Genomic DNA, 105,088 nt, shown 5'->3' on the forward strand with positions numbered 1-105,088 from the left:
CACCCCGCCCGCCCGCGGGGCCGGGGGCTGCAGCCTCCCCCTTCCCCGGCGCCTCTCCTCCAATGCCGAGCCGGCAGCCGGGCCCCCACCGCGACGCGGGGGGGCCGCGTTCGCCCCCTCCCCCAAATATCCGGGCCGCGCTCGCCCCCCGGGCCCCCCTCCCACCGGGGAGAGGAGGGGCCGGGGGTGGGGGCGGTGGGGGTGCCGCGGGCGGCCTCCCCCTCCCCGGACCGATGCGAACCCGCCCGTAGCCGCAGAGCCGCGCGGCGGCTCCCCCCTCCCCCGCTCGCCCCACAGCCGCTCCGTGAGGGGCCGGGGGCTGCGGGGCGGCCCGACCTCCCCCCGCGCCCTCGTTGCCCTCGCGTTCCCTGTACCGGGACCCGCTCCCGGCACGACCCGGGGCAGGGAAGGGGCCGGAGGAGATCCCCGCGCTGCAGAAATGCCCCTCTCGGAGGGACCCGCGCTGGGGGCCGAGCCCCGCTCTGCCGGGGACCGCGGGGCGCGATCCCGGAGGCACCGCTGCGAGCGGGCTGTCCGGTGCTGAACCTTCCCGGGAGCGGCGCGAAGGGCTGCCGTGCCAGCATCAGCACCGTGTTCGCGTCCTGTCGAAATGCTCTTTCTATCTCCGAAGAATTTTTGCTTGCTTTTGAGGAAATACTCCCCCACCCCATCTCTGCACACACACTTAGAGAGTTCTTTGCTTTGTTACAGACGGCGCATTTCTAAAGCTTTCACGGGCACCTTTTAGCCTTTATAACATCGAGGCTAATTAAGAATCCTCGGATGACCTATTCACGATCCTGTACTGTCGCTTAAACTACTCACTGGAAAACACTGAACTTAGCACACACACAGGAGCATCTCGAGCTGTAGTGCGTTCCAAGGGCTCCGACCTCGCACTGCAATCAAATGGTGGTGGGACTGAAAAAGTCTCCTGGTACTGATGTGCAAATGAGCACAATGAGCTTCCAAAGGGCAGCTTTTTTTCACATTAACACTTAAGGCCACGCAATGCCCTCAGTTTCTGCCCTGGATTTCTCTTGCTTTTGATGGAAGCCAGCTACACTGCAGGCACCTCCAGTAGCTCTTTATTGCTGCACTATGGATGCACACTCTGAGATACAAACGTGTTTTTGGAAATTGGAGGTTGTCTCAGTGCTAGCGATGCAGGGGAGCAGAGCTCACATACACTGCCTTACACAGATAATGCAGTGCCCTCATCCTGCAAGCCTGCCCGTGTGTCAGGGGAACAGAGTTGTACTTGCCATAGTGAAGAAAATGATTACATTTCAGCTTGCTGGCCAGGCTGCATGTACACACGGTCAGAGCAGCTAAAGGAGCTGGAATTTGCTGATCTCTCCTAGTGGCTCTCCGATCAGTTGTGTGCCTTCCCCTGATGGCTCATACCAGCTTATTAATTTGCTTTCTTTTAGTCCCCAGCCCCCTGCCACGGTTCCTGCTTCCTATTTCAGCTCCCCCCTTGCCTGCTCTTTGTCTCCGCGCTAGGCAGGGGGAGGGGGGCCCTGCCGCCCTCACTGCACTCACAACTTTCTCCAGTTGCCAGAGAATGTTCTGGTTTCAGCTTCCAGCCCTCCCGTTTAAAAAGCCCCATCCAACACACTCTGCCTGCTTCCTCAGGTTAATGCTGTTTAATGCTGTTTACCCCAAAGCACGCGATTTTCCCCAAGGGACCCGCCCACACTCCCGTCGGAGTGCTGGAGCAGCGTGCCAGGAGCTCACACTGCGTCCATGCAGGGTGCAGTGAGGGATGACCCCGACGTTCCCTGATTTCCTCCCCAGCAAACACAGGAGAGCAGCACAGCCACCAACCCCAGCACTTCACTGCTCTCGGACAGTAAGGGCTGCGTCTTTAGGTTCTTTCACCTTTACCATGCTGCTCTCCCCCGCCCTTATGGCTTCACCCACTTGTCTGAACTTTTCCCAAGCTACTCCTGCCCCAGGACATGAGCCTATCAAAGCAATCATTCAGTTGGTACTTGCTACAGTGTAGCCAGATTTCTTCTATTTACAAGTAACCGTACAATTTCTGCTTTACTAAGACAAAATGTGTACGAAAAGACTGGGAGGATGAAGTTCCCTAAGTGCGATGTCATGACTAAACGCCATTTCCCCACACTTAGCTATGCAAGCAGACAGGTGTGAGTGCCCATGGCCTCATCTGTCACCAAAACTAACCAGTTAATATCTTGAAGAGCAAGTTCTGGACAGTGAAAAGGAGTCTTACATGTGAAGAAAAAAATTACATTTTCACTATAAAGAATTCCTTCCCCTTTCCAGATGATTCCTAACCTACTTTCTCTCACATCTGCTGCACCTGGACCTGTTGAACTTCTTCTGAATTCCTCTTCTTAAAGAAAGGCATCTCCTTCGGCTACTTTATTCAGCTTCTCGCTGCTTCCTGTCTCACTTCAGCTCGTGGGGATTCCTGAGCGGTCCCTAAATGTCTTGCAGCTGTTTGGTCCCTGCTGAAGCGCTCTGACTGGTATCTCAGCAGCACTAGAAATCCTTTCTCTCTGAACACGTGTGTACCACTTGGGTACACCATGCACTGCTCGCTTTGCTGCAGATCAGTTGCTGCTGCCCTTACTTGGAAGCACTGACCTAAAAGTATGAAGGCTGCTCTGAAAGTAACGCCTCCTATTTCATTTTGTTGGCCCACAATGCTAGGTGTGGGTGTTGGTGGTACAGCAGTAGAGACAGAACCTTCCCACCAATATTCCATTGCATACTGTTGCTGTGTGACAGATGGCAGCAGAGGGGCAGTCTGACAGAATGCCATCTGACATGGAGGTGCGCATGAAGCAAAGGTGTGTAACTGAATTCCTCCATGCAGAAACAAATGCACCCACTGACACCCACCAATGCTTGCTGAGACTTTCTGGAGACCAGAAGGCAGCTGTGAGCACAGTGAGGGGTGGGTGGTGCATTTCAGCACTGGTGACAGTGGCACTGGGTGTAGGTTTTTACAAGCGTGGCATGCAGGCTCATGTGAAAACACGCAGCTAATAGCAGTGACTGTGTTAACAAATAACATTTTTGTAGCTGAAAACTTGCTCTATAAAACAGTGCGATTGTGCATTCTGTATCTGTTGTTGTTTCCATGGAAATAAATAGGAGGCATTACTTTCAGAGCAACCTATGTAATTTGATCTACAAATATGGAGAAGCAAAGAAAGATTTTGGGACTGCTGCTATCTTTCAGAATAGTCTAAGGATATTCTTTAAGAAAGCTAATCTCTATTCGACACTGCTTGTGATACTAAGATAGAAAATACTATGTAACAGCACTTGTGCCAGCTAATTCAGCCATACCACTCATTTCCTTTTTGTGTATGCCACAGAAATATATCACATTGGGCATTTCATGGCACACCTGCAAATTTCAGCCAGTAGCTGTCATTTTTTCCTGAGCTTTTACTTGAATTTTAATTAACTGAGACCGACCTAACAAGCAATTAATTCATTCAGTACTTGCTGATTATTCTTCTATTTAGTTTTTAAAATTCACTCCTTTTTTTTTTTTTTAACTAGGAATCGTCCCATGAGAACGCTCACTCCAGCAGCACGGACTCAGCCTTGGAGGCAGCACAGTTTCCTCTGCAATCCAGATATGGGCTGCGATTTGCCAGCCTTCTCCTTCAAAAGCAAACAACCCTTGTTTAAAAATACCTGACATTTCACAAAAACTACAGCAACTGCTAGCAGAGAGGGATATGATGCTATGAAAAGTATGCAGTGAGAGTTATTCTGAAAAGGGGAAATTGCACTCTTTGCTTTTCCTCTTTTTGCTCACTCTCCTCACGGCACTGGGTGTTGTTTAATCCATCTGTTGCATGGCATTCCATGACAAAGTCTTAGGAGCTGATGCTAAACTGCAGAACGTTTTGTTGTTAATCTCATTTAAAGCAGCCTTTGAAGCCAACCTTTGCTACTTAATCTCTCTTTTGTTCCCCTCATTTCTTCACTCTGCCCATCTTAGCCTACTCTAGACTGTCTGGAACCAACCTGAGCCATTCAAAGACTGCTTCTCTGAGGATCTGGTCAAAATGGAAATACAACCTGGGCTTCCTGTTGGTCTAACAACTCCCCATGCATCAGGCATCCATGTGCAGCGACTTTCTCATGTAAAACATACTTTACAATGCAAACCCAAGCATGCAATGCAAGTAGTGAATGTTTGGTATTTACAGACTACTAGCTAAGTTACTGTGCTGCTCTGAGGACAACTTCTACATAAAAACCAAGTAAACCGGCATAAAAAAGTTAGTTTAGGGAGACAACTGAGAACCAATACCCCATGTTTCTTACAGGATTCAAAATATAACTCTCAGTCTATTGCCTCGAGATTCAAAGTGTAAATTGCATCATTTTCTAAAGACCCTTCCCCTCAGGCAGTGAACATAAAGGTTCCACTCAGGACTCCCCACTGCGTACCCAGGTCTCAAAATCATACCTTCTGACAGGAGCTGCTCAAAATCTCATTCCTCCACCTCCAGTTCATCGCCACCAGCCCGAAATGGTTTATCTCCTCTTCAGCACCATCAGTTCTTCTGTGAAGCATAATAACAGTGTTGGTTAGTCACCAGTTCTCAAACCAGAGTACAATTCACACACACACACAAAACTTCAGTTTTGCAAAACTGCAGAAATTGCAGGAGGAAAGAAGGAAGAAAAAACAACAACAAAAACAAAATCTTAAAATTAACAGGTATCCCTCACCTATCAGCCACTCTTTTTTTTCATAGGGAACACCAGCAGGTTGGCTACAGTCTCAAACTCATAATTTATAAAATCCTAAGTACTGAGGTCAAAGTTACCATTTGATACAGATTTTTTTTTTTTTCTTTCCAGAAGGCTGCTGAAAATTGCTGATTAGATGTGAAATTTCAAGAGCCTGTTTCACCTGCACTCACGATTGAATTTCCTCCCCGCCACCTCCCTGCCACTTCTTAAATCCTGCAGAAAATGCACATTATCCCCACCACTCAGCTGGAAATGGAGTCCCCCAAAGCCCACAAACACATGCAGCCTTAGCACAGCTGTTTCCAAGCACATGAAACCTATGGTTTCTGCCCTAAGGTGAATTACCAAAACCAGGGTGGCAGTTCAGCTAAAAGGAGTTTCTCACTGTGCTGTGAGTAGACATCCTATCTATAAGTCACCAGAACAGGAGTTGGAAAAAATACAAATACCTAAAATATCTAAGTAATCTTTATCAAAGTAAAATCTGTGCTATTTTAATGGCATATTCATGACACAGGAGGTAACACAATTAATTTTAAACTCAGTTTTTACTGTGTACTTTACAATAAGACCTACAAGCCACATCTGACAATGCCTGTTTTGTATCCTACCTAAATAGAGCTCTCACCCAAGCTAAGATGATAGCTGTTCCAGAAATAGTGTCAGAATTTGGCTGAAGAAACTTATTTAAGGTTTCACAGAAAACACACTGAATAGATTTACTACTCAGCTCTCCTGCTGCACTGATCTACAGTTACACTTGCAGGGCAGAGCTCTGGAAACATTAACGTTTCAATCATTTTATGGCAATTGCACATTCCTGTTGTCCTGTTGTTCCTGCAAAAAAAATAAAACTGAGGTACAAATAAAGGAAGTGTCTTTTCAAAATTAATGAGTCAGCAGGACCGAGCGTGTAGAATATGGATTTCCGAAACCCATTTTTACTACATCCTCCATCTTTCAGATCTTGCTAATGAGGTATGTGCCATTTCAGTCACATCCCTGCCACTGTAGCTCAGTGAAACACTCATTCCTAGTTCTTCTCTATTCCTGATTCCACACAGGGTCATGTTTCTTAATTGTTTGAGACAGCTTTTATTTCACATGTAGCTCTCCTGAATTTTCTGAACACCCTGGGGAATACTGCTTCACCTTACTAAAAATATTATTAGAGAAGCACTTAAGTTATATACTTTAAGTTTATCAGTTAGAAATTCATGTGACTCCTTGATCATTCGTTTTTTTCCACCACAAATCTGAACCTTTTTGCTGCATTGCCTCACAGCAGGCAGGCAAACACCCAGAGCTGGACTGCACAGCTGCGATGCAGTGTGCAGCCTTGGGAGATGGACATCCTCTTTCACTTCGACTAGATTTTCTAAATACAATTATCTCAAAAAAAAAAAAAAGCCAGATTACGTACTCCATCTTGCATCAGTGCCCACTACTAAGCTCAATTGACCTTTCAAGTAGATCTCAGTCTCTCGTAGCTCTTTTCATTTTCTCTCAGGCTCTGTTGGGGATGTTTTTCCTCTTCTGGCATTAAATCCTATTTCATATTACTATTTTCCTTGATTTTCACTTTCCTGATTGAATTTTATAACAAACTTTTATAATTTGCAGCCCATTTTCCAGTTTTGACTGGTACCCTCAGAGGATGCCATTCATCCACTCCCAGTAGCCTCATTTCCAGTTGTCACATCCAACTTCCCATGTTCTCCAGAGAATGAAATAACATAAAATACCTTATATTCAAAAAATCACGAGTCATCACAGTAAATCTGTTCACAACTTGGAACCAAGCTCTCCAGATGTCCCTTCCAGCCCCTAAAACTGCATAAGCCTTTCTGAAGCTTAATAGAGGGTGCTCTTATAAACCAATATACTTCAAGTACTGAACTACTTCAAACATTCAGACCAGTTAGAAACTGTTTTTTTGGCTGGAAAAATAATTGGGCAAATGATCTCAATTAAACTTTTATTCCTTTCAACACTGAAAGAAGTTTGTGAGTGTCTCAGGTCTTTAGAGGACCTTTGCTTGAGTAGCTCTCTGGAAAAAAAAAGGATTTAAGGCTATATACCAAGCAGTTTTGTCTTAAGAACATTATTTATTGACATCTTGGCTCATTCATCCCACACTTGTAAAATTAATTTAGTTAGATACAATATATGAGATCTGGAGTTAGACTGTGAAAACAACTAATACAATTGCCAATATCTTCTGCAAATGCAGAGCTTGATTAAGCATCCCACACTCACACTTTTCTCCATGTTTTTCCTTTTACCAAACAGGACTACAAATGTGAGGGACTTAAAGCTGAACACGGCTGTGGATCAAACAAATCAAATTCCACCTGAAGTGAGAAGGAAAAAAATTAACACCAGTACTGAACCTGCTGCGTCCTGTGTTAAAAACCAACATTGTTCACAAGGAATAATTAGAATCCCATGAACAAACACATGGCCGTAGGTGCACTCCTATTTACCCTAGCTTACCTGAGCCAACATTACCAGGAGCTGTAATCCCATTTTATTTGAGATTCTATTTCAGTAAGCTCTACATAAGCTCATATTAATGACGGTTCCTACTGTAATGGAGATCATGACATGAAAGACGGCTTTTTTGATTCAGACGAGACGAGAAGGAAAAGTGGAGAGGAAGAATGATAACAAAGAGCTGTGCAAAGAGCTCTCTCGGCTTTTCTTCTTACCGTAGGTCAAGCGATGCGTAACAATCCCACAAGCAAAGTTGTGGCAAGGTTAAATTCTGGATCCTGCAATGCTCAGAATCCTGGCTGGTGGAGCAGGAGGTTCTGCAAGCATCCTTTTAAATATTAAATTATTATTATTAAATAGTGCTTGGCAGAAGTTATTTTCTCATTAAAAGCCACGTTCAATTCTACATGTAGATTTTTACAAGCGAGTGCAAACATCGACTCCCTCTCCTCTTTCTCCCCCACCCTCACACACGTTCCCGCCTTTTCCCTCACAGCGCTGCACGAGGCGCCACAGGGCACGCTGCAGCGCCTCCGGCTCGGCTCGGCTCGCCTCAGCGAGCTTGCAGGCACACTGCCCGGATAGCACGCGCCGCCGTCCGTTTCCCGCCCGCCGCTTCTCGCGAGATCCGCTCTCCCTCCCACGAGAAGCTGTTGTGCGCCTGCGCGCTGCCGGCCGGGCCCAAGGAGCGGCGTTGCGGTGGGGCGGCAGGCGGGTGTGCATTGCCACGATGAGCGGGACTTTGGCGAAGATCGCGGAGATTGAGGCTGAGGTAACGCGCCGGCCTTCTGCCCGGCCGGGCGGCGCGGGGTCCGGCACCGAGCCGCTCCGTCAGGCGGCGGGGAGGGCCTTCGGGGCCCGCCCGGCGGCTGAGCGCTCGGTCCCGCGCTGTTGCAGATGGCCCGCACGCAGAAGAACAAGGCCACGGCGCATCACCTGGGGCTGCTGAAGGCGCGACTGGCCAAGCTGCGCCGGGAGCTCATCACACCCAAGGGAGGCGGCGGCGGCGGCCCGGGGGAAGGTGCGTGGGCCGGGCCGCGTTGTGCCTTTAGCTGGGGGTTGTGGCCCTGCGCGGGGCATTGAGGTGAATCTGGAGAGTAAATAAAAATTCTGCTTTTCGGTGGGTATAACGGTGCGTTTGCAGATCTCGAGGGGTTTGCGCGAAGCGGACGCCTGTCTCTGTATGTAAAGGCGTGTCTGGGGGAAGCTGTGCTCAGGGCAGCCGGCTGAGGTGCGGTGGTGAAGGTGGATTGTGAGGGCTGGGTCCTGCTTTTCGTCTGGCAGGAAAACTTTGCCGTCTTTCACTCCTCACTCCGGCAGTATTAAAACTAACGGTGGGTTGCACTGCAGAGCCGTAGGAGATGAGGAGATGGCCAGCTTTAGGTGCTTTTTCAATTTTTGTTACTTACTTGCAGGTTTTGATGTTGCAAAGACGGGTGATGCCCGCATTGGGTTTGTGGGTTTTCCGTCAGTGGGAAAATCTACTTTGCTCAGTAATCTTGCTGGTGTCTACTCTGAAGTGGCAGCATATGAGTTCACTACACTAACTACTGTGCCTGGAGTCATTAGATACAAAGGAGCGAAGATACAGGTGAGATCTTCTGATGTCTGTGAAGATAAGACTGTATACAGAGATGTGATGGTATCAGGGCAGAATAGCCTCGTTTGGTGTTAGCAGGTTGGAATTTATCTGTAAAAGTGCTTGAGAATACATTGGAAATGTTTCCATGAGGTCCTAATTTTATTCTGCTTTTTTTCCTGGAGAAAAGTTCCAGTGGTGGTTCTCATACTCTGAAATGATCTGTTCCAGCCTACAAATAGTGATAACGCTGTATGTAAGAATTAAAGTGGAAAGAATTTTGCTGTTTGTCCTGTTAAAGTTTGCAGTGAAGTCAGCAGCATAAGAAGAAAAGTAAAAGTAGAATCTATGTTAAAAATAAACATTTTCTTCTCATAAGTTCCTTTCCTTTCCTGATCAATAGCTACTTGATCTGCCAGGAATTATTGAAGGTGCCAAGGATGGTAAAGGCAGAGGACGGCAAGTCATTGCAGGTGAGTTTATTGGAGCTTGGAGACAGCATCCAATACTGGTTCAGTTAATGTGCCTTATGAGAATGAAGTTGCTGTTTCTGACAGATTTATGAAGCTGGATTGTATGCTGGAATTTGGTTGCTCAGTGTGAAGCAGTAGCCACTGTCTTTTTGCTTTGTTTCAGTTAAACTCAGCAAACATGAAGTCACATGTTGACACTGCCTTGAAAGTCTGCTACCAATTTTAAAGGCAGATGAGAATCCTTATTAAACACAGATGCTGCTTTGTCATCTTTATGTAGCTTATTGTCATCCTTGTGTGTCTGAATGTAGATAAAAAGGAAGGTTTTTCCAGCATTTTTTATTGCACTGTGCAAGAAATCTTACACCAAATTTAAATGGCCACAATGACCTGGGTTTTATATTCTCAGTCCACTGAGCTGTCTTATGTGCTGCTTCATGTCAGTGTGTGAGCATACTTTTTTGAGGGTTAACTTTTTTGATTCTCAGTTGCTCGAACCTGTAATCTCATTCTGATTGTTCTGGATGTGCTGAAACCCCTCGGTCACAAGAAAATCATTGAGAATGAACTGGAGGGATTTGGAATACGTCTGAATAGCAAGCCCCCCAATATCGGCTTTAAGAAAAAGGATAAAGGAGGCATTAATCTTACAGCCACAGTAAGTTGGAATGTTTCTTTAAGCAAAAAGTGCTTGAAAACGCTCTTCTGGAGAAGAGATGAAGAAAGCTCAGCGTTCCAGGCCTTGAAGCCTTGACAGCTCTTGATTTTCCAGTTAATTGAATATTTAAAAGCATAGAAGCAGCCATAGGTGTAAGAAGCCAGAACTCTGCTGTGGGAATCACGTACTCTTAGTTGACTGAGTTTGGAATTAGTATTCAGGCAAGTTTCTGTTGAAATGTCCGTCTGCAGCCATCAGTGGCATTGATGCTAATAAGGCTGCTATGGTTTAAATCTCTTTTTCCAGTCCTAAGACTAACTATGGCAAAATAGTTTGGAGGCATCCCTGCAGGCATTCAAGGCCAGGCTGGATGTGGCTCTGGGCAGCCTGGTCTGCTGGTTGGTGACCTGCACACAGCAGGGGGTTGGAACTGGATGAGCATCGTGGGCCTTTTGAACCCAGGCCATTCTGTGATTCTATGATTCTGTGATTGAAAATCAGTCAAGTCCAATAACTTACAATGCAGCTGTTAATTCTAGTAACCTATATGCTAAGTGCTAGTATTATTAATTGTAAGACTCAATTTGATGGTAAGTTCTCCATTTGTTCACACTGTCTGTATGTTCAGTGTCCTCAGAGCGAGCTGGATGCTGAAACAGTGAAGAGCATCTTAGCAGAGTACAAAATTCACAATGCTGATGTCACACTGCGCAGCGATGCCACTGCTGATGACCTCATTGATGTTGTTGAAGGAAACAGGTACTGTTGAGACCCTGCATTTGGTATAGTAGCAGTTAATATTCCAAAGAAAATTGCTTATGGATTTTCTTTCTGCAGAAGCTAAGCTAGCAACAACTGATGTTTAGCACCTTACTGTCCTTTTCAAAAATAATGCTTTTTGTTTCCAGTGATGGCAGTAGTGTATTGCTGCTAGGCTGCTGTAGCACTGTATCCTTCTCTTTGCAGGGTTTACATCCCATGCATTTACGTCCTAAATAAAATTGACCAGATTTCCATTGAGGAGCTAGATATTATTTACAAAGTACCCCATTGTGTACCAATATCTGCCCATCATCGCTGGAACTTCGATGATCTGCTGGAGAAAATTTGGGACTACTTGAAGCTAGTACGAATGTGAGTCCTAATTGCTGCACTCTGTGTAAGGCTGGGGTTGAATAACATCTTAAGAAAGGGTGAAAGATGATCATTCTGATATGCTTTTCCACTATCTTAGAGCTCTAGCTTTCAAATGATTCTTTTGTCACTGAAAAGCGTTTAATCTGTAAGTCAGAGATCATGCTGCCCTTTGCTGTTGTGTGATTGAGTTTCCTATCAGTCACAAGTGCTTTGAACTTCTTGTATAGGGATTAAATGAAGATCTCTGAAACTCCCAGATATGTTCTAAAAATCCTGAAAAAATGGACTTTGTGTCAAATTTGATGCAAAGTTGTTAATATTAGAAGTATTCCTCTTTTCCTGAGTGACCATGAGCTGTCTCTGAACAGACCTGAATTGAGTTAATCTAGCATTCTGGATATTTTTACTATAAAATATTACAGGTTTACCTCACTGTTAATGCATCTCTTCAGGTGAATTTGTGAATGAATCGATTACTGCTCATAGTACAGCAATTGTAATCTTCTGAATATATCCATCTTCTTGTGACAAGATGAAAAAAAAGATACTGTAAAAAGGAATTTAATATGCCAGGTGTCTGGGCTATAGACAGTAAGCTTTCATTCTAATATACACTGAGCTGTTTGCCAAAAATAAACCCCAGAGCCACAAATTACAACCATCAAACTGTAGGTAACCTCTTCAGCTACCCAGGTTTTGTCACCTTCTAAGCAACGATGGAAAATTCACCAGTGATAAACCTTTTGCAGTTAGAAGGGAGAACCTGCTTACAGGCATTGGCTACTCAGATGCATTTTCAGCTTACAAACACCAGCAGACAGCATGTCTGTTGTCACCATGAGCTTGGCGAACTCTGCACAAGCACCTGGTACAGCAGTGCCCATAACCTATGAAATTTCATGGAGATTTGCAAGAGGAGGTTTTGGCATTGACCGACTGCTCTGTGTTACAGCTACACCAAACCTAAAGGGCAGCTCCCAGACTACACCTCTCCTGTAGTGCTGCCTTACTGCAAGACAACAGTGGAGGACTTCTGTATGAAGATCCACAAAAATCTTATTAAAGACTTTAAATAGTAAGTATTTTGTGAAGGAATGATTGCTGGCAAGTAGAAAGCAATTAGCCTGATGCTGCGTTCTTCCATTTGTTTAAAAGTCAGAAATAAAAATGGAATTTAATTTGGAATGTAGAAAGCAATAGATCTCCCTGCAACTAAATCTAATACATAAGTTGTTATATTTGATATTTCTCTGCCCTTTCCTGGACAAATTTCCTCTCTGGTGAAAATGCTTTTATTTAGACTAGAAAGTAGCAGTAGATGCAGTGTTATGGGCTGCTGTCCTATATACCCGAGTGTTTTGGATGACTTCATACTTTGTTTTGATCTGCTTGTCTCTGGTTCACATAGACCACTCATCCAGGTACTTATAGGAGAACAAAAATAGCTCTTAGCATTGCTTTCTGTATTAGCGATGGGACAGAAATAACTGCTGTTAGGCTCTGCAGATTATACTTCTAAGTCTCCTTAATTTGATTTTTCTTCCCCCTCTTTCAGTGCACTGGTCTGGGGTTCTTCTGTTAAACACAACCCCCAGAAAGTGGGCAAGGACCACACTCTTGAAGATGAGGATGTCATTCAGATTGTGAAGAAATAAAACTGCTCTCCCACGCTTTGTCACTGTGCCTGACTTTTCATTTTCCAAATGGCAAGGAACAGGCTACTTCTATTAAACAGAGAAAAGGATATTGCTCTTTGTGGTAGTAAATTAGTGCATGGGAAAAAAACTGTTTCTGATGAGCCTGTAGTGCAGTGTTCCATTCCAGCAGAGCTGAGAGATTAAAAACTTTTAAGTACTTTTTATAATGGCAAAAGAAGCTTTGATGCCTGTGATGACTTCAGATTGGAAGAGTTCACACAGCTGAAATTACTCTGCTCTAATTTAGAACAAACCAAAAAGCAGAGGCTGGAGAACCATATCTTACAAGGCAGAACTCAAGGACAGAAAATATGAGCTTTGGCTGCCTTTATCTCAGATGTTCTTGATGGAATTCTTCAAGGTTAGTAGTCCTGCAGTTGTGGAGAAGATGCTAGGTTTTGATCTTGAGTAGCACTTTTTCAATTGTTTCTATCAGTGGAAACAAGCTCGATGCCTGTACTTTGTTAGTGACTGGAAGCTTTTGAGTTTTCTTAAAAGAATTTCCTGCTTACTTGACTTCTCCAAACTTAATTGTGCAAGGAAAGTTGGCAGCTCTTAAAGCAGTACTTTTGTTTCACAATAGAAGTGAATAAAGCTAAGCTTTTTGTTTCACTTAGAGCTCTATCACAGTTGCAGCAGTCACTCCTACAAAAATGGAAGTAGGGATGTTGAAGTGTAGAAAAAAAAACTGTTCTCACACCAGAGGTTGCTACTAAGCTTTGATTGTGGTTTAGTTCAAGCACTTAAATTTTCTTTAACAACTACATGACTGGAAGGCAGTACAGCAGAGGGTGGAAGCTATTATGAACAGAGGCTCATCCACCCTTCCTCTAGGTGCTGCTTAGTGGCAGAGCAGGGTTCAGCAGCTGCTGCGTGTGCATCTGGTACATCAGTATTTCATTCCTTACTCTTAAAACCCTGGCGCTGTCAAGATCAGCCTTTAAACTACATACTGCTGGTACAGTCAAACTGCTGCACTTAGATAACAGGACCTGCCCTAGAGCTGGTAACACATCCTAAAACAAAACCAGATCCATCATTCACATGGAAGAACGTGGAAGCTGAAACCTCCTGGGGATTCAGCTCAAATCATGATTCTAATGCTAAGCCACCCATGCACTGAAATGAGTTCCAGAGCAGTTGATACAGACAGCTGGTAGAATCAACTTTATTTACAGAATGTTACTGGGAAAGTGTCAAGTTAAAAAAGTATGAAAACAATCTTACAAGGACAAGCTGGTGATTGCATGTTTTACAGAGATTGTTTTATGAACAACCACTAGAAACATGGGTGACCCCCAACAGATTCCATATCTAATATCAGCTTGCTATTTCCATACAACATTGTCTCTGCTAGACTGAAACAAACCCACCACAGCATGCTGACAATTGTTCTATTAGTCAAGTGATTTTTTTTTTTTTTCCTTTCTGCTGCTGGTTTTGCATTCAGTGAGACTTTGAAAGAGCAAGGCTGTGACAATTCTGGTTCTGCTTTCACTTTTTTTTTTTTTAAAAGCACACTGGCCTAAGCTAGATAGAAGACATGACAGCAGTACTAGACTTAACACAAGTGAGAAAGTGAAGTGAAGAACCATGCAGTAAAGGATGGAAAAAACACTGAACTGTTCAGGAAAGTGAAACAGGCTTAAAAGGAACATAGTATTTTAAAAACCAAATATACACAGTAAGATCACAAAACTACCCCCTCCTCCCCCTTTCAAACCGCAGAACAAGACTCCAAAAGCAAGTTTCACAGTAATTGCATCAGTAGATGCACACCAGACTTAGGACAGTTCTTGGGACTCCCTTCTGTGCATAGAAGGGAAGGCAGTATAGAACATACCACACCTATGACTGAGGAGTTGAAGGGAGAGGATTTAAAGGCTCCATTTTGATGACCTTCAGTAACTTGTTTGGAAGATTAAAACAAGGAAAATACTGCAGCTAAACAAGGACCAGCACCAGCCCTCTTGGAAGAACTATGACCAGTAGGTACCAACAGTCTCTTTGCTTATGACAGATGAAGATTTGGCTTAATATCACTGTACCTCAATGCCATTTGAAGACTAGACAATTCTCTCACTTGATGGCAAGAGTCATACACACAAGGAATCGGACTTCTGTTACACAGACAGCAAGGTGTGGGCTTTTTCACTTTGATGCTAGCTACACTGAGTGCACAGTATTTGACAGATGTGTTTGAGGGAGACCTACAGGAGATGAGCAGCAAGAAAAGGCAAAGCAACTTTATCCTGTTCACTCACACTTAGGATATGCAACTTTAATCTTAAACTCCCACATGTACAATGGAGAAAGATCCAAACCATAGGCACAACTAAAGCTTAACTGTCATCAGCTACTCTTATGTACAGCTGTATAGATTCAAAAAAGCTATTCTATGTGTATATATACAAAAGATTGTTTATACACAAGTCTGTACACAAGGGTCTATACATTTAGTTCTCTGCAGGAGGAATTTATAGCTGCTACCCCTACACTAGAGAATATCAGCACTTCATTCACATATCTTACAAAACCAAAAAATAGACACTTCCAGGATTAAACTGGCTTTGTCTTGCATCTAAATTTCTTCAGGCTTCACTATTCAAGCCATAATGGATCCCTTAGTCTTGATGCAGACATGAGACCAGAACAGGTGCCATGTGCTTTAGTCTTTCAAAAGAAATCTTGCACAGAGTGCTAAAAATAAAAGCCCCAAAAAAACAAAGAGGTGAAGTCCTGACTATGGACATTTTTATCCAGTCTAAAGAATCACAAGTGTCCCACCCAGTGGTCACTGTTCACTGCCGATATTCCAGTTCATCTACACTGATGACTTTGGATGGCATGGAAGGGAGAGGCTGCTGCAAGACATCTGAACCAAACCACTTTGCAAGGCCAATGGGAGAGCCACTTCTCTGGCTGGGACGATGGTCAAGCTGCGTGTGCCCATGAGATAATCCAGTCCGAGACGACACATTCTGAGGGGTTGTTTGCACACCAGCAGGTGATCCCTGTGCTCCAGTGCCTGTGAAATGTAAAGCTATTTGAAGTGGAGTAGTGAATTCACCCAACAGTGCAATTTCCCCTAGAGCAACTGATACCTCATACGAGCATTTTGCACGTAAACCAAACGTGACTTTTACATTCTATTAGTCCTGGGAAATCAAGACCCCCTTGCTCATTTTGTCAGTACTCCCACAAACCACCTGACACTACCAGTTCTGGACAAAGTACCATGTAGGTTTTCACTGGAAAAAAAGCAGAGAACGTCTTACTGGAGGTAGATGGGTGGCCTTTCTCACCCAGAAAGGAAGGAAAGACTGCACACGTGCTGCAAGACACAGATCCATCAATAGCAACACATCTTGAAGCTGAATGCTTCACTTGGATTTTCTTCTGGTATGAGAACCCACTGCAGGCAAAACTACTCTGGCAATTTAGATATTCATAATCACTATTCTTGTGTAGATAAAGTAACTTCCTCTTATTCCTATATACTAAAGCTAGCCAACAAGTATACTAACTGGAACACCCTGCCAGCATTTGAAAACCTCACACTCCCCTTGCATGTTTTAGCTTACCTGATCTTTGTAGTTGCTGTTGCATCATTGCTAGCTGCAAAGGTGTCCCAGAGCGTGGATTTAAGATGTGATGGCTGGCTGTTGGTAATGGATAAAAAGGTTGGCCAAGGATGGGAGCAGATATTCCTTGCAAGTGAGACAGGTCCACTCCAGGAGGAAGCATACCTGTTGAACGGCAATGAGGAAATTTCACCTAATAGGTAGAAGGACCTTGAAGCAAAACTAACATTTATATTATAGATGGACTGGAAGTTGCTACCTGGATTTTAAGAGTTTTCACGTAATAAACATTGCTAGTACTAAGTACCAATTTGTTCCCAGTGCAAACGATGGCATATTCATGAAAGGGCTTAACTTAAGGGACAAAGTATGATTTACCTGCTTGCAGTAAAGGAAGATGTTGTGGATGAACCCCCTGCGACAGCATTCTCTGGACCAATCCTGGATGCAGTTGATGAGCAGGTCGCACAATTGGTACATGGGGAACAAGGGGTACTTGATGAACAGGACGGAGGAAAGGGCCTCCTGGTACTGGGGAGGCCATCGTGGGAGTCTTTCTACCAGCTGATTTAGGCCTGTAGTCTTGCTCTTTGGTACAACGATTTGCTTGGGTAAGAGGTGTGGAACATGCAGAGCGCTGCAGTGCAGGTAGTTTGGTACCTAAGGTGGGCAAAGTTTCTTGATCTGCATTCTCCACAGAACTAGACAGTAGATTATCTGTAGCTAGAATTGAATACAGCTATTATAATCCACAGCTAGAGATTGCATCTAATGAAAATTAAAGGTGATGACTGTTAGACTGTTAAATGCCAGGACTAACTGAACTTTATTTATATGCAATAGGAAACTTCTGGCCTTCCTGAATGGCATTAAGCTACCTCTCTGTTGTTGATAGTACTGAAGTACAATGTAATGGCAACTGGACACTAGTCTTACTGGGTCAGTCAGTATTAAGCATTTCTTCTTAACAGCCACTTATATCAGTCAATGTGACAAAACACTTCCTTAACCAGCTACATTTGGGAGAGGTTAATTGGTCTCAGCTTTAATTGTTCAGTTAAGATGTTGCAGGAGGGCTCTAAGTTGCTTATATTCAATTGCTGGTATTGTATGCAATTAATATTGTTAATATGCTAATTCATCCAAAAAGCTGTAAATAAGCAGTTTTTTTTCCAGGCTTCCTATGGTCAGTACCATTCACAAACAAGAATAACAGATGTAAACCTAACACTGCTGGAAGAATGCACTCAGGTGTACACCTCCTTCATAGCTCTCTAACTCTTCTTATAGATCCATTTTTATTCTTTACACCTGCCTGCACTCCATAAATCAGAGGTATCTTAAGCCAGTATGGACACATGTACTGTAGCTCTTCAATTCTATTACAAGTCTCATTCATGTGTGTTAGTTTAAAGCCATTACAATACCTTCATTTGGCCTCTGATTTTCATCTTTACCATCACTGACTTTCAGTTTCCCAGAAACTGGCTCCTCTTTGCTCTTTTCCTTACTCTCATACATCTTGCGAATCACTGAGGTAGGTGTAAAGGAAGGAGACAGCTGCAGAAAACAGCAGAAAACAGTCAGTGCTTATTGCCAAGGCTGCACTACCTTAGTTGTGAGTGGACATCAATTCTTGTATACCCTTTCCATTTGAAGCTCTGTTTAATCAGCTACTTAATTCACCAATTACTTTGGTTCGCTATATTTCACCCCTTTATTCTGTAATTCAAGTACTTCTCTATTTTTTGTCAAAGTTTTTGTTTCTCACAGAGAAAGTTGAAACCTTACTTGTATTAACTCATGGATGACAAATCCAGGGAAAACTACTGCCTTAGCTGTCCCCCTCCCCATCTGAAGTTATGTAACACTTGTTACACATATAAAAAGTTCTTGCAACTGTTTAGCAGCTAATGTCTTGTGCTGGCCCTAAACTGCAAGTACTTGACTGATTAATTGGAAAGCTTAGACCAAAGCAACATACTACTGAAGACGGGGAGGCAACAGTCAGGTTTGAGGCTTTAGTTTTTTGAAAGATACTATTTCAGCTTTCATTTAGGTGAGTCACTTCATACCCCTACTGCAGACCAGTGTTTTCTACAGTGCCCAGCAACTTTCAACCCTTATCTTTTGGAAGCCTGGACATCAAAATATGAAGGCTTAGTTTTTCTATATAGTTATCTTCCTTTTGTTTGAGAAGACTGGGTCAAGGAAACATTACTGGGGCTTCTTCAGTTCTGGGTAACCCACCAATCAGAAAAGGCTATTTTTCAAAGCATCACATGCAATTAATCCTTTCATTATCATTATAATATTGCCCTTGTGATTCAATCAACTCCTCTTTACATTCTTCTGCTGACTGTGGTTGCCATGATCTTGTTACTGCAGCTACCTTTACAGCTTTTCCTACAGTCATTACGTACTGGGGTACTGACCATGCTAGTGATGGATGCTGTGGGGGCTGGAGAAGATGTATTCCCTCTGTGTCCTGGTGCAGGTGATTTAGTCACTCGCTGTTGTCTGTTGAAGAACAGGAAGTTAGAGGCAGTTCTACTTATGGCTCAGAATGAAAGCCAAGATTGCCAATAAATAATACAAGCCCAAGTCACACTAACACCAGTCTCTTCTGAAAGAAAATATCCAAGTGAAAAACAATTGACAACGTGCCTCTTATGTTCTGCAGTCAGATACCTACCTGTTTCTATAGCCATCTCTGTTTTTGTCCATTTGTGGTTTTCCAAAGCCATGCTGATAGAAGTTTGCTGCCTGTATGGCTAAGTCATGTGGTAATGCTAGTCCCTCTAATGCAGCTTGTTGTATTTCCAGGGGACTCATCTGAAGTGGAGTTGGGTTGGAAAAGAAAACACCACAAATTAAAGGGTTTTTTTTTTTTTTTGAAAGAAATAATGCCAAAGGTTTACTGCTTTGCCTTCACAAAGCATCTCCCCACTAACAGCCCTCTATTTTACTGAGGGACAACAGATGCTTAAAAGCTCTTAATATAGCCTAAAATAGTTCTAATTACAATGAGGTTTTGAGATGGTACTAAATTAGACTCCACATTCTCATATTTGGAGTTAACTAGAACAAGCACATATTACGTGTTTACTCAATAAACTTGTTTCCACGAGTTTTTTCTGGACTTCAAAATATAAGGAGAAAGATTATTAAGCAAATTTAACATACAAGCAAAAAGCACTTCGGTCTAACCTGTGCAGCAACTGGGCTCATGGGCTTCCTCACACCTGGAAATGGATCACCGAGCAATTGCTGAGAACCTTGTCCAAAACCTAATGAAAAACATTCAACAGCTGCATCTAAAAGCACTATCAGACCTCCCCCCCCAGCATATGATATACACCCTTAAGTAAACCATTCGTACCCAAATTAAAGATCCCCTGTCAAGATTCTCAGCTTCCCATTTAGTCAGTTCCCAAGCAAAAGACAACCTCCTTCCTAAACCCACTCCTCTTTTTATTGCTGAGCATTACGTGGCATGGAGCAACTCTTTGGTTAATTCAGGTTATCTGCCTAGCTGTGCCCCTCAGTCTAATCACTGGGGCTGCAGAATGTGAAACAGTCAAGGCCTCAACACTGTGCAAGCACTGCTCAGCAGTAGCTACAGCAGTGCTCTATCAGCTTGTTACATACCTACAGCCTAGTGCTGTGCCAGCTGCTATAAAGAGAATAAACTCTTTCCCAGGTGAAAATTAGTTTATGTAGCAGACCACATTTCAATGCACCAGAATTTACTTTGAGTTCCAGCTGATGTTGACTTCTAGATTTTTGTGATTAAACAGAGACCAACAAGGATGACATCTTGTACACAGTCAAGAGGCAAACCTGTCTACCAATGTCACCAAGTTCACTGTTCTATGAAGAGTTCTTTAAAAGAAAGTGGAATCATTCCAAAAATCCATAAGAAACACTGTCTTGCAACAAGTCATACCAATAGGTGAAGATATTCTATGGCGCAGGTAATCTGCAGAAGCAGCTCGAGTTGGAAACACAGGTGGGATAGGAGGAGAGGGCGCCCTCTGTCCCAGTAAAGAGGCTCCAGGTTCCAAACCACTTATTAGGCCACTTAAGACATTTGATGAAGCAGGTCTGGTAATGGGTGGACCAAGAAGTTCCTATGAACACGTAACAGAAGAATGCTCAGAATAGCAGATCAATTTACACAGAAGGGTTCATTTTACTGGACTGCAGGCTATGCTATTTTTAGCAAGTTAGAAGAGAAGGCTGACTTGTGCAACTAGACACCAAATCTGGTAGAATTAGACACCTAGCCAGGTTTCACAGGAGTGGCTCTGGAACTAACACCTCCTATTTACTTCCATAGGAACTACAATAGATACAAGACGTACAGTCACACGGATAAAGCAAATTCTCAGCTGCAAAACACTCTTTTTCAACAGTCACCACCATTAGCTGTGCATTTCTGGCAGCCATTAACGAGAGCCTGCATGCCATGCTTGTACAAACCTGCACCAGTGAAGGTGACCACTGTCACACTGCTGAAATGCACCACTCAGCACCTCACTGTGCTGACATCCCCTGCTTAGTCTCCACAAACATTCAGCAAGCATCAATGAATGTAGGAGAGATCTGGCACTCATTGACATGTAGAGGAATTCCATTCCACACCTTTACTTTGCACAAATTTCCATGTCAGATGCCACTTCAACACGCTGCCCCTCTGCTGCCATCTATCCCACAGCAGCAAAACATAACAATACTGACAGGTTTAACCTTTACTGCCATCTCACCAACATCTGCCTTTGACATGCAGGCAAACATAAAATAGAAAGTCTTACTTTCATAGCAACCCTTGTATGCTTTCAAATTATAATCATGGGACACACATCATAAGACAAATTCACAGTTCAGTTGTAAATAGCTTCATTTACAGGGAGAATAGTCTGACCCCTTACAACTGCCTTAAAGCCTTACTTCCAAACATTATTTTGTTTTCTTTTTTTCCTAGTAGGGAAAAAGAAAAATCTACACAGCTTATAAGAAATACCTGCAGAATATTTTTTGATAGAGGCTGGCCTGGTATCTCTGGCGGTGACATTAAATGACTCTCAAGGCTCTGTTAAGAAAATGAAAACACTTTAATCTACACCTCAATATGACAAGCAATGTATTCATTAAGACACCATCCACATTCCTGTCTCAGTGATGTTAACAGTTTTGTCTGTTCTGAGGACTACAGTTTAGTCATCAGCCAAATAAAATCCCAGCCAAGTTAAAGGCTGAGCAGGCTCATGATATTCCTCAAGAAAACTAGTGTTAGACTGCATGCAAACAGTTCAATAAACTCAAAGTACAACATTGATCCCTGAATTTGATTGTGCAAACTACAAGAAATGCTAGGGCAAGTGGGCAACTGAAGCAATGCAGAAATAAGGAGCACTGGTACAGCAAGAAATACAGGCTTCAGCTAAGCATTAGTGACACCTAATTGACATATTTGACAGATGTCTTTGAACAGCAGTACTGAGGCACTCATCTCTAGCATGTCTTCTATAAGGAGCTGACTGAGGGTATCTGCTATGCATGGCCCATGCCCTTTTTTTTCTTTTTCTTTTTTTCTTTTTTTCTTTTTTTACAGAGAAGTTTGCTTCTAATCAAAACATTGACAAGTTAAGTTCAAGTATAGGAACTTATAGAGCAGTGCCCTCTATAATAAAAACCAACAGAAACCTAATTGCTTTGGCTGGAGAAAATGAACAGCACATCTGTTTTATTACTGCTTTCTTCCACCTTCAAGCAACAAAATGGTAAATGAAAGCCACTATTTAATATCATGCCAACGGATTCAACCATGCCCCACACGTTATCAGAAGTGTAATGTAAGGGGTTTTCAATTTGCATCCTGAATCTTCACACAGATCCATTAACAGCTCACTAGAGACAGCTGTGTGTTACTTACATTGACTTTGGGCTGTGAAGGTAGAGTCCCGCTTGCCTTCATGCTACTGACCAGTTTGTTAAATGCAGTCATATCCCCATCTTTCTTGATCTGTCTGGACCCAGCTAAGTTCAACGACTCCTCCATTTGCTCTGCCATAAATGGAGTAGCAACCTTCCCCTCCTGATCCACTTTTAGGCCCTTAAGCCCAGCTTCAACTTCTTCCACTGAAAGCACAACTCCTGAATGCGCTGAGAAATACAGAAGAAATAGTGGTGAACCACAGTGCCCTTTTTAAAAGCAAGCTCCATTCTTGTGCAAGAGTTGAATACAAACTGTTTGAAAACAGGGTAACAGCCAAAAAACTTGTCTTCTAATATCTGCACCAGCTGCTGAACAGCATCTTACCTGTACTTAGACATCTTCATATTCACACTGGAGGTATCATCATGCACAAATAAGAGCATGTAAGGCACTGCAAGAGCCTGTTAAGTTTTCATTACCTTTAATTTACCCTCGGTGACAAGCCATTACTTCATTTGATAGCATATTAAGATTTCATTTACTTTTAATAGAGAATATTCTCATGAAAAGACTGAGTTTAACTCAGAAAATTCTATTTCTTCTATTTCAGATTGTCTTACAGCCACAGTGTAAGGAGTGTCAAGCTGCCTGAAGCTATCACAGGTACAGAGGATACATACCTGGAGAAACGTTGATGCTTTGGACAATCAGTTGCACACTTAGTTGGTGTGCATTAAGTTTGAAGTAGGCTTTTTTGCCCCAAAATTAAGAGCCATTACAGAAAGATTTCACTGGCGTAATCAGAATAAGGTACAAATGTTAATAAGCAGTACTTGCATTTGTGTGCATGCATATATGTAAACTGATAACAAGGCTAGCTGATAACAAGCATTATGGACCAGTTTGTTTGTCCCAAGGTATGATACCTTAACAGAACAGAGAAAGGCACATGCTATGAATTGCTGAAGCAAGCACTGACCCAAAGAAATAAGATTTTTTTGGAAATCTGGGCAAGAAGGCGAGACGAAGCAATGATTCAGACATGCAGAATGAAACATGAAGGAAAAGCATGACGTTGGTGGAGAGGAATTGGACTGGAAACTCTGTAGTACTCGTAAGTTATGAGAACACACAACAAGCCAGAGTGTGAATGGAAGCTTCCCCCAGTTCTTTATTCCTTCATTGCTGTTTTGTGAGGATCAAAGTTTAGAAATGGTTTAGTAGGAAATTCAGACCAAGCAGAACATTGAAAAGACTTGCACTTCTATTTAAGTCAAATTAAGAAAATGTTTTCCACATGTTAGCCAGACAGTTCCTGCTCCTGAAATGGATGCTTCAGAATATTTGCAGTTCTTGGATGATTTCATACCCAGTTGCTTCACACAGATTGTGGAACAGCATTACATTTTGTTCAGTCCATTTCACAAGGCAATACATGCTGCTTGCCAAATGGAAAATAATTTGGAACAAGACTAAGATTTAAAAAAGAACACGTGTATTTTTGTACCACCATGCGTGCTATGGTGCCAAACGTGCAAATGCATAACTGAAAAGTCCCTTCAACATCAAGTTTAAGTCAGCCCTGAACTCATTTGAAAATAGAATTCACTTTTGCTGGCAACTGCTAACAGGAAGTTACCTGCAGTCCCATGATTCTAGTTAGGTTAGTGTAACTGAGGCAAATCTGTTCCTATGTTGTACCTCAAGGTTAATTGTTTAATTAGAAAACAGAACAGCAAACAGATCACTGTGACTCAAGTACTAGCAACAGTCTTGAGAGATTTGATTTTAGTATTAACAGTATGAAGAAACACTAATATCCTCCAGCAGTCGTTCATCTTTTTAGATCCCAGCATTTAATGGATCGATGTGATCCACTGAAGATCCTGGCAAGAATTAAAACAAGTTTTTGGTAAACCAGAGTTCAGATACTACAGTTTCTGAACTGACATTACCAGTCTCAAGCATGACAAGCTTAAATAAAGGCCAGAGAAAGCATGAATCTCAGCTCAAGATTTGCATCATCCTAAGTTATGATCATTACTGGCCAGTAAATGGTCTGAGAGTTGATCTCATCCTGTGATCAGGATGAAAAGAATTAGTGAAGACACTAACATAACTAAGATTTGCTGATTTTGTGGTCTATAGTGCCAGTAAACCTGTAGTGCTTCCTACTTCTGGACTTGGTAGTTGATGTATCCAGAACACCAAGCCTCTTGGTTTGAGGTACTGCACAATGAGAACTCCACGATATCTGAAGAGGCACTTACTGCTCTCTCTAAGCTTTTCCTTGTTGGCTGAAAGACTTGAGAGAAGAGGTTTTAAGTCCACTTTGGCTTTCTGTAGCATTTCTAGGATGTCCACTTTGTTTTCAGAGTGGTCTTCCAATGGAATGGGAGCAAAGTAGTTTCCAGAGTTCTGGCCAGGGGAGAGAATGGCTTGCTCTAGACCTGAAACAGCAAAACCAGGAGCACTGCCACATCAGTTTACCAACCCAATGTCTCAAGATGAACATACACTGGTAACCAAGTTCAACAGGTCACTGAAGTTACGCCTCATACCCTCTGCCCAAGGTCAGCTGAAAAGTCATTATGAGAACGACAAGAACGCTTATAAAAACAGAACTTATAGCTGCTTACATTAAGAACTTCCAAAAGAACATCAGGTGCTTGAACTGCGGGAGAGGCACTGTTCTAAAGTGTACCTGCCACATTCTCATTAAACAAGTAGGAGGGAATACAAAAGAAAGAGACCACGCATTGTTCTGCAGTCTTACCTGCTAGTCTCTCCAGTTCCTCATGGGGTGTAGATCTCAAGCTGCTTGACCGACTTCCAGAACGACTGGGATTAGAAAACCACCTGCTAAACCTGCTGGCAGACACTGAACCTTCCCCTAGCACATCTTCTATCATCTAGATTATGAGAACAAAAAAAAAACCAGAAGCTTATGATCAGAAGCATCTTTGAGAGGCTTCACTGTACAACCAAGATTATTCTGTTATAGATAATGAGATGGGGACCCTGGAGTTTAGAAATTTTGAAATACTTTTTCCTTCAAAATATAATAGATTTGTATAACCAGTGTTAGCAAAAATCCATTACATCTTTCATTTATACCAAAAATTTGTTCAGATTTAAATAAGAACTGAAACAGCATCACCTAAATGCTGCACCTATGACATTTCAAAGTGGATGTGTGAGAAAAGCAGCAGAAGCGTTCTCTAAAAGAGATAAAGCAAGTTATAATATAATAGTAATTCTGGCCAGATATGGGCCAGTCTTGGTCCCTATCACAGCACATAAGCAATACTTTGATTAGCCAAGTTTCCTGCAGCCATGACTCACTTCAGCTCCAAGGACAGAGCCTTGGATGATGTGCAAGGACAACTCCCCAGCCTTGGAGTATTCCACAACAGGTGGGGCAGAAGGCCAGCAGCCAATGGCTACCTGCTTGCACTTCACATCCTGAACTACTCTGTGCCTAAGAGGGCTGCATTCTTCAGATCAATTGAGTCTAGCAGCCAGCTCCTTCTCCCTTCAGCCTGACCCGGCTTCACTGAACGGGACTTTGCTGAATTGATCAATCAAAAGCCACTCCCATTCACAGTGACTGTTTACTCCTTTGCTACACGAATTTCAACAGCAGAGCATTGTAAAACTTAACTCAAACTAAAGCTTCTTGTATCTTGCAAGAGAGTCCAATTAAAAGTTTGCTCAATGGGTATAGGTGAAGTTTCATCATACATTTCAGACCAAAGGAATAACAGCTTTCTGCCACCAGAGAAGTTCACTGAAACAAGTGGTGCTCAATACTATTTACAACAGCAACAAACAAGATAGTGATTTTGAGTCTTTCTTCCTTCTTTGCATTATTACAAACTCAAACTTTCTTTAGAGATAGAGAACATTCAGAAGTAGTGTCCTAGCACACCGAAATTCAAGTTCTGAAAGGCTGTCTTAGACTTGCACATCACATTAAGCAACTTTAAAAGCAAGACACTGTAACTGGACATAGTAGCAATCTGAAGTTTCTCTTATGAGTACACTCAGCTTAAAGGAAAAGCTCACCGAAGCCAGGCCAGGAACACTTTTATCCAAGTTAAAAAACTCATTGAAGTCAAACTCCCCTGGAGCTGGTTCTTGTAGGACAGCTTCCCTGGGAACTTCTTGATCTGCTGGAGTTTCATTGGTAAGGACAGTTTGCACTTCATCTTCTTCTGCCACTCCACCATTGCATTCTATCCCTTAAGAAGAAAATCAAATAGCTGCTGAGTCACTACACTGAAGTATTTCCTATGCAAACAGCACCTAACAGGCAATACATTCACCCAGCCATTACAGCTTCTGATAGGAGCAGCACAAAGCTGTGCTGGGGAGCTTCAGACTGGACATAAAAAATCCTTTAAAGTAAGGCTGCTTAAACACAAACAGGATTCCCAGAGAAATGGCTGATGCCTGTCAGCATTCACGCAGCATTTAGATAACGCTGTCAGTAACGTGCTTTAACGTTAGGTTAGCCCTGACATGGTCAGGCAGTTGGACTGGATCTTTGAAGCTCCTTCCAACAGAAGTTACCTATACTACAATGGCTGCAGTCTGCCACAACAGAAACCAAGACTTGCTACATCTTCAGTAAAGGAATTCTAGTCTGTAATTATGGCTATCTGCTTCAAAACATGAAAATGAGACTTGCCATTGAAACAGTAATTAACCGTATCCTAATCAACCCAGGAAAGTACACAGAACACAGATGAGATGTACTGTTACACTAAGCAGACAGACAGATACAGCTATTCCAGTATGTTAACAGCAGCTGTTCTTCCATGAAGAATCCTTTGGAAGCTTCTGCTTTCCTCCTAGAAATTCCACAGACGAGGCTCCCTGAAAGCTGGTACTTGATATAAACATTCTTAATAATACTAGACTTAATAATAATAAGTATGTAAGTAATGTAAGTATTGCTCCTATTCCCCTCAGCAAGAGAAGTATACACATAAAGGGTTACTAAGCTTGCAAGAAAGCTGAAACTTAATACAAACCTAATGTAATTGGAACTATGTATTCACTTAATACAGTACAGCTTAATTCTGAAGAGTACAGGTTTATTTTGCCCAGCTGTAAAGTTGTTAGCATTAAGCAGCCATCTTCCTTGCCTCAGTCAAGTTTGTACTACAGTTTTTGCTAGGGCAGTGGTAGAGCTGTGATGTCCAACAACCACAGAGGGTTCAGATTTAGCCTCCAAATTCAATTTAAATTTACGTTGCTGTATGCAGCTGTACAGCTGTACATCCAACCCAGTATTTCTAATGCATGCACTACCATAGGAAACAGAATATTTGAAGTACCTCAAAGCACAGTTAGCTTAGTTTAAACTAATTCTTTATCATTAGGATACAGAAGCAGACAAAATCCTTTCAGCAGCCTACAAATTCCCAAAAGCTGTCCATATCCATAAAGTTTCTTCCAGACCCTCAGTTCTGCCTTTCAGACTGCAAAAACTTTGTAAGTGATACAACATTACTCCCCAGCTCATAAGCCTTCTGCTTTAGCACAACCTAAAGCTATGCAGGACAGAGGCTGGTAAACTGTGTTACCCCGACACTTGCCCGTATCTGTAATGGAATCATGTCTACATCCAGCAGCACGGAACAGACAGAAAAGCCTTTGTCAGATGTACCATTACCTTCTTTCAGCGAGGCTGTGCGCCTTCTTGTACGTTTTCTCCCTTTGTGATCTTCCTCTAGAATTTTGTCATCAAAGCCTGTGAGCTCAATCGTTTCAGACTGACTTGTAGGACCAGCAGAGAACCACTCAGGTTCCTCTTCTGTGTACGAGTCATTCCTTCTCCGCTCCCCAAAGACACGTTTGCTATCACCAAATTCCCTCTGAAGTGGGATGTTAAAAATACTAAGTTAACCACTGAATGTAGTTTCATAACATTCCTCCCTGACCTCCAAAGCAGATGACACTATTTCCCACCCATCATCTTGTTTTTCTTTTTTAAAGCACATTCAGCTTGCTTATTCAATTTTAAACTTTACAGCTGAATTTCTGCTTCAACAATGAGGCTATTGGTCTGCAAAGGCCTGTATAAACTCAGTTCTGTTTCCTGAGAGGAAGATATTTTGTATTGTTTAAAACAAATATCTTGAAGCATAAAAGCTTCCATCTGCTGACAACAGCTAGGTCAAGAACTACGAACTATCAGACTTCTTAGTATCTTGCATTTATCACAGGAGATGTTTGTAGGATACACAGAACTGGATGTATCCCAGTTCTTCTGGAAAAGGATTGACACCTGAAGCTCTGAGCGCTCATCCATTAGATCACAAAGATTCTCTTTAAGAAGCCCACTTGTGTGGAACACTGAACTGCAGTTAGTCTGTTCCTGTCACTTTTAATGCAGACTGTCCAAAACCACATTAATATCTAAGCAGGAAAAAAGAACAAACCCTGAAGCGTTTATCTTTGTAGTCCCTCTCACGATCTCTGTCTCTTGCATCTCTAGAATCACGTATATCTTTTTCACCACCCCTGTGGTCTTTATCAAAGTTACGTGAAGAGATAATTCTTCCACTGCCAATCCTACGTCCACCAATAACACGGACACCATCATTCTCTTTTTCTAATGGGCTGCCTGCTCGACGTGAGCTAACAGCTGCAGTTACATGACAGCCACCTCCAAAGCTTCGTCTCTGTGGACTTAAGACAACATCCAGGTCATCCTCTTTCACTCGCTCTCTCGGATCTACAAATCAAAGATCACACAAAGTATTTAGTTGAATGTAACAGCAAGCACAAGCTAGTTATCCACAAGATAGCCTTCTATTCCACAGCCTTGCTGCTATCCTAGAGCTTTTTGAAGGATAATATCCATAATTTATTTTTGTGAGGCTAACCTAGCCATGCGCCACAGAAAGATGAAAGTTGAAATTCACAGCTGGATATTTAGGAATCATTGTTCCATCACCCAGAAAGTCCCTGCTCTCACCTAGACCTCCTAAGTACTTACCCAATCCTGAAGCACAGAAAACTACCCTCTGTAACTGCATAATTACAGATGTACTTACTACTACCCTGAAAAAAATAGTAGGTGATAACAGACTGCTAAGTTCCATGGAGTTACCTGCATACCAGAAACAAGCTGTACATGGAATCACCAATGTCTCCTTGATACTTATTTCATGTCATCAATTTTCAGATATTTTTATCATTTGTCATCCCAAAGGAAAGGTTTTGCCAGCAGCTTGCATTTAACTTTGATTCCTCTACTGTAAGAGCACACTCACCTACTATCCTACGCATAAGAGAAGTCCGATCTGAATCCAAATCTTTTTTAAAGCTTTCCACTGGTGAAGTCCTCCCTGAACTCGGATATAAAGATGCATGCCACTTCTCTGGATCCCAGACACCATCACTATGAAAACAAAGAAACAAAGTTGCAGGATTGCTTACTACTAGTCTAGTAAAGAAACCATAACACTGCTGCTGAAAACTAGAACTCACTAACCATCTGCACAAATGAGATCCACCTCCCACCTAACTTCTCAATCTCTGACTTACTACACTTCATGACCTCATATGGTATTCCAGATCCACAAACGTAAGTATATCATATATGCTTAGACTGTAGAACATGGGTTATCCCACTAGGTATCAGGGAAGTTTGCCTGACATGGTGATAAAAATAACTCAAGTGGATCAATTGTCTCAGTAGCATTCTGGAAATTCTCTCAATCTCATACTTGTGCAAAAAAAAACAATCTGGTATTGGAGATCTTGCTGTTTAGCAATGTTCTCAGCACAAGCCAGGAATCCTCTCACCTTCATTTTAAGATGAGGTACGCTGTTAACGTGGGAGAGCAATCCATTAAGCAAGTCAGCCTGTTGCAACATGACCTCGTCAGTGCTGTACACCCACCTATATCCTTGGTACCACTTTAAGTAAATCAAACAGCACAAAAATCATGCTGAAGCATAGTTTTTGCATGTCTATGAGATCTGCACAGTGCAAAGTTACTTTCTGATGAATCTTACATTTCCAAGCATAAATTTCCCAACTAGAGCATCCAGCCTCCTCTACTGGATTATTACTTCTGAAAATACTTCAGTACACTTGCAGCAAAATAAGAGAAACTTTCTAGCTAAGAACTACTTGATATTTTAACTTCTGTTTTAGAAATAGATGCAAGCAGTTTTCTATATAATCAAGAAAATACCTGTCATATTTTTCAGAGAGACAAGAAGGTCTTTGCTTAGAGTAGGGACGCTCTTTAATATCCAGCAGTTCCTCCTAGAAAAAAAGCAAGCAGTTTGAATTCTCACCCAGACAAGATTTAAGTGACTCAAATATTTGTTCCAGACCACCTATTCAATGTAGCCATTTCATCTGACAAGCCATGTTTCCCAGTGTGTTAGTTCATTTCCTGTTAAATAAGACAGTGAAAAGTTGAAATTAGTTTATTTTTCAGTTCTTTCACCAGTAGCCTTTGAGCAAACTATCCATTAATCAGGACCATACAGCTCACCTCCCATTAGCTCTGTCTACTATGCTGGAGACAAGGTAATGCTGTTTGAGAATCAAGGAGTCTCACCTGTAACACTGATACACTGCAGAGTAAGTTACAGCATCATGATCAGCACAGAACAAATTTTAGAGTGTGATTCAGGTGCCAAGAGAGTATTTCACTGAGTAACTTAGAATTCAGACAACATTTATATGAGTCAGTGTAGGACTCATATAATCCAGAAACCAAAGGTTTCCAAACAAATTAACAGTTTGAATGATCCTGAAAGCTGGTTTCTGAAAATAATTTGGAACTAGTCATACAGACTTGTATGACAAATTAGAATGACTTCAAGCATATGACAAAGCAGTACCAGCAGTGCTTAGCAAGTAAATTCATATTTCTTCACATATCTACTCTACTGTAGATGACAAGAGCAAAAGAATAATTTTTACTCATGAACATTAACCTCAAGCCCACACTGACATGAAGTACTAAGCCTTACTAGGTCAGGTTGGACTTCATTAACACTTAAGGCTGTCTACACCAGCCTTGTTTACTCATCCATTTCCCTGCACAACTTAGCTTACAAGCACAACAGATATACTGACATTGGAGCCAGCAAGTTTTCGAGATGGAATGAAAATTGCTGCGTTCAATGCTATGCAAGATTCAGTTTGTAAAAATAAAAGCATTACACAACATCAATTACTAAAGCAGATCTGGAAATTCCAGACAAGCTTGCCATTTCTGACCATCACCCATTACAAAATATCACCTATAGTTTATTCTACCCAAGACAAATTGATGCTGATTGATATTTCAGTTTTACACTTCCTACCAGCTACCAAACACACTCTTGAGTTGATAGCTGTGCACCCTGACTAGCCAGCCATTTCAGGGAGACTGGCAATCTCCCTCTCACTGCAGCTTGCCACATTCAGAAAGCTCTTATGGTGTGATCAGTGCTTTGAATCACATAGAGTTACACATAGTAAAGATGCACATCTCTAACTGTTTACATATCTCCTGTAGATGGCCTTTCTTCAACCTGCCTCCCTTCTAACAGTAGACACCACATCAGCCATACTGAAGAAGGCTCTGTCATCTAAGAGTAAAGCATTTACACAACAGCTTTCACATCATCATCCCCATGCATCTAAAACTAGATCAGTGGCTGCACTAACAAGCTCTGCCAACTTTTACCCAGGTACCATAAAATGTACTTCCTGAGCATAACCCTGTACTAGTCCTCAGCAAAACGAGTTTTTCCTCAGCACCATCTGACAACCTGGACAGCAAATATTTAAACAGAAGGAGGCTGGACTCTCTGCCCACAGTCTCCCAAAATAAACATTGATCTACGAGGAACATCAATGCTGTAATACTATCATAGCCTGATGTAGGTATGAGGACTATTGACAACACTGTCCAATACCAGACTTGGAAATTCACTATTTTGTTGGCCACGAGAGGGAGTTCATAGACTTCAAACAGATTTCATTGCAACTTTTCTACTGAAGTCAAGAGCATTCCATTTATGAGCTGCACACCCTGGAGCAACAGCTTCTAAAGCACTAGAAGACACAGCCTGGAATAGACAACATCTTGTCTTAAGAGTAGACTGATGACAGCACTTCCACAGTGCAGCTTATTTTGTTCCTTTGTTCATTTTTTTTCTTAATTCACACAACAGTGCTTGTAAGGAAAGAGAAAAAGGTATTTTTAGCTGTCACTGAACACATGTTCAAGCAGTTCACAAGGACTCATCACATGAACCAGCTGTTGTCCCACTGTAAAATAATCTAAATTATTAGAGGAGCTCTCTCCCTACTCTAAATCAGCAGCACATGCCCTGAAGCAGTGTCCCTCCCACCCCTGAATAGAATTAAACTGATCATGTGAAAACCACTTATGCTGTCAGTGATATCAAACAAAACAGTTCACCAAAAGAAAAACAGCAGTATTAGGCAAGATATTTTAAAAGAGTCAAGAAGGGTGAGAAATCAGACTCTTTGGAAACCAACAGATAATAGACTGGTGCTTTCTGGCACTAATTCTGCCACTTTATTCTGATCAGAACTACAGGCAATAACAATACTGGATATACAGCTGCACTGCTTTATTCACATACTAAGCACCAGCACTGAGTACAGACCAAAAAAGCACTCAACTTGCAGTTGCATTCAGTTTCTCTTTCTATGAGGAGCTGAACAATACCAAGCAAGGACAGGCACAGATTTTCTAACGGGCAGTTTAAAGATAACTCCTCTCCTCCACTTCAGGAATAATTCAATATCAAGTTCCAAACACTACTACCCTCTGCATCTTCAGTTAAGATGTACATCTCGTCTAAGAAAAGGGAGGGAAAGAGAGAGCCATACTATTCCCACATCAGTTTTGCCACTGTGACACCAAGCTGCTTGGCTTCTTTCTAATGTCTAGTCAAAATAAGGCAGCCCTGCTATCTCAGCAGGGCAGTCTCACTGATAACTTTTCTCCTTTAAAAAAAAAACACAATCTCTAAGAATAAAACAGTTGTGCATTTCTCAAGTAAGATAACACAATCAGCAGCAGCAGCATGCTGTCTCACTCTGTTCCACACTTTGAGCCATTTGCTGTAAAACAAGTTAATAGATTTCTACACAAAGCAGTGACCACCTGTTCCCACAGCTTTCAGCAACAGGAAAAAAAAAAAAACAACTGCCATTAAAAGTTTTCTAAAAGCATGTTTCAGCAGTGATACCAAAAGCCCAAACAAAATTTGAACATTAAGCCCCACAGTATATTAACTCCATATTGAAAGGATCTGTATTTGCAAGTTAGTTAATACACTGAGTATAAGAACAATGGTTATCATAGCTAAATGTGAGCACCTGTGCTAAAGCTTTCACACTGAGCACTAGTTAGAATCACATGTGAACATGCTTCTAAAACCTCACTATGAGCAACTGCAAGTAAAATTACAAAAGGCATCTTAACAGGCACAGACTGAAGCTGCAATTACATCTGGTGGGCTGTATGTTGTAAAGAAATTGGCCAATTTAAACTAACACTGCTGAAAATAGAACTATGAAGCACAAATGCTGAGAAAAGCTAGAAGAGCAGCATGCTTCAGCCTCTCCAGCACACGCTCCAAAGTGCTCAGGTACTACAATAAAGCAGTGGTAACGAAACGTCTGTTGAGGACAGGGCTGTGCAGCTACATCACAAATAACGTGTGCCCTGTGTCCTCCAGCAAGTCCTGACCCACACAGAGGCTGCTTGCAACCATGCTCTCCCTCCTTCGTTACCCGCGGCCAACAGCTCCGCGCACAACTTCCACAGGCACTTACTTTCGTATAGCGATGGGGGTATTTCGTCGCAGTTCTGTTCAATTCCAGAAAAGCATCACCATTCTCAGCTTCTGTTATGCCTCCTCTTTTATCCATGGCTACGTCAAGGCCTTTAACCATGGACCTAGCGAAAAACAAACGAAACACTTCATTTGGGAACGCGCGTCGCCGCGTCAGGAGCAAACACTCCGGGCCGGAGCAAACCCCGCACCCAGCCGAGCAGACAGATAACCGCACAGCACAACAGCACAAGGGCTCTCCGCTCCCCCGGCTCCATCGGAGCGGCTCCCCGCCCGGCCCGGCCCGCCCCCCGCAGCGCAGCGCCCGGCTCCGGAGCGCCCTCGGCACGATTCGCCCCGCGGCCCGGCGCGGCGCAGAAGGAGGCGCGGATCTCCTCACGGCGCCGCGTTCCGCTCGAGGCCTCGCGGTCGCCCGCGGCGCTTCCCGCTCCGGCTGCGCTCCTCCCCGCTCTCACCCCTCGGGCGCTTCATGCGCACCGGGCCGGCTCCGCGCCCTGCCCGCCTCCGGCCCCTCCGCGGCTGCCTCGCGCGCCCGCTCCCTATTCGCCCGACTCTGTCTCTCCTCAGCCGCCGTAACCGGGGCCTTCCGCCGCCCGCCCCGCACCCATTTAATGGCCCGCGCGCAGGCGCGACGGAGGACGCTCGAGGCCGGGCTCCCCCGCGCGGCGCCTGACTGGAAAAGCCGGGCACGGCGCGGGGCCGAGCCACCTCTTCTCACCGCCAGCTGCCCGCCACCGCCCCTCGTCTCGTTCCGCCGTTGTCTTTCCGCGCCGAGCGCCGCGCCGGGTGAGCGAGAGCGGGCGGTGCCCCGAGGCCCGCAGGCGGCCGGGCGGGCAGCCCCGAAGGACGCGGCGCCGCCACGTGCGGGCGGGGCGGCGGAGCGGAGCGGGGCGGGAGCGGCGCCGCGGATGGGAACGCCGCTCTGGCGGCGCTGCGGTGCCGATCGCGGGCGGGGGGACGGCCCGGCACGCGTCACCGCAGTCGGCGGCGGAGACGCCGTCCTGTCAGCGCCTAACAGTGTAATGCGAATTAACGGATACCCGAGGCAGAAATTCCCTACAATAAAAGACGGCGTCGCTCCGCTCTGCCCCTGCCGCAGCGCTCCGGCGCTCCCCTCGTAGCGGCACTCCCCTCGTAGCGGCCCGTGGCCCGCGATCGGCCGCCGCTCCTCCGTGCCGCCAGGGGGCGCCGCGCTGCGCGGGCGGCACTCCGGCCTCTCTCAGTAGTGGTGGGCGGGGCGCGGCGGTGAGGCGCCGCCGTGCGAGGCTGGGCTGTGTCGGAGCTCCGTCCCGCGCTGTGAGGGGACGCGCCGGGCTGCGGCGCTCCGGTGAGGGTAGAGGGCGAGGGAACGGGCTGGAGGCGGTATGGCGACCTCGGCCCCGGGTGAGGGCTGGTAGCTTCGGAGCTGCGCGTCGGCTTTCTGCGGTTCTCGGCCGTTTGTCCGGAAGCGCAAAAAGCGCTCGGGTTCTGCATCCTCTCTGCTGTGGGGAATTTCGTGCGGGAGGAGCGGCCCCGCCTCTGAACGGCTCGAGGCTCTGAGAGGTCGCTGTGTGGCGCAGCCCGGCCAATGCGCGGCGTGGGCTGGGGGGCTGAGGGGCCCTTCTGACCCATTCTGGGAATTCAGCCTGGCTGCAGCAAGGTGTTCTGGCACAACTTCAATCTTACACGTTGAAATCTGTGGGTGCTGGGCTTTGTACAGAGCCTTACTTTCTGTGATGCCCAGAAGCTCACTGATTCGTTTTCTTGTGTTTGTGGATGCTGGAGGTTTTTAAAAAATGGAGTCAGATTGGTTAGGTACTGATTTTCTATCCCTCGATTGGCCCTGTGGTCATCTGTTCCACTTTACACCATCTTTCTAGCACAGCTTTACCCAGGCACAGCTTCTGTCATAGGGTTCACATGGTTATGGCTGTTTATTGCCTACGGATCCATCAGCAAGGCTGCGAGTGTGCAGGTGGATGCTTTCCATGTTCAACATCTAGTAATACACAATGCTCTTTGTATATTTAGATGGGGTGAGTGGAGTTCCTGTCATTCTGCAGATACAGAGTGCATGGGATGAAGAGCTCCCTGTGAGGACAGGCTGAGCTGAGACTGCAGCATGGGGAGGAGAAGGCTGTGGGGAGAGCTGAGAGCAGCACTGCAGTATCTAAAGGGGCTGTAAGAAGCAAGGGGGCAGACTCTTCAGCAGGATGTGTTGTGATGGGACAGGGGGAATTGGTTTCACTTCATGAGTAATCAGAACAAATTTCTTTATCCAAAGCTACACAACAGCTCGGTGCAGCGAGTGCATTTATTTCCTGCAGTCTTGGGACTGTAGCAAAATGGAGAAATCCAAAAGCAGGTAAGCAATAATAGCATGCTTTTTTGTTAAAGACCTTGGCTATTAATTTTATGATGACATAAATTCAGCAAGACAACAGACGTCTATTTTCATATGGATGTTTATTGGTCTCTATGGAATGTTATTAATCAGAAAATGTTCCTCTTCAAATGTAAATAAAAAGCTCACGAGTAACCAGATGACTTCATGGGTTTATGTTATCATAACACTATCAGTAAAAGCAGTGTTCCTTAAGCAGTGTGTCTGCTGCTTGGGTAAACATACAGAAATTTTGTGTGACGTGCCTTACACTTGAACACAAAATTTGTGTGTGTTTTACCCAAGCTTGATTTATTTTTTTTTAGCTGTTTGTAATGTTGCGTTGCTGAAAGTTCAACTAAGTTTGCCTTAGAACAGTTCAGAAGGTTTTAGAGGAAGTTGGGCCTTGTAGATGTGTACAAAAACTTGTGCTGAAAGCTCTTGCAGGTAATTTTACAAGCGCTTGAACTGAAACTCTTCAAAGTGGATACAGCTGCCCTAACTGCACATCTTCAGATGCACAGAATTCTTTTGTCAGCTGGATGGGCCCCACCTCCTATTGAAGACATTCAAATTATGTTTTATAGAAGAGGAATTTATTTCTTTTGCAAAAAGTACATTTTGTTATTGTTTCATGGGCTTTGTTTTAGCTCCTTGCAGCACACAGAACAGTCCAAAAATCCCCTGTTTCCTCCTACGAGGTTTTTACTATTAAACTACTGGATGTTGGTTGTTTGTCCATTTTCAGTGGTGTATTGTTCGTGCTGTGCAAACTTTATCAGCTGATCTCCTGCAACTTATTGGTGTGGATTGTTCCAATGACTTTGTGGAAGCAAGACTTTTTCAGGCTGCAGCCGTGTTTTTCCTAGCTCAGTTCAGCTGATTGCTAGGGTGAGACTTGAGCCCATTCGATTCTGTTGCCTGTTATGGAGCTCAGGAATGTTTGTTGTCCTAATGTGCAAATTTTTGTGGTGACAGCAGTATTTGTTTGGGGAAAGAGGCTTCAACACAACTGGTCCAGCAAGTTTCATCTGGTTGGATTTTTTTTATTATTCTTGTTTTCCAAACCATGTGAAACTAGATGGACAGTTATGCTTCATTCTGCTTTTTTAGAGGTTGAATTTGTGAAAACAGGCAGGGTGTTAGGGAAACATTGTAGTATCGTGTAGCTGTCAGCTTCTACATGCAATTGCATACTTTTGTAATATATTAAATTTACTGAAATCATTCCATTAGTGTAGCTTTGTGCAAAATATTTCTCTTTTTCTTTTTTTTTCTTTTTTTTTCAAGATTAAAGCCTGGCAAGGTCCATGTTATTCAACTGCTGCCTCAGCCTGAGGTACGTGCAGCTGGACCATCCATTGCTTGCCTGTCTGTCAGGCAGTTTCAGGACAGATGTGATGGCAGTCTGGATCAAGTTGGGTCTGCCCAGAGTCAGGGAAGAAGGTTAAAAGAATTCCAAATCAGGTGATAAAGACATTATATATCTTTTACTGAGCACAGCAGGGGGCTCACACATAGAGAAGTGTGGTTTTAATAGTATAAATGGGGCTAAAGCCGAGGTCTTACTCTTTGGTATTTCTTGTGGTAACCTGAGGATGTGTATTTGCTCAGATTTCCTACATTTCTGATTTTCTAATGCCAAGTTTAACAATGGCTGTTGAACAGCATGTGCTGCTAGAAGCCTGTCGAGGTGTAATAATTTAATCTTGCTCTTCTTTCTCTTTACTTCTTTTGTTTGTTGAAGTAATTTTGACTAAAATGGGGTGGTAATTATTTATAGATCAAAAGCGTGGTATTTTGTTCAAGTAGTGGAGCAGCTGCTCAGGCTTGCTGAAGGAGGGAGGCCCTCTGCGTGGCAGTGTGCTGTAATTGCTGTGTGTCAGCTCTGTTGCTTATTGGGCCATCTCTGAACCAGTTATTTCTTAACACCGTTTGAAAACAGGGCCGATGGTATCGCAGTCACAGATTGCCATGTTGAGCTGGTGCCTGTAGAGGCAGAACTGTGGGGGAGGTGGGATCAGGGGTAGATGTTGGAGTGGCCTAACTGTTCTGGAAAGTCTGATACAGCTGATTCACTGCAGAGAAACAGTAATGTTACCTCCTTAAATCACAGAACACACCCCAGTTAATCAGCAGCCTGATATTTCGTATCCCTGCAGGCAAGTGGGCTGCTTGAAAACACCTCGGCTTTGCAGTGGTGCACTGACCTCTCTTTATGCTGGATGAGTAGTTCTGTTTAAAGGTACTAATGTCAGGCTGTAAATATTTTGTATGTGCCCCTGATCTCTGTAAAATCAGACCCTTAGTGTTATTACTGACATTATAACTAGCCTTAGTTCCTGTTCTTACTGCTGCCTGGGTGTTAACAGGGGAAGAGTACAAAGATTCTAAGCTTTCCTTCTGTTTCAAGTTACCTAGAAAGGAAGTTCTTCTATCTCTGGGCAAAAAGGACATTTGGACAAGTTCTCCCTTCCAAAGCCAGGTAAGTGAAGTTCAATGGATGAAGTGCTATGGATTTTTGTGTTTTTGGTGGTGCTTGTTTGTTTGGGGGGTGTTTGTTGTTGTTTTTTAAATATGGTTTAGTACTGTAACTTTGGGCTAAGAGTCTACTGGCTGACAAGAAAATACTTGGATGTCTATTGAGGTAATTTGAAGATTTTCTTTGGATGTTCTTCTTGCTTCTGCTTTTTTTAATAGCTTTTTTTTTTTTTTTTAACATTTGTGGTTAAAGCTTACTTATTAAATTCAGAGGAACTGTGTTGTCTTGATGAAATTCAACTGTGCATGCATACAAATGATGGGGTGTGATTATAATACCTGCTTTAAATTTAATGATGTTTCAGATTTATACCTAATCTCGAACACAAACAGATCTTCAGTTCATTTTAGTGCTTGAAGTATTGTTTTTAGCATGTCTACATACGTGCATCTGACTTTGAAATCATTTGGCAAATGATTCGCTTCAGTTGTAGGTGTTCTATCAGCTACTAAAAACCAACACTTTGATTCTCTTTTCTTGTTTAATTTTAATTGGCATGTTCATTCTTGCTTCACCACACCCTTGGGAACCGGTGCAGCTCCCAGTGGGAAGAGCTGTGTTTGTTACGGTCGGAGCGAGGCCCAGCGGCTCCTTGTCCACTTCCATTGTGCAGCACTGAATGCCTTCTGCCCTGCCTCAGTTGCTGAACAGAAGCTGTTCTGTGAACCTTTCTGCCCTTCCATCCCATACGCTGAATTTGCATTGCTCGCTTCAGCTGCGTGTAAACTCGGGACAGTGATTCCTCCCTCCCTTCCTTTCTTTCCTTTCTTTCCTTTCTTTCCTTCTTTCCTTTCCTTCTTTCGTTCGTTCTTTCTTTCGTTCTTTCAAGGAAGATGAGTGGAAATACATTTTCTGATGTTCAACAAGGGATGTAAACAGTGATTAACTGCCTCCTTAGATGTAGGACTTCCTGGTTCTCATTGCTTTTATTTGTGATGTTCTGTTAGTGCACCTAATCAAACAAATAATGTATAGCTCATTTCTTTTTTTCTTTTTTCCCTGCTTGAGTGCTTGGAATGGCTTAGCAGCTTGGCACAGGGTAGGTAGCTGTGAATTGTGGGAGGATCCGTGCGTGTTTCAGTGAGGAGCATAGATGGCTTCTGAACCTGTTGATGTGGCCCATTCCTTAAAGGTCATCTGGGCTTGTTGTGTGCTTTGTATTTGCTCCCCTGTGTTTGCATGGGTCCTTCCATTTTCCTTCTCTTCATCCAAAATAAAAATAGTCAAGAAGATTTTGGGAAGTATTCATATTTGAGTTGCTGAGGCTTTCAGCTTCATAAACCAAGATCAGATGATCTTGACCACATGGAAGAATGTTTCAGCTCCACTCCTCTATCTGAATTTTCAGTTGTTCACAATTCACTAGAAATGTAGCATCACTTCTTACCTGGTCAGGTGTGATGATTAAAGTAGGGTATAAAAATAGAGGCTGCTCTACTGGAATTAAATGATTTGAAGGTCAAATGGAACTTGTGAATCTGTTCTGTGCTTTAGCACCCATGTGGAAGGAGAAGTGATGTACATTACCTGTGTCAAAACCGAGGTTGTTAGTTTTTGAGCCTGTTTAAATGGTCTCTGGGAAGATTTTAAATTTAGGATGACTTAAGATCAGCATGCTGCTTCTAAGAATACAGTGCAAATATCAATGCATTATAAAATCAAGTAGCATTTGTATTTATTTCAATATCTTAAACTAAGAACAGAATTGGGCAGGGACCACGTGTGCATCATTGTTTATCACTGGGGCCAGTGGTGTGATCTTTAAAGCAGAACTGAGCAAAAAGGATGTCAGTTGTTCATATGTGTCAAGTCAACTGGCACTCAGATATTTGGCAGATCAGTCAGTGTCTGCCTTTCCTTTCTTGACTATAAGAATCAATGAACCAATTGCTTCTTGTCATTTAAGTATCACACTAGTGTAGCATTTCTAAAATGCAATAGATGCTGTTAGGTTACTCAGATAAGATTAGAAAATCTGTATTAATATTATTCATATTTAACCTTGAAAACAAACCTGAAATTTGTCTTGTAAATCTTTAATCTGTGCAGATGCCTGTATGAGCAGCAGATCCTTCGAAAAACTTTCAGAGTGTGGAGGGAATGGTGGGTTGTGTGCAGAGAAAGGCAGCTCAGCCTCAGAGCAGACAACCATTACAGGTTTGTCAAGTTACTTTCTATCACTGTACATATGTGGTAATATGAGAAACTGGCATTAGGTGCTGAAGAAGTTACTATTACTAGTAGCTAAGTAATACCAGTAGTGCTTCTAGGTCAAGTGCAGTGTCTTCGTTGCTTGTTTTTAATTTATCTTTAAATTTATTTTCTTAGGGTGAACCCAAAATCTCATATCCATCATATCTTTAGAATGCAGCTGACCTTGAAAGAATCCCACTTCTAGGCACTGGTAGCTATTTTACCAAATAACTTCTTTCATTTTTCAGGCACTTACTCCACAGTTTGATATTCAGGGCTTGGAAAGCCTATGTATTCCAGCAACGGGGAAAGAGGAACAAATATTATGTTGCAGAGTCTCATGGTAAGTGTAAAAGGGGCAGTAACTACTTTTTTGGGGGGGCACACTGAGATGGGAGCTACCAAAGGGGAAATATTTGCACAGAATCTGTCCCTTGAATGTTTGCATTTACCTTCTCCACCCTATGAGGGTGTAATGCTTTCAGGTGCAGATGGTTGTCTGGCTAAAACTGCCAGAGGGGTTTCTTTTGGTGCACTGTGTAAGGATGTTGGTGAATAAGCTTAAGGGTCTCTCCATCTGGTCTGAAATGCATTTTTATGTTTGCTTGTGTTTAACTTTATCACTTTATCACATCACCTATTCAAACAGATATTTTTGACTAGAATGCTATTGGAATTCTCTACCAACCATGGCAATAGAAATAAGGCATTGATTCCCTGTGCTTTTTTTCTCCTGAATTCATTATTCCTTTCAGTTTCTGCTGTGCAGCAGAAAAGAAGCCCAAGCTTCTGAAGTTCCTTTTGTCTTATGAAGCTTCTTTGCTCTGCACTGGATGAACTACTGATGAAGTTGCTTATATTGGTTGCAACTTCCTTCAGTGTCAGGGAATGTGCTTCCTATGGAAGGGAAGATGACTTCCTTTAAAGATTTGTGATGATTTTTTTCTGGGCCAATTTGCAAGATGTTATTGTGTCTATTTGAATACAAATGTTGTCCCAGGATACAAGATAGACTGTCATCTTGAGAAACAAACAATACACTGTCTGAAGTTCCTTTTCTTTTTCTTTTTCCTGAGATCAGAGTAATTACAGAAGTAGCTGTTTGTTACTTAGTCAAAACAATGGAGAAGTGACCTGTTTAAGATACGTGAATGCTTGATTCATAAGATGACAGAGAAATCTTAAAATAAATAAATAAAAGAGTATTTTTTTTGAGGTGTAGATGTGAAGTAGGCATAAAATCAGTTCTATTTTTTGCATAATTTTTTTCTAATACATTTGCTTCAGCGGCATCAGCTCTGACAAGCCAGATTTTTGTAAGGAGGCAGAGCAGTGCACTGATAGTGGTAAGCTGGAATTTATGACACTTCTGATTGAGCTGCTCTACAGGCTGCTGAACAAACTGGGCTCATTTCTGGTTGAATTCTCTGTTTGTGTTACTTGAAAAGCTACTGATGGTGGCTTTTCTTTTTTAAGTAACCAAAGAGAATTCTGCAATTCTTATTCCATGAGGCTGTGTTGAGTATTTTTATACAATTTTACATCCTGTGAGACAAAGCAGTGCCAGTGGCCGATAATTCAGAGTTCTGAAGCAGTGGCACAGCACTGTCAGCACGTCAAAGGCCCTCGTGCACGTGACACAGTTAGGCACGTTGTGGCTGTGACTCTGGTGTTGTTGTAGGGTTTCCCACGAGGTGTCACTGTGGGGGAGGCTGGAGGTTATTGACCAGCAGTGGTGCAGAGTAGTTAAAAATGCCAGATTCTTGCATGAAATTCAAGTGCTGTAATTTTTTGTTTTGTACAGCAAAGAAGCAAAAACTGCTCAGGACGTGGCAGCACTGGCTGGTTTATGTTGATGTCCAAAGGACAAAACAAAGGATGCAGGCTGTGGCACTGGCATTCAGGGAAAGAACCCGTTTGCGGTAAGAATGCAGTGGAAATAGGAAGAGAGAGAATGATGATAAGGCCACCATTTTTGCTTGTATTCTGTCATCTTTCCTGCAGTGACTTTGTTCCAAGTTTGATTTTACTTGAATTCCTCTAGTATGCCCATAGACTGTGGCCTTAAAAGATCTCCATTTGTACCTTTTCCAGTGAGAGGAAAATGATTTATTGCACAAAACTGCAGAACTGTGTTTGAATATCTGTAACATTGCCTTGCAGGATATCCTGGGCAGCATGGAGGAGACGATGCTGTCAGGTCTGTGCTGGACGTAAAATGAACATTTTGGCTCTGCAGCACTGGGCTCAGAGCCTGCAATTTCGAGTAAGTTTTAGCAAGTCCAGCCTCTACCATTTCAATGTTTAAATTGCAGATGGGTGTAGCTAATATGTTGCTGATTAATAAGAATAATTAAAAAGTTTCTGTTATTTTCTTTGCAAATTATGGTAACTTTTGTTTGATTATTTTACAAGAAAAAGTATTTACAAGAAATGTAGGCAAGGCAAAGTGGAACCATGTCTTATATTTGTTGGGAAGCAGCCAGAAGAATTCTTACTGTGATAGTAGTGAAGGTGTCAGAATTCTCTCCACCTGATAACTAGCCATGAGGTAAAAGAAAATAACCAGCATGTGAGCATGCAGCTGTGGTGTTCTGAGCAGGCTCCTGCATCCAGCTCTTGTGAGTGCTGAACTCCTGTGAGGTCCAGTTGACCATTCTGTTAGGAGGCAAGCACCAGTCACCTGTTTGGCAGCAACTTGCCTCTTTGTAAGACAACATTCCTTCACTCCTAGTGCATTTCTGTCAGTGTGTTTAACTCTATTTTGAGTAAAGAAGTTCCATCTAGCATTTTATATTCTTGAGAGGTTGCCAGTTCCTTCATTTCAGCTAAAGTGGTTTTCTTTTATTCCATGGAACTGTTGCTTTTTGTCTGTTTCATTAAAAAAAAAAAGGTCAGATGATGGTATTTAATTCTGCCTTCACTCTAAGATAGCAGCACTACCTGTTTTAGGACAACATCATGCTGAAGAGATAAGCTTATGGTTTGGGAACTCATCTTTCTGAAAGTCTGTTATCCTTCCTTATTTTGGGCTTCCAATATTTCAGTATTATTCTTCTAATATTATTTTGGGCTTCTGAGGGGAAAAAAATGCGGGAATATGAAAAACAACAACAAGAATCCCATATATAGTACAAAGTGAACTTTCTCTGTGTTTCTACCTTTTCTGTGCTGCTTTTGCTTTGGGCATTTGAATGAACTAGAGTAAGAGAGAAGGCTGTAAATACAGGAGGAATGACAGGTTGTTAAATTGGCTGGGGCAAGGTTGGTTACCATGGTTTGCACTTTATTATCCACCCACAGCTACAGTGATTAAAATAATTGTAGATTTTTGTTGGTTTTGTTTACTTGGAGAAAAGCTCGTTGCTTGTGGCTTCCACTTCTATGGGGAATTTTCTATTAACTGTGTGTTCTGCCCACCCTTCTTTGTTCTGCTTCCCTAATTTTGTCTTTTTCTCATTTCTGTCCTCTCTCAATTGTCCTTTCAGGCTTGGCTGCAGTGGCGGCACCTATATTTAAACAGCCAGAGTGCCAAGCAGAAGGAGACTCAGGCAGTTACTCACCACGTGCACAGGGAATTGAGGAGGTGCATGGAAGCATGGCTGGAATATGTGAACATCCGCAGGGAAAAGAAACATCAGAATGGTGAGTGAAAATGGTGAGTAAGGGCAGGATGGGGCTCAGCCCCTTGCTTAGGGCACCATTACTTTTATTATAGCAGGCACTGCAGTGCTTCCTGCAGCTGCAGCCTCAACAGATGGTGAGGTGCTACCTGGACAGTGCACTGTTGCAGGCCTGGCTGCCTCAAATTCTGTACTGAACTGTCAGGATCATCAGCTGCTCTGCACATCATTTAAAAGAAAATGCTTTACTGGTACCTTGAGGAAACTTTGTGTGTTTCAGTTTGTATTCTGATTGAGAAATGTGAGAAGGATCGATTCAGGGCTCTTATGAACCGGGCTGTGTGTGGATTTTCTTGGTAATTGAGCAAATCATAGATCCTACAGGGCAGTAAAGAGAAGTGCAGTAGTTCTTTTGTTTCTCCCTTGAAGTCACCAGTACAAATTCAGATGTTTGGGTGAATGCCTGTTGATGGATGATAGTGGAAAGGTGTCCAGCTTGGCTATCTGGAAGCTGATAACAACTGTACTGAAATGTGAGCTTGTGTATATTGAATAAGTGACACAGTGGCACTTTCTAAATCAATTTGTTTTCCTTCTTAAATTAGTACTGTAAGTTACTGCTTTAAAACCATCTGATTGAAAGGGAGAATGTAGTCCACAGCTGAGTGTTAACTGGGTGTTTTTACCATATTTTACAGTGTTAGAGCTACTTTTGCTTCTGGACCTGAAGTAAATGAATCCAGAATGGGATATTTTACAAACAATTTGTCTGTTTATTTTCTAGAGCTGGCTCAAGAGCATCTCCAAGGCAGGGTGGTCCAGCAGTGTTTCTCAGATTGGCGTCACTCATGGGAGTGCAGGAGAAGAGTGCATGCTTACCAAAAGGACCTTGATAGACTGTCAGCAAGGATTACCTTAAGGACAGTCTTTGCACACTGGAGGCATTGTATCCATTTTCTGTGTGGTCACCAGCAGGGACAGGTTAAAAAGATCACTGCAGGGGAAGGATCTGGTTAGTAAGCAGGGGTATCATGTAGCAGCGTGGGTGGCAAAGGTATCATTAGAAGGATGTGTGTAAAGCCGTACTAAGTAAAGCTATTGTGATCACAGTATGTTAGCCAAGAGCCTGCAGGAGAAAAAAATACCTGCAAATGGGAAAAGAAAGATGTCAGCATCAAGCTGTATACAATGAGCTTGTTTTTTTGTAATGTTCTTGTGTCAGAGTTTATCTTGAGTTGTGCTATTGGTTGCTGTGCAGTGGCAAATTACAAATGTATTGCAGTAAACTTTCCAAATCTAAAAGCTTGACTGTGATCAAGATATCTCCCTGTAAATAACAGTACTGAAAATTCAAATGTTGAAGCAAATTTAGATGGGAGATCCCATTCCTGTCTGTGAGAGAAGGTTGTGTATTTATCCGGGTGAGTGTTTCTGTGTAAAAGATGCTTTAACTCAGTAACAGATGTTGTGCTGTGTGTGGAAGAGACTCTGCAATGTGAGCTGGCTGAAAAGCACCACAGACATCAGCTGCTGGTAAGAGCACAGTTGGGTTACATCATGGGCTGTGGACAGAATTCAAACACTTCTTCAGTGTGCCTTGAATACTAACAGTGGTACATGGGTACTAAGTGGGGACTGTGCCATTTTCTACCACAGTGAGTTTCCAAATCCCAGAGATAGAATGGCATTGAATCCAGATGGGGAAACTGCAACTCTCTGAAATAGTCATTATTCCAATTAGGGAGCTAGTGAAGTAGCATATTAATCTTGATTATATCAGGCTATCCTGTTCCCTGGCCTTTTCACCATGAAATAGAATTTTCCTCTAGATCTTCTGTGATTTCTTTTTCCTTGTTTCTTTATGTATCACTGCCCTAGATGTTTGTCTGCTTACTCTGATTTGCTGCAAGGAGAATTATTTGTACTTCCCTCTGTAGTAATCCATACATGCTTTCCACGTGAGATAGCACATGCAGCAAGTGGAGTGTTTTTATTCACCCCTCACCCCCCCCCAAAAAAAAAAAAAAGGAAAAGCCTATGAGGACTGCTTGAAAGGTGGACACAAACCTTCAGCTTTCTTAGAACTGAATTCTTTAAGTGTGGATCATCAAAAGAGTGGCAGAAAATCTGGTTGGATCATAGATTGAAAGTGTTAGTGACCATAAGAGCCCTTTAAAGCAAGATTCTCACATAGTGCTGTTTACTGTGTTCGTTTGTGAGCCAAAGTATTGTGGAATTGTGGGAAAAAGAAGTGCAGCTACTTCAGTGTGTTAATGCTTTTACTCTGCAGAGGAGGCTGAAAGGGAAGTGGATCTTTTCTATTATTAATAAGAGATGAGTTATGAATACTGAACTGAAGATGTAGACGAGGAAAGGACTTGAGTAATGGTGTTGGTAGTCACTGAAAAAGTTAGTTGTCTCATGTAAAACCCTGAGAAAGTGGAAGGGAATTTTAGTTTAAATGGAGAAGTGATGATCTGTGGGAGGAAATTGGGTGGCTTTGTTGATGTCAAGATCATAAATGTTAGGCATTGCAAGGAGGAACATCAAATATCTGCTGATGGGAGCAGCCAGTTCTAAACTGATGAGTGCTTGCTGACTTGGATTTTGTGCAAGTGATTTGCATTTCTTACTCCTACAGAAGTTTGGGTTTAAGGGTCTTCAGCAGAATGTCATGAACAGTCATCTTCATCAAGTGAGAAAAAATCTCTCATTCCACCAGCACCGAGTTACAGTGAGTGTGACTTTTTTAATTAAATCACTGACTATTTCTAAATACTAAGAGACAGAAAATCTCTTGCCTAAGTCCATTGTCCACCTTAGGTATGTTGTTTTAGTTTTGTGTTTTCTAGTGCTTATCATGACTTTTTATTTGGCCACAACAAATTAAAGCAGGTAATAAAAAAAGTTTGTGAAGCAGGGCAGCATGCTACAACAATGATTGCCTGCTGCATGCAAGTTTAGTGAGACACGTAATCTTTGTTTGGGTTCTTCTCCTTCCTTTAAAAGCCATGTTTTTTCATATCTTTATTGTTTTGTTTCAGGTGCTGCAGAAGTTCTGGAACTGCTGGAAGTCCCGTTTGGAAGAGAAGGAGGAACAACAACAGCAGGCCTTAACCTCTGTGGCTCATGCCCGTTACAGGTATGCAGAGAAATATTCATATGAATTTATACAAATTTGAGATTGGTGAGCCTTGGTTCTGATTTAGTATCTGTTAATTGGAGCATGACCCTCTTTGATTGGAGCATGACCCTCTTGATGCAAATTGCTGGTATCTTTTCTGTGTAAAACAATTTCTATCTCCTACTTCTGTGTAAAATGTGATGGGGAGATGGGTTAAGCCTAATTGGAGACCTGTCAACGTTGGATACAAAAACTGGAAGTTCTGCCAATGAGAGCAGTAGGCTGGAACATGGGCATGGGCAGAGCTCAGCACCTTTCTGCTGCTTTACTCTGTGGGAAGTGGGAAGCTGATGACTCATGTATGCTAGCCCTGATGTTGGAAGAATAGCAATAGAGAAAATAAGGCTTTTTGTAGAGGCTGAGTTTGTTTAGTCTTAGAAATAAGTCAACATAAACAAAGCAGCTAGAATGCTTTTAAATTTGGCCTGTGGAGCTTGGTGGGATGTATGTGTTATGAATTTGGATGGATTTTTATGCTTTTTCTGTCTATTGGTTCTTAATGCTGCCATCAGTCAGTTCAAAAATTGCAGGATGTTCAAGTACTCCAAATGCTGTTGCCTTAGAACCTTCTTCATTTCTGGGTGAGGATTAGCAGGGAAGAACGAGAGCTCTACTGGACAGCTCTGTGCTACTCAGCACAGCATGGCTTGTACAGCACACAGATTCCAGAGCTCGAGCTGAAACTGAAAACCATTGGCGGCTTCCAGTATCCTCCAGGAAGGCCCATTAACTCACATTGTTTACCAAGCTATAAATTTAAAATGAGCTGTAATAGCTACCTACCATCAATTGCCTGGTGAGAGTCCAAAATATATTTTAAACTTCAGACTAGGGAAGGGCTGAGACTTGCTAACAATCCAATTAGTGCACCCACATGACTGAGTTATAGAAATAACAACTGTAGTGCTGGGTGTGTGCTGTTCCCACTAGATTAGCTCAGACTTTTGACTGGGATGCTTCTACCCCAGGCTTGTTCTGTGTGAGAGTATATAGTGCTCAATTACAAATGCATATCATTGCATCTTTGGAACGTTGTTTAATTCTTGCCCATCTCTGGAAGGGAGGCAGACAAGCAAGGAAGGATTATCTTCATCTAGTGAGAAAGAAAATTTGATGATAGCAGCTAACCTTGCCTTGTGTAAAAAAGAAGGCTTTGGTAGAATTCAATCAGTATTGAAATCAGACCATGCTGCTTTCTGTTGTCATAACATTTTTCAAGTTCTGTTACAATGTTCCTTTTTGTTTGTTTGTTTTTAAATAAAAATAAAAGCAGAGTAAGATCTTCAAAGTATTTCCAAGGGAGAAGTTGGACTGTATGTATAATGGATGAGAAGTAAGAAGTTATTATATAATTTTCTGTGTTTGTAAATAAATAAATGAATCAGAAGTTGGAACAATCTTTTGAGTTATCTGAATGAAAGCAGGCAATTATAATAACTTCATTAAATTCATTGGTTTTGTCTCATGTACTCTCCTTAAGGTTTCAGAGGACAGACTAATTGTCTGGTAGTTTCTGTTGTTTGTTTTCTTGCTTTAACCCAGAAAATTGTGTAGCTACCAAATTTCCCAAGAGGTCCAGCTTGAGGTGGAAGATCAAGTAGCAGTTTAAGCTGTAGATAGGTTGCTCTTTTGAAGTTTATGAAATAAGTTGTGTGAAGGAATTTATCTTCTGTGCTGATAGTCTTCCTCTTTATTTGCAGGAGGGTGTTGATGAGACGTGTATTTGACACATGGTTGGTGAAGGCGTGCAAGCAGCAAGAATACAGGATGGGAGAGAACAGGGTAAAAGTAACTTTTTTCTTTAGCAGGCCTTGCTCAGGAAATAGAGGGGTGTTTTCTTAGTCGCTCTCAGTGAACCTTAGTTAGCATGAAATGGACTTTGGTGTTGTAAATTCCTTTTTTCCTGGTGGTGGAATCAAGTTACAGAAACAACCACTATTTACTAATCATCATTTTAGATTAAGCTGCTTATTGATAAATAGAATCAGGCGACTGATTATCAGAACTGTTCACACGAGTCATTCACTTATTCCCTCACAGTGTGCACATATATGTTGGCATTCTGTTTTATAGTTACCTGGTTGAAACAATAATAATGAGAGCCAACCTGGTGTATTTAAGAGGTATGGGGTTCTACTGACACTCTAGCAGCTTTAGATAGGTGTCCAGGAGGTTCCTGGGGGAATATTTCAGTTCCAGATGTATATATGATCTTGCAGTCTTAAATACATAGTAGCCACTGCCTTATTTTGTGCTCTGTAAGTTACACCATAGTGTACACAGTTACACAGTATAGTGTAGCTGTAGTCAGTGTTAGCATGTGCTGGTGCTTTTGTGGAGATGCATCTATCTCTTACTGTTCTGAGTTTATCTCTTCATGCAAATTCAACAGAACTTGTCAATAGTTGGGAGTCTTTCGTGTGCTACTTATTAGTTTCCATGTTTTCTTTTTGGTCTGCTGTTTTCTGATAGCAGTTTCTCCCTCCACAAACACAGGAGCAGGTAGAACAGTTGACAGGAACTCGCAGCAGTCGGGCTTTGTGTCCATTGCTGTTCAGTGTGAAAAGATGAAAATAAACATTGGGCAGTTCTGTCTGTTGACTTTGAACAAATGTCTCTTCCATTGCTTGCAGCTGACCTGTGTCATGTATTCATTACCATCTTCTCACTATTATAGGCTGTACTTCATTTTGAAAGGCAACTTTTGGTTTCTTTCTGGTGCTTTTGGCGTAGAAGAACAGCTGCACGTCTGGAAGAGCAGGAGGACTTGGCTCGTGCAAGAGATCACTACAGGAACATGCTTCTTCTGAATGCTTTCCATCTGTGGAAGAAAAATACTCAGGAGAGAAAAATGGAGTAAGGAATTTTTTAAAGGGGAGAATTATTTGGACTGGCCCTGTGGTGGCCCACTTTTGACAAAGCGACATTTAATTCAGTGACTCTGACTCCTTATTTGTGCTTTAGATTATACTGGTTTATCTTTCACTGAGTAAACTGACAGTAGCAAATATGAGCTTAGGCTAAAGATGTGCAGTAACGAGGATTGCACTGAGGGAGAAATAATTAAATTGTTTCTCCTATAGGAAGCTCAAGGAGATGCAAGCCTTAAGGTTTCACTGTTCAAAGTGTCTGCAGCAGTCTTGGAACAAATGGAGAAAGGTGAGACAGTTAACAGCTGGGGAAAAGCTTAAATCCTTTTTATATTATTCAAATTGCTTGTACCCACATGGCTATACTTTAAAGGAAATTATTTTAAACACAAATCATTCCTAAGTCCTTCTCTCTTCCCGGGTGGGTGGGACAGGGATAATGCAGGAGTGAAGGGAATTAGTCTTCATCTTGTTCACTTGTCTAGGGATAGTTAGAATAGGACTATAGCTTGGGGGATTTATCTAGGAATGTTGCTATGGTTAGTGTGATGAAATTGTTCCTAGTGAATACCAAATATGTTCTTCTGAAATCTTTGTTTAGGCTGGGAACGTGCAGCAAGGCTGTGGTGTGTGGTCTGGTTTTGCACAAACCATACTAGGTAATATTAGATGGCATTTAACTTTTATGCCATCTCATGATGTACTGAGTGTGTTTTGCAGCATATGTTAAGAGTTGGGGAAAATTAAAGTTGATGTTAGCCTGTTGCTTCAAAACTGATAACTTGAGTGAATTGAGCTGTTCTTCTGGAGGATTCCTGAAAAGAAGGGAGAAAGACCTAATTTAGCACTTTTGAAAGGAACAGCAGACTGCAGCACTAGTTTGTGGACCCTTTACAGCAAGATAAAGGATCAGTGTTTCCCCAGAGATTAGGAATGGTGCTTTTCCTTCTGCTGTCTGTCATTGCTAGTTTTCTCTTCATCAGTTATCTATTTTATTTTTGGCATTTTTTTTTCTCCCTTCCATGTAGTACATGCAGCATCAGTGTGAGAAATGGAGGAAGCTGGTGCAAGCAGACATGCATTATCAGCATGTGCTCCTGGGCAAGATGTTGGCAGCCTGGAAGGTAAGAGAGAATGCCTTTTTCTTTGTGGAAACTTGTCTGTGTGTACTTAAGTGTTTCAGTGAGAAACTCTCTTCTCAAAGGCCCTGGCAGCTTAGGAAATCTCACCTCTCTCTGCTTTTCTTACAGAATTATCAAAATAACATTCACTGCATTCTGTACCAAGTAGCTGAAAAGGAGGAGCAGCACACTAGACTGCTGCTGCGGTAAGGTTGTGTTTATGTTCACTTGTGCAGTGCAGCATGAGAGAGGAGTAACTGCACTGTAATCAGTTACTGTGTTTCTTTTGCTTGCCACCCTCGTAAATTTTTGAGCATTTGGTGATGAGCATTGACTGTGTCTGTACTGGTCTAACTAAAAGAATTCAGCCACTTACTGGGTCACTATCTATTTTGCTTTAACTTTTCTTTAAACTATTGTTACCATCTCACTGACTGTGCCTGTTGCACTTGCAAGAGTTTATCTGTGTTCAATTCCATAACAGACACCAGACAGCAAGCTGTGTCATTCCCTGCAGTGCATGGATTCTGACTGCTGTTACACTGAAGTTACCAGGTGAAGTGAGAATCATTCCTAATATTTTCTTTTTCCTTGTTTTCATTTTGCTTACAGGCAGCTTCTGTATTTGTGGAGGGAAAATGCTCTTGCTCTTATACATGAAAGAAAAGTGACTACTCAAGCAGATGAGCACTACCAGAGAGCAATCCTGTTAAAGGTAGAGCAGATACTAAGGTCTGTACAAATGCTAGGTCAAGTGGGGTCAAGTAATGCACTTCAAAGGAATCAAAACTTGATCTAAGAGCCACTATCAAGAAAGGCCTAAGAAGTTGTGAGAACCAAATTCCCAGTTCCAGGTTATTTCAACTGGCATCTCTGAAACTGTTTTCTGTGAGTGAGCTCTTGTTACTTTCCTCCTCCCCATTTCCTTAGGAGGAAGTAGTCTGATACGACTACTGATAGCAGTATTATCTGTGGGGAAGACAGAAGAATGCCTTGAAAAAAATGTGAGGGGGACCCTCTGAAATTTCATTTGTAGGAAATTTGCACCATTTTGCTAAGCCTGATGTGCAAAAATAAAATAGAAACGGTTGTGGTACCAGCAGTGTGGAGTGCACTGCTTCCACTTTTAAGAATATTACAGTGTCAGTCTGTATCCTGTCCCCTGTTTGCATCACATCTTTCAGGTGTTGCAGCACTGGAGGTGCACTGCCTCACTACGAGTGTATCACCGTCAGCAGAAGGTGGCAGCTGTGATGGAGGCCAGGAAACATTTGGATGCAGGTGAGCTGGTGGGGATATTAAACTCCCTAAAAACTTAGCTATCCATGTATGGTCCCTAGAAAGGTGTAGCTTAGTAGGGCTGTCTTTTATGTTGTCAGTATGGATGACTTCATGTTAAGCCTGTTTGGTTCCATAGAATGGGTAATGACCTGGGACTCCAGCATTCTATTGAAAGCTGCTTCTGCCTCTCTCTCAGTTCCCTCTCTGTATAATGGATGATAACACTTCCATCCTTAATGGAGTTTTCCATTAGTGATACTGAGATGCTCAGACATCTCTGTTCTGAAGGCTGTGCAAGTCATTTTATCAATTACTGCCTCTAGTTGTTAACATGAAAAGGCCCTCAAACTCTGCAAGCAATGTCATGATTTCTTGTAAACAGTGTGGCTGATGACTCTGAAGCACAAAGGGGTCAAATGATTTCCTAAAGATTGTAAAGAGTGTCAGTGGCATCAGGAAAGACTTGCAGAAGAGGGCAAAGCATCAGGACTGGCATCTGAAATTCTTCAGCATCCTTCTTCCTAGTGCTGAGTACTGTCAGTGAGAAGTATGGCCAAAACAGCCTCGAGGAGTAGCTGATCAATCAATAGTAGCTGAGATTGAGTTTCTTTCAGTATGGTAGTTAATTTGTCTTTTCTTGATAGTGCGTTTACAGACCCTGTTTCTTTGCTGGAAGGAATTTACTAAGGAGTCTCTGATGATGAAGGTTCAGCAGCGCAGAGCAGTGCAGCACCATCAGCGGCACCTACTGCAGAATTACCTGGAAAAATGGAAGAAATACCATCAGCAGTGCATTGAGAAGATGGTGAGATGGATCAGCAACCTCGCTAGCAAGTTGCTTAGGGTGGGAAGTTGCTGGTGTAGAGGAGCAAGTGATGTGTCTGGAGAAAGAAATGATAGTCTTGGCCCAGGAGGAGTGTAAGTGTATTGTGCACTGAGGAAGGAACATGCATGTGCTTTGCTTGAAGAAGTGTTGATTGGAACTAACAGATGTAACAGGAGACGACAAGCTGGGCTGCCATATGTGAAATAATTTACTGTCGATAAAGTCTTTTTTGGGAGCTTGAAAATTTGCAGATGGTGTTACACTGTAGAGTGTTTGGGATTTGAGGGTGGCTGGCCTCAACAAAGGGTAAATGATGAAGGCCCCTTGGTACTTGTTTTGCTCTAGTAGCATTTGGCTCAGATAAATTGGATTTGTGTGCAAGTGACTCATTTCTTTTTTTGCCTTGCAGCTACTGCAGAGAAAAGGAGGACAGCTAATGACTCATAGGCTTCGCTCTACTTTCTTTTTGTGCTGGAAGACAAGGGTATGGAATTGGCCCTTGGTTAAGTATATAACTCCTTGCTGATGCTTATTCCTTCTTCTTCTTCATGTTTATTTCACGTGAGACCAAACAAAATTATTTAAGCATTCTTGGTTCCATTAGCTCAGGAGACTCCTTATGTATACAGGGTGAACTGAGTAGGTATTCAGCAATGGTTCTACCAGCATTTCCTCTTTGGTTAATGCTGCATTTGGCTAGTATGTCTGGTATGGCACATGTAAACTCCCAACCTGATTGTACAATATATATTTTTTTCTTATAGCTGTTGCAGCAGCAATGGGAAAAGCGGCAGACAGTGCAAGCATTGTGGCACTGGTCACTTTCATTGCAGAGGAAGGTAAGGCTGTGTGAGGCTCAGGGCCAGACAGGTGTGTTTGAGACTGTGCACATCATACACAGGTCTGACTGCAGAGTGCACATTGTGCATCTCTTTTTTCCTTTTCCTCTTTGAAGTGCTGTATATCAATTTAGTATGCTGGAAAACTGTCCGCAGCCCCTCTTATCCAGTTTTAAAAAAATTCTGTGTGTTTTCCCTATCCTGTCTTAGCTGACTTAAATCCCCATTTCCTTGTCTTTTTGGTGGTGTCCTGCTGTAGCTCTACCTGTTACTGTCCAGTGGAACAGAGAATGTTCTTGTCTGCAGGGGGAGTCTGTCACCCAGAACTTGTCTTTGTAATGCTTTCAGCTGTCTGCTCTTTATGTTGAAGGTGTTCAGTGCTTGGCTGAGATTTGCCCAGGGGCAACAGCAGTACAAAGAACGCATTGAAAAAGCCAAAGGAGTTTATCATGCTGCCCTCCTGAGAGAAGGTGTAACCAGGATTTTGAGGTACACTGCTGGCATGAAACAGTTGCGGGGAGAACTCCAAGCCCGGAACCAGATGAAGGTAAGAGACAAGAGTGATCTCTTGGATACACCCAGGGCACTGATCTGCTCTGATCTATGGTCAGTCTGACTCTGTGTGTGTGTCTGCAGTGTGTATGTATCTTGGAACTCTGTATCTCAGCTCTTATTTGGATCAGACGTATGCTTTTGTATGTGGTGCAAAGCAGAACCACCTTGTCCTTCAGCCCTGCTGAGTCTAAAGCAGTTCAGGCTTGTGGTGCGATCTGAAAGTCCTAATGAAGCTGATTCAAAACTGGCCAAATCCTACCATAGACAATGTAGCTGGTTAAAACCTTTGCCTGTGGTTAAAGTCTCTGAACTCTAGGTTTTAGCTGCATCTAACCCTCCCCTAGATTTAGCACCACTTATGCTTGCAGATGTGGGCTACAGTGTCACTTCTGCCTTGGAGTGTCTGCCCAGCCCTATGTGTGGAGAGGATCATAGGAATGCCTGCACTGATTATTTTCTTCCTGTTCTTGGGCAGCTTCCCTAGCTCTTTTCCAGATTTTCAAGACATTGGTTGTTGTTTATTCATGTGCAGCTTGCCTCGTTACAGAAGCACCCAGTTAATTCTCTTTATCAAAATGTTAATGTGCTGGACCTGCTGATTTAGCATGGAGAAATAGTATGGCTCTCAGGTCGTCAGAATTGCAGTTCATTTCACCTGTGCTCTCCATGAGTGGGGTGGTGTTACTGTCTACTCTCAACAGTCAAATACTGTACTGTTCTTTGTGTTGGCAGGCAGCCTACAATCTTCACCAGTCAGTCTATCGCTGTGCAATGCTCTGGAAACAGAAGGCTCTCTACAAGAAATTAAATAAGCCTCGTTCTTTTCTGCCACCTCTGAAGAAGCAAGTGACATTTGAAATACCTGATGACAGCCTTGAAACAAGAGGACATTCAGCAGAGGAAAAGCTGTGGCCTTCAGAACGCAGTGATCTTCCATTCCTATTTGCTGGCAATAACTCAACTCTCAGTGAGCTGTGAGCATAAAATTCTAGTCTCTCCTGCATTCCTCTGATGCCTACATGTAGTTCTACCTACACTCTGTGTCTGTGTGTCTATGTATGTATGTGTGCATATCTGTGTCTTGGAGCACTACATCTCATCCCTTGTTTGAATCTCACATACAATTTTGCCTGTGGTTCAAAGTAAAGCACCCTGTCATTTTGTTCAGCTATAGATACTGACTATAAATAGATAAAAACAAATCTATCTATGTATGTTTCCAAGTTTTTACAGTGGTGATGGTTATTTCCATGCAGTTTTCCTTTCTCTGACACTTTGCCACATGGCTGGTGTTGCTGAGTTATGCAGGAGCTGCTGATAGCATATATATTGGCCTTTAAGTAATGAAAGAATTTTGTGACTTCTCTATTGGTGACGAGTGGAATAATCTCAGCCATATGCTTTCTAGCAGGACTTTCTCAACATGCAACTATGAATTTATGGAGTATTGATAGTTTGTCATAGGATCAGTTACATAATGAAACACTTGATTAGTGTGTGGTGGAGGGATTTATGCCATTGTGAGAGCTTATCTTGCCCAAGTGACTTAGAGCTGTTACTGAAGCTTTTTTTTTCCCCACCATGGGAATGAAATCTGACAAAATATACATTGAACCAGGTTGTGACATTGATACAGGTTGAAATCTAATCTTTAAAAACTATTGCATGCAAGGGCAATTTTGCAGGCAGGGGATAAGTGACAGAATAAAACTATTTCTTTAGCTTATGCCAATTTGAAATAATAACGATTCTATATGGTTCTACATGCTTTCTGTTCTTTTCAGAGAGGTTGTCCGACGAGCAAGGTTACCACCACGAAGACCTGACTTCCTCATAGAATCTCTAGAAAGAAAGGAACTGCTGGGAACTCCTTTTTCCAGGTAGAAAATCTCTTTTTAATAGTGAAGGAAAATGATGTTACGCTGTGCTTCTCCCCTCAAATTCCCATGCCTTTGTAATACAAAGCGTTCAGTAATTGTGGGACTGTGCATTGTCCTGTACTATCAAAATTGCCTTAAAATTTCAGATTTCTTGTGAAGTGGCCAAGAATAATGGAATGTTCAAGTCAATTAAATAGCAACCAAGGCCTTTGTTTCATTAGTACAGCGTTTGAATGGAAAGATGGGAGATCACCAATTTCCAAAACTCAGGCTGAATTGTCCCCTCTGAAGCTGTTTCAGCCAGGGTTCATGTGAACGATCTGGACAGGGTGGGTAGGCATCGTAGAAACCTTAACTGCTTTTTTGTGGTTTTCTGTTTGTTTTTATTTTGTTTTTCTTATTTTTCTTGTTAAATTGAGAGTTGTTTCTGCAGAACAGAACAGCCTACTGGAAAGTTTTAAAAATGTGATTGTTTTTTTGTCCCATTTGAAAGGATTTTTGAATTATTTTCTACAGCAAGGTCAGTGCAGGTCTGGATGGAGGTAGGTTGCTAGCAGCTCTGTGCCATTATGGTACTGCTGGTGGTTTAGAAGCCAGTTAGTGCCCTGCATGGCAGGAGCTTATTTCAGTATGTGAGGGAATAGCAAGATTCTGTTTATTTTTTTTTCCACTGACTGTGAAGTATAAAGCCAGTAGGTTGAAATGTACGGGTACTTTCTTTCTTCCTTTATAGATCAGAAATGCCTTTTCAGCCAACAGATGTGAACAAATGTTCTCAGAATGGGAATTTAATGTTAACAATGGAAATGGAAGAAAACACCTGTAAGAGGCTCTCTCAACTGGGCAGTACCACTCACTGCTTCTCTCCTCTGACACACAGTGCTCTCCCATCTGTGCCATCGAGGACAAGTGATGTGCACTGTGCTGTTCAGAAGCCAGAGTTATGGTCTCCTTCATCTTTCATGCCCCAAGTGAAAGCTGGAGCAGAAATGGTGAGTGTATTGCTGAAGGGAAAAACCAGTGTGCTCACTGGGTTACTGTCAGCACATGAGCAGCTTATTGCTGTTTCTTCCTAGGACTGCTCAGATTCCCTATCCAGGTGTTGAGCTATTTTTATTTTCTGCTAGCTGTCATCTTAGAAACTGACCAAGTGAACTGTCTGAATGTTTGAGAACCACCAATCTAAAGCAACATTGTGCTTGCTGGCCAGCCCATGTATTTTAAACTACAATGCAAGAATTTGTACTGGTCTTGTGTCCTTCCCAGTAGGATGCTCCTCCTAGCAATTGACTGGGGGGGGCAGCTCCTTCAACATTTCAGAGTAGTTTGCCAAGATTACAGGAATTTAAGAAACTTAGGTTAGGAGTATTGGCTATAGCCCAGACTTGCATCTGAAATTCATTTCACCTGCAAGGATGTGCTTGCATTTTAAACTCCTCAGTTGCACTCAGAATAAGAGGTGTTAATCTTGATGGAGTACTTCCCGGCTGTCAAGGAAAGAACTTATTTTTTTCAAATAGCACAGAACAAGTGGTGCTTGTGAGACAGGCTCAATGATTGTAGGCAGTGTTTTAATGTGAGGAGGGCTTAGTAGCTTGGGACAGGTGATTCCTCCTTGTAGGAAACTAAGGAAAATCATCCGAGGAACAAAATAATGTCTTTCTGACCTTGCAGAAAGGAGGTCAGCCTGTGCGTGGTCAGGCAGGAGCCTGTTCCCAAGCTTGTCAACAGAGAAAAGAGTTGGAGAAATTGCAACCAAGCTTAAGGTCACATTTGCTGTCACCTGAAGAATTACTGAGAAAAGAGAGTCACCAAAATGCAGGTAGGTCCTCAGCTCTAAGCTGTAATGGTTACATGTTCTTTCAGTCTATGAAAGATTGTAGTTCAACTCTCAAACATGGGAGACAAGGCATTCTTGTATGCCAACGTCAGGAGGTAAAGATTCAGCCATTTATTTTGGACTGGTAATAAAGCTGTGTGGATTCTGCTGAAGCATAGAACTAAAGCCCTTCTGGAGATGGAAGGATTGGAACTGATCTGGGTCAGGATTTTAGCAGTGTGCTAGCAGTGGGGTATGCATGTATACCCAGCATGAATATGAAGCTGAGCTGGAGAGGGTAAAATTTACCTAGTACTGCTGAAAAAAGGATAAATGATGCCTGAGCACCTCTTTATACTGCATTTATCTTGATGGGACCAGACTTACTTCTACAGTAGATATAAAACAAAAAATTATCAGCAGCATTTGTAGTACAGAACTATTCTCTACAGTATTTCTCATCTTTGTTATGTTTAAAGTGAGAGCCTGTAATGCTGTCAGGACTCCTGCTTTCTTAGCTATGATCTTTTGAGTCAACAGATGCCACATGGTTACAAATTGTGAAAAGGACTCAAGGGTTTCACGTTTCCTGTCTATTAACCTGACTTTCCCTGATAAGAAGAAACAATAAGTGTACTTTCCTTGCTTGTGCCCTTTATCTTCCATTCAGCTGAATTGGAAGAAAGAAAGCACAGTTCCAGAGAAGAAATTGTGCTACAGAGAAAGCTAGAAGCAGAGCTCCAAAGCATCCAACAGCAAATGCAGTACTACTTCAGCAGGAAGCAAGAACTCAAGTAGGTTGCAAAGCCTCTACAGCCAGCCTTTCTTCGTGCTGTCAGCTCAATATTGGCTTGTATGAGCATGTCTACTTATGGAAATAACCATTCTGCTTCACAGAACTGTGAATTAAACAAAGGTTTCTGTCCTTTTAGGAGTTCACTCCAGGTGAGAGAAAAGGGTACAAGCACAATTTCTTTTGCAGTCTGCAACTGGTTTAGTTTTATACCTTTGGCAGTACTGGAGAAACACTGACCAAAGTGTCACTGGCCATAATCTGAAGGCAATGCAAACGAAGAGTAGCTCAAATGAATCTTTCAGCTCTTTCATCACAAGGGGTGAATTTTCAGGTTGTCACACACACACAAAAACAAAAAAAACTTCCACTAAAACTGTGGACTTGATAGATAGCTTCTCCAATAGAATGTTAAAAATTTATTAGAAGTGCTTGAAAAAGAATGGGGGTTGGAGGAGTGGGGTCTGTCATGAAATGCAGAAGTCTGGGAATAGGAGTAGAGGTGGAGATGACAGCTTCCAGACACTTTTCTACTTCCCAGCACCCCTTAAATTCCCCTTTTTATACTTTCATCCCTCACTGGTTTGGGACAAAAACAAAACAAAACAAAAGGGCACCAGTTGCACATCTAAGTTGGATTAGACCGCTGAGCTCCTACTTTGGATAAGAATCCTTCTAATCTATTTTATCAGGTCTTGTCGGCAGCAGGCAGAGATTCTACACGAGTGGCTAGAAAGGAGAGCACAACCACAGGATCAAGATAGCATACAAAAAGTCCAGGAAGAATTGGACCAGGTGAGTAAACAGCAAACAAACAAAGCAAAGTCTAACTTGTCATCACTATGCTATGCACTTAGCCTGAAGGCTAATGGTAGTTGTGGGAATCATTAGTAAGCTGTTACTAAAATAAAAAAAGGGAAATTTGTAAGCAGAAGTGGGCTGCTGAGCTCAGCAGGCTGCTGTGTCAATGAATCTTTGTTCAGAAGTGTAGCTGCGGCTCCAGTAGACTTTTCAGAGTTTTGCTCCACTGACCGCTAATGTAAAGGTTGGTAGAGCTCATTCAGTCTTCCTCAGTCAAAAAGACTAAACACTTGTACAAACAACTCATGCCACCTTCTTTACTTTCAGTTGGAGGTGAGGATCAGTGCTCTCACCAAAGCACAACACCGAGAGAGACAGCATGTGCAGAACCTGGTTGCTCGCCTGCATGATATTCAGGTTGCTCTGGATACGTAAATTCATATGAACCCAACTTCCAGAAGGAGTGGCTGCAGTTTTCACCCCTTTCATAGCAGGAAAGCATAGAGGATGGAAAGAGATGTATGCACTCTCTTAGTCCAGGTGTGGTACTTCTATTTTATAAACTAACTTAAATATTCTTGCTTGTTTTATTTTGTTACCATAGTTGGTTTTAAACAAACTTCACACTGCACTCATAGGATGGAGCTTAGGTTAATCTGACATTTCACAGAAATAAGCAACACGGATAAGACTCTTTATTTCAAAATGTTTGCAATTAAATGAGTTCATGTCAGTAAGTCATACACTTTGACATACAAAAATACCGTGCTACTGATACAGTTGAAGAATTCAATGGATTCTCCATGCAGGAGAAATTCACAGCATTATCAGTACCCTCTAGGAACTTTGCTTCCCCTTCCAGGGTGATTGCTGACCCCTGCATAGCAAGTAACATTTATTAATTAGCTAGCTCTGTACAGCACTGAGACCTTCACAAAACCAGCCACTCACACACTGAATCATCTCCCTCCTCTTAAGACTTCTATTAAAGCAAACATCAGGTAATCTACCTCCTACTGCATGTCATTAACCTTCAGCTACTGCAGCTGATGATGCTGCTGAGTAGCAATAAATTAAAGCTTGACATTGCTTTGGCTATGGCTGGATGCCACCAACCCCAGTGGAAAAGGGGAAGAGATTCAGTCATTTTTCTCTCATCCATAGGAACGAAGGTGTTGTCTATTAATCTGTCTTTGAAGTTGAGGCTAATCACAGCTGTAGCTGCTGGGGCTGATGTTTGCTTTAGTATTTCGTAGTGGTTTAAAAAAGTACACATTTCTAGAACCTGTCTGTGGTAATATACTGCTGCAGGAGTAAACTTGCTAATGCCAAGAAGCTTAACGCCATAGGTGGCCGAGAGCCACTTCAAGCTTTCAAACTCCTCCCCGTGTAAAGTGAGGAAACACTGACTCTCAGAGCCAAATGAATTTTCTCCTGCTTGTCACCTGAACAGCCACCATCATCTTTGAGTCACAGCTGGACTACATCACTACACCCAGTTTACCATCCCTTCTTTCCTGATGACAAGCTAAGCATACAGGACTTGGCAAACTGGACGTGTACAATAAAATTATATTCTATTTTCTGCAGTGCATACAAAAAAGGTAAGTATTTCTTAAGGAAAACACAGCTGGTCAAAGCCTACTAAGCTCCTTGAAGTAGCAGAAAAAAACACCCAAGGCTCAAGCAAGAAAGTAATATGAGAAATTTTTGGAGATCAAAAAGGCAAGTTCTGTAAGCATGTCCACTCCAGCAAGTTCTGGGCAGCAAAGACAGTTCTAAATGTTGGAGTGTCTGGACTTAGAAGAACTCAAACTCTAAAACCAATCAATATATTGCTTTAAAATGGAATTTCTCCAGTTTGGCACAGTTTCTGTCAGGGCTTTTGGTGCCATACTCAACAGATCCAGGGCATTATTGACTCTTCTTGATGTGAAGTTACAACAAGGCTCTTAATTTTCACTGTAAGATGAAGCTTCAGCATAAAGCATTCAAGACCCAGCCCATTCTCATCATTCAGTACGAGGGCAGAAATCAGAGCAGGCGTGGCTTTTTCTGTTTCAGCTAAGACAAAATAGTTGCCAGTCCACTGTAGGACAGCCAGGTTGGCAGCTGGGAGGCCAAAGATTGCTTCAACAATCTGCCATATTTTAACACACTGTCAGCACATAGGGCATTTCATTCCATGCAATAAAATTTGGTCCTGAAGTATCTGAAGCTGCTCTGTAAATAGAGGAACTAATTCTTCAAGAATTTGATGACAAAGCAACAACGAAGATACACAGAATCACAGGAGAAACATCTGTCTTCCAACCCTTAATTCCAGAAGTGAACTTTCTCTTATACAAAGTCCTTAAGGCCTGGAATAGCAAAATAAAACCATAGAGTAGAAAATGGACATATGGATCTGTCTCTTAATATTTAAAAAAATAAAATCCCAAGATGACCAGTTTCATCATATGGAATGTAGACACAGTGTTTTTAGCTTTAAAATACAGTGCAAAGTCCATTTCTAAAGGGACATAGGTAAAAGAATTAAAAGTTGTCTAACGTTGGAAACAGATTGGGCATGTAACTTACTGTACAGATACTCTCTGTGCATTTTGCTTAGTTTGGAGTGTGAAGCCATACTTGTCCATTGAACTTTCTGGCTCTCCGTGCATTTTATGTAAGAACTTCAGAGGAGTGTTTTAGAATAAAGATGAGAACACATCTGTTATTCAAGGTCTGAAAAAGATACTCCATATCTAAGGTACAAGGTCTGACTCAACTTGTCAACGTCCCTTTAAATACAGCTAATCTCTGCTTCCACCCTTACCTGGACCTGCAGTCGAGGAAGGCTTAAAAGGGATTTATAAGCTTATGAGCATAGTTATCCTGTGGCACACTGAGGGGGAGAACACAAAAGACTACAGGCACAGGGTAGGACAGAAACCTCCATGGTCAGTATCTTTAAAGGCAACTGTACCTGATACATACATGTTCGTTCTGCGTTTCAGCAGCAATATGCAAATATAGGCCAAATATTCTAAAGGTGAACACAGCAAAGACATCTCTTTTCCTCACCCAGGTCCTGCTGAGTGATACATGCTTGTCAAGTGAAACACTCCGCGATGTATTAAGAGTTCCTCTGTATCTAAAGCCTTCTTGCTGTGTCAGTCTCTAGAGAGAGCCCAGTGCTTCTCCAAAACGGATTTTCTGTCCAGCTTTAAGGTGGAATTTGAAGTCCTTTGGTGCCTCAAAGATGAGTACAATAGTCGAGCCCAAGTTAAATTCCCCTAGATGTTCTCCCTTCCTCATGGGGATTCCCTCCTTGTTGTTGTTGGATATGAAGCTGAAGTCGTTGTAGGAACCTTTTGAGTAACGTGGGCTGTTGGTGTGCAAATCCTGTAAAGAGAAGGAAGAAACTGTTGAGAGTCTCAATACTCTATCTGTATAGCCACAGCTTTTGGGTATCAAGGCATTTTCAATGCAGGACCTTAGAATTCAAAAAAGCAACAGGAATATTAAAAAGTCTACAGTGCAGAATATCAACAGGGTGAAACATCTTAATTTCAGGCTAATAGGATTTTGATTTTTTATTGTTCTTCCATTATGCTTTACAAACCTCAACAATCAAAACCAGAAAGCTGCCTGTCAGTAATCTTACTCACCTGGTCAAAGTAGATGCGGATAGAGCCCACATTTGTTGCTCCTACAGCTGTTAAAGAGAAAAATCCATGTTTCCAGTCTCCTGTAAGGACAACCCGTTCATTGTGGCAGAACAATTCCTTGATCCAGCGAGCAACTCCAGGATTCACAGACATCAAAGAGCCTGCAATGGTGAGAAAATACTCAAGCTCAACTATCAGTCTCGTAACAGTACTGCAGAACTGTCTGGATGTAAGTGCATTACTTCACTACGCTGAATCTGATAGTTACATTTCATTAAACTCCTTTGTTTTGGAGTTTGACTTCATAACATAGATTAAATCTGGCATTTGACAGATTTCTCAAACTTTGTGGCAGGTCTTTATCTTCCCTAAGAGTGTTTGAAATCAAAACCAAGACGTTAGGGATTGAAGACCAAGAAACAAACTCTTTTTTTTGCTAAGCTACAGCACGATGGTCTGCAAAGAGGAGGACAAAGCCACCTGAAACCAACTCTGGTAGAATTACTGCTTGGCTGTATCTTTTTTTTGCCAAATACAGGAACAGAGATCATATTTTAAGCTGCTGTTTGCTCTGACTTGCAGAACTATACTTCATATGCAAACTGATCTTTTTTTTTTTTCTACTTTTTTTTTTCCCCCCCTGGGAGAATAAGATCAACCTGGGTCAACAATTATTTCCAAGAATTAGGAAAGCCTGAATGCAGTATTACTGCTTTTACAATTCACATGTGATTAATTCTGGTAAACTATACTACCTTAGAACTCATAACCATGTGTGACAAAGCACCATGCTCCCATCATCTAACATGTACAACTGCTCCACTGGCACATCTCATCCAGCAGGGGCCTGTAGCAGTGCTCCCATCCACAGCCCCTCTGCATTCATTTTCTAGAAGAAACCTACCTGGAAAATGACGGCGGTGTGACACTCTCCAGTCAGTGGGCGAGTGGAAGCAGTGATAATCCCCTGGTGCAAGGTAGATTACACAGTGGTAGAGCTCATTCCCTTCCTTTGTGACTAGTTGTTGCTGAAATGAGTTGCCAGGTGGGACTGCATAGAAAGAAAGGAGTTAAAGGTACTCTTCATGCCATCTTTACCATAGTTGAGCAATCTGTATTAGAAACAATGGACTGAATGCAATCTGCACGTGTTGATAGACTAGAAATAGGCCCAAGAATCAAATATGTCAATGTATTCTTTTCCCTTTACAAAATGAGATTAGATCCTGTACTGTTTTAAACAGTTTGGAAGTTTCTGCTTCTCTGCTTAGGGAATCTGAACTCCAAAACTGAAATCCTGTTTTCCTAAAGCTACCATTTGAAGTAACAGAATTTGTGAAGAGGTCTTAGGTTTATGAAATTCTCTGTTGGAGATCATGTTGAAAATAAGCCTGCTGTTAGCAGAACTTCTCTCTCCATTCCCCTCTCCAGTTCAGCAAAATATGTTCCTCTTATCAAAACTGAAGGCCGTGAAGATGGTGCTCAAGGTGCAGAAGTGGTGACAGCACATATCAGTAGAGGTACAGTGCTTGTGCACAAGATGCATTAGGGAGCAGCCAATCTTTGCTAACCCTGTGCTCAGGCACATGGTCTGTCAGCAGGAATGCTACAGCACTGTTATCATGGCAGGCCTTGGAGTCATTATAATTATTAATATAACCACAGGAAATGGAACCAACCAAAGAAACTGGGAGAATTAGAATGAGTTAGATAGTGCAAGCTACTGATGTGAAAGAACTACAACAGTGACATGTTTATCCCCAAAAATATAACTAGTATCACAGAACTGCTTTTTTTCCTGGAAATGTGATGTCTATGGACACTTAGAATGGGCAGAGCACAAGAGGTGTGAGGGTCAGAGCTTACCTTCATTGAAACGCAAGTCTTCTGTGCTGATGCGAGGTCCCAGGAAGGACTCCAGAGAATAAGTAACCCCTTTGACTTGCTCCACTTCACAGTTCTTTACTTGTCCAAAGTTAAGGATCTTTCCATCAGAAGGACTAATCTACAGCACAGATATAAAAAAAAAAAAAAAGGAAATGCAGTGGGAATTCATGCTTTTCTCACCCTTCCATCCACCACAGCAAGCAGACAAGTTGCTTGGCGGGGGGACATTTGCATTTCCCTTCACTCACCACACTGTGCACACAGCAAACTGGCCGTGCCTGTGGTTTCAGCTTCCTGCGAAAGAATTCACTGAGGTTTCTATAGTGATGCAGATCTTCAACAGCTGCCTCCTTCATGTTCACACCGAACGTCCAGATGTACAGGCTATAAACAGGCTTCCGGAGCCATGTGGGCAGCTCCACCTGGTTCAGACGACCCCAGGCTCGTGAGAGCAGTCGAGTTGGTACTGACTTGTACAGAGCAACCTGAAGGAAGAATTAATTACATCACGTCATTCGGTCCTTCCCATAAAGAAAAGAGAATCAAGCTGTTCGTGCCAGCAACTCCCTTGGCACAAATGGATTAGCCGTTAAGCAGAGAAAAATTAAACGCTGCACTCCTCACTTCTATTCTGATGACAGCAAACAGGGGATAGGATGAAACTTACTACATGCTTGCTATATAATATATTACATACTATATACTGAAGCCAGAAACTCTACTGCCTTTCAGGTTAAAGCTTCAGATTCATGTTACTGGAAACTGCCCCATGTGAGGCTTACAGGAAAAGGTATTTCACACATGGCAGTGGAATACTTCTCAGAGGGGCTCAACATTAACAATTTAGTACTCTTTGTGACAACCAAATGAAAACCAACAGAAAAATAATGCACCTCCTAATGACAGTATTTTCTATGTTCCAGTATCTCTGATAATGCATACAGATGAAAAAATATACCCACGTCAATGCACTTAAACTGGTATAAGCTGATGCCAGCCTTACTCCTTCTCCCACAACAAAGAAGTTGATAACTGCTAAAATGCCTGAATTTCTGTAGAAATATGTCTACCTTTGGGCTTACACCAAAGCATGCATTTTAATAGCAAGAAAAACCAAATGAAACAACATTGGTAAGAAGTATACTACTGATGTAGCAGGACAGATGACAGCGTACCCTGTTGGTAACTCCAGCTTCTGAGGTCTGTGTAACCCACAGTCAGCCAGAAAACGTGTGTGTGACCATGTAGGAGGTAGCACAGAAAATGAGTCCTCTGAGACCAGTTTTGTAAAAGTAGTTCTCTGCTGAATCTGGAGCAGTGTTTCAAACAGCGTAACTCAGCTGTATTTCACTCCCAAGATTTTTTTAGTTATTTTTAAAGTGTTTTTTGTTTGGTTTGTGTTATTCCTTAGCAAGACTCATCGTTTATTCTTAATCATATTCACTACCAGCTGAATACTTGCACAGTGTGGCAAGAAACACAAACGAGCGCGCGCTGGCTGAGAGCCTGTCCATCCTATCAAACACAGTGAAATAGGACTTGACTCAGAAATCACCATTCTGCACATGAAAATAGTGACATTTCAGCAATAAACAACCAAATTGCTCCAAATAAAATCCTCCAAATCAACAGTGCTCTAGCTGAAGTAACGAAGAAAAAAACGCTTTGCCATTCTGACATGCCTTATACAGTGTTCATTTCTAAAATCAATTTTGCTCAGTTTCCCACCAGCACTGAGAATATACAGGTGCAACTGTAAAGTCACAGAAATTGTCTATTTCCTATATTTCCTATAGCCTTCTTTTCCAAAACATCTGGTTTTCAGGTTGATGTGATGAAGCCAAGCAGCTATTCAAAGGAAATCTAAGCACTGCATTCTGTTACAGTTTTCAATCGAAACATTAATGTGGTTGCATTCTGCAACTGCATTACAGATGTAGAGAATACCTCCATGCAGGGCTGCCTGCAGACTACTCTCATCGGTGTCAGAGCAGAGATCTGCATTAGTGTATTATTTGGAAAGGCTGAACTAGAAATATTCCAAAAAAAAATAAATAAATTGAAAAACAAACCCTCTCTATACAAAAAAGCAGGAGGCCATTTCAGCATGGCCAGGAAAGGGAACTGGAAGAGCAATGTGCTCTGCCTTATCCTCACCCTCATACTTTGAGGCAACTGAAGTAATTCAGAAGTTTCTGTTGATTTTTGTGGACAAACCATTAGAGGACAGATAAATTCACTGCTACTGAATAATGACTTATCTGTGAAGCAATTAAGTCACGGCAGTTCTAAACAGTAAAACTAAAGGGATGGGTTTAATCTCTCTGCTTCCATGCTAGTGATGCTCAGCCTGTTCTAATATTAAGGGCCCTTCCACCCAGCTGCTGCCAGCTCCCTTCAGCACCACACAGCTAACAGAAATGAAGCACAAGAGACCTGCTCACACTTACCCTGCTCACAGGCCTCCATCCCACTCTGGTCAAGGGCTTAAGAGCACCGAAAGGCAGAAGGTAATAGAGAATAGTCAGAGGCCAAGAACGGAGTTTCAGAGCAGGCCTAGACATACAGCTTAGCTGGCCCAACCTTCGCCTCAGGGCCAGCTGGGGAAATTGCAACCTGAAAGATTACATACACAACATCAGAGGGTCAGCCATCTCAGCAGCAGAACCACCAGCTTCTGGTAGCTGGGGGTGATTTATTCCTACTCATCTTTACTTCAAGATCCATTCTGCAAGTCCTTACTCCTTTATTTTAGCAAGTTCTTCCCAAAATAGAGGACCAGTAAAATACTCTTCATCCAAGTAACAACATAACACGATAGTTTACAATGCAAACAACAGAGAGCAAAGATCCTTCTTCCAAATATCAGGAGATTACACCCCCAGAAAACGCTGCTCCTGACTTCCATCTCTAGGACAGCCACAGTAGAAAGCCAGAACCCTGTGATTCTGGGACATCAACCCCAGCACTGTACGGAGGAGCAGCAATGAGGAAACAATGAGCAGAAACTAATTAAAGAAATCCTTGCGATCTAAGAAACAGAGGCCTCCCATAGTGCTCATGTGTTGAAGGAGTCTTTAAGACTAGATGATGTCTTAAATGAGACCAGAGTCAAACTCATGCAGACCTGCTGGTTGTTAACTGCCTTGGGAGAACAAGTGTATGAGAAACAACAGGAGTGGCACTGCTGAGCGAGTTAATACAGTGCTCAAATAACTGACTCTGACTGACAGAAGACATCTTTCCAGGTCTTAAATATTAACTGGGTACCCTTGGTGCTGAACAGAGAACACGTGGAACAAAGCTGATATTGACTGATAACCCAGTCTCTACAGGTTAATCACTCCTTTGCCTCATAACCAACTGCACTAATGACTTTCCATACAGTGGATTTTCTGACTGAAAGCAACCTCAGCATACATGGCTGTAGGCAGAATTTGAATGTGCAACTCTCCAAGGGAAAAGCTGCTCCTCTAACTAGCAGAGGGCACTGTATACCTCAGTTCAGGCCCTTGTGGTAGGAGGATGAAAGACCCCTTGGGTATCCATTTATTCTTTGGCTTTGCTCATGAAGAATATTTTGACGAAGCCATTTCTGATACTGCCCAGGTCACGTTACCAAATGGAAGTCTGCCTACTTGGGGCAAAATATTCAAGTCTTCTGGGCATTGCCTTAAACCCCAGCCAGGGGTGTACTTCCCACTCTGCTGCAGTCAGAATGCCCGCAACCAGGATGCAGCTATGTGTGCATGGACTGGAAGGGTATGCTCCAGCTGCTCTGAACAGCTCTCCTTTACACCAGACTATACAATATGAAGTATGAACTACTTCTTTTCAGGGTGGAAAGAAGCTGGGAATCTTGAAAGGCAATTTTCCTGCCAACCTGTTATTTTCAAAATGTGGGTCAGGATTAAAATATCACATAGGCAGGTGACATCTGTCACCACTTTGGGATGCAAGATGGTGCTTTTGGCTCACTGATCCTCTCTGCAGTGAATACAACTTTCCTCCAACAAAATAAACACGTAAAAACTCAGAGAATTGTTTGTGCATCACAAAGCAAGGAAAACAAGATAGCAGCCAACACCTAAGGAGATGAAGTGCTGTCTCAGCAGGCGTAAAGCTGCTTTCTCAGTGGGAGGTGGGACTGACTCAACATGGGAATAGGAAGGGGCACTCCATGTCCTTCCTCCCACTCATCACCTGCCAGCTTGCAGTCTGCACGAGGCCAGTAGGATCGGCACCAGGCTCTCAGCATCATGCCAGGGTCCTGCTCCCCAGGGTCCCGCTCCCCTGCCACGCTCCCCCCACCACTGCAGTTGCTGGCGGACCAATCCCATCCCAGCTGCATCCTGGCAGCGCACTCCGGAGCCCTGGGGCTCCCCGCTGCTTGGCCTGGTTTCAGTGCAGTCCCTGGCTAATCTTCCTATTCTCCTCGTGATGGAGAATGGGAGAAAGGAAAGAAACCCTCTTCATTCCCCTTGTCATATAACAGCATGCCCTTCTCTGACAATTCACCGCATAAGGAGCTTTATAGTAATTAGGCCAAACAAAAGCTTTGCAGATGGCTGTCGCTCCTCCAGCCCAGAAACCCTCCCGCCCTCCCTCCCTCGTTTCTCCCTTCAGACACCATTCTTGCAAAGCAGAAAACACCACACAGTACCTGAAACGAGCTCTCCTATTTGGTGTCCCGCCAGCAGAGCCAGCCGGGCCCGGGCTGTCCAGTTGTGGGTGCGGGTCCCCGGCACAGCTGCTGCTGCCGCCGTTCCCTGAACGCAGCCTCCGGACATGAATTTTAACTTTGTGGAGGTTGTAGCAAGAGGGTGGAGGGTTAGATAAAGCTTTACAGCATCTCACCATTTCCCTGTGTGCAGATCTGGTCCCTGCAGGGCGTTTGACTGACACATTGTCAGGGTGACGGCTGGATGCAAGGCTCAGTCTTTTTTCCTCTACCTCTCCTTTCTTTGCTTGCTCCGGCACAGGAGGGAGGACGCGACGTCACGGTTTCTAATTCTCCCGCTGGTTTGCCTCTGGATTCCCCCTCTGTTTCCCACTTGAATTTCTGCTACGAGGGTTGCAGCTATTGCAAACAAACATGCACTGTATCACATTTCAACATCCCGCTACAAAGATGACTCTGCACAAGATAAAAATGAGCTCTCCATAGAAGCAGTCCTTGCTTCTCTCTCGTCCTGGCCGCCATGGAAGCTCAGTTCTCCAAGGAACACGCTGCAGTCCCAGGCTGCTGGGCGCCACCAGCCTTGTGCCGCTAACCTCAGCGGCGGCCTGAATATGAGGCCGGGAGGAGGAGTGGGGCGGAGAAGAGGAGGAGATAATTCCCAGCTTCAGTTCTGCAGTGCAGCAGCTGCAGCTAATGCAGTTCTGGACTACCTGGCACCAAAAATCCCTCCCTGCTCCTACAGACCATTTTGAGAAGGAGAGGAAAGGCAGACCTTTCCCTTTCACAAACTCTTGCCAGATGCCACCATCCAGCCCCTGGAATCTCCTTCCATCTCAGAAGACGCCCAGGCAGCAGGTAAAGGACTCTCTTCTACAAATGCCCAAATGCTTAGTGAAATAAGCCAGCTTTAGGGCCAGCTTGTGAATGAATTATAAAGGTGTTAATGTATCTTTTATGTGGCTCTCAACACTGCCACAAGTTTATATCTAGCAGAACTGAAATGCAAAACATGAGTAAAGGAAGTTGTTTTTTTCTTGGCTGACTGTTGGTAATGCTTTTTTGTTTATTTTAGTGACAAAAGGCTGCAGTATTTCTATCTCTGAATTATAAGCAAATATAGAGAGAAATTTCCCTCTCTGGCCCTGCAGACCACATCTCAAACCCAGATTTCCTGCCTCTCATGTTGTCTGAATTTGGGTTGTTAAGGCAGATTGAAACTGAAAGGGGAAGCACGCTAGGTACATCTCACCTCAGAATTAAACCAAGTACCCAGAATAGTTTAGGGACTAACACTACAGTGGTTATGCATTTCTCTTTTTCTGTGATAGTCTGGGTTAAATATACATCTCCATAAGCTGTGTGTCTTGCAGATTAGATAAAAAGAGCACTGGTGCTGAGGTAAGAGAAAGGGCCGCGTTTCATTAGAGATAAGCCAGGAGAAGTGGGAGGGTCAGCATGAAAATCTAGAACTAGCTAAAGACTTCCTGCTCAGGCCTCGAAAGGAAAATATTCCAAAAAGAATCAGGTATTATTATTGGCCCTCGACTCCAAATATTTCAGATATTCCCTAGAAACACCCCTGGAGTGCCTGCATGATGATAATTTTTTTCAAGAAGAAAATGGTGACATGATATCCTGTGTCACAGGAAGTTCCAAACCCTGTGCTTATTGTTGTGCGAGCTGAATGTTGACAACTGCACTAAAAAGAACAAAAAAGTACCCCAAATCCTACCAAAATTCAAAGAAAAGGAACAAGGAGCACAGGAGGGCTATTTCTGCTCACTTGCCAGGAATGCTGGAAGTTGCCAACATTAAAAAAAAAAGAAAAGGATTTTAAATAGAAAAACTGACAACACCGTTTCCAAAGGCACTTCAGAGTAAATGAAAACCACTCTGGCACCCAGCGTGCATCTCCATAACCCTGTCAAGCAGCTTATTTGCAGCAATCGCATTCATTGCTGCCCAAATCAGGCTGGCACCCTACACCCACTTCTCAGCAGCCTCTCTACCTCCACGAAGCTCCTCAGGGATCAGGGAGGTCCGGCCATGAGCTCTTTCAGCAGCAGCTCAGTTTCATACCCCACACGTTTTCAAGGAATTGTATTCCAGACTGTGCAAGCCTGACCCTGCAAAGGAGCAAGCTCATCTGCTCCCTGAAAATGAATGGATGCTAAAATGTTCTGCTGCCCAATGCAATGGGGAATGCCACCCTTCAGTTTAATTGTTTTTACAGCGTGGTCTGAGAGATTCCTCTCCAGGAATGGCCAATTATTGGCATTAGGAGGCTTTTTCCTCCACTAACTCAAAAAAATCAGCTCAGATGAGCGTAACAACCTATGTTTCTCTTAAGTTCTGTTCTACTGCCCTCACTACATTCACCAAGATGCAAATACCCGTGTCTGCTTAAGTGCTGTCAGACATGGCAAGCTGCCATTCCTCCAGCTGCCCCACAACCAATTCACAGCTGAAACCAAAAATCCACTCTGGGTTTCCCTCCGTTGTTTGAGCAACCTGCTCTAGTGGGAGGTGTCCTTAACCACAGCAAGGGAGTTGGAACAAGATTATCTGTAAGGTCCCTTTCAACCCAAACCATTGTATGATTCCACAGGGAAAGGAACAAGAGCTGGTGGAGGAAGCCACTGAGGAAATTTCCAAATGGCTGTTGTTGTTGGGATGCAGGCAGTGCCACCAGCCCCACGCTGTTAGCTCAGACAAGAACCTTACAACTGTTGATTTGCTGGAGTGTGGAGATCTGTACCAAACCCTGCCACTTGTCTGATCCCACCCAGAATCCTATTTAAGTAAATAAAAGAAGTAGTCATGATATAGTAAAAATCCCTAGAGAAGGGTCTAATCTAAATCTAACAGTGCTGAAGGCTAATTCTAAACAAACTGAGCTACCATTGTATTAGGTATCAGTAGAATAAATACTTAACCAGGGACTCCCCAGAGCCAGAAGGCCTTGGAGTGAACATTAATGAGGACAGCTGGTGACACAACTTGAGAAGAAAACCCCAGGTTTGTGCATCCTTGGCTGAACTACTTTCAATGTAACACTAAGATTCACACCCACAGGTCAAGAAGAGCCCTGCCTGGGTGAAGACCCCTCCCGTGATCAGGCATAGCAATGGAAGCAGCATCAGCACTGTTGTAATTGCATGAAAACTACAGACCAACCGGAGTGGAACACTGCTAACTGTAATTCTGTGTAAGTGCTGAGCAGAAGGCTGGCTCTGTGTGTGTGAGCCATCTGTGAGAAAGCACTGTGCACCAGGCTTGTGCAACCCTGCCATAAATAAGCAACACTTGCCCCAAGTGTGCGATGATGATCGACTCAACGCACACGGGGACGAATCCGCTTTTTGGACAACAGCAAACTGCCGGCCTCTATCAGCTCAAACGAGCCTCCCATCCAGTGGCCCCACAGAAACGTCCTTTCACTGCTGCCTGGAGCCTTACCAACGTGTAACCGTCCTTCAGACCCACGTTTGAACCCATGAATCACTGGCCTTGGAACGCGCTCCCCGGAAGGCTCGTGGCCTCCACTCTCACTTTCTACATTTGGTAGCAGAACTCCCGTTTAAAAAACGCACCGTCCGCATCCAAACGTTTCATCGCGGAGCTCCTCCCAGCGCTACGAACCGGCAGCACCGGCGGCACGTGGCTGCCAGGAAGGGCCGGGCGGCCCCGGGGTTGCGGGGCTGCTGTGCCCGGCTGCGGCTCCTCGAGCTCTTTCACACCGAGACCTTCTTCTCGGTTGTGTTTGTTGATTAGTTTTGTTCGCGGGGAGGAGCGGCGTTTTAAGCCAGCCGCAGGGGTTCGGGGGTTTCGTTTGATTTTTAAACGTAAGCTTGTGGAAACCCCTCCCTTCCCTCCCACCCCCAGATGTTCCACGGTCTCAAAACTCTCTCCTCCGAAACAGGACAAGTTGCGTTTACTTTCACAAAGCGACGCGTCAACTCGCGGCAACCAAAGCAGCCGGACGCACACAATAACGCCCATCCCCGCGCCGCCCCGCAGTTCCTTCCGAACCCACCCGAGGTAAGCCCCGAGCGAGCCGGGTCCTCGCACCGCCGCCGGTGAAGCTTCCAGAAGGACGGAGCCCAAAGCCGGACCGCCCTCTGCGCCCCGCAGCCCTACCTGGTACCCGCGGCACAGCACGGCGACACTCACGGCTGCCGCCCAGCTCCGTACGGGCACGGGACGCAGCACCGCGCCTTAAGGAAGCGGCCCGGGGCTGCCCTGCCCTGCGGGGAGGAGCCGGGAGGGGGGGGGAGGACCGGAACGCGGCCACGGCGCCGCCTCCGCGATGGGGGACGCGTAGGGACGGCGGGGTTCATCGCCGCCGCCGGGCTCCGGGAAGCGCCCCGCAGCGTGAAGCCGTCCGGCATCGCAGCCCGGGGAGCTGTGCGCTGGTCGGAACCCAGCAACGCGAATGAAGAATGAGAGATCCAGCAGCCATAGGCTGTGCTTCTTCCAAAGCAAAGCAGGTTGGATAAAAAAAATATATATATGTTTTTCCCCATTAGTTCTTTCCTGAACTTGTTACACACCTCTTACTGTAACACACCTCTCAGCTATGAGCCAAGGAAAGCACTTTCTGTATCAGACTGCCAAAATATCACTGTGCATCTCCTGTTACACAAACACCCCCTGGCACAGTTTCTAATATTAATAGGAAGGCTGTGTTCTTCCTCCCTTTAAGGATCAAGACTTTAAATCCGTACTCAAGCACTTCCCCACTGCATTAAGCCATTTAAAAAGATTGTTAGTGACATCTGAAGCGTCACCACAGCTCAGTTCCCCTGTGGGCTTGCTGTTTTTGCAGGTGCTGTCATTCCAACAGGAGATCCTTACACAAAACTTCATTACATCAAAAAAAAAAAAAAAAACTACAGAAGCACAGGACAGGTACAAGAAATTCCTCCTAGCAGAAAGAAGTTCCAGTCACCCTGATCACTCTTTAGCCCAGGTCTCACTGAGTAATTCAGCCATCCTACAGCACCTTGGTGAGAAGCTACACAATGCCTTATGCATGGCAAGCTATGCATGGAGATCCTGGCCAAGAAATACTTGGTGACAAGGACTTGAAGCTATAAGCTTCCATCTATCTGATGGATGTATCTAACTGTCTTCCTCCAAGCCCCCTGCTTTACCTCACCTAAATAAATAAGAGCTAATCTTCCCTGGTATTCACACTATGAGACACACTAAGGTGTTATCACATCAAGCTATTAGCGACGTGATGTCTCTAAGAAAATGACAGGTGTGCTAAAGAAACAACAGTGATACCCAATATGCACCTCTGCAACATGGAGATCCTCTGCTTCCATAACATGGTCATATTGCATTTCTGACTTGGCTCAGAAGAGAAGGAACCTGCCTTGCACACTGGGTGCCAGGTGGATGATGGTGTGTGTGCACATGAGCACGATGCTGGTACATCAGAGCCGGGTGTTGCAGCAGCAGGCTCAGCACTGAGGCCACGTGCAGCAGCTTCTCTGTCTGTATCGCTTTCAAAGCCCATTAAATCGCACTGAGGCTCTTCTTACCTATGCAAAGGCTTACAGTCCTGTTCTGAAAACAACACCCCTCTTTTCCTCAATCCTAAGTGTGCTTCCAGGGATGCAAAACCAAAGAGAGAATAATGGAAAGTGAGAGCTCAGCTAAAAAAGACCCTCCACTTTCTAATAAAAAGGCAACAATGCAGCTCTTATTTTTCTTGAATTCTTCATTGTTTAGAATATTTCTTTCAATGTTTGAACACAGTTTCTCTGTTTCCTCTTTTCTAAAGCTTTCTTTCCCTCCCACAGAAGCATCCAACAGAACTCAAGTGTATCAGGAAGGACCAGGACAACTTCTCAGTGTGATTTCTTTAGAGCTTTTTCACCAAAAGCAATATCTGTAACTTCACCAAATAACCACCAGCAATAACACTCAGCATACTAGTATAATGAAAGAAAGCAAATTTAATAAGGGAATTACTCATTTACATACCTAGAAATATGAACATTATTAAAACAGCATTTGTTTCCAAGAACCAAAACTGAATTGATGGTGCCTTTTAAAATAAATACTTCATAGATGCTTACCAGTCTCTCTTTTAATCAAAAGATAAAATCTCTTTGAAATAAACTTCAGTAGGAAAAGAATATACAGAAGACAGATTTACAGACAAATTCCTCAGGTGCTGTCATAGCCTAAGCTGCCAGCATCCAGCCTTCCTGGGTCATAGCTCATTTGGATCACCAGTGAAAACGAATTTAAGCATTCCAGCCTTGTTCCCTGAAGGCACGTGGCCAAAACCACTCACAGACTGGCAGTGCGCTCAGGAATGCAAAGAGAAGAGATGCTAAAGGTCACACTGAAGCATCTCCTACACAATCTTACACTCCTAGAATTTTTAACTCCTTGCCTCCTGAAACAGTACTGAAGCACTTACCTGGCTGTTTGGAAGAATACCACATACACTTTGAACTCCTTCACTGAGCTCTACTGTATAACCTTAAGAGTTTGAAGGAAATACAGCAGTTACGTCCAGTTAAGAAATAGTTGTTTAATGCTGCAGCAGGAATTTGATCCACAAATCTGATATACCTACTGCTGTTTCACAACAGTTTCTAATCTCCTTGGAATCCAGAAAAAAAGGCAAAAAAGCCTCAGGGTCAGCAAGTTCCATTATAGATGTAGGTGCTTTCTAAGATGTATATGTAATGTATACATAAGTTTATGTAATGTATAAAGAAACCATAGATTTATAATGACTATATGTTAATTCTGTCTTAGCATCCTTGTAAAGTAGATAAGGCAGGAAGGCACTGGGAAGCAAGAAAAATGCCAGAAGTAGCCTGAGCTTCACTGGCTGCTGAACTGCTAGTGAGAAATAAAAACCCTACAGATGCTGCACGGGCTGTACCTTCCGCTAGGACTGGGACCAACTCAGCACTAAATGTTTTTTTAATCCTAAGACAAGTCAATTTCAGTCTTGCCTAGTTTGATTTCTGTATTTAATTCTGTATATAATGTGCTTTATTTGTCACCGTGCAATACAAGGTGGGGAAAGTAAGAAATTGCACTGCACTACACAGAGCCAACAGATCCTTCAGAGCTGCTGTAGATGCACACGTTATGTTCTCTCTCAAGAGTGCAAGTCACTTAAAAGACAAAATCAGTTTGTCAAAAATGCATCAGCTACAGAGAATGAACTGCACATTCCCTCGCTGGAAAGAAAGCGAAGGGGCTTTGCCTCAAACACAGCAGAAGCAAAATTGCCACAAGTTTCTTACCTCCCATTCACTTGCGAGCTTCACAGGCAACTCTATGCCCTTCTTCTCCAGCTGTTCCAACTTGTAGCCCTCATACTTTTTGTATCCTGCATATCCCCCACCTGTAGCCACCAGAACATGGAAGGGGCGCAGGCGGAAGGCTTGTCCTACTGGAGCAGTGTGAAGCTTCCTCCTGTCTGTAACAGAGAAAAGCAGACTTTCAGAGAGCAGCTATAAAGTTAAAACAAACTTTATATTACAACCAATATGCACAGTGAGGGATGTCAGCACAGATGATATAAACACCACCAGAAATGCAGGATACAGAAGGTATTAATATATGCTCCTGTGTGCTCCAGATATTGCAGCTTACCAAGTTACTGAAACTCAGCTGATCAGCACTGACTGCTCATCTGTGTTCCCCCAAAATCCTTCCCAGGAAGTATGTAAAATGAGCAGTTTGAAAGCACCATGGGGATGGGCTTCACAGTGCACATAAATTCACCTCTGGATTTCTATGTCATTACAGCATGGAAAACTCAGTCACAGAGGAACAATGTGTACATGCAGAGCTTCATGCTTCTCAATCATCAGAACCTTCATTACAGTTAGATATCTATTTGGGAATGCCCTAAATGGAAGAGGGAAGGATGTGACAACCTGGGTTAGCATAGGTTCAATAATAGGCACATTTCTGCTGTAATGCAGGTCACTACAGAGCAGGCACATCCCACATCCAGCTCTCAGCAACAACCAAACCCTCAGTGTGCTCTTACCACTGTCTGAGCTGAAGCCAGAACACAGGAGGGCTCACTGCAGCATTAACTCAAATTATGGGAAATAGTTTTATGCATTCTGATACATGGGCTAAACACAGTCCTGTGAACAGCAAAAAAAGAAGGCAGTCTTGCTCTTTCTTTTGATAAACTAAATGGAGAATAAGTCTCTGGTCAAGCATTGTCATTGGAAAAAGTATTTGTTCTTCTGATACACAATATAATGGAAGCTCAGTTTGTTTGAATTAGCCTTCAACAATGTCATCATCATTTGGCAGGACGTACCAACAACTGTTTTCAAGGATGAAGTACATGAAGAGTAAAATTTCATCAGAAACCTGACAAACACCTCGAGAGCTCACTGTGAGTGGCAGCCACTGCCACTGAACCAGCCTGTTAGCTGTCAGATTCACAAAACCAAGGTCAAATATCCCACTGCTTTTGTGGTTTTGTTGCTTTTTTTTATTAACATTTCTATAAAAAATAAGTCTTGTTACTCGTGTACTTTAACTATATTACATCTTGTGTATGTGGCTCAAGACTATTCCTCCTTGCTCAGTCAGAAGGCTCAGCCCATGCTACAGAAGGAAAAAAAAGTCATCCAGTATTACATCTGTTCCTTTCTGAAAATTATCGAGCTCCTCTTGCCTAACACAAGCCTTGCATGCTGCATGTGACACACTACTGGGCAGCTTCTAAGGGGTAAGATTTCTCTTCCAAACTCTTCAGAGCTGTTCAGGCTGAATCAACCAAGCTGCCCTGCTTGTATTACAGTCTGGTGTCACTGCCAGACAGAGAAAAGCTGCCCAAAGGAATTCATTCCCGGACAGCGAGTGGTGTAATTTCCACAACAATCATTGACAAGGGTGAGCAGGAAGCAAAAACAATAGGCTCTATCTCGTTCCATCAACGTTAGGGGTAGGGCTTGACTAGGAAAGGACAAATGGACAACTAAAAAATTTCAGTAAATACCAGCTCTATTTCTAGGCATGCATAGACACAAAGCATAATTGCTCTGCACCTTGGGGAGCTTGAATTCCAGGTGGCAGTGATTAGGGACATTCAGCTGCTCTCCACACAAGATACAGAAAGATGCCCCATATAAGCAGCTCTCGCTCATATTTTGTCAAAATATATAGGAAAGAAATGAACAAAAATATGTGATTTAAAGATTTTGATTTACATGCCTGAAAATACATTATGATGTGAAAATGGCTTTATTCTTAGTGAAGAAACCTTGTCTTTTGGAGGAAAAATATACAAAACAAAACAAGGCAACAACTGCAGTTCAAGTTAGATTTTAGAAAATATTCTAGGAGGGGGAACGGCTGTTTATAAGGGCGGATAGGAACAAGGGGGGATGGTTTTAAACTGAGACAGGGTGGGTTTAGGTTGGATATGAGGAGGAAGTTTTTCACCCAGAGGGTGGTGAGGCACTGGAACAGGTTGCCCAAGGAGGCTGTGGATGCCCCATCCCTGCAGGCATTCAAGGCCAGGCTGGATGTGGCTCTGGGCAGCCTGGGCTGCTGGTTGGCGACCTGCACACAGCAGGGGGTTGGAACTGGATGATCACTGTGGGCCTTTTCAACCCAGGCCATTCTGTGGTTCTATGGTATAATTCAATGATCCTGTCCTAAAGAAAATGCTCAATAGGCCAGGGATCATTTAGAGCAGTGAAATGTTTATGAAAAAGGATTTTACTTACTTTAAGTCTACAAAGACTCTATAACCTTTCAACTTTGGTCTGCCTAGACAGCTGCATCACTATTTCAACAGAAATGTCTGTAGAGACCAACAGCACTTGTTAGCCCTAAAGCCTTTAACTGCCTTCCCACCACATCTTTGGTTCTAAGTTGACAAAGCTGCTCAGTTACTTCACCAGAGCCAGTAAATACCAGAAAGCCCTCAGTGGGAACAGCTTTTTCTGGTTTCTGTACAGGTTTTATCCAGAGACTGTTTCCAGCACAAGAACTACTGATAGACCTCTGCAAACATTTTTCTTCCTGTGCTAGAGTTCATTTGCTGACAAAACAATCAAAATACAACTCCACATCTTTCAGCCATAAATGAAATTCACACAAGTTTACAGATTCCAAAAACAAAGTTCATGTTCTGACCCTGGCAACAACACCACGGTCAGGCAGCTGATGCTGTTCAGAGGTTTCAGCTGAACATCATGTTCTCCAACGGTACAAACACTGGCACAGCTATCTGGTGAGCAGCAGGAGCAGGAGGAAAGCTCCTGTTCCAGAAGATGAACCAGTAGAAACCAGTCCAGGACAGGGGACTTTAAATGCACGTTTCCATGCTCTGGATTAATCCTAAGCCTGAACTCCTTCGAGGTAAAGCTAACCTGAGATTTCTCCTCATCATCAACTACTTTCAGCAAACCAGAATAGAAGAAGTAAGTTCCCTTCTCTGGAATGGATAAAAGCATATATTTCAATAAGAAACTATTCATACATGACAAGAGACAAAGGATTTGGACAAGGAAATTAACCCAGATAAGTGCTGTTACAAAATGGGAGCAATTGCCACCTCAGTTGACAAGGAAAAAATACGTGTAAGACCATGGAATTGTTTTAGCAACAGGTCAACACATGGACTACAAGCTTACAAATACTTGGTAAAGAAAAAAACAACACACAATATTGGCTCTTCACAGCCCTGTCCAGCTAGAGCACAAGCATCGTTTTAGCAGGCCTTAAATATTTCACATTATCCTACCTCAATTTCACAATTTATTAAAATTATAAGTACAGATAGGAATTTAAAACTATATTTAGACCTCTTCTTTCTTACAGGCCTGCTAAACTGCTGGATTCTGACCTTCTCAGCTGTCCCCAAGTGCATGACAGTTACACTCCAAAGCAGATAACACAGCTGAACAGCTTCCAACAAATTCCCACCTGGTATGTCCTGTTTCCTTCCTACTATCCATTAGAGACTAAGCTTGATGCCTCCTTTTAAGTCAGTCATTACGCAGTCTAACATGATTCCTCTGAATTTCATGTTAATAACAGATATCATTTTTGTCATCAGGCTCACTTCATGACTCTGCTGTTACAAAGACCTCTCAGCCAACATCCATGATGCCTTCACATCTCCCCTTTGTGACACCCACCTGCAAAATACAGGCTCAGTTTTCCTGGCTGGCACCTGGCTGCACACTGTGCTAGAAATGCTGAGAGCATGAGATGTTGCAGGGCATGGTAAGCCATTAAAGTATGCTAAAATGTGTATAAGAGAGAGGGACTGACACAACATAGGTGTGCAAAGAACATGAAATATTGTCTCAATACAGTCATTTCATTGAAGTTGTTTCTATTTCTAAAGTTTTTTTAGAAAGGATATTTAAAACACTGTACTAAAATGAAACTCTGCTAAATTGTATTGCCTCTAGAGAAGTAATTTTTCATCTGGAGAGCCCTCAGAAAGCCACACAATCTAAGAAAGGTAATTACAGAAAAGGAACCTGTGGTAAATTGCCTTTATTCTGCTACAGAGATCATCATCACTGCAAAAACTGTTAAAGTCTAGAAACAATTCAAAAACAAATACATTCCATCATATATGTCCTTCCACATAGAGCTTCTTCCTCTAGCATCACTCCAAGCACTCTGATCACAGTCTGATTACATCTGGTTTACAAAATATTCTCCAGTCATTGAGGCGAGGGAGTATAAGGAAACGTGAATTCCCTCATTTTAAATAAAACAGATCTGGAAAAATATCCGTATAAATTTCAGTAAAATATCAGTATAAATTTCCCTTATGAAAAAATACAAGGGAGAAATTAGGAATGTAGCCACCATTCACTTTATCATCTTGGCTCTTCTTCTGCTGGCCCTGTCAGACAGGTTTCTTCAGAAGTGATAATTGCAGTGTACAGGAGGAGTGTTAAAGCATCAAAGAAGCTTAAAAAAAAACCACCCTCAAATGAGACGTATTAAAAGGGACCACAGGGCAGCAGATGTCACAACGACAGAGGAAGCCAGTTTTTCTGATAAAAAACACACAAGAATGATGAAGTATAAGGGTGAACAAATATCAAGGGGGGGAAAAAAAAACAAAAACAAGCATGCAATTTGTATTCTGTCATGCTCTAACACAGGTATTCCTAATTTGAGACAATGATCCAAATTCCAGTTTTAGCCAAGCACTGCTCTGGATATTACAGCATCTAAACTGCTGCCCAGATTTGCTTCTCTGCAAGGCTCTTCATATCCATAAAATCACTGTGGAATAGATGGCACTTGTAGAAGGAAGAAGTAGCTTTCAACCACGGCTAGAGATTATTTGTCTAAAATGCCCCTATTGTAACTACATATATATAAATATTATAACTATATATATGCATATATATAAATCATTTGCTTTTAAGTTTGCTATCTAAGCATTAAAAAAAAAACGGAAAAACAATGAATAATCCAATAAAACAATCTTGTGAAATACATAAATATGCTTATTTTACTGCCAGCAAAACACCAGAAGTTTAAAATCACTATTTGCAAGCTGATGTCTACAGAAATTCCATAAATTGAGCAGGTCACTGAATCTGGACTCCAAGTTCACTTGCTTCAATATCAAGAACTTTATATTCACCACTATTCAATCATAATTTGACTAATTTTGAGTAATCCTGAATTTATAAACATTGGATTACATACAAGATACACTTACCACTGAAAAACGTCCTGGAAGGTGGCTGCTTCCACAGGACTGGAGTTCTAATGCACGGGTTCTCACATATGAGGAAGTTGCAGCCAGTCAGGAAACTGTAAATGCAACATACAACAGACAGTGGCTCAAGTACAAATGTTTTACAGTGCAAATGTAAACAGAACATTCAGAGGCTGAACAACACAGAGGGGAAAATTCCCCTCAAAGTACTGAGATTCATAAAGTAAAGCATTAAAATCCATTTTCTTCAGGTCTACCTCCTCCTCTTCCAACAAAACAAAAAATCCAACTGCTCCTGCAGATACCTCATCGTTTAATGATGTGTCTAGTTCGCTTTTAATAATAATAATAATAATAAGTATGAGTATAGTGCTTGCTAATGTCACATACCCTATCTCGGGCTGTTTGGAGTTGTAATGTATCGGTTACTGTGAATACAACCTGAGCCTTTAAAAGAGCAAGTCAGTGGTATCCAATGTAATCTTTGATTTTATGCACTACCCTGGTCTACAAGACCAACAATCTGCTTGTTGTATTTCAAAGAAGTGACTAAAGCCAGTGAGTTACTCCTCTCGAGATCCGTTTCCAGTTTAATATGCTGAATTTGATCCAACAGCACATAAACAACTACTCCAAGACCAATAAACAACTTGTATTTTACTGGGGAAATTATAAGAAGGTCTAAAGCAGAATTCCTATAATTTGGAGGAATGGTAAGCAGCATAAATATCGACGTTATCTTCTGCAACAACACGGCTAATAGGTATTTACATCCACCCAAAGGTAGTGCTTATTACAAAGTGGCATCCAGCCATGCTGATCAAAACAAACTCTGCTTATAAACGTGGTAAAGCTTTGTAATGAGATCATTACAAAATGACCTGGCATTATTCCACCTCCAGGACGCTGCCACACATGCAGGTGCCATTTAAGAGCCACAGCTCTTTTAAGACACACCCACAAACCGGGTTCTCAAATCTGCCTTTCTCAGCACGCTGACAGGCAAACATAGAAAAGTTATGGGATCTGCAAACAAGTTCTGCCATTTCTTAGGCCAACTGCTGGGAAAGTAACGAGTGCCAGGTCTTGTTCCCAGGATGTAAACATGACAGCTGGGATGTCTTCATTTGGCACTGTGACCTTTCACCTGCTCCCATCAGATGCAGGCTAAGAGCAGAATTACTTCATTAACTTACAGCTTTCTGCATCATTCGGGTGATTCAGTTCCAGGAAGCGATTAGCATTCTTTCATATTTTTAAGAATGAATTTCAGCTATCTCACAGGTTTCAAGTAGACTCTTTATTTAGAAAATAAGGAGTCTATGAATAGGTTTCTCGTCCAGAAACCACACAGCAATAGCAGCAGGCACTCACAAGCAATGTTTTACTGCTAGTTAAAGATAATTAGCTACAGTTTTCACTTATCCTCGTAAAACAGCATCACGAATATTAAGAAGCTGACAGGTAGAGCGTAAAACCACAGTGCTGACCCAAACGCAGCAGGACAGGCCTTCCCCAAAGCACAGTTTCCAACAACCGAGTCCTCACCAGGTAAAAAGCCCCGCACTGCTGCACGTTTTACACAGCAAGGCAATAAGCAACGCGCCCGGCGCCGGGAAGCGGCCGACCCCGGCTCAGGGCTCATCCCTCCCGGCTGTCAGCGGCTGCCACTCCGCCCTCAGCTCCGTCTCTGGCTCTCACTTCGGCCCCGGCCCGTCAGCACGGAGCAGCGCAGTGCCGTCCCGCCCTGACCGTACCTGCTCCGCCGCACTGCAGCACCGCCTCCTCGCGCCACGGCCGCCGCCATCTTGCTACTGCTGCTGCGGCGCCGCGAGCTGCGCTGCGTGCCGAGAGCGAGGGCGGGCTGAGGGACGGGGCGGGGCCGGAGGGGGCGGGGCGGGTGAGTTGGGGGCTGAGGCTGTTCCTGACGGGCTGTAAGGGGTGCTGTGGGGTGAGCGAGTGCTGGAACGTGGTGTGGAAGCGTTGTGAGTGTTAGGAGAGCAGTTTACTGAGGAGGGGGCAGCGCTGCTCACCTTGAGCGAGATGTTGAGCTTAGACCGCGTGGTGTCGGCTGCTCCTGTGTGGTAACACCACAGGGGGGCTTTTGTAAAGATGAGGTGGAGATAAGGTGGGTTCCACCCTCCTACGTGTGTCCGCAGTTGGATGCAGGGCTACCGCGTTAGCAGCCAGCGGCTAATTGCTGTTTCCTGAGTGCTGGGGAGGTTTCAGAGGTGAATCACTATGAAAGCATTCCTCAAGTGTCCTCACCTCTGCTCCAGGCCGAGATGCTCTCATGACCTGCTGTGTTTGTGATTAATGCTTGGCTGTCCGTTTTCCCAGCCAGGACTCCGTGGAGTCTGCAGAATGTTGCTATTTTCACATCGCAGCAGCAGTATCTCTAAGTAGCTGATTAAGCGTCTTCTACCTTAGGCATAAGTAGGAAAGTCTGTTAATAACATGGAATTTCAGCAGAGATCCAGCTGTAGCTCTCACGTAACGTAATAACATGAGCTGACTCAGCTGTCAGGATGCACATTTTCCTCAGTTAACGTGAGGTAGGGCCAGCAGGAAGCACAGCTGCAGAGGTGGGATTTGATGGCACCAGGTGCGCTGCCCCCAGCGCGGCAAAGGCTGCGGCTTTGATGTCTGACGGCGCACTGCAGCAGGGCCTGACCCACAGGCTGCCCCACATCTGAGTCAGGAGTGACTCAAGGTTAAGCTGTAAATAAGGCACACTTGTTTATAGCATGTTTTAATTGGTGTGGACTTAACCGATTAGTGATCTGGCCTGATGTAAGTTTTTTTTTCCTGGCATTGGAAGTATAAATTTACCTATTGTCTTAGAACTATTTCAAAAGAATTAGTTTATTCTAATTTGTTGTAATGTGATTATTTTTTTCTTATGTTGCAATGTGTTGTGCTAAGAGACTGCATGCACTCAGTGGGGAATGGGGCACAGTTCCCAAAGTGTTCTGAGCTGAGCTAGAACTACGTGGGTGAGCCAAGTCGAAGGGTGGGATAACACCGTGATACATAGAATCATTTGTGTTGGAAGGGGGGTCTTACAGGTCTTCTAATCCAACTCCTCTGAAATGGATGGGGATATCTATAGTTCTCTTATTAAATGAGAGAATGTAGGACTTTGGACTTGAGAATGTCCAGGAAGCATAGGAATGAGTGAGAGAGGTGAACTCCTTCTGTGCTCAGACTAATGGGAAATAAGATAACATATCAATAAATGCTGCAGATTTTGTGAAGAAACCTAGGAAACAGCAAAGGTGAGCAGTGGAGTCTGTGTGCACAAACCAAAAGAAGGAAATGGGGAATAAGGTCTGTGAATTGCTCGGATAAGGTATACAGCACAGGAACAGAAATGTGGGAGAAGTGTTGTCAAAGTGCGCGAAGCAGAGGAAGTGCTAGGAGGAAAACAAAACTGGGAAAAATACTTTCTTTCTCCAGGACTCAGGTTGATCAAGTCTCTCCTGAAAAGATCAGTGCGTATTAGCAATACATATATATTTATGCGTTGGGTTTTTTTTTTGCAGCAGTTCCATTTATACAGTTATGCTTAAATATATACACATACATATTAGCTCCTCTCTTTATATAGAGAGAGGGAGCAAGCTAATGATGTGAGTCATAGCTGCTTTAGAGTAATTAAGAGGCAATACTTCTCTAGGCTAAATGTTAGGGAACAGGGAAACAAACCAGTTTGGAATGAGACTGTTGCGCTAGAATGGAATGAAAAGAATCAGGAAAGCTGACAAAGTCAGGATTCTGTTCTAAATTCTTAGGTGGGCATAGGGTTACTTTTTGTTTAACATCATGCAGTAAATAAACTCTCTTACCATGCCAAAAAAAAAAAAAAAAAGAAAGGAAAAAAAACCTACTTCAAAAACAGAGGTTTTCATTTGTTTGTATGTGAGTTCATGCACTGATAAAAATGCACTGATATTTTCCAGCTGTGGGCACTAAATAGGTCACTGTTCCTTTCTTGTCTATGTGCGAAGATGCAGTATCTGACAGAGCTTATGTTTATTTACTGCAGATCTCATTTTATCTTTGTTGATGCCCAAACCCTCTTTTCTATCTTCCAGAAAGTTTGTTCATCACTGTGGAATTCCTGGTATGAGAATGCAGAGCGTCAGAGTAGAGAGTGGATCCTTGCTGAACAACTGTAATCATGAAGGCAGTTCTTATAATTGTCCTAATCATCTTCACTTTGCTGTGTTCAGGTAAGTTTGATGCAGAGAGGGGAAAGAGAAAGGTGAGCTCTGGATGAATTACCAGGATACAAACTCTAATATGTGCTGTGGTTTTGTTTTCTTCTGCATATAGAATCTGCAGCCAGAACTGTGCCTGTGATTTCCATTAAGATGGTATTTCTTTCAGTTTGATCGTGGGCAGATGGTGACCCTGCTGGTCTGAAGGCAGCTAGTTGCTCCACAGTTCTGTGAAGGTTTCCTTTGAGTAGCTGGTGTCCACACACTCATTAGTGCTGTCAAAATGAATCAGTATATTTTAAGCTGCTCCTCTCAGAAACTACAATGGGTTTCTTTTTGGAATCGCTCTGAATTACCATCAAAGCATTCAGAGTGCTAATGTCTGACATCGTGCTCCAAGGAATAAAAGCTTCAGTATTCTAGTATTCAACTTTGTTATTCCAGGCGTTTTTTGTTTAATATTAAGTGGTTGATAGAAAACCAAGTGGTGTTCTGAAGATGACAGTATTCAAGCCATTGCAGTCTCTTCTTTCTATTCAGTACAGGATTCTGTCAAGTTGTATAACTGCAGACTGCTTTCATGTATGAGATCCACTTTTTTCTCTCCTGAAATGCATCGTATCTTCTTGAAATGCATATGAATATATTTTATAGTAGAGGGCAGTTGATGAGAAGAATATAAAATAAATCTGAATAGATCCAAAATGGATAATTACAGAGTATGAAGCAAAAGAGGAAATGTTGTTGGCAAATCTATGTCCCCTTTGGTTGTAGGCTTACAGTCAGTATACAGTATACACAAACCATACCCCCAGCTTCCCCTGGAAAGGGAGGTATCACCTTCACCTCCACTTCTAATTGTATCTTGCTAACTCGTTCTTTCTGCTGCGTGAGTTCCTAGCAACTAGTTGTTGGTTGCTTTTTTAAATTGGTTAATTAGTTTTCATTTGGGGAAAGAGCTGACAACTAAGTAGTTCAGTTGTGCTACAAATTTATAGAGCGATCCTGTGCAGGTTCTGTGAGCTCACTCAGAAATGAAGGTAATTTTTATTTGAGTTCTTGATGTGATGATCTTGTTGATAATGTTCTTCTGATACACTGTTCAGCATAGTACGTGATTATTGCTTTTCAATAACAGAATGTCCTCACTTTCTCTCTCTCATAGTGCGTATCTGGAAGATAGCTGTCAGGCACTTGAGAAAATGCTGGGAGGCTTCTTAGGTGCACTGTGGCTAATTGAGGAGCTTTATGTGTACTCTTGGGTGCCTCAAAGTACACTGGTGGACCCTGCAAAGCATCTAGGCCACGCTGGGGAGCTTCTTGGATAGTCTGAGAAGCATCATTGCAGGTGATCTCGGGCACCCAAGGGTGCTCTGGGGGACCCTGGGAGATTTGTAGGGCACACTGGGAAGCCTCTGGGGTGCCCTGGAGCACACTGAGGAGCCCCTGTGTTTACTCTCAGGTGCCCAGGAAAAGATCATGCCATAATAATTGTTGAATCTTGACAAATCTGTCTGAAAACTAGTTTGTTGCTGCCAGTCAAGAGGAAGCATAGAGACTTAATGGCAGATGTTTGCTCTCTTGTGCGTGGAGCCAAAGTGCTTGGGTGCATCTCTCCTGTGCCTTCATGTGTGCGGATGTCTGTGTGAGCAGAGTCTTATTTATGGAGCTAATTAAAACAAAACAACCTCTTCCATCCATGGGGCCTTAAACTGAGTTTGGGTTTGCTAAGTCCTATAGTTCTTGACTTTTTTTTTAATCCCACAGGGAAAAAGTTTCGATGGTGCACCCTCTCTGATCTAGAACAGAGAAAGTGTGCTGAGCTGTCCAAAGCACTGACAGCTGTGCTGCCTGTCACTAACACCGATTCGTTTGCCAGGATTTCTTGCATCAGAGCCCACAATACGTATGACTGCATTGATAAAATCAGAGTAAGTTCACAAAGATTTTTAAAACTAACTTAATTTGAACCAAATTCTCTTTTGAAGTAGAAACTGGCTATCAACTCATGGAGAATGAAATGCTATTGACAGGATGGTATCTCACGTAGGAGAACGTACGTTGGATGTTTCAGAAATAATGCCTCCTACTTGTTTCCACAGAAACTAGAGCAGATAAAAAGAGCACTATAACACTACTTGACAAAGCAAATTCTCTGCTACAAAGCTCTATTTTTCAGCATAGTCACCACCATCAGCTATGCATTTTTGCTAGCAGTGAACAAGAGCCTGCATACCACTCTTGCAAAAATCTCTATGGGCATCTGAATGAGGCTTGTCTTTCACATCACCATTGCCACTGTCAGAACGCACCACCCACTGCCTCACTGTGCCCACATCCACTGTTTGGTCTCCATAAGTGTTCAGCAAGAGTCAGTTAATTCAGTTATACACCTTTGCCTCGTACACACTTCTATGTCAGGCACCATTTTGTCACACTGCCCCTCTGCTGCTATCAGTCACTTCTACTGCCATCCTGCCAACATAATGAAATAGGAGGCATTGCTTTCAGAACAGGCCTTGTACAAGGTGGCTTGAGAGATAAGAATTCAAATACGTGAGCCTTCTACTAACCATAGTAGAAGAACTATTTTACCCCAGCTTGCGTTTTCCAAGAAATAAATATAAAATTGCATGAAAATAAATGGACAAATCCAAACTAATAAATTAAAGCCAGGTCAGAGCGTTTTTCCTTCCTTGTAAATTTCAATCCTACTCTGACTGGAATTAATATTTTTCTCTTCCCACTTTTCCCCCTTGTTTCTAACTCCTTGTTGATCGTCCCTGGAGTAAAGGGTGAAAGTTTTTTTTCCATGTGAAGATCTTCAATTTTAATAAAATTATGCATGAGGCCATTTGTAGGATTAACAAGCAAAACCAAGAAGGACTTTCTTGTTTGTTAAAGGAATTATTTAGTTCATGTTTTCATGATAAATAGAATAGGCTTGTTAATAGACTTAGTTCCATTTTTAGGTGGTTATTATAACCAGGAGAAATCTGAGAAGGTTCTGGGGTTCTGATGGAATAGTAGGAGGAAAAAGAAGCCTTTTTATTCAGGTGGCATTGGAATTGTATTTTTGGAATGGAAAGACCAAAGAAGAGGCAGGAATCAATGTCACTGATAAAGCACAGATACTTATTTGAAAGTAACAGCCTTAATCCTGGTGAAGTGTTAGTAATTAATAGCAGAGATTCAGTTAAAAACAAAGCAAATGCTTGTAAAAGTCTCTGCTCACTTCAAGTGCAGAGTTTCAGCCTGACGAACTGCTCTGTTTCCATTTAAACAAACTTATTTTGAGGGTTTTGCTGTTGTGGTGTTTGGTGTTTTTTTTTAAGGTGAATAAAGCAGATGCTGCTTCTCTGGATGCAGGAGATGTTTACTCTGCTGTAAAGCTGTATGGTTTGACCGTTGTGGCAAAGGAGATCTATGAACAGGGTACGTACATAAAGAAGAATGAACTGTGCTTCTGATTTGCCTGGTAAATTGCTGTGCAGGCAAAGTCTCTTAAAGTTGGGGGGAAAAAAGGTCTGTTGATTCTTAAGTACTTTGTGGGAATATGGGGATGACTAACAACATATACTTCACATTAGTATGTGTAGAACATGTAGTGATGAATAAAATTCCAGTGGTGCTTTTTCTTTCCAGCCTATGGTGCTCTCATCACAATAAACTGTATCCACCCCTGCCCACAGCACTGATACACTGGGGTTCCACATTGCATAGGGAATGAGGAATGTTTTATCCCATCTGTGTTAATTCTTATACCATATTCCTTATTAGTACGACTGTTTATTAATTGTTCTTTAAGAGATCAGTTTCTGTTGTTAATTCGTTCTCTGTTCTTCACAGAAAGAGAAGTATATAAGATGATGAATGTTACGGTAAGATTCTTTAGCTGAGCAGTCTGTGCATTGACTGATTTGCAAGAGAAAGCCAAGTATATTGTAGAAAATACCTAGGGGGCATGACTCTGAGAAGGAAGCCAAATTAGCAGGTGGATGTAGGAAGAGACTAATCAGAGGACATTGCGAGAGCACAAGTGAGTTTTGTTTTGACTGAAAAACCATGCAGTCCTAGTGGAATCAATACATTTCTGTCACCTGATCCCTAGGTTTTGAGGATAAAACAGGAGTTCTTTCTGTTATGATACCTCAATCTCTTTGATACAAATGTTCAAAATTCCTGAGAAGCAGCCTTGCCCTTTCATGGTGCTCACTTTCACTATGTAGTCAGTATAGTGTGAAATTCCTGGTATGAATTCTTCAATTTAACGTGCCTAATTTTTTTTTTCTTTGCAACATTTAGAGGGGAATTGAACCTGGTGCACAGACAGAAGCTGGGGAGTTGGGCTTTAGTTATTTCTGTTGCATATTTTGTCCTATCACAGGAAATTGTGTTTTTGCTGTGGCTGTTGCCAAACGAGGAACTTTGGATATCCAGAGGCTACGCGGTGTGCGCAGCTGCCACAATGGAGCCAGATGGACCTCAGGCTGGAATATTCCACTTGGATTTCTCCTTGCAAGGAATGATCTTTCCTGGGATGAGGGACAACCCCTGAGCCAAGGTGTGTGATAGCAACTGTAGCTTGTCTGCCCTCAGCAAGAGTGAGTGAAACAGGGGCAGAAGTATTACCAAAACAGGAGAATCTTGGTGTTTTGTATACAGTAGGGAACAAGACTTCGCAATATCAAGCCAGCACAAAGATGGTTTTGAACAAGAAAAATCAGATCACTCTGTTTGCAACAAACATTTCAAATTTGCAATTTAGACAGTGAAGCTGCATTTATTTGCCAAAGAGCAACTTTTTTCTAAAGCAGCATATTGCCTTACTTACAGTCATAGTATGTTTGGCCTCTTTCTTCCATCTTTTTGTATTTGACTTTCCCCTCTTTTTTTCCCCTGCAGTAATCAGTGAGTATTTCAATGCAAGTTGCATCCCTGGAGTTGGTGTTGCTGCTCCTCAGCTGTGTGCTCTCTGCCAAGGACAAAAGTCATATATCAGAGACAAGAACCACTTCTGTGAGACCAGCAGCAATGAACCCTTCTATGACTCTGATGGAGCTTTCAGGTAAACTGGCTGTTTTGAACTTATGCTGAATTCACCTTTGGGGAAAAAGTGAGGAGAGAAAAAGCTGATGACATGTTAATGGATGGCATTTGTCTTCCTGCAGGTGCTTGAAGGATGGAGTTGCAGATGTTGCCTTTTTAGATCACCTGACAGTTATGAGAGCCACAGGTAGTCCTAAAAACTGATTCCTTTTAACCTTTGTGCTATTTCCTGCATGGGAGTTTGGGAGATGTGTTTGTATGTTTATTGTCAGTCACTGTAAGCAGTTCAGTGGTATTTCTTGGCTCTCCACACAAGTAAGAGGAAAGCAGAAAAGGAGGTTGGTAGGATGGGAGCAGACAGGCATTTTAATGCAGGTGATTTCTTTAGGCTAAAGTCTCTGCAGCTGCCAGCTGATTTCCTGACTATTAAGATTCCTTTAAATTTTCAGTGTTTCGTGAATGTCCTGTTATTTTAGAGTCAGAACAACAAGAATATGAACTCTTATGTCCTGATGGAACTACAGCTGAGCTGAGCAAGTACAACACCTGTAACTTGGGCAAGGGGCCTGGCCGTGGCATCATCACCCGCCACAACTTCCAAAAGATCACCAACAAATTTCTTACCATGATCCAAGTGAGTGGATATTGTAAGCTGTATATCTCTGTACACAGGATTTTCTTCTGTATTTGTGTGGAGCTCACCACTCAGTTTGCCTTCTTTTCTCAATAAATTTGTAGTTATTCTGAAGCAAATGTTCAACATGAATTGTTCTGGGGAAAGGTCCTGTGCTAGTTTCTGAAGGAAAATTTTACTTCTACAGAAGAACAACTCGGAGAGAAGAGTGGAAATAAGTTAGGAAGAGGAAGACGTCAGAACACCCAAATTGGAAAATAGATGGTTATTTCCATTCTGCTCTAAAGCTTATATGATAAGAGGCACATGGGTTCAGGCAAGATTCAGCTTTAAGAGGGTGAGGGAAACAATTTATAGCATCTGTTACGTTGATATCCAGGAATTTATGTGGACCTGAACTTGAAATGTGTATTACTTAAAGATGTTAAGAAGCCACTCCACATTTAAAATAATACAGCAAAATGAATAATTCCAACCCAGTGAGTTGTGCTATCTTGTGAACTTGGACAGACAGTAGAAGTACAAAATCCCTTCTGTGAGAGGTTTTTCACATGTCCTTGTCAGTGTGCTTATTGGCACCCTCATTAGCTATGTTCCCTATACATAACAGTGGCTATGAAGTAGTATTCCCAGTACATTCTTCAGTGCATGCTATTCTTCCATCAAGCTAGACAGCTCTCCTTTGCACACAGTACTTCCCATTGTAAAGCACAAGACATCCTGTACCCATTTACTGCAGTTATCTGTCACAAACGTTTCCCATTTGGCCAAACTACTTTAGTTGCCCTTATAGGGCAGGAGGCATCGAGCACAGCCCAATGAATTTGGATAACTAAGATGAGAGATAAAATTCTTCAAAAAAGGAAACTGAATCTCAAGCAATATGTTTGTAGGACTGTAACCATCCAGTCACTGTGGTACCTATGGGCTTTGTCACAGTGTGGTGGATACTGGAACCCTGAACACTATGTTACAGGCCATTGCTATGATGGGTGAAGGGGGTGAGGCTGCCTGACACTAAAAGGATGAGACAAATTTTTGCAATTAAAATTGTTGCTTTTGTCCTAGCGTCTCTTTGGTCGAAAAGGAAAGGAAAGAGCCAGATTTGAACTTTTCAATTCATCACCCTTTGGAGGGAAGAACCTTCTCTTTCGAGATGCCACTCAGCACCTGCAACTTCTCGAGGAACAGCTAGAAATTGCATATGTCCTTGGTCTGGATTATGTAGCTCTCCTTAAGGGACTAGGTCATGAAGGTAAGAAGCTTCTGGAGGACTGTAGATGTCCTATGCTATTCCTCCCTGCCAGACCCAACAGATTGTTGTATGATTGACGTGGTTCCACTGTGTTCCTTCTTTCTAATGCAGGGAGCTCCTTGGACAACAGTGTTGTGCGCTGGTGCTGCATCAGCAATGCTGAGCTTCGCAAATGTGAGGAGTGGGCACTGAGCATCAAATCTGACCCATTAGTCTGTGTCCAAGCAACTTCCATGGCAAGCTGCATTGAAATGATCAAGGTAGGAGAGTCCCTCTGATTATATGCAGATTATATGATAATCTGCACAGAGTGCATGTTCAGCTTAGGCAAGGACAAGTGGAAAAACACTTCTACACTAGAGGGAGCAGTGGGAGTGACAGGCAATTTATGCAGGGGAATTTCCAACCAGTGGAGAAGTACAGCTGCTTGGTTATACAATTAATGCAATTCCTATTTGTGTTATTTTCTGTAATGCTGTTGACAGAGTAGTGAGGCTGATGCAGTCACTCTGGATGCAACCCACGTCTACATTGCAGGGAGGTGTGGATTGGTGCCTGTAGCTGCAGAGTGTTATGGTAAGTTCTTGTGTGCACCATACAAATATAGTTAAATGTTGACACGTTGTGATGTTTTGTTATGGAAGCAGGGATCCATACATATATCCAGGCACCCTTCTCAGCTCTTCCATTAACTGGCTGTAGCTTTTGATCTGTTTGTGTATTGTATCTCTTCTATATAAGGGGTGGAGATACTGACATGGTTCAAGAGGGGATTGCAAGGTTATAAAGTTTTGTTTTGTTTTTTTTTATGCAGTGCTGCCATGCGATGAGAATGACAGCAGTTGCAAGATCCTTAATGGTTGTCTTCTCTCTCCAGGGCAGGTTTGTGCTCCAGCTGATGAGAGCACAGAGGAAATTAGCAAACTTCATCTAAAGCGCAAAGGTAATGGGAGAACTTTGGAAAGGCAAAATATTTCAACTTTCCTGAGAGTGCCTCTTAAGATTTCTGTTGGGATGTATAGGCTCTGCCTATGTGGAATACTTCATTGCCTTTATACAACTGGTTGCTGTCATTGTTTTGTAGGACTGTCACCTGTTTATGCTGTAGCCCTAGCTAAGAAAAATGCCAAACAGATTAACATCCATAACCTGCGGGGGAGGCGATCATGTCACAGCCACTTGTATAGTCCTGGAGGATGGTTGCTTCTTTCCAGATACACAGTGGGACCTCTGGAAAACGTTACTGAAAACTGTGATATCGGATCTGGTATGAGTCGCTCTGGGTTATCTGTGAGGAGACTCTTGAAGTCTAAAGCACAATGTTTAGGCTTTAGAAGGAATCTTACTTTAGGAAGTAAGATTGAAAAGAATCTGTGAGGGCAGAGTGAAAGAATTTCAGTCTTGCATATCATTGAAGATGTTCTTATTTGCTATGATGTGCTCCTGTATAGAGCTCTCTTTTCAGTAGTGGATTTCTCCTGTACTGCATATGATGTTCCTTAGCAAGCAGATGCACGATAAATAATAGTGGTATCTGTGCCTACATGCAAAAGAAAGGATGATCAAAAGACACAAGTATCCACTCCTAGAGCTCAATGTGTATGATTCTGTGTTTTGTACTTTAAAAGTCAGTCAATTTCTCTATCTCTTTCTTGATTAAGTTGTCTAATTGATTAGCTGAAATGCATTTGTTCACGTTCTGGGTGTAAAAAGTTATGGGCTAGGTTTATCTCAAAATATTTTAGGAAGACCAAGTACAGATGTAATAGAAACTCTTCCTCCCCTTGTTCTTTTCACCCACTGTCTTGCCTCTTGATCCTTCTGTGCTGTGCTTGTGCTCAATTTAGTTTATCTGTGTGGCTACTCCAAAACCTGGAGGATGATGATCTCCTGCTTCTATCTTTCATGTTATAGGCGAGAAAAAGTGCTGTTCCAATTGTTAATACTTTCAAGATTAGGTATGAATAGAGATGTTGCCAGCTGCTGTATGATCTACATAGTTAACTACATAGTTAACATGATCTACTCTTACACTACAGCTTGGTTTACTTTCTTGAGTTGCTTAGTTCTATCATTTTGCCATTTTACTTCACCCAAGAAAGAGTTGATTAGTCGCATGGCCAGCAAGTGCAGTCTCAAAGGTTGTTGAAACAATTATTCCTCTTATCTGAGTATGTGTGATTCTTCATGCCATTTAGGCTTCTTTCCATCAGTTATTAGGATGGAATCCAGTTCTTCCAACAGAAGAAGAGACTTTGCTGCAATTTCACCTGAGTTGCTTTTTTTTTTTTTTTTTGCTCAGTTTACCAGAATTACTTTTGGAAGGGCTGCATGCCAGGAGCAGATGGAAACCTGTGCAAAGTGTGCATTGGAGACAGTGAGGTGGAAGGAGCTCGAGTATCCAGCAGATGTGCTGCCAGTCACAATGAGCACTACTATGGCAATATGGGAGCACTCAGGTAATACTTCTTTCCAGAGTCAGAAACATGGAGCAATAGCCAGGATTGGCTTATTATTTTACTGATGGTTTTCTATGGAAGCTTTTTTGTTAAGCAACTGGCTGTATTAACTTTTGGTAGCATGTATTTTGCTTAGGCTGCAGTTGCTATGATTTGTTCAGATGGTTGGAGAGTTTCATGTAACCTTCTATGGAGCAAGACAATGCTTCCAAACATGTAAGATGTGGAGCATTGGAACAGAACTCATTTAAGAGATGGAAAAATACTTAGAAGATCAGAGAGTAGAGATGATGTAGTAACAAGCACTGTAATAAGCAGTGATTAGACTGGATTATTATAATATATATTTTTAAAAGGAAGAAATAGTTGAAGGTTGTGTAGAAAAGGAACATTAACAGTGATAGTGCTTTCATAGAATATCTGTAGTTCATCTAGCTGAATTAAATTCTCTTTCCTGGCTAGGCACAGGTGGGGTTACTTGGATGCTGTGCTGCAGCTTTGACTTGGGAGCTGCTTTAAGAGATAAATGAAATTGTCTTGACAAACGCATGAATGGTGCCCACTGACATCCATGCTGACATCACTAACTTGTTCCACACATAATGACCAAATAGCTTCAGATGAAGATATTTTCAGCTACTCCTGTTTTAGCTTCCAATGATTGTCTAAGATTCAGTCATTGTAATGGCTGTTTCTGGTAACTTTTTATTTTCCTCCTATACTAGGTGCTTAGTTGGCAATCCCAGTGGAAGAAGCTTTGGAGATGTAGCTTTTCTGGAACACTCAAACCTACTCTGGAATATAGAGAGTGAGATGCAGATATTTTCTTTTAATTTAACAATGTAAACTGTTCTCATTTTCCACACTGTGACTGTCACCGCTCAGGATCAGTGTGGAATAGGTTTAAATTAAGTCCATGAAATTGTGTTTGAAACCAGAAACGTACAGGAACTTTCCTGCATGTAGATGTTATGGTAAAGCTTTAAATTCAGGTACTGTTCAATTTCAGAGAGGAAAGAGAGAGAATCACTGAGTGATTAATGCGTTTGCTGGGAGCAGGAGGGGAAATCATCCTTGGAGACTGCACTAGTTTTTGGAAAGCTCAAAACTATAAAAATTGACTTTTCCCACTGCACCTTCTCACATAGGCATGTACAGAGCATGTAGTCACTGTCTATCAGTCTAAAGAATGAAAAGAGCAAACAGAGACACTGTGGGCTACTTGTGCTCAGAGGTGTTCTATAGCTTCACCATGACAGCTTTTTGTTGTTTCATAGGTACTTTCTGGAATAAATAGTCCAGGTAGGTAGTTTAGTAGGTAAAAATACTGCAAAGTATTTCATTGCTACAGTGAGAAATGAGTAACTTCTTCCAGGGAACTGAAGTTTGCAAGAGTATAGCTGTTGGATTTTGTTGGTGGAAGTGGTTTCAGTTACAGGAGCTTAAATCCTCTCAAATCTCTTAAATTACTTCTACAGGTCTAAGAGCCAAAATGTGCTACTCATAGAGGTGAGAATACAGGGAACTCCCATTTTGTTCAGCCTGATAAAATACACTGAAATTCAACTCAGGTCAATTTCAGTAGCAGAAGAAAACTTTATGAAAGAGAAATATCTGTAAAATCAAGCAGGCATATAAGAACCTGGAAACCCACAGGAATTCGTGCAGCGGTGAGCAGTTTATTTGAGGAAGCACAGACAAGGAGTATGAATTTCTTTGTATTCAGGAAGTGATCAGTGAAGATGAGGCATAAGCTGTTTGTATGCTTTAATGTTGCTCTGCACCTATCTTCTAAAAACTAGCTTCAGTTCATTAACTTGGTTCCTCAGAGAAAACACCCAACTATTCCTTTTGCATTCTTAATAAATGAATATACAGCATGTGTATTCACTCAGCTCCTTCCTCTCTGTTTTCCTCACTGCATGAGATTCATCTCGTCTTCTGCATTTGTTTTTTCAAGAGGATTTTCCTTCACTTCATCTTCTTTTCAGATCTGGAAAGCTCTGGTTGGGCAAAAGGTTATACAGCTGTTGACTTTGAACTCTTGTGTCCGGATGGAACACGTGCTGCAGTCACCGAATGGGCTGGCTGCAACCTTGGTCCAGTTCCTCCCAGCACAGTCATGACTCGACCAGTCACTGTCACTAAAATCTATGACTTCCTAATGAAATCTCAGGTAAGGTAGATAATGGGGGAAAAAGTTAATATGTTAAGACTTCTTATATACAATTCTGGAAACCTTCTCGTTATCAAGAGATTTATATACTAAATATATAGAGTGCCTTCAGATCTGATGTGACAGAATTAAGAATGTGTGTAGGAGATTGAGAAAAATCATTATTTGAACTCTCCAAAGGCCATCAGTAGCCATCACACTCCTTCTGAGAAAAAAGCCACTCCAAAGTCATATCTTTTTTTGTATGACTGTACTGAATGAAAGTAGATCTGTTTTTCGTTTTTTTTCCTGCTAGATCCTATTATGAAGCTGATGGTCACCAACATAACCTTGGTATTTATAGTCCAAACTGTGGAACCTCTTTTCTGTTTAGGAATTTCTGGAGACCAAGCTGGATTCTGAATTCCATCTCTTCCAGTCACAAAAATATGGTGAGAGTGATCTGCTTTTCAAAGATGCCACTCAGTACCTTGTTCCTGTAACTCACGTGAGCTATCAGGAAATCCTTGGAGAACCTTTCTTTCAGCTGGCAGAATCAGTGTTTAATTGTACACCTGCAGGTAAAGTCAAATTCTTCATTCTGAGTTAGAGAAAAATGCAAAGCAGTAGGAAGTTTTCTGTGCACAGACATGGCCCTGTGCTTTACATTGACTTTAGAGGGGATTTCTACACAACCTTGTTAATGGAGTATAACATTTGGAGTATGTTTAGGCCTCTTGCAACTGCTATCTGTAAGCACTGAAACCAGGGATCTGTGGGAGTGATATAACCAATATGTGTCAGAGCAAATATGAAGTTATTGAAGTGGAATTTTATTTCCACTCAAAGTTTTTGTCCTATCCCAAAGATCTGGGTACGTCAGGCTTGGGGAAAATATTCAAACTTTTATATTCAACCTCAGAATAAGTTAAAAATTCCATTTTTAAAAAGGATGTACTAAAAATTACAGCAAAGAACTCAAGTTAAAAATCTTTGTATTTATAGGACAGCTTTCTCATCATTATCTACTGAAAGCTATATGAAATTTATATTTAGTTCTCACTGGAACTGAAATGAAACTGCTTATGAGTCAGGACCGAGCTGCTAGGGGACCTAAAAATCTGTGTTGAAGTAAAAGCAGATTGCACAATGTTTAGATGCCTGAGAGTTTACTAGTTGTTAAAAAACTGAAATTCACAGAGGGAATTTCACCTCTGTTCAGTTTTAGTGAACGGTAGCTAGAGAATTTGTAACTGTCAATGCTGATGGAGTCTTTAAGGATGTTTTCTCTTACTGGTTTGTAGGCATCTTAGACTTTTGCAAGCAGGATATCTGTGCCTCCTCATCCATCTGACAGCTGCTATAAAGGCTTTGCAAGCCATGAGCTTTCACCAATGCTGAAAACAAAGAACTAGACTAGTCCTGCCTATCCAGAGCAATCTGCAAGGAAACTGGCACCTCTGGACACATATGCTGGTTATTCTTTTGTCATAATCTTTGTTTTCTTTAGAAAGTAGACTTTATGTTTATGATCATGTAATACTACTCCTATGTCATCCCTTTCTTGTTTGAAGCACGGAATTGTGTGCAACAGCTTTCACCAGTCCTCATAACCCACAGCACAGAACTAGGATCAGCAGTTCTGATTGCCTACTATGGAGGATTCAGCATTTTGGGGGACTAGCAGGGTCAGTGCAGTGGATTAAAGAATGGACTGTCACGAGTGGCGCAGGTTAGTGGGTAGCAGTTCACCTTGCTTTACCTGTTTTATCTTCTCGAATTTGTTTCCATGCAAAAAGTGCAACTGATCTTTTGGTGGTTGCAGAATTATCTTCCTGTATTGCAATTGCAGTCCATGTTGAACACACACATGTATGATAGATGGTTTATGTAATCACTATCAGAAGTCTCTTCTGCTTTTAACTGGCAATAATACATTTCCTTTTTTTAATCAAGGATTTATAATGGTAAATCAAAATCTTTTTCTCTCAAATTCATGTTGTAAGACATGAAGTAACAAGCGGACCTGGATTCCTGCAGCCTTAAATTGAAGGGAAGCAATGGATATATGAGGGCTGCTCCAAAAGTAATGCCTTCTATTTTATTGTGTTGGCCCATGATGTTAGGTTTGGATGTTGCAGTACAGCAGTAGAGGCTGAACCTTCCCACAATTATTGTTACATCCTATTGCTGTGTGACAGATGGCAGCAGAGAAGGATTCTTGACAGAATGGTGTCTGATATGATGCAAAGGTGTATAATTGAATTCCTCCATGTGGAAAAAAATGGCACCCTTGACATCCATCAATGCTTACTGAATGTTTACAGAGACTGCACAGTGGCTGTGAGCACAGTGAGGGACGGGTGGTGTGTTTCAGCAGTGGCAACAGTGGGTCAACCCCACTGGTGTATGTTTTTACAAGTGTGGCATGCAGGTTCTCGTTCATTGCTGACAAAAACACACAGCTAAAAGTGGTGACTGTGTTGAAAAACTGTTTTGGAGCTGAGAATTTGTTCTATCAGATAGTGTGATTGTGCTCTTAGTAGCAGTTATTTCCATGGAAATAAAAAGGAGGCATTACTATAAAGCAACTCCCATTCTTCTCAGAAACACAAATCATTACTTTACAGTAACTACACTGACACTTCTAATGTCAAAATACAAATTTTTAATTAAACTGAACTTTTTTTTACACACAGAAACTGTCTGAATGTGATTTCAAGTCTTTTCAACACAGTGCATGATATCATAGTTTTGTTTTGCCTGTTAGGGGAGGACTTTGTGTGGATGACTACTCATTTCATTTTCCAACGAGTGTTATGACCTACCCCCATGCTGCCTGACCAGGCAAACTGAACTCAATTAAAATAAATACAACAGCACAAAGACCAAAACAGCCAGCTTATACCCAAATGTCACAGTCTTGCTATATAAATACAGTTGCATTAACCACTGCTAGCAATAAAAGAAATGCCAAAGTGAAGACTGGCTACCTGCACTAGAGAAAGTAAATCTATCTCCCCTCCAGCGCAAGGAAAAAACCCCACAAAACAATAAAACCCCTCAATCAAGCAAAACTAGCCAGTAAGAGCTCAAAAATACTCAGTTGTAAAATACAGTGCTACAGTGACCTGTTTTTAAGCAGCTTATTCCATGCCTAGGTTGCCTTTCCTTTGATTTACCTCAGCCTTTTTCATTTCCCTTTTTTGCTTCCTGAGAAAAAAATAAATTGCACTTTGAGCAGCACAGAGGGTTTTGGATTCAGTCCATGACAGTTGAGGCTGGTCTCTAACTCATTTGTCCCATGCTTGTCATTAACTAAGCAAATAGCAGAAAGCAGATGCAAATCCAAAGCCGCGTACCTTTAAGAAAGAAAGGAGAGAAATAAAATGTAGACAAGTCGCAGTATGGTAGCAGAACAAAACCTTCACGTGTGGCATTACAGCCGGGAAGCTGTAGCTCTGATGAAGTGGAAGAAGAGCAGGGTGTATTCGAGGTCTCTGGAGCGCTCCTTTCCTTTCTTTACTGGAGCTTACATGCCACCCGCAGGACTCGCATAACATTGCACTTCAATCACAGGAACAGCTTTGCCAAGAGCAAGAATGCTGCCGAATATGTAATACACTGAAACCTGGGTTATAGGCATGACTTAATGGGCTGTGAGTGAGGGGAATTACTTTCTGTTACAGCTGTTACAAAAGCTTGTGGAGCCCTGTTTGATGTTTCCATGCTTCAACTTTGAGTTAGAAGCAGTGGTTTGATTTCTTTCACAGATTGCATTAGATGTGAACCGTGGTGCTGCTCCAGCTTTGAAATAGTTGGTTCCAAACCTAGGGGGAATGGTCTGTGCTGTCTCGATGTTACTATTATGAAGAGTAGTTTGGTAGCTCAGAGTGTGCTTTATAGAGCACAGGTCCATCTCTGTTCCTTTTAAAGTATGGCTATAGAAAAATCAACACTGGAACTGCTGCTGCATACCTCACTAACACGCCACCCACTTAATTGCTGTCAGTCTCTTTGGAGATTGGACCTTTTTCCCCACAGCTGTAGGACAGATGTATTGTGTGCATTTACTAATACAAGCCTGAAGAAGGCTTAAAAACAAACAAAAACAACAGAAAGGGTCTTGGAAAAATTTATTTCCATAAATTAAAAACACACAAAAGAAACAGTAAAATTTTAAATTCACACAACGTTGAACAAATAAAATGCCAAGAGCTTGATGGAGGCTAATGGCACAGGCGTACAAATTCTCACTGAGCTATTTGTTGACATGACAGCACTGTATAGACATTTAATCCACAGTTAGCATCCATATCCTAGAAAAGCACCTGGAACACAATATGCCAAAGGCCCAAATTGTATGAAATACAATAAATGAGAATTGCTTGCAGAAGATCATATCCAGCAAACATCAGAACTCAAATGTATGCAGCTACAAGGCCAGGCAGGCAAACTTCCTAATGTACATTAAGTAGTCTTAGCTGCTCCAGTTGCAGCATGATGAAAATAAGATTTTGTTTTTAAGAAAAAAAAACCTAACCCTCATAATCAGCAAAGTTAGTAAAAAGAGCTGCCTGTCTCTGAAAAACAACTGCTATGTGATGGTGCACGCCAACAGCTTTGCGTTTCTTCTCAAGCTGCTCTAGACATCATTCTGTGAGCCATATCTATCAATATCTTTCCATGATGTTACAAGAAAAAAAATTACTGGAGTAGGCTCTATGAAAAGAGAGTTGTGCACATTCTTCCACTAGGGAAGTATCTTAGACTCCCAAACATTCTCTCTACTTTTTTCCTTCAATAACCTGAGACAGAAGCAGCCCAGAGTGGCAGTTACCTGCCTATGCACCATCATCACTCCCAGTGTACAAAGAACAGCCACAAGGAACGAGGTCGTTCCGTGAGTGTTGTAAATAGGGACAGGAGTGGGAGAGGGAAAAAAGTGCACACGCATGACTGACATCTGTTCCTGAGGAGGATGGGGGGAGGAAGAAAAAAAAATGCTTTGTCTCAATTAGCTTACAACTATCATACATATATTAAACCAAATCAGAATAATTCACAGACCCTAAGGTCTGAGACAACCTAGGCAACTGCTACATCATCTTCTTACTCCTCCAATTATTGTAAATAAAAGGGGATCAAGTGTTTTCTTTCTTATGCCCCCTCTGCTGTAACTATTAAAAAGAAGTGTTGTTTCAAAGCAATTAATTAGATACAAGACAGAGCAAGGAAGCAGACAAAAAATAAAAAAAGAACCAACACAAAAAGTTCCATATTTTGAAGCACATCAGAAGCCCGAACTTTGCTTGGACCCAACTCCCTCCCTCTCACCCTGTTGTCTTCAAAGCCCCAATGAGGTTACAGCTCAGTTCTGTCACAACAGTAAAAGCCTCCCATTTTAACAGGTTAATTAACACTGTGTCACAATTCCATTCTACAGCATAAAACCATAAAAATATATCTATGTGTGTATATATATCAC

At 42.5% G+C, this 105,088-nt stretch overlaps 5 protein-coding genes across 21 annotated transcripts; 3 read left to right on the forward strand and 2 right to left on the reverse strand.

Moving 5' to 3' along the window:
• The first annotated feature begins 7,927 nt into the window (after positions 1-7,927).
• On the forward strand, positions 7,928-12,780 carry DRG1 (developmentally regulated GTP binding protein 1). Its single transcript, XM_042865669.1, has 9 exons — positions 7,928-8,032; positions 8,158-8,281; positions 8,676-8,851; positions 9,243-9,312; positions 9,801-9,970; positions 10,599-10,729; positions 10,937-11,104; positions 12,060-12,182; positions 12,663-12,780. The coding sequence occupies exons 1-9, from the start codon at positions 7,991-7,993 to the stop codon at positions 12,760-12,762; spliced, it is 1,104 nt and encodes a 367-aa protein (XP_042721603.1). The 5' UTR covers positions 7,928-7,990; the 3' UTR covers positions 12,763-12,780.
• Positions 12,781-13,956: 1,176 nt separating this feature from the next.
• EIF4ENIF1 (eukaryotic translation initiation factor 4E nuclear import factor 1) lies at positions 13,957-34,734 on the reverse strand. 4 transcript variants are annotated; one of them, XM_042865784.1, is made up of 19 exons: positions 34,647-34,734; positions 34,172-34,295; positions 30,549-30,622; positions 29,619-29,746; positions 28,782-29,077; positions 28,013-28,214; positions 26,398-26,573; positions 25,106-25,241; positions 24,600-24,779; positions 22,327-22,556; positions 21,415-21,483; positions 20,338-20,521; positions 19,599-19,633; positions 19,084-19,223; positions 18,824-18,908; positions 17,816-17,948; positions 16,767-17,111; positions 16,389-16,553; positions 13,957-15,832 (listed from the first exon to the last, which is right to left on the reverse strand). In XM_042865784.1, the coding sequence occupies exons 2-19, from the start codon at positions 34,289-34,291 to the stop codon at positions 15,606-15,608; spliced, it is 2,925 nt and encodes a 974-aa protein (XP_042721718.1). In that variant the 5' UTR covers positions 34,292-34,295; positions 34,647-34,734; the 3' UTR covers positions 13,957-15,605. The 4 variants fall into 4 exon arrangements, with proteins under 4 accessions (XP_042721718.1, XP_042721719.1, XP_042721717.1 ...); XM_042865785.1 differs by having other exon boundaries at positions 16,767-17,048; positions 19,599-19,678; XM_042865783.1 differs by having other exon boundaries at positions 19,599-19,678.
• A 224-nt stretch (positions 34,735-34,958) lies between these two features.
• Positions 34,959-61,457, forward strand: SFI1 (SFI1 centrin binding protein). 4 transcript variants are annotated; one of them, XM_042865856.1, is made up of 31 exons: positions 34,959-34,977; positions 36,455-36,535; positions 37,844-38,020; positions 38,967-39,038; positions 41,145-41,252; positions 41,537-41,631; positions 43,093-43,210; positions 43,452-43,554; positions 44,777-44,933; positions 45,696-45,857; positions 46,374-46,444; positions 47,553-47,645; positions 47,956-48,053; positions 49,796-49,877; positions 50,773-50,951; positions 51,179-51,254; positions 51,994-52,089; positions 52,216-52,292; positions 52,699-52,801; positions 53,271-53,367; positions 54,012-54,172; positions 54,603-54,677; positions 54,958-55,032; positions 55,403-55,579; positions 56,320-56,561; positions 57,372-57,467; positions 58,201-58,459; positions 59,142-59,289; positions 59,957-60,080; positions 60,772-60,874; positions 61,208-61,457. In XM_042865856.1, exons 2-31 carry the CDS (start codon positions 36,516-36,518, stop codon positions 61,313-61,315), a joined length of 3,552 nt encoding a protein of 1,183 aa, XP_042721790.1. In that variant the 5' UTR covers positions 34,959-34,977; positions 36,455-36,515; the 3' UTR covers positions 61,316-61,457. The 4 variants fall into 4 exon arrangements, with proteins under 4 accessions (XP_042721790.1, XP_042721788.1, XP_042721789.1 ...); XM_042865854.1 differs by lacking the exon at positions 34,959-34,977 and adding an exon at positions 35,455-35,518; XM_042865855.1 differs by lacking the exon at positions 34,959-34,977 and adding an exon at positions 35,564-35,574.
• A 96-nt stretch (positions 61,458-61,553) lies between these two features.
• On the reverse strand, positions 61,554-85,662 carry PISD (phosphatidylserine decarboxylase). Of its 9 annotated transcripts, XM_042865864.1 has the most exons (9): positions 75,242-75,312; positions 71,278-71,500; positions 71,084-71,200; positions 68,871-69,036; positions 66,669-66,905; positions 66,400-66,538; positions 65,438-65,584; positions 64,534-64,694; positions 61,554-64,267 (listed from the first exon to the last, which is right to left on the reverse strand). In XM_042865864.1, the coding sequence occupies exons 2-9, from the start codon at positions 71,325-71,327 to the stop codon at positions 64,043-64,045; spliced, it is 1,242 nt and encodes a 413-aa protein (XP_042721798.1). In that variant the 5' UTR covers positions 71,328-71,500; positions 75,242-75,312; the 3' UTR covers positions 61,554-64,042. The 9 variants fall into 9 exon arrangements, with proteins under 9 accessions (XP_042721798.1, XP_042721799.1, XP_042721796.1 ...); XM_042865865.1 differs by lacking the exons at positions 68,871-69,036; positions 71,084-71,200; positions 71,278-71,500; positions 75,242-75,312 and adding exons at positions 78,388-78,563; positions 83,826-83,920; positions 85,583-85,662; XM_042865862.1 differs by lacking the exon at positions 75,242-75,312 and adding an exon at positions 78,388-78,456 and having other exon boundaries at positions 71,084-71,500.
• On the forward strand, positions 85,362-101,815 carry LOC122176891 (melanotransferrin-like). Of its 3 annotated transcripts, none has more exons than XM_042865859.1 (18): positions 85,362-85,376; positions 87,923-88,060; positions 89,816-89,979; positions 91,384-91,483; positions 92,436-92,612; positions 92,954-93,116; positions 93,220-93,284; positions 93,574-93,731; positions 94,800-94,986; positions 95,098-95,246; positions 95,472-95,562; positions 95,864-95,929; positions 96,071-96,253; positions 97,289-97,445; positions 98,171-98,253; positions 99,437-99,621; positions 99,995-100,181; positions 100,905-101,815. In XM_042865859.1, exons 2-18 carry the CDS (start codon positions 88,009-88,011, stop codon positions 100,952-100,954), a joined length of 2,217 nt encoding a protein of 738 aa, XP_042721793.1. In that variant the 5' UTR covers positions 85,362-85,376; positions 87,923-88,008; the 3' UTR covers positions 100,955-101,815. The 3 variants fall into 3 exon arrangements, with proteins under 3 accessions (XP_042721793.1, XP_042721792.1, XP_042721794.1); XM_042865858.1 differs by lacking the exon at positions 85,362-85,376 and adding an exon at positions 85,823-85,953; XM_042865860.1 differs by lacking the exon at positions 85,362-85,376 and adding an exon at positions 87,088-87,103.
• Positions 101,816-105,088: the final 3,273 nt, after the last annotated feature.

This window comes from Lagopus leucura, unplaced genomic scaffold, assembly GCF_019238085.1.
Source record: "Lagopus leucura isolate 7727_CA_CO unplaced genomic scaffold, USGS_WTPT01 Super-Scaffold_806, whole genome shotgun sequence".
NCBI classification, from domain to species: Eukaryota; Metazoa; Chordata; class Aves; order Galliformes; family Phasianidae; genus Lagopus; species Lagopus leucura.

Bases quoted from the DNA above. Each gene is read 5' to 3' on its own strand.
- PISD (XM_042865862.1), bottom strand. From the start codon at position 71,280: ATGGTGAGATGCTGTAAAGCTTTATCTAACCCTCCACCCTCTTGCTAC. The intron at 66,539-66,668 runs GTGAGTGAAGGG...TCTGTGCTGTAG, and splicing joins TTTGCTGTGTGCACAGTGTG to ATTAGTCCTTCTGATGGAAA. The intron at 64,268-64,533 runs GTGAGTAAGATT...TTCTCTTTACAG, and splicing joins TCCGCATCTACTTTGACCAG to GATTTGCACACCAACAGCCC.
- EIF4ENIF1 (XM_042865783.1), bottom strand. From the start codon at position 34,291: ATGGTTAAAGGCCTTGACGTAGCCATGGATAAAAGAGGAGGCATAACA. The intron at 25,242-26,397 runs GTGAGCTTTTCC...CTCATAATCTAG, and splicing joins GTGTTCCTGGCCTGGCTTCG to ATGATAGAAGATGTGCTAGG. The intron at 15,833-16,388 runs GTAAGCTAAAAC...TACATTTCACAG, and splicing joins ACAGCAACTACAAAGATCAG to GCACTGGAGCACAGGGATCA.
- LOC122176891 (XM_042865859.1), top strand. From the start codon at position 88,009: ATGAAGGCAGTTCTTATAATTGTCCTAATCATCTTCACTTTGCTGTGT. The intron at 95,930-96,070 runs GTAATGGGAGAA...ATTGTTTTGTAG, and splicing joins ACTTCATCTAAAGCGCAAAG to GACTGTCACCTGTTTATGCT. The intron at 97,446-98,170 runs GTAATACTTCTT...CTCCTATACTAG, and splicing joins GGCAATATGGGAGCACTCAG to GTGCTTAGTTGGCAATCCCA.
- DRG1 (XM_042865669.1), top strand. From the start codon at position 7,991: ATGAGCGGGACTTTGGCGAAGATCGCGGAGATTGAGGCTGAG. The intron at 8,282-8,675 runs GTGCGTGGGCCG...ACTTACTTGCAG, and splicing joins CGGCGGCGGCCCGGGGGAAG to GTTTTGATGTTGCAAAGACG. The intron at 9,971-10,598 runs GTAAGTTGGAAT...CTGTATGTTCAG, and splicing joins GCATTAATCTTACAGCCACA to TGTCCTCAGAGCGAGCTGGA.
- SFI1 (XM_042865856.1), top strand. From the start codon at position 36,516: ATGGAGAAATCCAAAAGCAG. The intron at 38,021-38,966 runs GTGATAAAGACA...TTCTGTTTCAAG, and splicing joins TTAAAAGAATTCCAAATCAG to TTACCTAGAAAGGAAGTTCT. The intron at 43,555-44,776 runs GTAAGTTTTAGC...TTGTCCTTTCAG, and splicing joins CTCAGAGCCTGCAATTTCGA to GCTTGGCTGCAGTGGCGGCA.